The sequence below is a fragment of the Micromys minutus genome, assembly GCF_963924665.1.
Source record: "Micromys minutus genome assembly, chromosome: 27".
In the NCBI taxonomy this organism is placed as follows: domain Eukaryota; kingdom Metazoa; phylum Chordata; class Mammalia; order Rodentia; family Muridae; genus Micromys; species Micromys minutus.
Window position 1 is genome coordinate 9,396,609 of NC_137962.1, and position 121,896 is coordinate 9,518,504.

The 121,896-nt window shown below is 37.8% G+C and overlaps 2 protein-coding genes and 1 pseudogene across 11 annotated transcripts; 2 read left to right on the top strand and 1 right to left on the bottom strand.

Annotated features, from left to right (window-relative positions):
- Positions 1-8,128: 8,128 nt before the first annotated feature.
- LOC308438310 (geranylgeranyl transferase type-2 subunit alpha-like) lies at positions 8,129-9,759 on the top strand (annotated as a pseudogene). Its single transcript has one exon. The product of its transcript is annotated as a geranylgeranyl transferase type-2 subunit alpha-like (transcript).
- Positions 9,760-11,484: 1,725 nt separating this feature from the next.
- Positions 11,485-45,202, bottom strand: TMEM71 (transmembrane protein 71). Its single transcript, XM_080939718.1, has 10 exons — positions 45,071-45,202; positions 43,582-43,662; positions 42,083-42,143; positions 37,832-38,044; positions 34,799-34,947; positions 25,709-25,894; positions 21,931-22,006; positions 16,962-17,023; positions 16,805-16,865; positions 11,485-11,891 (listed from the first exon to the last, which is right to left on the bottom strand). Exons 2-10 carry the CDS (start codon positions 43,619-43,621, stop codon positions 11,876-11,878), a joined length of 864 nt encoding a protein of 287 aa, XP_080795844.1. The 5' UTR covers positions 43,622-43,662; positions 45,071-45,202; the 3' UTR covers positions 11,485-11,875.
- Positions 45,203-60,041: 14,839 nt separating this feature from the next.
- PHF20L1 (PHD finger protein 20 like 1) lies at positions 60,042-121,514 on the top strand (the record flags this gene model as incomplete). 9 transcript variants are annotated; one of them, XM_080939505.1, is made up of 21 exons in its annotated part: positions 60,042-60,293; positions 62,299-62,418; positions 76,082-76,253; positions 76,389-76,473; positions 79,575-79,663; positions 79,883-79,972; positions 84,031-84,244; positions 84,783-84,911; positions 89,492-89,574; positions 92,987-93,236; positions 95,164-95,352; positions 95,579-95,788; positions 102,653-102,709; positions 103,889-103,996; positions 109,107-109,271; positions 109,706-109,887; positions 110,705-110,804; positions 112,606-112,801; positions 115,457-115,811; positions 116,952-117,114; positions 118,311-121,514. In XM_080939505.1, exons 2-21 carry the CDS (start codon positions 62,336-62,338, stop codon positions 118,451-118,453), a joined length of 3,063 nt encoding a protein of 1,020 aa, XP_080795631.1. In that variant the 5' UTR covers positions 60,042-60,293; positions 62,299-62,335. The 9 variants fall into 9 exon arrangements, with proteins under 9 accessions (XP_080795631.1, XP_080795633.1, XP_080795634.1 ...); XM_080939507.1 differs by having other exon boundaries at positions 84,786-84,911; XM_080939508.1 differs by having other exon boundaries at positions 79,895-79,972.
- Positions 121,515-121,896: the final 382 nt, after the last annotated feature.

Sequence of the window (121,896 nt, forward strand, 5' to 3'; positions counted from 1 at the left end):
CTAGAGGTCTGGCCTGCCCTCCTTTTTTTTTTAAATGCAAATTCAAATGTAAAATGACTTTTTTATTTGATTGGTGTCTTCACCCCCACACCAGTGCCCCATTTTCTTTGTTTTTATTTCCTGTAAGGCTACAAAAGAATGAGATGATTTTTGCGAAGCAGTTGCCAGTCTTTAGCATCCACCTGTTTATTTGCCCCCATCCCACTGTACCCTGTCTGGTCCTCTAGCAGGTGTAGCAGACTTCACCAAACATGGGCAGATGGATGGGGTGCAGCTCACACTGTGGGATAGATTTTGAGGGGAGAAAAGATGATCAGACCTTCATCAAGGCTTGCTAGGGAAATGTGGCAGTAAGGCAACTTATGCCAAGTTGGCAGGTGCCTGAGTCTGCTGTCGTGTGTGAGTAATAGTGGGGTTCCTCTTGGGGTGGAGGCTGGCATCCTCAGCAGTGCAGGCTGATCATCCTGCATCGCAGCTGCTTGCTATAACCAGATTAGGTAGGTCTTGGGGCAGATTTGCTCTGGGGATAGGATGGGGATGATGGCCAATGAGCTTTAGAGACTCAGGGCAGTGAAGCCAGCTTCTGCCTTCACTGAGCAATACGTCTTGGAGCAAGTCAGGCACCCAGTCTGACAGGTAACCTCTTCTCCTTTAGTGCAGCAGAGCTATACCAGACCTAGGTGTTTCCGTAACTGCTTTGCAAGCACCTCTTAGCCTAGGGAAATGAGAGAGCACACATAAGACAAGCCTACAGACTGTATGTGGGAACATTCCTGTAGGAAAAATGGGAACTGTCTAGGATGGTTCTTGGGTTTGCTTTACATGCCAACAACATGATGCAGGACTGTATTGAGGTCTGCGGGTGAAGTAGGGGAAGCATTAGGCTCCTGCAGATGCTCTACTAAGGAAACAACTGGCTTATGAGTCATTAAAGCCACATTGGCCTCTGCCTATAGCAGACATCCTGAAATGGACCAGACAATGGATTTCTTCCTGCTCTGCAACTCATTCATGGAAACTCTGGAACACTACTTTTCAGACCTATAAGATAGAAATGGAAATGGATCACTATTCTTTTAGGTGCTTGTATTTAGTCATTCAGCTCATGGAGAAATTTCCCTGAGTTAGTAATTTTGATGGGGATGGCTCTTGAACTATTTGATATTTGAGCAACAGCTCTTCTTATACCCCTTTCTCAATAGCAATCTGTAGTGGGGAGAGCACTGCAGTAGGTCGGACAAGCCGGACCCACTTGAAATGTAGAGCTCCTACTTTAACTTTCTTGGGAAAGTCAAGACGCCTTTATGTATCTGATATATAGAATAAAAATTGTCATACCTGCTACATTAACCAATTACCCCATAGAAATAGAACCAATAAGGTATGTGCTGTATATTAACTATGTATGTGTGTGTGTGTGTGTATATATATATATATATATATATATATATATATCACATATATACACTTTCATCATATGATATAATTTATATATATATATATCATGTGGAATACTTTATATATTAGAGTAAATACTATATCCTGTACTATATTACATATTCTATTAATATACTAAACTACAAAATTCTATTCTCTATTCCATACATATCATATATAGCTATATTATATATTCATTAATAACTCCTATTGGTTCTATTCTTTGGAGGATTTTGACAGTATAGTCAATGTATGTGTGTATACATACATACATACATACATACATACATACATACATACATACATACATACATATATACATACAAGTTCATGCCCTCTGAAAGAACAGTAAGCACTTTTAACTAATGAGCTATATCTGGAGCTCTTCCAAGAGCAATGATGATAATATTTATAGGACTGTTAGTGTTGCTTGTATAAAATCCTTTGGAGTAGCTCACAACTTAGTGATTCAAGTGAGACACGGTGTGGCTCTTTGTTCAGTAAGTAGGAGAGTCAGGCAGGATGCTGACATTACTGGTTGCAGACCGAATTCCTTCTTTTTTTGAAAAGCCTCAGTCTTTATTCACAAAGAAATTTAAATAAGTGGATATGGTACCCTCACACTGTGAAATGTCTTTTGCTTAAAGCTCATCATTGTGGACATTATTTACATTTAAGAAATATTTTCTCAGCAATGCTGAGACCAGTATTGATCAAACTATGGAACATCGTAGATTAATCAAGTTGACACACAGCATTAACCTGCCAGAGGGGCTGTCAGGGTGTTTGATTAATTGTGTAATGCATTCCTTGCCAAGGGCAGGTTCACGCTAAAGGTGTGTTCTCTAATGGCTCTTTCCTTTCCTTACTATCCTAAGGAAGAATTAACATAAAATACTGAACTTTCTGGCCTTATAAATACTTAATTTTTTAAAATGCTTTTATTTATGTATTCATTATCTTGCCTTTGAAGCATATTTGATACTTGCACATTTGATTAGTTTTCAAACACATGTTCCTTGAGAAACAATTTTTCCTTCAGTAAGGAACATTAGGGTTTCTAGAAAGTACAGGTAGGGTGGTTAATCTCGGATCAAAATTGCAATGATTGATAAAATGTGTAGATTAATAAGATAAATGGCTATAAATTATATGTAGTTTCTAGAGCAACCGAATAATGTCTGTAGTAAAGATCTTTAGAAGACTCATACAAGCCAATGTATTCTTTTTTTAGGCAAAATTTGAATCTCTGTTAGTGCTGATGTACATTTTCTGTAAGAGAGTGTTCTAGTTTCATTTATATTAGTGTGAGGAAATGCCCTGCCTTAAAAAAAAAAAAAAAAAAAACTTAGGAGACTAATGAATGTGTTTCAGCTTAAAATCCTCGGTTATACTTCATCAGTGTTAGGGAGTCAAGACAGGAACTTGACTCAAACTGGTCATAGCATGTCTGGTCAAGAGCAAAAAGGAATGAATGCTCATATGCTTACTTGCTTATGCTCACACTGATTTCAGAATCTTCTTCTGGGGAAATGGCATCACCCCACTGGACTGAGTCATTTTGTATCCATTAATTTAATTATGATAATCCCGTATAGATATGCCAATAGGCTAACATAAGGAAGGCAACTCCTAGGACTCTTTTCTCTGGTAATTTTAGGTTGTACTGACAATTAAATCTAATCACAGTGAGAATTACATCTATGTTTTCTTGTCTTGTTCATATCTAAATTCATATTCTGAAGCCCCTGTGCCCAGTGTGGTGGTATTAACAGGTGAAGATTTGGGTGGAAATAAAACAAGATCATTAAGGTGACCTCCTGTGAATGGGCTCAGTGGCTTTATAGAAAGAGGAAGGCATGGTGTCTTTCTCCTTTATATGAGGACACAAAGAGAAGACTGCCATTTTTTAACTGATAAGAGTGTCCTCACCAGACACTGTGATGAGGATTCAGACTTCTCACACTTCTGATTTATGAGAAATAAATGTTTCTATTTAAATTATGACATATATAATTTTATCTAGCATCTAAAACTAAGACCTCCCATGAGCAAAGTCTTTGGTGCATCCCACCACCGGTGGCTATATGGCATTCTTCTTGTGTTTCACAATACTCCCTTTACCTATTAGACAAAGTTCTTAAAGGCAGATGCCGAGTCTTAAGGTATTTTTTGCCTAGCTCAGTTCTTGCAGTAATATGTTCATAAAAATAACAGTATGTGCTGGCTGAATTTTACGACTGAGTTACTCCTTCTACACATATTTTTCTACTTTACTTTTCCTCTCACCTTTGATGTATTGATGTGATGTAAACTTCACAAAGACTGGAGGCTAGAGGTGTGCTTTCTTTGAAATATACGTATATGAAACAAATTTCTGCATAGCATCATGTTGGAAAGATAATGAGAACTATGTGCTTTGAAAATCAGCACAGAAAATGAAGCATTCCTTTTATCCAATAAAAATAGAGCCACAATGCATACTGGGTTACCAGAGAGCAGGTGTCACACAGCAGATCTGAATAAACAAGTGAAGGCACCACTTGAAAGTCACCTTTATATATGGAGAGAGAGAAGGAAGGGGGGATGGAGGGAAGGGGGAGGGGAGAAGGAAAGGGAGGAGATGGAGGGAAGGGGGGAAGAAGAAAGGGGGATGGAGGGAAGGGGGAGGGGAGAAGGAAAGGGGGGATGGAAGGAAGGGAGAGGGGAGAAGAAAAGGGGGATGGAAAGAAGAAGGAAGGGGGGGTGGAGGGAAGAAGGAAAGGGGGTATGGAGGGAAGGGGGAGGGGGGAGTTCTCCTCTCAGTGAAGAAACTAGAAAACCTGATATAGTTGTGCCCCGGAACCTCAAGTTTTAAGAGTTAAGCCTCAATTATCAACTCTCTATTAGCAGGAATGCAGAATGCAAAAGGCTTTGCAAGGCAGATTATCTACTTTCTGCAATGAACACCCTTCACTGGTTGTATGGGGTGGAAGCTGGAGAAAGTATGTGTGTAGTAGAGACCAGAGAAGTATGAAATAAGCAAAGAAAGCCCAGTCATTCTCTAGGACAGTTATTTAGATTGTATAGTGGCTGTAAAAGTACAAACCAAGCTATTGAAAGACTCAAAAATGTCAGGACATGGCAAGGGTGTGGTTGAGGGTGGTGATATGTCTGCTAGCTCAGATACTGAGAGATCTTATCTCTTTTCAGGATTGACACTTACAGAACATTTGTCTTAAAGAATTTACAAACGTTTTATTTCTATCCCACCCACCCCTTTTCACCTCCAGAATTTTTATTCTAGAGCTCCTAGAATATGATCCCTGGAGCCATTTATTTTTCCTGGCAGAAGCCAAGTCTCTGCCTTTCCATGAGTAAGAAATCCAAACCAGGTGGAATACTTAGAGCTCTCCATCACATCAGCTATTGCTCCTGGACTGAGCACCAGAGCCAGACATGGCCAGTGCTGGTCCGAGTTATGTTAGAGGCAGTGGTTCTCTCCACAGTTATTGGCATCATTTGCTCTGGCATCCCATAGGGTGGCATCTCACCCAACAAGGGGTGGGAATCAGCCCCAGTGGGTGAAGATTGAGACCATGACAGCTTCATTGAGGACAATTACATTCAGCCTGTGGCTAGTGAAGTGGAGACAGTAGGAAGTAGAGACCACTTCTCTCTGTGAGTTCCATCTTTCGATACTCCCCAATTTCCCTCATGACTGACAGTTTAAAGACAGTAATGGCTCAAGCCTCCGGGACAAAAATGGCTAGTACTTAAAGGTCGACCAGTAGTTTATTTTCTGATACTAGCCACCAAAGTGACATGATCCTCAATTTCTTAATAATTCTCAGTGGCTCCCTGCTATCCCAGGATAAAGTCTGACAATGTATGTATGTGTAGAAAGGGCCCTGTGATAAAAACCCTTGAGTTCCTTCCTGGACTTTCTCCTTCTGCTTCACAAAATGGTTACCATATTTGTCCCTTTTTCTGTACTGCTCTGTCCTGCCTCATGATGACAGCCCAGACCCACAGGACCCTGGATTTCACGTGTTTTCCAGCAGGAGAAGACCACGCCAGTTGCTTACAAAAATATTCTGAACAATAAAGCATGTGATCTAGTTATAATAATGAAAAAGTAGAAATTTATGCATTATAACTCATTTTCCAAATTTCTAGTATTTTAAAGAACAAAATCTTTTTAAATAATGGCTTTCTACTATTTCAGTGATTGTCTGCTTTGGACATTGACAGGACCGTGGCTTTGGGCCTATGATTGGGTTATGCAGATACTAAATAAATGAGATTCTAGAATCAAATACACACAAAGCTCATCTTTTAATTCAAACATGTAAATACTCATCAAAAGTTGTAAATACTCAAGAAACAGATATCATAACATTAGGCATCTGTTGTGTATGATGGACAGTATTGATTGTTCAATTGTTCTGATTGATAACCAACTAAGTGGCTTGCCTCTGGGCAGATCTTCGAGAAGAAGTACAGGCAGAATTAATTGACAGCATGGAACCTCCTCCAGAGGGAATGGCACCTCTAGTGGTAGCCCCGACACCAAGGGCAGGTTGGAGGAAAAGCAATGACACTTGCCAGTTCTTATTTTCTCCATAGTAACTGAATATGTCACACTGTTGTGGTGGCTGCTGTCATTTGCTGCCACCAGACTCCAGTATCCTCTGGTTCTTGCGTGGGCTAAAGCCCAGTAGATTACTAAGGATCCTCCATGTCCTCTGCGGCACATTGGTGCTACTAAAATTAATGTTACCGAATAAGCAGCAGGGGACGATGGTCAATGCTACTTCCAAGGCTCTCAAAAACCCGTATCATTTTTGCTTTAAAATTATTCTTGTTTATAGAGTTATATGTGAATCAACTACTTAAAATCTTTTTTTCTACCTCTCCACCTAAGATGTCAGTCACAGGAAGTAAGTTCCTTTGTGGAATTCCATATCTCTATATGACTTGCTTATACATGTGGATTCACCATTGCTGTCTGGTTATGTTAAAATTTCGGTACCTGAAGGCAGAACTCAAAGCATCGATTGCTTGCACTTAGCAATTTATTTACAATAAAACATATCTCAAGAATGTGTATGGACAGATGAATCAGTACACAGAGCCAGATGAAAAGCCAGATGAGTGTGGGTTCGTCTTTCACATTCTCTGCATGTGGATAATAACCATGAAGCTCTCCAAATGACACATCAGAAATATTTTGTGGAGGCTCCATCACGTGGTTGTGGTCAGCAGTTAGCTCAGTTTCTGTCTCTATTTTCTTCTCTAGTACATGAAGAGACATAAAATTCCGGGCTTTATCATGTTCTTCTCTTTCTAGTGGCCGGTTCCCACTCCTGTGGCCGGTTCCCACTCCTGTGGCTGTCCAGGAATTCATCAAAGTGTCTTCATTAGACTGAAAGATGCGTATGCCTTCCAGAAAAATCCCAATGTGTTCAGAAGTTCTGTATAAGATTCTGCCATCACTGTTACCCAGGATATCACCATGGTTTTAGTGGCTCTGTGTCAAGGGGCAGGACCAGAAACCACATGCATATTTCCTATTCTATTACAAAACTATAAATGTTCTGTTACAGTTTCAAATTTTATAAAACTTTAAATAACAGAGTTGGGAATGGTTGATCAGTTTATTTCTTTTATTGACCCCATACTTTGTGCAGCAGATCAGTGATGCTGGAGTTAGAGGTCTGAGTTGACTGCAAACCACAACATATACCCCTATCTTGCTCTGGGTCTGAAAGATGCCATATTTTAGGTAGGTTTTCTTTCCCTTTCCCTGGAAGTTGTTGGCCACCAGCACATGAAGGGGAGGGAGGGAAAGAGGAGCAGGGTTCAGAGTATGACAGACTTCCAGGAACTCCAGTAAGACAGCTCAACCTTATTGGGATGAACAAGGGCTGTGTAGACCTTGAGACGTGAGTGGGGCTTTTCCAGATTGGTGTACATTATTGGCTGGGGCTGAGATGCCAGGGATGATTCATTTCCATGAAGAGGAGTTCCAAGAACATGCTGGGCAGGTTCTTATGGGCACGGGGGCTGAACCTGTAATTTGGCCAAAGATTGCATGGGGCAGGGCATGGGCAGAAGTCATAGGCTGGAGCACGTAGACTAAGAACAGGGAAAGAGCTGTCTTACCTCCTGTTGGTCTCAGGATGAGAATTTTCAGGGGTTTGGGCATGTCTCAATCTTGCTCCAGGGCAGCTTCCCCAGTTTTTTTCCCTGATAAAGTTTAGATGTTGCTTTGGGGACAAATTATCAATTTTAGGAAGTCCAGGAAATCTTGATAAGCAACAGATGTTTTCTTAGTTTATTTAGCAATCAGGAATGTCTTGTGGCAACTCCAGAGAGTAAGTTATCGTGTGGCTCTTCTCCAGTAATATTTGAGACAATGACTTCATTGAGAAAGTTGGAAAAATCAACACCAGATCACACTCCAACACCTTCAAGGGGGCAAAACAGCTGGATTGTGAAGCAGAAGTCATTTGTAAGAGATGTGAAACCTTACCTGTTTCACAAAGTCCAGTGCCTGTTCTCTGGAGAGCATTGTCTTAGGGTTTTTACTGCTGTGAACAGACACCACGACCAAGGCAACATTATACAGACAATATTTCCTCAGCACAGACTGAACGGGCTACCTCTGAACCCTTCCTTCCCCTGTCCCCAACGTTGAGCCAAAACTATGTTTGGGCACCTGAAGGTGAAGGCATCTGAAGAGCAGGCAGAGGCCAAAAGGAGAGACCGGAAGCAGAAGCTAAAGCTCTACCTGGCAGCCATTCAAGCTCTCTTCCAGAAGCGGCAAGCTGGTGAGCTGGATGAATCCGTGCTAGAGCTGACAAGCCGGATTCTGGAAGCCAACCCTGAGTTTGCCACCCTCTGGAACAGAGTTGAGAAGTGCTTCAGCAGTTAGAAACCAGAAGTCCTGTGAGGAGTTGGCTGCTCATGTGAAGGCAGAAGTAGGCATCCTAGAGAGCTGTCTGCATGTGAACCCAAAGTCCTATGGCGCTTGGTACCACCGGTGCTGGTTGCTAAGACGCCTGCCTGAACCCAACTGAGCCTGGGAGCTGGAGCTGTGTGCTCACTTCCTCGAGGCTGAGCAGAACGTTCATTGCTGGGACTGTCTGCGATTTGTAGCTACACAAGCTGCTGCCACCCCTGTAGAGGAACTAGCCTTCACTGACAGCCTCATCACTCGTAACTTCTCCAAATAGTCCTCCCGACATGATTGTGCCAGCTGTACCCGCAGCCAGAATCTGGCCCACCTGGACAGCTTCCTGAAAATGTACTGCCGAAAGAGCTGGAGTTGGTGCAGAATGCCCTCTTTACTGGCCGCAGTAATCAGAGTGCCTGGTTCTATCACCGCTGGCTCCTGTGCTGCCTGCCTGTGAGCTGGGAAGAAGCCTATCTCTCAGTCTGCTCTTCTCAGCCTGGAGAGTGGGCTCCAGGATGGGGACCTTGCTACTCATGGTTGAGTGTGGAGTGAAGGACTCCAGATGGCAGGAGCCGGCCCAGCCCTGTCTGACTCTGTGACCTGCACGCTGCCTCTCTCAATGACCAGTTGCCCCAGCACATGTTTTGTTTCATCTGGACAGAAAGTGATGCTCAGAAGGAATGTGAGCTTTTAAAAGGCCTCCGGGAGTGCTGTTGCTGAGACCCAGCCACCGATGAAGTTATTCACCTGTGAGCTGACAGTGGAAAAGGCCACCTTCTGAGCTTGAATCCTTGTATGAAGCTGCAGGAGCTGGAGCCTGAGAATAAATGCTGCCTGCTGAGCACCATCTTGCTGATGCAGGCACTGGACCCTCCTGTATGAGAAAGAAACACTACGGTACTTCAGTACCCTCAAAGCTGCAGACCTAATGGAAGCAGCCTACTTGGATGATCTGTGCAGCAAGTTCTTGCTGGAAAACAGTGTTCTCAAGATGGAGTGTGCTGACGTGGGTGTGCTGCCCCTGGCTCACGAGGATCTCACAGCACTCTGCCGTCTGGAAAAACTGCTCTTGGTCACCCGTCTTGATCTGACCCATAATCGTCCCCCAGCCTTGGCCCCAGCCCTGGCTGCTCTGTGCTGTCTTGAGGTGCTGCGGGCCAGTGATAATGCCCTGGAGAACTTGAATGGTATGGCTAACTTTCCCTGGCTGCAGGAGCTGTTACTATGTAATAAGTACCTCCAGCAGTCTGCAGCACTCCAGCATCTTGTCTCCTGCCCCAGGCTCGTCTTCCTCAATCTGCAGGGCAACTCGCTGTGCCAACATGAGGACATACAGGAGTTTGGCTGAGATGCTACTGTCTGTCAGCAGCATCCTCACCTAGAAGGCCCTGCTTCACTCTCACCCCTTAACTTACTGGGACTAAATAAAGAATGGAGAGGCCCCTCTTTTTAAGAAGTACAATATTTAATTGGGGCTGGCTTACAGGGTCAGAGCTTCAGTCCATTACCATCAAGGCAGGAGCATGGCAGCATCCAGGCCGGCGTGGTACAGGAGGAGCTGAGACTTCTACATCTTCATCTGAAGGCTGCTAGTGGAAGATTGACCTCCAGACAGCTAGGACTAGGGTATTAATGCCCACTCCCACAGTGACACATTCTTCAACGAGGCCATACCTACTCCAACAAGGCCACACCTCCAAATGGTGTTACACCCTGGGCCAAGCATATAGAAACCATCACAACCAGGTGCTTAGAGTTTCAATGTCCTTGATAATACTGGAAGAAATGAAACTATGGAGACACAACTGCCCAAAAGGCATCAATGATTACATTATCTTAAAGCCTCATTCATATGCTCCTCTTCTGTACTCAGAAAAGACTTCCAGCAGAGAAACTGGAACACCAGCCCCGCCACAATACCATCAACCCACAATGTGTCCTACCTACAAGATGTGCAGAGGTAAAGAGAAATGAAAAAAAACGGCTAAGCCCAGACTGGGACCATGTCATGAGACAGAGCCCATCCCTGACACTATTTATGGTGTTGTGATATACTTACAAACAGGAGTCTAGCATTAATGTCATCAGAGAGGCTTCACCCAGCAACTGATAAAAACAAATAAGAGACCTTCAAGCAAGCAATAAGTGGAGCATGGTGACTCTTGTGGAAGAGGGAGAGGACAGATTCAAGGAGCAAGAGAGGTCAAGGACATCACAAAACCCTACACAGGGGCCAAACCGAGACGAAGCAGCCAATCAAAGGGCACACATGGGATGGACCTAGGCCTTCAGCTCATATGTAACAGCTGTGCATCTTTCCCTTTATTTTGTACTTAAAGAACTTTTGTATCTCATCTTCATCACAAGGTGAATGAAAGATGATCATTATTCCCCAGAAATTAAAAAGAAAACTAGTAAAGAAAATCGTACAAGAGAAGAATTTATAATTTGAGGAATGGTTTTTCTCTGCTCATTTTCCATCAATGGTCTGCCTTTCTCTTAGTCTATTTCTCGTTACTATAATAAAATACCAGAAGCAGAATATTGAGTGATGGAAAGGGGTTCTCTTGGCCTATAGTTCTGCAGGTTCAGATGCATAGTGCCAACATATCCTATCATTCTAGTGATGGTCTCAAGGTGGATAGCACCACATCATATGGTAGACATGGGATAAAGTGATCATATAGCTGGACAGAAGGCCAGAGACAGACTGAGGGGCAGACCATTTATACTGAGTGAAGTTCCCTCAGATGTAAGAATATCCCACTGGCCCTTTTTCCTAAACGTCCTACCACCTCTTAACACTGCCACACTGACAATCAAAGTTTCAAGACATGTACATCTGGAAGCAAACAGTAGCATCTATTGGGAACATGTTCATGAAAGCAAGAAAAGGAGGAAGGGAATGGGAGTGAGGGGAAGGGGGGATAACATTTGAAATGTAAATACAGAGACTATCCAATAAAAATGATAAAAACTTAATGCACATTTTCAAATGCATTTATTTATTGTATTGCATTACAAACTGTGCCTGTTTCTTATGCAGATTTTATGAATAATATAAACTTGTTTGCATTGTTTAATTAAAGTAGGTTAGCAAAGGCATAGATATATGAGGGCAGACATGAGCTATTCATGATCTGAGCCTGTCACAGAATTCTCTATTCAAAAGAAACGCTTGAGGTCCATTCTATTAGTCCACTCTATTGAGGTCCACTCAAGGGAGCATTACTCCACATGATCTGTCCTCTGTTACTTTCTCCTGTCTCTTCTCTTTTGACATACAGTGTTTTTGAAAGAAAACTAAATTAATATTATTGTCACTAACCAATTAATATTACATGTGGAAATTAAGATTTTTAGAAAAAAATAACTGTCAAAATTAATATTTCTGTTATCCATTTGCTCATTGCTCTCCAATAAAGTGGTCGATTCCAAGAAAACTGCAAATTACTGTTCTCAGATATTGAGATTGAAGACATTCATCACATGTGTTCCTCAAGTGCTGTCAAATCTAGATTAGAGAAAAAAGAAAATAAATAAACAATTCTCTCTCTCTCTCTCTCTCTCTCTCTCTCTCTCTCTCTCTCTACACACACACACACACACACACACACACACACACAATTGTATTATCTAATCATACACAAACTAGCCTGAACAATCTCAGCTAGGAAGAGTGAGAGTGGAGCCTCAACTTAGGTTTACTCTCTACCCATCTCTCCCCACCCCCTGGCAGCTTTCAGTGCCCCTTTCTCTCAAGCCAGGCAGGTTTTAACCTTTAAAGCTCACCATAGAAACCAGCAAATTGCTGTTTTATGACTGTTTTATCAGCATCATTCTACAGATAGCATCACAGCCCAGAGCAGTGGTTCTCAGCTTTCCTAATGCTGTAGCCCTTTAACACAACTCCTTATATTGTGGTGACTCCAGCCATAAACTTATCTCCCTTGCTACTTCATAACTGTCATTTTGCTACTGTTATGAATGGTAATGTGAATGTCTGAGATGCAGGACATCTGTTATGCAACTCTTGTAAAATGGTCTTTTGACCCCCTAAAAGGGTCAAGACTCACAGGTTGAAAACTGCTGACCTAGAGGACAACATGGTTGTAGTTTCTTTGTCTCAACTTTCTAAAGTTAATTAATTCGTGTTTCTTTAGCATGAATGAAAAAGTTTTCATCTAGCAGTAGAGAGAACACATGTATTCTGGTTACTTCTATTAACTTAATACAACCTACTGACTTGAGAAAAGAGCCTCAGTTGAGAAAATATCTAGAGCAACATGTCTGTAGAAAATTATTATAAGTGTTCATTGAGGTCAGAAGACCCAATCCACTGTGGGCAGAAAAGTCCCTAGGCAAGGAAGCCCTGGCTATATAAGGAGAGGGGGAAATCTAGCTGAGAGGAGAACATATGCATGTGTTGCTTTTGCACTACACTGTGGATACAGTGTGACTAGTTTCTTGAGTTCCTGTCTTGATTTCCTCTCAGTGATAGAATGTGACCTAGAACTTTAGGCTAAATAAGCCCCTTTCCTATATTGTTTTCGGTTCCAGTTTTCATGGGAGATTTTACTCTAGCAACAAATCAAACTAAAACAACCGGCTACCTACTTTGGTACTAGGATGTCTGTCATAGGTATGCAGAACATTCACACTGGGGCTAAAGGGAGTCACCAGAGGCACAGGACACCTGTGATGATCTTCATGAACAACTCCCACAACCTTACACGTTAAAGTCAAGGAGGAAGGCAGGTGAAAAATTGATTTATGTTGTAAAAAGTGGTATGGCTGGAGAAGACTGAAATGCCATGGAGAGGGCACATAATCAAATTTATCCTTGCATCATACAGTATGTGTGGGGGATGCTCAATGTGGCTGTCTGCTAGACTGTACTCAGTGATTTCCTCCAATCCCTTGGACCTGCATCACTGATTGTGAGAGGAAACTAATGAGTCACTCTTTTCTTTTGCAAATAAAATTATACATCATATATTAAATACATATTATACTAAATAATATATTAAATATATTATTATATTCTGGGAGTTCACAAAGATAGTATGTCAAGGGAAAGTAAATGAACATGAATGGTTCTTGACTCGATCTTAATAAATACATATAAGCCTCATTATCTTTTAGATACATTTATGTAAGAGGAGAGAGTTGTAATATCTCTAACACACAGGAACAGAAGTCTCTGCTATAAAATGTCCTTCAAGTAATGAGGAAGAAAACATTGAGATGATGAATATGTATATATCTGCTATTTTGAAAGCATTGGAGTAGAGACGGTTTTTGTTTTCCAGATCTTCATATAAGAAGATGAACACATAAAAATTGGTAAACAGGAGACAAGAAACATGGAGAAACAGTACAAGAAGAGAGGGAAAGGTCAAAGTACATACATTAATCATCAAAGAATAACTCTTATCCCATAAATGAAGTTGTGCATGAGAATGTCAGTGGAAGATGTACTTGCAGTCTTGATCTGTTTGCTTTTATGAAAGAACAGAGCAAGGGCACAGAGCAGTGGGGTATACAAGAAAACTTACTTGGGAAAGTAGCCATGACAGATGACATAGTCCCTCTTCCAGGAAGGCCTGCCCGTCCACACCCCATACCTCTCTCAGTCTAAGGAAACTTCCTTTTCGGTGTTCATTTGGCCTAATTACTAGATCCATACTTGTCATTTACCATAAAGAATTTATTTTACCCTGTCTATTGAATGTATGTGAGTATTATTGTATTCTGATATATTAAGATTGACCACACACCTTGGTTTTGTGACCTTGAGACCCATGGAAGAAACATACTTTAATGACTGTTCAGATAAACTGTACTTGGTACAGAGTGTAGTTAGTAGTCAAGTTTTCATAAGTTAACTGATGCTACAAATCAAGGGGTAAAAGCTACAGGATTGAGCCACCAACCAGGCAGCATACACTAGCTGGAACAAGACCCCGACACATACAGCAGAGGGCTGCCTGGTCTGGCCTCAGTGAGAGAAGATGAGCCTGACTTTCTACAGACTTAAAACATCAGGGAGTGGGGAAGACTTGAGGGGAGGTGGGGTGAGGTCGGGGGATGGGAACTCACTCTTGGAGAAATGTGGAGGAGAAATGGGATGAAGACCTGTGGGAGGGTGAACTGGGATGTGGACAATGACTGGACTGTTAAAAAAATTAAAGATAATAAGAAGTGGAAGGAAACAAAGAAAGAAAGAAGGAAGGAAGAAAAGAAGGAAGGAAGGAAAGAAGGAAGGAAACAAAGAAAGAAAGAAAGAAAGAAAGAAAGAAAGAAAGAAAGAAAGAAAGAAAGAAAGAAAGAAAAAAGCAAACAAACAAAGACACTACAAAGTAATAAAAAGTTACAGGATTTATCTTTTCAAGATTATTATAGCAAATGTGAAAAGATTATCCAGAGAGGTCATAATGACTCAAGATCCCCAAGAGCTAGGATTCAGAAGGCCTAGAGCTGGAGACAGAAGATAGTTCCTCTTTGGCTTTTGTGTCTAGAGGCCCTACCCTTAATGCTACTTTAAGGAATTTGCCTTTACCACAGAAGTTTTACAGATAATGAAAAGTTTTATTTCCAATTAATTGTACATTTAATTTTTAAGCAGGAGCAATTTATATATGCCTCACTGTATAATAAGCCTTAACGTTATTATTACCTCTGAGATTTGGGGTTTAAGATAACCTTTTGGGTTAAGAATGATTTTGTTTGTTTGTTTTGGTGTCATTTTGGCATACAAAGCTGAGCTACCATGGAGTGTCACAGGATGACAGGGTGAATGTAAGAGGTAGAGGTGGAGAACAGCACTGAGAGTCAGGGCCTTACAGACATGGCACACCCCAGACTATGTACTTGTGAACTCACTGCAGATCTGGCTGCCTGCACACAATCTGCATGAGAGTGTGTTCATCAGAATTTCATCGGGGGAGGAAGAAGGGCTCTGGGAACCACACTCTTCCCTGAGGGGACTATTGACAATGAATGTTGGTTAGGGGAAGGATATCACTTTCTTGAGGGTGCAGCCACTAATAAGTTGCTCATGCTTCAGTAAATAACCTCCCAACCATGGTCATTTAAACTTAGTGGGGTACAGGCACAAACATGCATGCATGCATGTATACATACACACATGCATACACACACACACACACACACACAGACACACACACACACATACACACAAGAAAATAGAATGAAGACACTAGGCAGTTCTGGGATAACAGAAATAAATATCAGAGCCACCAAGAGCAAGAAAGTGTCTTGGGGTGTATCCCAGCTGTGTAGAGCATGCTTACAAATGCACAAAGCCTGCACTTGATCTCTACAATAAAGCAACAAGCAAAACCAATTTGATAAGAATGGAGGGTTAGCAGGAGAAGAAAAGGAGGTAACATAGGGTAAGAGTTGGTAAAAGCGTCTGAAATTCATATATATGAAACTCAAAGATTAATTCACAATATTCAATTATTTCTGAAAATCTGTAGGTAGAACTGGAAAAGGCAAGCCAGTGAGCCTCCACTTAGATCTAAAATTATTTAGAATATGACTAGGAGGTAATTATTTAAGAAGAATTGTAAGCAAATGTAGCCAACAAGGGTTTAAGAGCAAAGATTTGGGTGGCGATCCCAACACCAAATTATCTATTAAATTGGATCAATGGCTATCCCCAGAAATCTGAATGGCTAGAAATTACAGGAAATGTCACTCAAATGTCAGTAAATTCATATTTTCTAGCGTTGTAAACAAAACAGATCTTCACTCACTCCACTGTGATTTGAGAATCAAGACCACGATTCCATAAACAAGTATGCATAAAGTGAAGTGCAAAGGCCAACACACTAATCTGACTTGCAGAGCATGCTCTGTCCCTAAGCTCACAGGAGCTGGTTTCAACAACCTCAGTGATATTAAGGTCATCAACACAGACTGCCTTGAAATGAGATGGCACCGAGAAGCCTACTTTAAATTCTGTGAGCATCTCTCAAACCCTGAGAGCCCTCTGGAATGAGGGTTAGGAGAGTTAGGAAGGTGAGAGAAATTGTGTTTTTCAACAGATCATTTGCCAGGCTTTTGAGAAGCCATACTACAAAGACATTAGAATATATTTTGAAAGTGCAACACAATAAATTTATAATGGCACTTCTAAAAAGAATTGAAAAGGACACTAATTTCCTATTGTTTCCAATGTCTTGGGACCCTAAAATATAATTTTCTATATTTTTTGAGAATAAAGCCTAATTCTGTGACTGCTACTAGGTTTTAGCAGTAAAGGAAAATATTCTCCATATCCTGACCAGAACTGTGCCTCCACGTAGCTCTTACCATCTCTTACATAGCAGAAGCCTACGAAACACTAGATTCTGTCATCTTTGACCAGACAGTGATAGGTCCAGAGGTAGCACTTACCTAGCACAGGTGGCAGCTCTGAGATAGCTGGCAAGGTTGAGAAACAGTGATTTCACAACATCTTGAGTAGAAATGAGAAATATATACATGTATTTATTTTAAATACCAAAACTTGAGTAAATTCCAATTAGAGCAGCAATCTGGAAAAGTTACTCACAAGCTATTGTGATCAGCAGAGTACATGTAAAGATGCTGGCTAATTTTCCTCCTACAAACCATCTGAAACAACAAAATTGTGTCATTTGAGCATATTAAATCTGCATTTCCAGGACATAGGTGTTCTTTTAGACTAAGAATATACTCTGAATGTCGAGATTTACTATATAGCTCCAAAATAAAAATAGTGTATCAGCAAAAGGGTAGGCAGATATGGCAACAAGAGAGACCTTGAACCGGAAACACATGTGTGTGCTAAGCAAATTTGTCTTTTTAAAAACAATTTATTTTTTTCTTTAAATTATGAATATGTCTATTGTGTAGGAAAAACAGTATATTCATGTGAGTGCAGTGCTCACAGAGGTGGAGGCCAGATGCATGAGATCACTCTGTGGCTGAACTTAAGGGCTGCTATGAGCCACCTGAAGTGGGTTCTGGGATTTGAACTTGGGACCTCTGTAAGAGAATTCATTCTTAACTGCTGAGCCTTTTCTCCAGTCCTGTAAAGTGATTGCTAACAGGAACATAAAAACCACTTAGTGGAAAGATAGTCCTTTTGACAACTGGTCTGGAAACAATTAACTATTTGAAAGCAGAAGAATGAATTCTTACATATATTTTATATCACACATTAAAGTTAAAATAGTCAGAAGCTACCATGAAATATAAGACTTCCAGAAGGCATCATAGATGAAAACTGTAAAAACCTGCGTCTGGCCATGATTGCTAAGTACAGTATGAAGTACAGAGTCTCTGAAAGAAAAAGATTAATAATCAAACTTTCTAAAGATTAAAGAGAAGACGCTTTCGCTGGGGAGGATACTGTTGGGAGGATGAAAGACAACGCAGAATCAGAAGAAAATGTCTGCCAATCACAAATCTCCTAAAGGAATCCTATCTAGATTATATATGAACAAACCTCAGCAATAAGGTGGCTGAAAAATAACAAGGTTTATGGTATATGTGTATGCAAATGCCACAATGTAACCTGCTACTTCGTATCCAAGTTTAAAAATAAAACCCAAAAACCAAAATGGGTGAAAAATGTGAACATATGCCACACCTCAGCCAATGAAAACATGCATGTTAAGTATTTAAAGAAATGTAGAACATCTTTTGTCATTAGACAATGCAAGCTAACATGCCGAGCAATGGCTGTCTATGTGTCAGAATGGCTCCAACTTCTCTACTGACAATGGTTGTATATTTATCAGACATGGTGAGCTCCTAAATGTTCATAACCAACAGCAGGGACACCAACGCTAGTAGGAAGGAAAATGGTGAAAATATCTTGAAACACAATTTGGCACTTTGTTCCCAATTAAGGCAGACTTATTGTCTTATTCGCCAATTCTATCTGTTGTGAATACACAGCTCAGTACAAGCCTTTGGTTTTTGTACAAATTTTATTAAAAATTGCCAAAAACTGAAGCAAACAAGATGTTTTCTGGCCAGTGAAAATTTTAATTCATTCTAGATGTCTGTCTTGATCCAGTTTTCATTCAAAAACTCAAATGTCGTGAGTTGTTCAGATTTTGTGGTCACTGATTTAATCAGTGTTGGTCAGATACAATACAGGATATTATTTCAATTTGTTAAAATATCATTTGAAGCTTGCATTGTATATATTGTCAGTTTTAGAGAAAGTCCAATGAGCTGCTGAAAAGAAGATATGTTCTTTAGGGTTTTGATGGAATGTTCTGTGGATGTTAGGTCCATTTGACCTGTGGTGTTATTTAACTCAATGGTGCTCAGATCTCCTATTGCCTCTTTCATAAATCCTGATTCATTCCTCTCTCTCTCTCTCTCTCTCTCTCTCTCTCTCTCTCTCTCTCTCTCTCTCTCTCCCTCTCTCCATCTCTCTCTTATAATCTTATATAAATCTTCCTTGATTATATTGACTCTTCTCATTCATGAGGTGACACTAAGGAAGCTTCTCTAGCAGTCTCCTCCTAAGTCAGAGCTCCTACTGAACTAAGATTTATAGAATATTCTCTCCAAACCCTAAAGAACACATCTTTCCAGGAGCTTATTGGACTTTCTACAAAAATAACAACATATTAGTACAAAAAGCAAGTCTCAAAAGATAATTTTAAGAATTTATTTTAAAAATATTTTTAATATTTTAAAATGATAATTTTAAAATCATAAAAGATATTCAAAAGATTGAAATAGCACTAAGTGTTCTGCCTGATCAGCATGGATTATGTTATCAACAATAGAATCAGGAGAAAGTATTGAATTGAAATACACAACTTCTGCACACACACACACACACACACACACACACAAACACACACACAAACACACACACACACACACACACACACACATATATATATATATCATGACAGAAATTAATTCAGTGGAAATCAAATTCATAGTTGCTCCCAGAGCAGAGGCCTGAGGATAATAGAGGTGACAGAGAAACCAGGAATGAGTCATGTGGCATTGGATTAATCAGATATATCAATGTTAACACATTTGGGCTACTTTATGTGTGCATAGATACATAATTTCCACATAGAAGTACCAATGTCATTATATATGCACAAACAGTCCCGATTTCTCTCCACAGACAGACTAGAATGGCATCCTAATACTAATGAGTGAACTTGGCACCCAGATCTCATAATGTCCTAAAATTAAAAAAAAAAAAAAAAAAAAAAAAACCTTTGGAACTTGAGAGTAGTGACTAAACCTAGGGCAGGAAAAACACAAGATAAGTCTTAGTTATTTGCTCTTTAGCAGTTTTATATGGATAATAGACATAGTAAGAAATGATGGTTTAGAAAGTAGTTTGAAGAAATAAGATTTACTGATCAATGAAGTAGGATAATCACATGAGGGAAACAGAAACAAACTGTGTAAAGGCTTCTGGTTGAGCTTCTCAGGGGAATGGCAGCCCTGCAAGCAGACCTATTTCTTTTATTCCATGGAACATGTGCATTTTTCAAATCAGGAGACAATTTACACATGATGGTGACTTACTATCATTGTCAGTTACAAGGTAGTCATTCTTGCTTGACCATATCTTCACATACTCCTCTACCTGTCAAGAATTCAAGTGAACTGTATACATTGTTGGCATTATACATGGTGTCTGATTTTAACCACTGTTATGTAGCTTTTTATAATAAAAGCAAAAGCCCCGGTATATAAGTAAATGTCTGTAGTTCTGGCACTTGGGGGATAGAGTTAGGACGGGTAGGAGTATATGTTCAGACGTGACTATGTGGAGAATTAGCGAGCAGCCTGCATGATAGGAAACAAAGAAAAGAAATATAAAGTATTTAGTAGTGACATCAGCATATGTTGGCCCAAGAGGAATGCTTCACTGAAGTCCCTGTCGTATATGAAACAGGGTTTCCTGACCGACTTGGAAGTTTGAAGCACACTAAGGAAAGAGAGTGCTGACTATGACTGCTCCTCACACTTCCTTCCAGCCACTATTGTACCAATGCACATTATCAGTTTCCAATTTGGTGTATTAATAAAGAATGTTCCAATCTATTTCTAGCCATAAAGCTTCCTCCTTTTGTTCCTTTGGTCTTATTGTAATCTAAATTGGTCCTCAAACCCCATAATTAAGTGGGAGGCTTGTTTTAAAATAGCAGCTCTCACTAGGCCTAAATCCATACTTAAGTGAAAGAATCTAAGAGTTGGGATTAGAAAAATCAACCTTCCCGAGCAATGTGGAGGCATTTGACCTCAGGATGCAGGCACTGAGAGTAAATTGCACCTTTGCCTCCAGAGTCTAAAGACTGGAGTGTTTAGGGCTTCACTGTTCATTTTCATTTCATCTGTTCATTCAAAAATATCAATGAGCTCTTGTCACTGAGGATACAGAAGACAGTGTGCTGAAGTAAAGAAAAGCAGGTCATTTGTGTGATGAATGGTGCTGTGTGTCTGTGTATATATGCAAGGGAAGTTTTCTCTAACATAGACTTTGAAAAAGAGTCTAGAAAGAAGTAAGGTCACAAGGCATTTGTGTAGGGAAATATTCTTGTGCCAGGAAGAGGGAACGAAGACTCTGAGACATGGACAGGGTTAAGACTAATGGGACTTGAACATTATTCTAGAATTCTGAGAAAAGGTGGTCAGAGAATGCATACCAAGAACATGGATAGGAGGTAGACCTTAGCACACTGATAGTCAGAACTGAGTGCTGTGTTAATCTGGCTCCTCTGGAACTGACAGTAAGTATGTGAAAGTTGATAGGGTAAGACAATAAATAAAATCAGGATGGTATCAACAAAGGATCTTTACATATGATTGCCTGATAGTAACTAATCAGAAAGACATTGCACAGGAACACAAAGTTCCACAAGCTTGTATACACAGTACTTCTACATGGACATCTGCCCTAAGGCTCCTTTTAAACCTCAATATAACATCGCTCTTAATATCAATTTCTGTGACCAAAGATTGTTGTTTCAAAATACTTCCTATAATCCGTATTTCCCCTTATAAATTTTACCTTCTCTCAACCTGTTAACCCACTCAGGGCTGAAGTAATTCATATGTTCCCATACACTGCCCTGTTAGTTCCAGATAAATATTGCTATCATTTAGACTCTAAAATTTAGAGAATTTGTTTTGATTCTACTGTATTTTAAGGCAAAAGCTACAATAGCAAAGGTAAGAGACTCAGTGAGAACTTCAAGTGCTCTGAGATGAAATGGAAACTTGGATTGTAACGCTCCTCGCCATCACAGCTCAAACAGAATGTAGCACATGGTCAAATCAATCTCTAAGCAATGTATGCTGGCTTCTGTATGCACTGGAGATGAGAGAGAAGGTACATGAAAAAAGAAAAAAAAAAGGCAGTATCACACCAGAAAAAATGAACAGATCTTAGCTAGAGAGCTCCCTAACATGTTTTATGGAAAGAGGCAAGAAAGTTATCCATCAATTACAGCCCCTCATTTATTATGAAATGCTATTGTAAGGAAGCAAAACCAGGTTACCTTGCACATGCGGAAATGATTAGACACACCGCTAAGAGGATCGCCTGAAAGAAGAGCTTATGCATCAAACCAGCTCCTGAAGGAAGAAGAAATCAATCATAGCTCATTAAATAGCCTGGAAAACAAATTTCTGCTAAACCTGTTTCATAGTTTTCAAACGTGCATCATTTTTAAACAAGCAATAATCAATACCAAGATAAAAATCATGCCAAGTGTGGCTGAAACAATGGCTCAATGGTTAAGAGCATGCCCAGTACCTACATGGTAGCTCGCAACTTTAGTTCCAGGGGATCTGATGCCCTCTTCTGGACTCCATGAGCTCCTGCACACGCATGCTACCTATAAACTCATGCATATATGTATATATGCATAAATTAAAAATATTTTTTATATCATGTCACATTTATGGGTCCATTGATTAGAAAACTAAAACCATTGAATTAAATTTCCTCTCTCATAACAAAACAAGAGATTATGCACCTCAAAATGTTTCAGACTTGCTGTTTTGCTTTGATAGTGGAAGAAGCTCATGTAGAATTTATGCTAAAGTCAGAACACTAAAAATGTGATGATAATTATGACTGTGTCAACCACAATAAGAATGCTTATTATTTGAGAGTATTTTATAATTCACAAATACTTTTGACACACTAGCTTATTTAATTGGCCCCAAACCATGCAAGGTAGGGAACATAATCTCATTTTTGCAAATGAGTACACTGAGACTGAGAGACATGATGCAAAAGTTCAAGATCAAAAAGCTATGAGGTGCCAGAGCCAAGATTTAAAAACAACATCTAGACAGGGCATAATGTTTTGTCTGAAATGAGGCAGAGAAAGACAATTGCAACTTTGCACACTGGAAATCTCTAAATATCATGAAGAAAAAATATGTATTAGGAAGAATGTATGCTTTCTAAACTCTGTAATCAGTGAACAGTTTCCATGGCGTCAAATCACGAGAGAAGTATAAAGCTTCTGGCGGTTATAATTAGGAGAATTGTGAGAATCATGACCTTGAGTCTCAGAATAATCACCTTGAAGAAATCAGAGCTGACTTAAAGATGAACTCATGAGGACTTAAAAACATATTTAGGAAATAGATCTCAGCTTAATTTCCCTCCCAAATGCTACAGAGACTTAATTTTGCAACAGTTGTTTAAAACTCAGAAAGACTTTATACTGTGAATGTTTTTATTTTTGTGATTTATGCTGGAATTGAACGCAGAGTTATCTATAAATCTCACGGAGCCCCTAGTGTGGGTGGAATCTTGAAGTTTGGTGAGCCAAACTGGAGCAATAGTAAATTATGTCACTCAGAATGTAGAAGATTTATGTATACTGTGAATTATATAAATTATTGCTGGTTCAGAGGAATGTTAACCATTCATCTAAAGTGTGTTTGCGTTCTCCACCTCTTATGATTTCGTGTGCAATTAAGGGAAATAAACCAAGCTTGAGGCACAACAAAGATCACTAGCTATGCACACTGAGGAGAGAGGGTGTGAACCTCTGACTTCAGGAAAGGGATGAGTTCTGTGACATCCAAACTATTCATTGCTTTTCTAGTGGCCATTGAGTTGGCAATTATTTTGACTTAGCTCATCAGGAACTTAATTCCAATAAGACTTTGATTCCTCCAATGCCTCCCTTGCTTACATCCTTCCTCTCTCTCTCTCTCTCTCTCTCTCTCTCTCTCTCTCTCTCTCTCTCTCTCTCCCTCTCTCTCTCTCTCTTTCTCTCTCTCTCTCTCTCAATTTTAGCACTTCCTATTTTCTTTAACATTTTCACATTTAACTTTTGTTTTCCTTTCTCTCTTCCCCATCCCATTCCACCTCACCCCCACCTCCAAAACAGTCTGCACCTATACACCACTGAGTACAGTGGACATCTATTTGCTGGTTTTGAAGGCAATGTATATTCTTGGTGGGGAATCCCTTTTCCTGCTACAGAGTGAAGTAGATGAAATAATCTCCAGGAGCAACCTTGGGAAGATGGGCACCGAGGAACAGCACCAACACAGAAGAGATGGCAAGGAGGCAAAGACTGGAAAAATGCTAAGCTCTCTGTTTGAAATATCATTTACATTAGTCAGTGAATTCTATCACTAAGTCAGGCCTGGAAGTCAAAAGTCCTAACTGATACAAATAATGGCATGCAGGCCCGTGTTATTTGAATCTGCTGTGTCACCAGAAACAGTGATCATTCAGGTCCTGCACAAGGAGGAAAAAATGATAGAGATGGCTGAGCAATAAGGAAAATAAATATTCTCAGTGAAGCTATGCATGCAGGGTACCCTGAAATAATGGCAGAAAAAATTTACTTCAGCCACCAAGCAAGAGGGAACAAAGATGGTTCATTTCGAGTGGGCCTTGAAGAAAAGTAGAAGCCATCCAGGTACAGCAGATAGGACAGACATCCCAACTAGACCACACATTCATCATGGTCGCATTCTCTGCAATGAGTGTACAAGGCTTACTTCATCTGTAGAATGTTGATATTCTTATATTAAAATAAACTTACACAGCTATGAATTCATTCACCACAGTCAGGGAGAATTTGTTCTGCACAGTCACTGTATGGTCAGTTTGCAATTCAAGGGAGACCATGACCTTAGGTTCAGAGAATGTTGTGCAGGCAAGCATGCAACAGTTGTGCAGCTCATGGGCATAAGACAGAAGAGTTCTGGGAACCAGAACAGTGAAGGCTAGGCTTCCAAGAAGAGGTGGCTGCTGAGACTCAGTAAGGATTGATAGCCTGGTGCTTATCTACTCAGTCAAAGCTTCCATTTCTGTTCGTGAAACAACTGTAGAGTGAACTTAAAGACCCTTTAACACGTGCTGAACAGCTGAAGTAGGGATATATTGTGCAGGACAAATGAATAAGTCTTTGGGGGGATGCTCAGTGGGACACTATCCACTCATGGTTTGTAGTGGCAAGTAAAGACAGGATCATTTCACTCAATCTCAGCCTCCTACAGTGACAACCTCAAATCTATTGATCATTCCTGTGGACAGGAAACAGAATACAATCTTCTAGACTGCTTTTATTGCAAAGCTAAAAGTAGGATCTTCTCTCTGCACAGATTCAAGGTTAAATTTTAGAGTTTGGCCACCTCTTGTAGAGCCTAGTACATTCTTTTCCTATGGTGGCTCCTTGTGCTGTAGATTACAGGTGGGGCTCTGAAACATGAAATCTCCGAGAGCTTAGCAGAGCGAGCTCAGCTCTCCCACCCTGGATATGAGACACCACGAAAATTCATTCATTAATCTGCTGCTGACAAAGCAGAGTCATCAACACACTGGTGAGCTTCTTTCCTTATTCACGCTAGAAAAACCAAGAGCTGAATAGGCCTTTCCATTCTGAGGCATAGCACTAAAAGATGTGGGGATTTTTGTTTGTTTTGTTGTTTGTTTTTTGTCTTCTTTTTCTTCATTTTTTTCTTCTTTTAGCCTATATCAAAGTGCAGCTAACAATCAAGAATTAAATAATAGAGACCTGTCATTCTTCCCCTCAGCTTTATCAAAACCTAATGCTTACCAGGCATCAAAGTTCTTGAAAAACAGAACACTATAACCTTAGTTTTGCTGAGTACTCCTTGACTGTACTCAAAGGCAGTCCCTCCTCTGTATCCTCTGACACTAGCAGAAGCCCAGGCCCTCCCTTCATCAAGCAGGTTTTTACCAGTTCCTAAGTGCACATTAGTCATTGTTATATCATTCTTAGGCGGCAAGGAGAGAGAATTGTTTGGGTGTGGCAAAATTTTAAAAGGACTCACTTGAATGCACCGAAGTGTTCTTTTCCAGATGTCCTGATGCTTTCATCTGAAGCTGAAGAGAGGAATTCTTGGAGTTTTCTCTGAGTGGCTGAGGCAGTATGTGTCCAGTAGAGGAGGATTCTGACATGTCTGTGATTGGCTTTTGAGATTCCCAGCCATCACTCAGAGAATAGTCTAAATCATTTCCTGGAAAAGCAAATGAATTTAATCTCTCTCTCTCTCTTTCTCTGTCTCTGTCTCTGTCTCTCTCTCTCTCTCTCTCTCTCTCTCTCTCTCTCTCTCTCTCTCTCTCTCTGTGTGTGTGTGTATGGTTCTGTGTGTGATTCTGTCTGTTCTTACCTATCTGTCTGTCTATCTATCTATCTATCTATTATCTATCTATCATCTATCTATTTATCATCTATCTATCGAACTCTGTGTGTGTGTGTGTGTGTATGTGTGTGTGTGTGTGTGTGTGTGTGTGTGTGTGTGTGGTGATGCTGTTGTACTTTTTATTTCTATGATGAAACACCCTGACCAAGAGCAATTTGGCAGAAGGAAAAGAAGTGTTTATTTGGCTTAAAGTGCTAGATTATAGTCCATCATCATTTTGGATAAGATAAGGCAATAACTCAAGCAGCTAGTCACAGTATATTTCCACTCAAGATTAGAGAGAAGCAAGTGCTTGCTTCTGAGCTTGCTTCTGATCAATCAGCTTCTTTCATTCTGATGCTGCTCAGGGACCCCAGCCAAAGCACTGATGCATCGCATTGCAGGCTGAATCAATTAGCAAACAAGATAATCACACATAGACATACCCACCTGATCTAGACAATGCTTCACTGAGATCCTCTCTCCTGAGTGCCTCTAGGTTGTGTCAAGTTGACAATAGGAACTAACCAGCAGAGTTACCCTTTGTGCAGTCTCAATAATCAAAATGATAGTAACATTGCCTACTGCACTAGTGGTGGGGGGATAAGAAGGGGGTAAAAACCTGCTGGTGTTTTAATCTGTCCCCAGCCTTTGAGGTGTAAAAGACATATCTTCAGAACACAAACAAGCAAAGATGAGAGGATGAGAGTTTGGTAAAGGAATCCAACTACAATGTAGTTACAATAAAATGATCCAGCAGAGAAAATACAGTTTTATAAAAAGTTGGAAAGCAGACCACAGAAAGGATTGACTTCCCATTGGAAGAATAGGGGGTTCCATTTACAGATGATAGGCTGTTCCTTAGCAAAAATGTCACAGTGTACATATTCATGTGGTATTTCATCTAAATCTAAAACAATATACAGTTTGACATGTAGTAAAATCCAGGTGGCCCTTGAAGAAATCATGAAATGGCGCCCTAACATCATGTGGGCAAGGGCATGATCGCATCCTTAGTCTCCAAGTGATGTTAGGTGATGAATTGATTTATTTGAAGAATATGTGTGAACATATGAGCCTCACACCTCTAAAACATTAAACTTCATAGCAGAGATAATTCCTATTTCTAATGTGCCCATTCATTCATTTGGCACCTAATGAATGTTACTGCTGAGAAGCAATAGTGGAGCAGACAGGTGTCACCATTTGTTTTATGAGGTTTGTATTCAGGTGGGAGCAAGTGGCATAATATATTATGATAGGTGTCACTATAGAAACCTGCTCTCTATAAACCACATTGAAACACTGAATGAAATCTTGAATAGCAAATGCATGCTTTGTTTTATCATTCAAACAGAATACTTGGTGCAAATAGTTCTAATGCATCCCCTTTTAATGGCTCATTCCAAATACATTTTACTTACCCTGTAATTGACCTGCTAATGCTTCTAAATAGCAGTCAAGTTTAATCTCAAATTCATGCAACACAAAGTTTGAAACATGCTATGACAACTCCTGGAATCATCAGGTGTCTTCTTCATAAAGTTACCATGAGATGATTCTGGGTTGTTGACTTTTGAGCTGAATTGAAGGTTTAAAGACCCTAAACTTCCTAAGCTAGGATTTTGCTGGAAAGAATGAATGCAATGGGTAAGAATGACTTTCAGTTACATGGGAAGTGCCACACTTTGACTACACAGAACCCACAGGTTCATCCGGCTAGAATGTCCTAGGGATTCTCAAGTCTCTGCCTTTGATGGTGTCTGTGATATCTACCCTCAGATTGGTTTCCCTACCTTGTCCTTAGGTGAGAATTTGAGACAATGAGAACACACTGACTTGGAGACAGACATTTACAAAGATCAGACAGAAGTCCTGCCTGGAATGCAGGTATTTCCTGGGCTTACTTAAAAGATGGCACATATTCAACACACATTCTTTTAAAGCTGCATGCTTAAGCTCAAAAGACAAGGTCATTCCCAGCAGGCAAGCTGAGACCACTCACAATTCTAAACAATAGCTGTGGCTAACAGACAGAAAAGGAGGGGTGGAAAGGTGGGACTTAAAAGTCATAATTAAAGGGCTGTAGTTTAGAGGGTCTATAGGGAATGGGGAAATGGCCTTTTATTCTTAAAGGGAACAGAAAATTAGAAACAAGGTCTTGCAGTGATGCAATAGCCCATATTCCCTCATGAAAGGAAGAGAGAGAGGGAGGGAGGGAGGGGGGAAGGGAGGGAGGGAGTACCAGTGAATGGAAGGACATTTCCTCCTTGATGTTTTAAAAGCAAATTTCAAGTTGTAATTTGTACTAATCCTCCAAAGAGTTAATATTTGTTGCACCAGTACTGGCTCTTGACCCTTGCTATTGGAGCCAGTCTAAAGGCACTACGTGCAACATGATTCAATACAAACTACATGGTTCCCTTCAGAGAATTCCCAGAGAGTTGTTCACAGTCCTATATCACAAGTGCACAGAAATATTATCTCATATGGGAAAGGAAAACAAATATGGCTATGAAAGATGGAGAACTATGTAAAAGATGTCCCGAAGATTCATGCAGCCACTGCTTGGATTTTAGCTTTGACAAACTGGCCTGGCATTTGGGGAACTTATTATCTAATTAGAAATTTTTTAAAGGATAATATTGAAAACAAGAAAAAAGCAAATTATTTATCACTATTCCATCATTTCACATAAAGTAAGTTAGGACAAGTTCTTCCTTTGAATTGGACATCTAGAGAATTACCCCTCCATGAAAGAATTTTTTGATCTTTCTCTAGATTCTTCTAAGCTCAATACTTATCACAGATTCTAAATTCCCTGGACTCACTGTGGGGAAAAATATAACTTACACCTTATAAAGGTGACCATGTATAGTGACATTGTCTCCAGAAAGGTGCACAAGTAAAGTGTGGTGAGGAATAGCTATGATCCTACAATTGTTTGAGAGAGAACAGGAACTAAAAAAGCAGGAGGAGAAAAGAAAGCGGTAAGGGAGGTGATTGTTTCCATGTACTGGGTACCTCAAGTGGAACAATCTGAAGCTGGCCAGTCCTTGATAACAAACAGAAAGGCTTCTTTCTGTTTCCACTGGTGGCAGGGGATGCCCAGAACATATGACGATTGAGGGAAGATGTGGGGTGGGCAGAAGCACAGAAGCAAGGGAGGTTACAGTGACACCCAGGAAAGGATCTCAGAAACTGCCACAGAAGTAGAAAAGACAGGTGTTTCATGGACATATAGCAAGGTTTGTTTATCTGCTCAGTACATTCACTATATACCTTACATGGATTGTTCTGCTCAAGGAACTAGAGGAGCCAAGTCGTAATACAGTGAAAGTCTAGAAAAGGACATTTTAGTATGCTTTGAGAAACACAGGAAGATTGCACAGGAGAGACAGGAGTGGACCAGAAACCTGGAGGATGAGTATAGACTCTACCAGGAGACACTGGGAAGATGATGAGTAGGAGCAGAGAGGGAAGATCATACGAAAGGGAGGGCAAGGGCCAAACATGCTTCTGAGAGACCATGTGGTGATGTGGTAGGTTCCCAGTGAGCAAGTTCTTGAGGGCTGGGTGGAAGGACGAACATAGGGAAGTACCACAAGGTGATTCTGACTGAGCTGAGTCCAGGCCCAAAGCTTCCTATCACACTCAGGATCTAAGACTATTCTGTGAGGAGTTTGGAGTCATTAATGAATATCTAGAATAGATGCAACATGATCCTTGTGACTAGAGTACTCTAAGCAATGAGTCCTGCCAGCTCGTGAGTCCTTACTGAAGGGGGAGCAGTGATTCGGGAATGCCAGTGGACTCTTGGGGTCCTCTTATAACAAGTGTTTTCAAGTAGGTGGTATTTCAATTAGTTGGTATCAGTCTATCTCTGACATAACTTAGATACTAAGCCAATGAGTTGAGGCTTTTGGATAGCAGAGTTCCTGCTACACACACACTCCTTCCTCCCATTCTCCCATAGCTTCTAGACATCTGCCAAAGAAGTCTGAGGAAGCATCATTGCTGGTCTCCATAGAAAAGGAAAGTGGCAGGTAACCAGAAAGGACCACACAGTAGAGCTTATCCTAGAACACGCTCACTGTAGCACTGCTCACAACAGTCCGGGTGCAGATTCAAGTTGAGTCCATAGGTGAATGCATAAACGAAACGTCAACCTTAAATAAGGAAGACGAGCCTGCTGCTTGCAACAACATGGAAGGACCAGCATGACCTTTTGCTAAGATAAATAAGTCAGTCCACTTCTATAAAGATCTAAATAGACAAACTTACAGAAGCAGAAAATGCAGTAGTGGTTACTAGGGCTTCAGTGGTTAGGAGGCGATGAAGAAGACTAAGAGTATAGCATTTCCGTTACAATGAGTAGATACAGGTTAAGGGTCTGTGTGACACAGCCTGGTACCTGTAGTTAACAATCTGATATTTGTTTTAAAAAGATAGATTATGTTACATGTTCTTAAAACACACCCACACCTAAACACAAACACACAGAAGGATAAAAGGCACTTTGGGGATTGTTTGGTATGTCCTTTATGCTAATTATGGTGATAAGTAACAGGTGTTTGCATATAACTAACTCATTAAGCTATGTACATTAAATGTGTACTTTTTGTGTATGAATTATACCTCAGTAAAGCTGTTAAGAACACAAAAAAAGCCAGATGACCATATTAGTGTGGAAGTGAGAATGGATCCAGGCTATTCCTGGCTAATCGCACGTTCCTGAAACACTATTCTATGATCCCAGGACATGAGGCAGATTCTGTGGCAACAGGGAAACTATTCCTGCACTATTTTTCAGAACTGTCTGCTCTAACCCAGAAAATCAGTGCTGAAATGGACGGAAACAAGACAAAGGGTTCTTGTCTGGCATCGTGGAAATTCTACACAGAACTTTTCGATGATGGTGTTAAACCACAAGGAAACTGTAACGTCTGAATACCCAAAATGACCAAGGAGATGCGTGTCTCTAAAAAGACACGCTTTGACTCAACTCATACTTTTCTATGACTGACTGTCACCTTTTGATAAGTTTAATAATGAATGAATGGCCCTTACCAAACCAAAAATTCAGCAAATATTTTTTAGTTGTATTATACTTGAAAGCATTAAGGGCTAAGGGAAGATTCTGTCCCATTTAATTAGCCTCGTGAGAATTCTCTATTCTTTTTCAGGGTGACTCACAGCTCCAGGACCACGTTCCAAATTGTAGTTTGGCAGGGGGTGGGAGGAGTGGGTGGCCCCCAGGAACTGCAACAAATGCCAACAACTAAAGAATGAATTGCCACTGATGAGGGAAGGCATCTCCTGCAGCTGGAGGAGGGGTTAGATGAGGACGAACCAAGTCGGCAAAATAGCCTTCAGTCTGAAAACCGAAGCATGAGAAAATCAGGGGAAATGGTGTTTGATTACAGCCACTGTGCAAAGAGAAAATAGCAAAACAATTTAATTTTGAATTCCTCTGGAGTCTTCAAATGAGGCCATATTTCCAGAGGGGGGAAAAAAAAACAAATTGCTGATAAATCAAGAGGCCTTGGGTAAAATCAGAAAACTAGATGTCTGAGGAAATGTGATTACAGCGGACAGCAGGAATGAGAGCTTCCCAACTCTTGTATGCACCCAGGTTGACTAGTTCCTGATTTTGGGGAAGGGGTGGTTTAATTTGTTATATTTAGAAGATATTTGACAACCATGGGAATTTTAATAAGATACCTCATGAATGTGCAGCATGACTGTGGGCCAACTGCTTTCAAGTTGTTTGGGGCATATTTGGAAGAACCAACTATGGAAGGCAGATGCCATTTTCCAAATCTGTGAAAATGGTCGCTGTAAAAGCCATTCCGCACTGCTGTAGTTTAAGTGTGAAGTGTCTTCCATGAGTTCATGTGGTTTGGACAGGTCATTGGCATCCTTAGGAGGTAGACCTTTGCTGGAGCAAGAAGGTCATCCAAGTAAACCTTGGGGACTTATATCACAGCTCAACCTTCTATTTTCTCTCTGTGTCTGGACTCAGACATAAGTGACCGGCTGCCCCACTCTCCTGCCATCAGATTGTCTTTGGAATACTGAACTATATCACCCTAAAACTTTGTGCCACCTAAGCCCTTCCTCCTCTAAGTTGCCTTTTGCCTGGAATTCTGCCACAGACCATGAGAAATCACAAAGACACTAGCTGCAGTTACCACACACCATTTTCAAGTTCTTGCCATCTTATGGAAACTGACTTCTCTTTGTCACCTACATTTTTTTTTCAAATTGCCTCATTTTTAAAAACTTGGCCTTAATTTCAAAGAAAACTTCAACTCATTTATAGTCACAATGAGAAATTAAATGCAAAAAATAAAAAATGTAAGACTGCTAAATATTGAGCATGTTCATTGGAAAAATAAGGGCTGGAGAGATGGTTCACAGCACCCACATGGCAGCTCACAAGGATGTTTTTATGCCAGTCCCAGGGGGGGCATAGCCCCCTGGCCTTGGAGAGCACAGCTACGCATAATAAAAATAATAAAAATAAATCTTTGTAGAGTGAATGTGTTAAGTAGAACATCAATCCATTGATTCAGCATTGATTCAACATTGATGCTTTTAATGAACTAGTGCATTTCATCTTCACAGCAACTCTACATGCTATTTTCTTTGTCCTTATATTAATCTAGAAGTGGAAGATCAGAAAAGTTCATTGATGTGCCCAAGAACACTCAAATAGGAAGAGGCAGCTCCAGCCGTGAATTCAGGGGCACTTAGCCCAAAAGTCCTTTCAGCATTTTGCTTTCCCAGCTTCCAGAGCTGTCAGGGACAAAACTTTTCACACAGTCTACCAAATGAAACACATCCATTTGTTAAACTTCTCCCACTTCCTCACAACCTCATTCAACCTGTCCCAAACCTGTCAGTTCGACATTAAAAACAAATTTCCTTCCTTCTATTTGCTCTGTCCTTTCTTAGAATTTTTGATGCTTTTTTGCTTCTGAGCTCATACCAGCTACTTTCTGTGTAGTCTTTCCCTGCATACTACTGGAAAACTAACACTAAAAATCCAAATCTGCTGTGTCCTCATCCCACTTAAGATGCTTCCAAATGCCCGTGAATCATTAGATTAAACTCTCTCTCCCCAATAAGGCACAGAAGGTTCTTCAGCCCTCCACCATCTGTCGTTTCTGGTCCAACCTCCTATATCAGCCTCCTGTGTGTGTCCTGCTTAGATTTTCTTGGTTTTGGCAAGAACTAGAATGGACTTGGTTTTGTTAATCATTTGTTCATATCATAAGGATGCTTCATTTCACATGCTCTTTTTTAAAAATGAGTCTAGTGTTATATACACCTATACACCTACACACACACACACACTCACACACACACACACACACACACACAATCTTTAAAATAAAAGAGTAAATTCTTGTAGAGACCTCAACCTGAGACTACTCATTGGAATGGTCCCTTCTCACAAAGATGTGAGTCTGAGTCAGATGCATGCAAGGGAGAGGGAAGAAGATGATCTTGAAGGCAGGACCAGAGACAAGGATTCAGGCAAGAACAATTGCACAGGGAGCCATGCTCAGATGTGGCCCATTTTGAGTTTGGCTCACTGTTGTCACATTTAACATCCTTTTGTTGTTGTTGTTGTTGTTGTTGTTGTTGTTGTTGTTATTTTGGACTCTTCATTTTTCTTGTGTACCGGTTGCTAGAAGTTTAAGCCAGTTCTGACCAAGAAGCAGAAGAAAATCTAACAAATTTATATATGATAGGAAGGAATGACTAGCCACAATCTAGTCATTGGAAAGTCTAGAATCCCAGTAATTGGAAAGCAGCCTAAAAAAAGGCAGAAATGTCATTTAAGTTCCCATCTGCCTAATAAGCCGCTCATTTTTTTAAGACCCACTTGGATGTTATTATACCTGAAACCCTTCTGGCCTTATCTAGGATGAGCTTATACCACCTTCTGGATTATGTATTAGCTTTCTCTCCTCCACTCTCTCTGTGTTCCTAATCATGCTATAGCACTTAAGGCATTATACTATAGCTATTTGACAACATATTCCCCTCCCTCTCTGATAAGGGACTTTCTCATTAATGCTGTGTCTTACTAAGCTTGGAACAAGTGCTTAGTCCAATTGTCACCATAGAGCGTGTACTCAAGGGTTTGATGAATAAATGGGCTTAGAGTGTCTATCACTGCATTTACATACATACATTTGAATGCAGGAATATATAAGCACATATCTATATTAGCTATGTCATTCCTATATGTATGCATCATCTATTTTAACAGAACACACATATGTATATGCATATGTGTGCATAAACTTTGTAAACTAAAGCAATTGAGACTTAATGAAGTTATTATCCCAGTATGTCCAAACTGAGATTTGAATCCTGATTACAGAACACACTTTTTGATACATGTCTTGTAAGTTTGCCTCCATTATTACTTCCCTGCTTCTATTCCATACATCAAAACTCATATTGGAAATGGGCCAGCATTCTAATGCAGATATTTATACTCTCATTTTTTGTATGACATGAAGATCTTTGTATTTCAGTCACAGGAAGTGCAGAAATATGTCAATAAAATTTTAATCCCTGGCTTCACCCTCTCCATCAAAATGGTAATCTTTTCTAAACTGTACCTTTGGCAAGTACTATATGACTGCCATTCAGAAATTGTATCTCATCATGCGATGAAAAAGCAAAGATCACTATTTTCATTGCAATGATACCTACCAAGGCTCCTGATTCCCTCCAGCCAGAGATTCTCACTTGGGAGTGAGTCAACATCTCCAAAGATACTTCCATGCAGCCAAGACTTAGAGGATCGGGGATCCAAAAGTGAAGAAAGAGAACGGTGGGGTCTCTTCTTCTTTCTAAATATTCTGTGAAGAATGAAAACAGCATGATGTGCAGCAAGTAGCAGTCACTTGAGGTTGGAAGCATTCCAGTGGTAATGATTTGGGGCACACAGTAGGTACAACCCAAATTTGAATATTCAAATAATTCTGATTTTCCAAGCAATGTATTGGAAAACTATGTGATATATTGTGCTGAATAGTTTTGTATCAACTTGATATAAGCTATAATCATCAAAGAGGAAGGAAAGTCAATTGAGAAAGTAATCATAAGACTGGGCTGTAAGAAAACTTGTAGGGCATTTTCTTAGCTAGTGATTGAAAATAGGAGGGCTAAGCCATTGTGGATGATGCTGTACCTGGTCTTATTTTTCTGGGATCTATAAGAAAGCAAGATGAGAAAGCCAGGAGGAGCAAGAAAGTTAGTAGCACCCCTCTGTGGCTTCTTCATTAGTGCTTGCTTCCACATTTTTGCCCTTATTATGTTTGATGATGAATTATTATATGGAACTGTGAGTGAAATAAGCCCTTTCCTCTCCTAGCTTCTTTTGATCATGGTGTTTCATCACAGCAATAGTAACTAGGACATTTATTATTTTTTTCTATTACTATAAAAACTTTATGAAACTGTTAGCACATTGCAATATATAATTTGAGGAAACCTAAATTTGTGCTCCTGGTCCATGGTTGTTCCATCTTTCTCTATAATAAATGATTCCTTATCCCCTTTGAGATGAGAGTTATGTTTTGTTCTGTTTTCATTTTGATAGCTAAAATATACAGCTGAAGGGATCTTGGAAAACTCAGAATAAACAAATGAACTATTGACCAAACCAAGGGAGACCTGAACCCCAGAAATGACTCACAAACATCTACCCAAGGAGGCAGCTTTGGATCACTGGGCACAAATAACCCATTCTCAACACTAGCTCTGGTTCAGGTGACAGCTATAGTGAAAAGTGGAACCATTTGCCGGTCCAAGGTTCGGGAAGAATAATTGTTGATATAAAACTATAGCTTTCTCCTCAAGGGAAATAAGAAATAGTTTATTCTGAAGCCAAATACGTTTGATTATAACTCAGGCATATGAAATGTGGGCACCTAAGTCTGTGCTCCTGTGGCATAGTCCCTCATATTTTGCTCCTCAGTGAATAATATTTAATCTCTTTGAAATGAGAGTCGTGTTCATTACATGAAAAGATCCTTGGATTTATGGCAACGATGGTGAGATAAAGACTAAACTGTGGATAGATGGTGGCCATGGTCTATGATTTAGGAAACTGACAAGGCACTGAAAATACTGGGGATTCCTTCATGCAGCTCACTCTGTGCCAGGCAGCCTGCTCTGCATAGATAAACCCACATGAGCCCCCGAACAGCCAATAGCCCTATGAGGTAGGTACCACTGCTATCTCCTATTTGAGTTTGTGAGACGGAGATCCAGAGAGGTTATAGAATTTCCTGAGGCCATCCAACTGGAAAACAAGATAGCTTGGAAGCAAGTCTAATCAATCTGAGTCTACAGGCACTGGTTCTGGCCATCGTGTTATGTTTGAAATGTGAGCTCAGAAGAATTAATTAGAAAGGGCCCACAGAGAAATGGAAGGGCAGGTTAACTGAAAATCAATGAATCTTCTGAGATAAGTGGGCCATAAACTGCATGTTTCATTTTGGGTTATGGTAAAAATAAAGTTGAAAAGATACAAAGGGCAAAAATAAAGAACCCTGTATGTTTCCTTGGGGGACATGGGGCTTAATGTTAGTGTAAAATAAAACACAGGATTATGTCTTGGAGAAGGGAGTGGTAATGACTTTTATTTTCAAAGACTCTTAGCCACAGAAGAAGGCTTGGAGTGATGGGACCAAGAGCAGGGAAATATTGAAAGTTCACAATAAGGTCAGTTCTTGGGCACCTGTCTGGGATGTGCCAAGCCCTGTTACAAACACATTATATAAGTGAGAAATGCTAAGGGAATAAATCAGAGCCAAGTGACATGGAGAGGAACTGGACTGATTTTATCATGACAGCATTTTACTGTTCTTCGGTGCAACTGGAATTGCTCTTTGAAGATGCATTTTAAAGCAGTGTTTCTCCAGAGTAAAGGTAGATTAGAAAAATCTGCAGTGTGTGTGTGTGTGTGTGTGTGTGTGTGTGTGTGTGTATAAATTAAAGGTAAACATTTAGTATCTTTCTCTATCATTCCCATCCTATTATTCAAGATAAGGCTTCTATTGAATATGGAGTTTTCTGGTTTAACTAAATTAGTTGGTCAATTCGCTCCAAGACTCCAAGACTGCACATGCCTCTGCCTCCTCTGCCTCTCCCATTCTGGGGTCATGATGCTGTAGCTGGCATTTGTGTGAATGCTAGGGATCTGTCTTCATGTCCTTAGGACTGAAACAAGGCATTTGACCTACTGAGCCATTTCACAGATCCTAAGTCCTAGGTATCCATTACTCTCAATAGGATAATTTTAGTCTTCTTTCTTGCAGGAAATCCCTTTCTTAAGCTGTTTCTCCATCAACTACTTGTGTTACCCCAGTTGTATCAGGGTTTCTCGGAGTCTTTGACTGGACTTTTCTTCATGAAATTACATTTACTACTTTGTTTTATCAGACATGCCATGTCTTTTACAATTACCTATCACCATTTCTAAGAAGCTTGTATTGCCTCTTCCACACATGGAATTGGCTTCTTTCTCTTTCCCTCCACTCTCCTTGACACTGTTTTCCACTCTTGAGTGTGTATCCCTTTGTTTTACTTTTATTTGATTTTATGTTGTTTCTACCTGATTTCAGTTCCTCTTTTATTACCATATACTTGAGCAACAGTGAATTGTTGTAAATATGCAGATCAATAAATGGTTGGCAGAATGGTTGTGAGATGTCTTATACAATATCTTCTACTTACCTAACCAAGTTCTCCTTGTACATCACACTGGTATGGGAGGGGTTCAGAGTAATGTGGCCATCTGGATCACAGAGGAAACTGTCCTCAGTCCAAATATAGTAGCCATTGGTGAGGAGTCGGGGGCTTCTGCGGCAGATATAGTGGGAACCTGTCAGCGGGTCTATGGAGCAACATTCAAAAGAACTGTCTCCATCCAGGAAGTCACAAGTAAAGCTAAAGAGAAAAAAGAAAGGTCATATATGTCTCTACCATGTATGCACAATCATATAAGACTCATATGACCATGTAGTCATTGTGAAAGAAATTCCATTCTTCACATTCATGATGACAGCTATATCCTGATCAGTAGTTAAGATGTTCTTAACCATCAGGGCTTGGCCATTGAACCACACAGCATTTAGTTTTCTATTTTGAACTTTGGTGACAGCATTCTGGACAATGAGCCTCTTCACCTTAGGATAGACCAAATATTCTTAATATTAGTACATCTTTTTAGAAATAAAAATATCATCAAACTTCCTTTCTGGGATGTTGACAGTCATTGATCCCTTCATTCAGTACAGCTCCTTTCATGTACCAGAACACTGCCCTTGCCATTGTAATAGAGAAATTCTAATTTCCTTTCTTTTCAACCCTGATTTGGGAAGCATTCAGCTGTCTGTTGTCAGCCGCCATATCTTATCCAAATCTTCTTTTCTGTACTTTTCCTATTCATACATGTCATCTCTCTATGGCAGAAGATGACTGAATCATTTGCTGTTTTACTCTGACTTCTTTGCTCCATTTCCTAGGAAAAGCAACCTTTTCTTTGTTGTGACAAGTAAGGGGAACTTAGGTGTAACTGTTCAGAGGAGACGGTGACATTCACCTTCTACGTTATAGAACCCCTTTCTAAGTTACAAAGCCTTTTTAGTCATGTACCTTCATCACCAACATATTGTTTTAGCACTAAACCAATTGTCAATTTCTAGTATTTTCCCCATACAGTTAATCACACCATCTGTGCAAATGTCTCTCTGTGTCAGCTTCACATGAGGATATCTGTATGAAATAGACTGGGGAGAGGACGGTTTGCATCTAACAAGAGCTAGGTTTTTATCATAATTTAATCATAATTCTGTAAAATGTTACTTATTCTTCCTACAAACTAGTGTCCTGTAATCAAAATTCTCTACTTTGAAGATTATTTCAGCCTTATAGAATTATCATAAAGCTGTTCATAATTTTATGGACAGTTCTTAACAATAATGTCTTTCTTAGTCTAAACACTCTAAACTGAACACATTGGCTATTATTTATATATACTCATGTTTTGAACATTGGGGGGAGATTCACTATACAGGTTTGCTTTTTTGCTATTGTAATAAAACCTTCTGACTAAAGTCAACCTGGGGATAGGATATTTCATTTCCCTTTACAGGTTATAGTCTTTCCTATACATCTATACAGATAAGGCAGGGACTCCAGGCAGGAGCCTGAAGCAGAAACCTCAAGGATTATTGCTTACTGGCTCACTTCCTTTAGTTTGCTAAGCTCAGATCTACAAGTCTAAAGATGGCACAACTCACAGATGTTTGGGCCCTCCTGCATCAGGTAGCAATAAAGAAAATGCCTCATAGGCATGCCCATTAGCTAATCAAATCGAGGGAATTTTTCAGTTAAGGTTTCTGTTTTCCAGGTGACTCTATGTTGTGTCAAGTTAACAGCTAAAGCTATCTATGACACTAGCTATATCAATATGGTACTTTAGATATATTTATAAATAAGTTAATTAAAGTGGAAATGTAGGGAAAAGCTAATAAGCCAGTAAGGAGACAGAGAGAAAATAGAATGAGTGAAGAGGAAAAACAGACAGATAAAAATATTGAAAACAGACAGAAAGGTAAGGACTGGTGAAGATATTAAGGAGGAAGAGGAACGTCTAAAAATATAAAAGAGTGGGGGAAAGGAGAGGGAGGAGAGTTGCTAAAACATATTTTGTTCAAAAATTGTAACAATGATTTCTAATACTTTTATGCTAATTTAAAATATTTATAGACTGTTCTTACTGAGTCCTTACTTTAAATCATGAAAATACTGAATGATACATGTACAGAGACCAGAGACTTTGGAAATGCAAGGAATAAATTCTCTCCAGAAAGGTCTAGACAGCTTCATTTCAACATCATATTGCTCATTTTTTTCTCTCTCTATTTTTCAGATAAGAAAAGAAAACGGCCAGTAAGGTAATTATTGCCCATGATATTGATGCTCAAAGTGACCAAGTTACACGTTTCTGTTTTGGGGGATGGGGTAGAAAATGGCTCCTGCCCTGTGCTTTTCTCTCCATACTATTTGCCTTCTAAAGAATTAGGATGGAAACTATCCATAGTTCACCAGGCACTTGGAAATACTAGAGTGCTGGAGTTTTATTTCTAGCTATTCTCTGAGGCTTAGTCTTTAACAATTATTAGCAACCTCAGTTTCTCTAACCTGGGCATCTCTCCTTTCAAATGTCCTAAATATTTTTCTCTTGTTTCTTGTCTGGGCATGAATTGGAAATATTATTGCAACATCAATATGTCATTAATACACACACACACACACACACACACACAGAGAGAGAGAGAGAGAGAAAGAGAGAGAGAGAGAGAGAGAGAGAGAGAGAGAGAGAGAGAGAGAGAGAGAGAGAGAGAGAGAGAAAGTTTAAGTACTTCTAGCTGTTGACTCTCACTTGAGTTATACTGGAGGAATTCCAGTGGCTGACTATCTTTCAATAGGTTCTTTCCAATGGATTTCAGGAACCTAACCACACATACAACCAGCAACTTGCTCAACTGTCCAAATACCAGTCCTTTCTTGTCTTGAGTGATGATTAACCAAGTCCTGGAAGAGTGTTGCTTCCTGCAATTGGTGAAGAGACAAACCCCAGTACATCCTTACACCCTTTAAAAATGTGTAGTTACTCATGTGCTGGTAGGTTATAATCTATCTTTCATCCTCTCTTTCTTTATTTCCTGCAGTCCTTACTTCAGGAAATTTAAAAACTATGAACAACTGGAATATGTGCTTGTTATTAATAAAATACTAACAATAGATATCACATTACATTTGCATCGTGGGTCTAGCCCCAACGTTTTTTTTTCTTGGCCTTTGCAAATTTCTCTAAAAGGTAAAGATACTTATGATTCTCCTTGTGTAGCAGAAAAGATGAAGATTCAGAAGAAATTACTTAGCTACTGTACACAGCTAGCATTCAGGAGAGCTAGGATGCAACTCTAGTTAAACAGATCCAACACAAATTCATATTTCTGCTGTCAAATCATTGGCTGATTTGTGTGGTAGTGTCAGAAGGCCTGATGCCTACAGGAAGGACAGGTTCTAATATTGTGCTAGATTCCTTTATCTTGGAAGTACATTTCAGAAAATGGTGGGGAAAGCTCAGCTAATGACTATAGAAGGACTAAGGGATAGACAGAGCTCCATTAGAAAAATCACAGGAAGAAAAACAGAGATCCCATTGAAGGCTTGAACAAAATAGTGGAATTGACTAGTGTGAGCAGAACATGAAGCCTGACCAGCTTGTGCACTGGTGAATACTGTGACTGTTGTGTAATGAGATGGGAAGCCATGATGTGCTGGTCTGAATGAGAACGACCACCATAGGCTCATATATTTGAATGTTTGGTCCCTAGTTCGTGAAACTGTGAAGGATTGGGAGGCATGGCCTTATTGGAGGAAGTGTGTCATGGGGCTTTGAGGTTTAAAAAGTCCACAGCCGTCCCACTTAGTGAGTTAGTTTCTTCTTTATTTGCCCTGTGCTCTGGATTATATATAAGATCTCCAGCATATTCCTGCCTGCTTGCTGACATGCTTTCCTCCAAGATAATCTTGTGTAAGGTCTGACTACTATAGCAATACTGCAGAACTGTAAACTTCCATAACTGATTTCTTCCATAAGTCACCTTGGTAATGGTGTTTTGTTACAGCAACAGAAACCAACCAAGGTACTAAGTTAAGAAAATAAACCAACACAACCATATCTAAATATTCAATGTAGTTTACCACTCAATAGACATCTGTTATATACTCACACTAAAATGAGAAAAAGAATAGCGCATTCTTAGAGCAGACATTTTTCAGTAGTTAATGCCGGGGGCTGAACGTGTATAGACGTGGTGAGCCTGGATGATATGTATGCTAGTGCTCTTAAAAGAAGGCAAAGTAAGATGGGCAGGAAGGGAATCTGACAGAGAAAAGTCCCCAACATACCTTGGGAAGAGGCATGTGGGGGACAGCTTTCCAGAAGGTCCTTCTTCTGATCTGCCAGAAGCTGCATAAGGAAATGAGAGAGAATTTTCAATATCCCACCAACATGTATGAACATGATTAGCTGCAAGGGTGACACGTGGGCAGTTATGCCCAGCTTATGTTCCAGCCTTAGCAGGAAGATAGCAATGTGACAGAGCGGAGTGACAGCTAGTTTCAGGGAATCCACCAGCTTGTCACCCATCCCCTATGGGAAGCATAAAATAATCTAGGAGCGTCTGTCTTCTGTCGTCCTCACACTCCATAGTTCTTGAAGGCTCTTTTTAGTGCAGGGTGATAAATCATGACCACCACATGGAGCTTATGAATGGAAGAGAGAAAGCATCATGTGTGAAGTTAAAGAACAAAAGACAAAAAAACAATCAAAATCAGTCACTCAGTATGTTGGTTATTATAGCTAACTCCATAATGTGAGGAATCCAATCACTGCCAAGAGTTTTGTTATTAGTGCTTTGTAAGATGTTTCTACTGTAGGAACAGAAGGCATTGTGGGGACAGAGTATGAAGTTTAGATTTTGTGTGTGCAACTGTGTGTGTGTGTGTGTGTGTGTGTGTGTGTGTGTGTGTTCCTCTTTTGTTCTCTAGCTTGTTTGAGAAATGGTCTCTCATTGAAGCTGGATCTCACCAGTCCTGCAGTACCAGGATTACAGATTCACGTCATTGTACCCAGTCCTGTATGTGGGCTGTGTGGATCTGAATTCAGGTTCTCATGCTTACATGGTGAATATTTTACCACAGTGCTGCTCCCCAGCCCTAGGGTTGATTTTATTGTTTTTAAATAGATGACTTTCAACACAATGAAGCCTGTAAAATCTTCATTAAAGAAGATTTAAGCCATATGCATGGACTTCCCTTGGAAACTATATCACAGAATTTTATAAAAGGCAATGGTAGTATCAAGACTCCTAACTGTCTGTCTCATAAAACGTGATTGCCTTGCTGACAATTACTAGTAAAAACAAATAAGATAATTTAGACTTTCAGCTTGGGCTGTTATCTTATTAGTAAGAAAAAGAAGTGGGTGTGTGAGAGAGGGTTGCAGAGGGGGATGGGGAGAAAAATAAGAGGAAGGAAGAAACTCAAAACCACTACCGTTTGAACAACGCCCTTATTTTCCACAAGTTGTGATCAATCTTTCAGCATTTTTTGTAGACAGTTTTGCATCTTAATAGTAGTCAATAAATGGTTTCCTTTCACATTAATGCATAGGCATCTAAAAAAATAGTGATTTCTTTTTAATCCTAAAAGGAATAAAACGCCACATTTCTCTCAAGGAAAGAAATGAAGTCAAAATCATTGCCAAAGCACACACTGGCATTTAAAAAAACACAAGCTACTGACAGATGGCTAATGGTCTGAGTATCAGCAAAATCAAAGCAAGGAAATTGCTAAGAGGACTCTAATCTTTCAAAGATAATTGCACAGAGCAGTTTCCCATTTACTTGCTACTGGTGTCGACATCAGTTGAGAGACTCGGTACATCTTGAGAAGGCCGCGTGTTCAAACTTCACAGATTTTTTTTTCTGCAAAAGACGTTTAAAAAAAAAGATGGACTATATATTAAAAATAGACAAATGATGCCAAAACAGATGGCGTCTACTAATTGCACTAGTCAGATTTGTTTACTGAAATAGTACAGAGATGTAGGATTGGAGAAGCAGACCAGATTGTGGGACTTCAGTGAGGTGCTGCCTACTTCAAAGACTTCAAATTCTATTTTTCATTGTCTCATTCCTTAAGTCTGAATATTCTGTAAATAACAACACCACTTTGAGAGAAAAGCAATCCTTAGAAAGATTGACTTGTCATCCAGATTAAATAGTTTTAGTTACTTAATTAAGAAATCTGAAAATGAACCCGGTTCTAGAATCCTTGAAACAGACGCATGCGTATTTAAAGAACATAGTTTTCTTATTGAGCTGCAGAAAGTGCTTGGAGACTGTTGCCTGCGCCTTTTTACTCAGCAGCATGAACCACTGACAAGTGGCCGTGGAGAAGGCCCCTATCACATCAGAAGGTGGTGGCTATCAGTTTGAACATTCCTAAATAGCATAAGCTACACTGAGCTGCCAACAGCTGGCTCTAACCCAGCTTACAAAGCTACATTCCTGAGAGGTTAGAATTTACTTCTCAATTTCAAAGTAACCATGCTTCAAAGTGTGTGATTTGTGTGAATATTGATCAGATCAATTACTTCTTGTCACATAGTTCTATCTCCATGTAGCTATGAAATTACATAAATTATCTATGTGTATATACATATGTTTGTATATTATATAAGTATATATGTATAATACTGCCCTGGTAGTTTTATACAGTGACAATGGAGCCTTTTATGATCCAGTAGTTCTGTCCATACTTTTTATAAACATGTCAACTAATAATTAATTGCTGTAGTATGATATATTAAATCAATTATGACAACTCTATGACTCAAAGTATATTATTTTAATAATGTATGTATGAACCTTTCAAGAAATCATATCCTCCATCTTATGAGATTACTTTAAAGAATACAGGAAGCATTTCAAGCATTCTTTAGAAGATTTATAAATAAAAACATGCATTTTAAAGAGAAAGTCACTGATTTGAAAAGAATATATTGCATACAAGCAAACATACTAACATGTCCCTTGTCACTTCAGCATTAACCAATACAATAAGAGTGTGTCCAATCCAAATGCCTGTCTATTAGTTTTCCTCAGGCAGTAAGCTTAGTTTTAAGGCGAGATACTCTGCAGCAGAAAAAAAGGTCTCACTCTTTGATCTAAAAATGCCGGTAGCTGTGTGCAGCGAGCATACGGCCAGTTAGTCGAGAGTTAGTTACTGCGAAAACAACTTGCATTAACCGCTCGAACTTTTCTAGAAACAGAGTCTGTCTACCAGTTCATCAAAGCAATGCATCTGCTCTGAAATATCACTCGCTCATACTTATTTCTCTGCAGGGAGTCCCAAGGCTCGTCTTCCAACTGATAAACGACCAGGGGATTACTGAACCGTAAAGCTTCCCTGTGGATGATAGTGCAGAAAGCTGGACCAAGCCGTTCTTCAGCTGAAAAATCCCATCAGAATGTCACCAGGCACAGAAGTTACTTCCCAAAGGGGATCCAGTCTTCCCTTCTGGTGGAAGCCGACCATGTCATGAGTAGGCATCCACCGCACAGTCTGGTCTTTACTGGCCTCTCGATCTTTCAACTGTTTCCTAGAATAGAATAGCTTGTCATTCTTAGGAGAGTTAGTCTCACGGCCCTTGTTTACTTTCAATATCTGCCTTCCCGAACTAGAGGCAGGGCAGCAGAATGAGGTCATACTTCCTGCCATGATAGCATCAGTGGAGTTCACGTAGCGAATATAGCAGATCTCCTTGACCATCACAAGGAAACAGGCAACCCAGAGTCAGGTCAGCTCGGTACACTGTGACCAATGAAGGATGCTTCTCAGAGCCTCTGTGTCGCCTCAACCTGTACAAACCTGAGAAAAATTAAGCAATGCTTCCTGTTTGTCAGTTATGAGTAGTATACAGTTATGCTCTCTGTCCAATTAACCTAAAGATGTTAAAGATAATATACCAATGCTATCAAGTTCAGGATGCTATAGAAGAATATAACAATGTGATTTCATAAGAATGTCCACAGTATTGATATGTTGAATCAAGAAAGAAAAAGCTTGGTTTTTCAAAAGGTTCAGTGGGTGGAATTCTGCAATTACTTTTTATTACATTTCAAATCACTGTGAGCTTTTGTACACATCTACGCTCTCGAAACAGCAGCAAAAGTGCTTAGTCCAGCATCACTGAGGTAGCTCCAGGAAGTGGAAGGAGCATGGGTTTCCCAGGCTCACAGGCTAATATTAAAATGGTCTTTCATGCTAGCTTTGGGACCTCAGAGTTATGGCTTAGCATCTTTGAGTTGCACTTTTTTTTTCAAATTTAAATGTTATAACCTATAGCCCCAAGGTTGGCTTAGAAAATCCAGTGAGAAAGAGTGAAATAGCAGAGAACCTGAAGAAATGTCCAAGATATGTTTCTTATTAGATTTTGCAAATTGACTTCTCTTTGGAGAGTTTGCTGGGTCAGGCTGGTGGAGAATTTGGTGTTATCAGTTTTGGGGGATTGCTGCAGCACTGAGATGTTGTTGGTATTTGGAGACATCAGTATTATTTCCTACACAGAGGATCCCACATACTCTCCCCTCCATTGTCTGTCCCTGGGACTCCGCTTACTACCTCATTCTGCCTGTATTTTATGCTAACATTTCAACTCTCTACTTGACCTCTATCCAACATTATGCACACACATATCTCACTATGGAAATCTGATTATGTCATTCCTTAAATTAAAACTGTCAACGAGACGTCTTTGCTAATCTCTCATAATGAGTTCAAAATCACCCCTGCAGCCTATGAGGCCAGTGTTGCCTTAGTTTTGGCCTCATCCTGCACAAATTCTGTCTTCTAACATTTGAGCATGCTGACCTTCATTCAACCTTTCATCTTGTTCATTTTTGCTTTCGCCTTGGAGCCTTTGAACACACCGTTGTTTCTACATCTTGTTCCTAAATAACTCCTTCTATGACTCTGAACCTCCTAGATCAAGTTATGAAGCCCACAGCTCTCTACCCTTTTCATTTGGATGTGCATCATAGGTACAGTTAATAAACTGAGTCTCTCCATGTTCTATCTCCTACTTTACTGTGAGTGTTGGGAGCTTAAGGCCTATGCTTATGTTCTCTATCATGGTTTTTAGGTTTAGTATGAGGTCTAGTACACATTAGAAATTAAAAAGTATATAAGTTGCATGACTCCCATTTACCTCACTCAGGGCTTTCTGCCACACATAGTACAAAATTTTATCACAGCCTGACATTGCTCTTCTGGCCAGAGTCTGACAAAGCTGATAAACTTGGAAAGAGTTGCAGGGCTGTCATTTTACCACAGAAATTACTCCACAGCGAAAACAAATATCCAAGGCTTAGTAGTTTACAGTGGGATGTTTTATTTTCTCGGGTGGTGACTTTGTATTTGATCACTGTGGCTAAGCTGAGCTTTTTCCCAGAACTCTTTCCTCTTCATTTTCTACCCGAGCAGCCTGTGGAAAATAGGAAATGTGGAAATGGAGCAGGAGCGTTAACTGGTTATATGAGGGTGCATGTGCTGCATAGTTGGACCCTCAGCTTGGTACAGCCAAGAGTAAACGGAGACAGGATTCTTAGTGAGAAATTGCCTAGATCTGATTGACCTGTGGAATAATCTGGGGGTTGGGGTGGGTTGTGATGGTTAGTTCATGTAGAAAGATCTAGCCTATTGTAGCCTGCACCATTTTCTGCACTATATAGTAGAGAGAGCTAACTGAGAGCAAGCAAGCTAGACAGTGTATGTTCTACCTTTGCCTTTAACTGTCAATGTGATGTGACAACCTTACATAGCTGCTTCTGATTCTGCCCTGACCTCCCCGAAGTATTGCAGTGCATCTTGGGATTGCAATCCTTGCTAACTCTTTCTTCCCCTGTGTTGCGTTTTGTCAAGGTACATCACCAACCGATGAGACAATGCATGCAGACCCTGTTTGCCTCTCATTCATGCACACCTGCTTAGGACCTCTCTGTGGGCCAAACTCAACACTCCAGCCCATACTGAGTCCTCTTCACTACCTTCACAAAGCCTAGTTCAAAGGTAAGTGTGGCTGTAAAGAAAACTATGAGGTTATCTTCAAGGCATCTTAGGTAATAAGTGTTGGGACTCTGAGGTGGGAACAGACCAACATGGCTGTCATTGGCCAATTTGATTCTAAATGTCTTTATGCATCCCAGCTTCCATTGCTCTGCTCTCTTCCATGGCTGTCTTCTGAACCTGAACTGTCCCTTGAGCTCCCATTCTGTGCCACTGATAAGAACACCAAACTTGACTCTCTAGCCAGGGTGTATATTTGTGGGAGTCTTAATCCTTACTTTACAATTTCATGCCCCACACCATTCCTAGTTATTCACCTTCTCTGCTTCAACTGGACTAAAGTGCCCTGTCCTGTGTTGGCTGTACACTGGCCGTAGTCCAATGTTCTTATTTTGTATTTTATTTTTATGTTACTGGGTATTAAAAATAAGAATTTACACACTCTAGGCAAGTACCCTGCCTATAGAAAAAGCCCAAGCCCTAGGCTGCCATAACTTTAGTATCAAGGCCTGAGAATCAGCCTCAGGGTGGACATAATCCCTTGATTTAGAAAGTCTAGGCATTTTCTATTTTTATTTTATGCACATTAAAGCATGCTGTGACTGAGTGGGGCAGAAGAGAACATTGAACCCCTTGGAACAGGAGTTACAGATGGTTGTGAAGGACAATGTAGGTTCTGAAAACCTAACAGGGGATCCCTGAGAGAGCAACAGGAGTTCTAAACAGATGATTCATCTCTCCAGCTCAGACACTTCCATTTTAATGCAGAGCAGAGGGAGTGGGAGAAATTACAGAGACACAAAACGATCTATAAAGCTCTTCTGTTTAACTGGCACTTGAAATTTCCACTCATTGTCATACATGGTTTGAAGCAGGCTGAAGGGCCAAGCTCATTGTCTCCACAGTACAGTTATTTTTACCAGTAGAAAGCATCACAGATCAGAGAAATGGACAAGACAGATACATTGCTGTAGGAGAAGGAAATTGATGAAATAACATGTAAGTTTTATAGTTCTTCATTTTGGTTAGAGATGCACCTACATTTGACTTTCAAATATTGTGTATTCACTTCTCCCCCAGAGGGTACTCAAGTCTCTTATCAGTCATTACAGCAGAATTCAAGTCTAGGATCTCACAGTAAACTTTTCTCCAATATGAATTGCCTTGATACTGAGGCCCAGGAACCATCTTGTCTTCTCTGCTGGAGAAGACACAGGCAGAGTTACTTCTACCAGAACTCTAGTTGGGGAGGCGTGTAAAAGGATGGCTGGGTGAGGTTGTGGGAACTCTCAGATTGGAAGGCCCAAGGCTCAGATGCTGCAAGAGCCTGAAATCTGCACCTGCAAAATGTGCTCAACACACTGCTGCTTCTCAAAGTGTAATCAGTAACCCAGCTGATTTTGGTTTCTGCTCTGAAAATCAAAAGTTTTCATTTTCCATTGCTTTTATGACCTACACCCAAAAGCTAAGAAAATGAGCTTCCCAAGGGGCTGGAATATCCTCCAACAAACCTGCTACTTTCAGAAGATGGAAAATGAGAAGAGGTTTTGAGTCTTTGGCTCCTCGTACTTTGCTTGTTCTTTATGGCCGCTTTGGTTATGCGTTACATCAAAAATACAGTTGGCATATTTCTTCTGTTCTATTCTACCAAGTTCCCTACACGGTGTCACTACATATAGATCATTTCAGACATGCTTCTGTCTTTATTTTTAATCTCTGACACATTGAACTTATTCAATTACTGCCTCTTGGATTTCCAAGTGTTACAGGACTTATTCACGTGTACTGCCTGTCTTAATCAATTTCCTTTCACTATGAAATGATCCTATGACCAAGGTAACTTTTATGAAAGGAGCATTTAATTGGGTGCCTGGCTATCGTTTCAGAGGCTTAGTCCCATTATCATCTTGGCAGGGAGCATAATACACACTTGGTGTCAGAGAGTTACATCCTGGTCCTCGGGCTGAAAGAATTACACTGGCCCTGGCTTGGGCTTTGAAATTGCAAAGCCTACCTCCAGTGACACACTTCCTCCAACAAAACCACAACTCCCAATCCTTTAAATTCTTTTCAACAGTGCTGCTTCTTGGGGACTAAGCATTCAAATATGTGAGCCAGATATGGAGGGGGACATTCTTATTTAAGCCACCACACTTTTTTTCAATGTCTGGAGTTTTATGAGAACTAGACTACAATAACTATCTAAGCTGTGGCCATATTTTAGGACCTGAATACCACCTAGGGTCAGCTGGCCTTGTGGGAATGGGGACGATCCACATCAACATGGGGAGGATGTGATGACAGTACAGCTATGAGTTACATAGTAAGAAAAAACAGATCAAAGAAATAGTCATCCTGGGTAGATTGCTAGATGGGAGGTATAAACTGTACTTAATCTTTAATCCCTGAATAAAAGCAACAGACTCTTTGGTCCAAATAATGACACAATATGCATTTCTAATGGAGTCTTCTAAGTTTCTCCATCTATTTCTGTGTGATCAAACTCATTTCAGCACCTTTAGTGTTTGCTTTAGAATTAGATTTTGTCTGTATTTGATATTCTCAAACTTCCTTTGTCCCTAAAGAGTCTCGGGATTTATTTATTTCCTGAAACTTGAACGCTCTTCCAGATATATATTTGAATAGAATCCTTGTTTTGAAAAGAGAAAGGTTAAATAGAGTGGTAGATAAATAGAAGATAGATGGATTAATGATAGGTAGGTAAGTAGGTAGGTAGGTAGGTAGGTAGGTAGGTAGATAGATAGATAGATAGATAGATAGATAGATGAGAATAGATGAGGAATATCTAACAAAAACTGATCAGATAGCTATAAAACCCCAATATAAGTCCTTGTAAACAATTGGATCCAGGAGGCAGGGATGAGTTTACATTTTTCTATACAACCCAGCAGAAAGCACTAGAGTTCATGTAAAATATCTAAATATTTCTCAGAAAATGTGTGTTTTCATAGACACAAATTAATGCAGGTAAGACTACCCTCAGATAAATGGGCCACTTCAAAGGGCGAGAGGACGAATGGGAAGCATCTGACTTATGGATATTGTTCACAGTTTATGAAACATGTTACTCTTGCTCTCTCCAATTAAATCCTCATTACAGCTCCACAAAGTAGGTTTTCAATCCCCATTTCCATGAAGAAAAGTCAACCAGAGAAGAATCTATTCCCCAAAATACTGGCAACACGTCAAGTCTAACATAATTTCTGATTTTATGTCTTAACATAACATGCCTGCTTCTTATACTGTGTATCAGGTGAGCTTACTACTGAATCAAGCAATATCAAGAAGCAAGTAGGTTTATTTTTTTTTTTACCTTTACAGTTTTCTGTGATCTTTAAGATATGCTTAGTCCTATAAACAACAACAAAAACAATAACAACAAAAAAATGCATGTTGTTATCTGAATAAAGTTGTTTCTTTAGATATTTCTGCTAAGTCACAGGAGAGGAAGTCCGGATAGCTGACCACAGGGGATGTTGCCTCAGAATTCCTCAGAGTCTTACAAGGGGAAGCTAGCAGACCAGGACGGTAGCAAAGCTGATGCTGACAGACCCAATGGACTCACCTCCTCCAACCCAGAGAGGAACCTCGTCCATCTAAAAGCCCATCAGTTACATTGAGGGTGGAGATATTGTTGTTTTATATAGATAAAAGGACAAAGTGAGGGAAACAGTACATGATCCCGCATGTTCCTCCATGCCAACACTAGTATTCAATGCAAATGACCTGTTTGCTACTCCACTTAACCATACTCTTAGGTATCTTAAGACCAGGAACTAAAGAATGAAAATATGCCTCAATGATTTCCAGTCCAGGACCTCAGAAGAGCAGCCAGTGCTCTTAACCTCTGAGTCATCTCTCCAGCTCCCTGCTGATTTGTATATAGCTTCACACCGTCTTTCTAGAGCCTTCTTCCATCACATAAGGTCACTTTTGTATGGGAATATCTTTTACTTCACTTCCTATTCCCTTATTTTATGTTACTCACAGTTCATCACTAGGTAGGGAAATTTTAATCAAAGTAAAAAAAAAAAAAAACAGAAATACTGCAGACTGTTGTGGGGCTAAATGTATACTTGCTAAATTCCCCCCATCGAAGCGCCAATCCTCAATGTGATGGCATTTAGAGGTAGAGCCATTTGGGGTTTCTTGGGTCCTGACATTGGGGCCACCGGAATACAAGGAGGTTTTAGAAGAGGCAGCAGAGATGATGATCTCTTTTCACCCTGTGAAGAAACAACAAGAAGATGGCCAAGTGACAGCCAAAGAGAGTTCCAAGAACTAAAGTTGTCAGCGTCTTTATCTTGAACTTCTGAGTCTCCAGCGCAGACAAATGCTTTGGGTGTTCACTTCTCCTTTATGGTACTTTTGCAATAGCCATCTAAATAAATGAAAACTTTTCAATAATTTATAAATGAACAACAACGGAAGAAACGCAAATATCTAGGCTGTCTATTGTATTTGAAGAAGCCACCAGACTGAGTTCCTTTTTGTTTCTAGGAAAGCAGCTATCAGCAAACTGGCCTTTCCTCATCACTTCCCTGCCTCCAAAGTATTTACTTATTTGTTGCTGAGGTTGAGGGATGGAACTCCGATTAGTCAAGTGTTCTTTAATTTCTACCATTTAGGTATTTCTGTAGCCTAATAATTTTGTATTCTTTTTGGATATTAAAAATTACTTTAATCAAATGGCTGAAACCCATCATTTATGCCTCAGATGATTGAGGGACTCTTATTCCTACATCTGATCTAAACAATAGTCTGGTTTTTAAATTCCAAGTTAAAAATTCAGAAACATCCATACCAGGCTCCTGTCAGCAAGCACTTCTTGGCATTAGCAATAGTGACTGGGTTTGGTGGCTGCATAGGGGATGGATCCCCAGGTGGCTTTCCTTCAGTCTTTGCTCCATTTTTTGATCCCATATTCCCTCCTGTGAGTATTTTGTTCCCCCTTCTAAGGACTGATGCATCTGAGAGGCTCTGCCAGAGTTAAAGAAGAGTTAGAGAAAGGACTGAAGGAGCTGAAAGGGTTTATAATCCCATAGGATGAACAATATCAACTAACCAGACCCTCCCCTCCAGAGCTTCCAGGGACTAAACCACCAACCAAAGAGTACACATGAAGGGGACCCATGGCTCCAGATGCATATATAGCAGAGGATAGACCTATCTGGAATCTGTAGGTGGAGAAGCCCTTGGTGCTGTGAATGGTTGTTTCCCCAATGTAGGGGAATGCCATGGTGGTGAGGTGGAAGTGGTAGGTGGGGGGTGGGGGAGCATCCTCATAGAAGAAGGGGGAAGGGGGATCGGAGAGAAGGGAACCAGAAAAGGGGATAACATTTGAAATGTGAATACATAAACTATCCAATTTTTTAAAAAGATAAAATATTCAGGAACTTTCAGTCAAGGAATACATTTACTGAAAGGACTGTTTTGATGGCTGTTAATTTGTATGGTTGCTGTGTTCTGGTCTCCACCCTAAAATTGCAACAACCTCCAACAATGTATCTCTAAGCTCCAGAGACTGGCTGGAAAAGAAAACAGTCTCGACTCTGAAACCAGCACAAAGCTGTCTCTTACTGGATTTGTCCTTCCTTGGGCTTGCTTTTCTAATTTTACTGACCAGAAACATAGGCTCAGCTGTGGAGGATGGTGGAAAACTGTAATTTGGAGTCACACAGAGTGTACACTATTTGAGCTGAATATTACTTATTTTTGTTGCCAGCTTTTATTTTTCTCCCAGAGGAAACTTCTCAGGTTTGCTCTAAAGACCCCACTGACGTCTACCCCTCAATTCACAGGGTTTTGTAGTTTCCACTTTATCTGCACTATAAAGATTTTAGTTCCTTCCAGATCAGGCTCATGGCTAGCTCTCCTAATTCAGAGATGAACTTAATTTAGGTCAGTGAAAGAGAGACTCGAAAGACTTTTTTGTTTTTAATGCCAGAATAATTAATGATAAGGCTGAAGCTGTTAGGGACCAAAATATAGATGCAATGATTCAAGTCAGCCCCAAAGAAGCAGAATAAAAGATATTGTGATTTGATCCTTAAATCAAACTGACCCAAAAGAAAGAATATTATCTTAATTCTTGAATTTAATTCTTTCTCTTTAAACTTAAAACTGTTTTCATGAAATCCTCCCAAGAATGTGTATCTGTGTGTCTGTGTGTGTACACATGTATATGTGTGAATGTGTTATATGTATGGTATATAAATACACGTGCATGTGTGTGTACACATGTATATGTGTGAATATGTTATATGTATGGTATATAAATACACGTGCATGTGTGTGTATACATGTATATGTGTGAATGTGTTATATGTATGGTATATAAATACACATGCATGTGTGTGTATACATGTATATGTGTGAATGTGTTATATGTATGGTATATAAATACACATGCATGTGTGTGTATACATGTATATGTGTGAATGTGTTATATGTATGGTTTATACATACTTGTGTGTGTATACATGTATATGTGTGAATGTGTTATATGTATGGTATATAAATGCATGTGCATGTGTGTGTATACATGTATATGTGTGGATGTGTTATATGTATGGTTTATACATACTTGTGTGTGTGTTAAACTCTGAGGCCATAGGAAGATGTTGAATGTTCTGCTTTATCAGTTACCACTTATTCCATTGGTATAGAGACTCTCACGAAATATAGAGTGAAGCTCACAGCCAGACTTCCAGCTACTACCCTGTCTCTGCCACACACTACTGGAGTTATACAGACCACACAGAGCCAAGATTTGGGGGTTTGTTGTTGTTTGGTTCAAAGGTGATTGAACTCGGACTAATGTTTGCCCAGCACTTCCTTATGAACCAGCTCTCCAATGTCTCCAATAATCACAAGCAAGCACAAAGTTTTTCACACCCTTCAGATCTAATACCTTCTGTGTACATGAGGCCAATTTAATGTGTCTTATTAAGGTGCTGCCTCCAAACCCAAAAGAAAAATTAGAACCTAAGAATTTGTATTTCAGCAAACAACCCAAGAAAGCCTAATGTAGATGAGTGGGGAGTAAACCTTGAGAGATACTGATCTGGTGAGTAAAAGTCATACCAATGAATAAGAAAAATCCAAGGAGATGCTATTTGTCACCAAAAAAAGCCGAAAGAAAAGAGCCCTTCTTCTTCTTCTTCTTCTTCTTCTTCTTCTTCTTTCTTTCTTTCTTTCTTTCTTTATAATTCTGTAAAAGAATGTATTGGAAGTCTGCATTTATATATTAAGTGTTTACATTTAGTTTGATGGGAACACAAACTCCACAAGTTAACTGAGCCTTTGTATTAGGAGTTCATCTATTTGAGTTTTATACATAGTTTTTACATCTTCAAGTTCCAAGCGAAGTTCCTCTGCTTCTTCTGTTTTTTTCTCCATACATCTGCAGAATAGTTTTGTATCTTTGATCCAAATTTAGCAGCTGAACTCAAAGCTTGGGTATCTCTTTCACTTTCTCCTCAAGTTCATCATTCTGATTGGTTAATTTAACTAGCTCTTTGGACATTATGGATCGAGTTTTTTCTAGGTTACTAATTTCTAGCTGTAAATGACTAATTTCTCCTTCCCCCAGCTTTACCTGAGACTGCAGATTTTCAATAATGCTCAACCCAGCTCCCATCCTCATAGCTTCATAAAGATTGCTCCCGCTGGCTGATGTAGACAGTGGTCCAAATGAATGGTCATGAGGCTCATCCTGAGACACGAAGGATGTTTTCAGCCCTGCCATATCCACTCCACCGATAAAGCTGGATCGTGACATGGTGGGAGTACTAGAAACAGAAAATGGCTTGTAGTCCTTTTCTTTCAGTGCTTCTTGAGTAAAAATGGTTTTCTTCCTTTCTTGTTCAACTTTCATTCTTTCCATTTCTAGCTGACTACTCAAAAGTGTCTTTTCTTTCCTTGTCTCTTCAAGCGTCCTTACAAGCCCATCTTCTTTTCTTGGCATGGCCAAGGGGACTATGTTTTGAAGCATCAAAAGAGTTTCCGAAGTCAAATGGTATTCTGAATAAGGAGCCTCCACATTCTTATAGCACCTTCCCCATTGTATACAATACGATCCTCTATCTGTTCTTTTGAAACTGCCCAGGGGTCCACCTATTGTTCATTAATAAATTCTTTCCACTCTAAACATTGTCCAGGGATGCATAATAAATTTTACGGCCATTCTTTGCTTCAGAACAATTGGCATACAAAGACACTTTGTCTTTCTGTGGCAGACATGCATATGCACGCTTAAAAGATCATGTACACATATATGTATGTGTACTTTTTGTAGCTGGAACTGTGTTATCTTGAAGTTATTGCTGCCAACCCAGAAATTCCTTCGAGTTGCAACAATACAAGTGGCTACTGAATATAACAAGAACATTCAGTAAATATGCGTTTACAACAATACCCATATATGATATGTCACATATATATCACATATATGTGTGTGTGGATGATGGTATCATCTGACATGCCACTTTTATGGTTAATAAGGAATTTATTATTATTAGCTGTGTGAACAGAATCTATAATAACATCTGAAAAGATGAGGTATGTCAGTTTGTTGCTACCTTGGAGGTCTGCTGTAATCGATACATTCTGATCAACTTGATAACTATTGAGCTCAGGTACACTGCATTAATGTCATTTCCAAATATCTTAGAACAGGGAGATTTGCCAGTGCTGACTATCGCAGCCACAGTTCTCTATGAAACTAGTCTGTTAACAAAAATTCTTAAATTGTTTTGATTAGTTTGACTTTGCTGAAGCTCATTACAATTAAGTAAACAGAAAAAAAAAAACACACCTGTCTTGTGTTTCAGAGGATGGCTTGTATTTCCCTGCTGCAAGGGCCATGCACAGTTGTTAAATATTCCAGCAAGTATCATGGTTCCACACTCGCATTTCTAGTGTTGGAGAAATTTAGATCAATGATTTCTCCCTAACAAGTGTTGTTTCAAGATCATTTTCTTACTGCTTGTTTGGTTCTGCCCAAACACAGCTGTAAGGTCTTTCTATATCTGGAGTTGGATTGACTGATGGCTTATATTCCCCATCTGGAAGAGAACTACGGAGTAGGGGAGAACAGCTAGGGAAACATGGCTTGGGAGACACCCTTAGTGTCTTCTCTACCCTGTATCACTGTTCTGATCTTAAATTCAGACTCATACCGTGGTGTGTGTGTGTGTGTGTGTGTGTGTGTGTGTGTGTGTGTGTGTGTGATGTTTGCAAATGTGTGGGTGCATGTTGCTAAGAGTCTTCCTAGGTAACTTTCCACCACTGAGGCAGGTTCCCTCAAGTAGACCCAGAGTTTGACAACATAACCAATCTAGTTTGCTCCAGGTACACACAGTCTCTACCTTCTGAGTGCCAATATATCTTGCATGTCCACTCAGAATTTACACGGGTTCAAGGTCTCCGAGCCCTACCCCTTCTACTTACATAGAAAGTGTTTTAAACACTGAACTGTGTTTCTATACCTAGGTGAAATATTTGTCACCATTTCACCACAATTCAAATGCCCCCATTTTAGAGTAGATTATATATTACCCTCTCCTATATATCACGTAATTCCTAAAACACTTTCAAAATATCACCACAACTATAGTGATTTGAGTGAAAATTGCTACCTTAGGCTAAGGAGGGAGGGGGTGTCACTATTAGAAGGTCGTGGCCCTGTTAGAGTAGGTGTGACCTTGTTGTAGGAGGTATATCCCTGGGTGTGAGCTTTGGCCCAGTGACTCACTCTTTCTTCCTGCTGTCTGAAGATTCAGATGTAGAACTATCAGATACCTCTCCAGTACCATGTCTACCTGCATGCTGTCATGCTTTTCCCCATGATAGTGGACTAAAGCTCTGAACTGTATGGCAGCTTCAATGAAATGAACCATGCAGGGAAACTTGGTATGGCTGAGTGGGTCCAGAGTCCTTGGCACCAGGTACCCACCTGAGGCACCTTCCTGACCCCTCCTCAATTCCTGGCCTGGAACACACGCCACACTTCCCATACAGGAAACATAAACTTTCATGTCTCCATGTTTAGTGTTGCTCACTGAGTTTGCTAAGGGTCACATGCCTGAGCGTATATGGAAGGTCGCTCTCACTTTTCTTCTATACTGTACCTATGAGGGACTCTGTTTATTTCTACTTGAAACAGAAGAATCATCATGTTGGTAGACATTCAACATAGTAGCTAGTATACATATATATATATATATATGTGTGTGTGTGTAATATATATGTATATATACATAATCATGCATATATTTATATTTAAACACACACATAAATGCACACACAGTATATATATATATATATATATATATATATATATATATATATATATATATATATATATATATATATATATATAAACTACACGCGCACACACACACACACACACACACACACATATATATATATATATATACATATCTATATATGTATATGGTTTACAGCCTTATTTATCAGTGGGATTTCTGCTATGGTTCAGGAAGATTTAGATATAGGTTGAAAGTCAGAAACTTAGTGGTACTGTTACTGGTGTGATTTGTAAACTTTCCCCCCTTATTTTGAACATTGCTAGCATCTTTGAATACAAAATTTTAAAGCGATATGGTTTAAATAGCATTTAAAGCAAGACCCCACAAGGGATACTAAATTCATTGGATTCTAATATTTTCCTTCCATTTAGATTCCTTCCATTTAGGAATCTGAAAGAAATGGCCCCGATTTATAAATACATATCTTTTATATGTCAACTTTGTACATTGTATTGTCTAAATTGAGTGTTATTTTTAGTTGCAAGTTTGCTTTAGGTGATATGTAATTCCTGCACTCATCTTACTGCATCAAGGACATGTACTGCGAAAACAGTAATCACTGCAAACAGTGCAAAGCACAGTATGGGGACAGAAAATTTGTTGAACTGGCTTCTCACATTGGCAATGTTTTTTGTGATAAATCTTACTTGTAATTTAATTTTATAGCAAATTAAACAACCACACATAATATTACAAATAGTGGAAAGTATGATTCTGCCTGTCACAGAAGATTCTAGAAATATTAAATGTATTGGACTAATGAAAATCACAGAGGAAATTTCTCAGTTACAGAAAAGAAGAACATAAAGACAAGCATCATCTAAGGACTGTCTTATTTACATTGTTTGTAGCATCACTAAGCTCAGTGTAACTGCAACTATTACATATATATGTATATATGTATACGAATGAATACATACATATATATATATATATATATATATATATATATATATATATATATATATATGAATGAATGCCTTTTGAATAAAAGGACGATTGTGAACATTCTCTCAATTTACCAAATCTCTTCAAATTTAGAGAAAACGTTGCTATTTTCACTGTACACGATGAAGCAAGATAAATAGACGTGTCATTTGTATGCAATGTTGCACTTTTACAACGTGGGAGGCAGAGTGATGGAGTGGGAAGAAAAAAATAGATGTTTCCCTTCAGTAGTACTTTGATCACTTGATCTTCTCAAAGCTGGAACAAGGATTGTCATGCTTAACATAGACTTTGGTACATGGTAGGTGTTCAGTAGAGGTAGTCCGACACCACTGATTGTGAAGACTTGTTCTATTACTGCCCCAAACTTCTTTATAAAACATAAGATATTCCTAAGCATTTTTAAAAATTCTTAAGATTTCTGAAATTGGAGCATGAGTGTGCAGTTGTGATTGTCGTGTGATATGTTTATAGCAGAGTGTCGGTGAGAAAGTATCCATTCTCCCTATCCAAATTAAAAAAAAATAAATAAAGGAAGGAAAAAACATCCCAAACCAAACAAAAGAGACTATTCTGATTTTGAAATACAGATTCTGTCTGTCCTTAATGTGGATTAGAACAGACACCCTGAAAAGTGTGTGGTGCATTAATAAGTTTGCCCAATGTGTCAACTAGTGGAATTTGTTAGAAACCAACAACAATCACAAAAGGCTACCATCCTTTTGACCCCACCAAGGGGGATCTACAGTCCAGGTCCCTTCTATGGGCAAGGAGCCCAGCCCCGGCCGAAGCCCCACCCTCGGAATAGTCCTCCAATCAGCTGCGCCGCACCAGCCCGGCCCTCGCGAACCACGTGATGTAACCCAGCCCGCTTCCGGCGCGTCGCGGGCGGCTGACGTCCCCGGCCGGCGTCGCGTCAGGGCTGGCCGGCGGCGGCGGCGGCGGCGGCGGCGGCGGCGACGGCTGCGATGGTTGTGGCCCCGGAATGGGCTTGAGGGCTCGGGCCCCGCTTCCTCTCGCGCTTCCTCGGGCCGACGCGGTGCTGCGGGCCTGACTCGCTCGGCGCCCGCTCCGTCCCCTACCGCTGCCCGGGCAGACTCGGACGAGGCCCGCGCTGGCCGCCCTGACGCGCCCCGGCTCGGCCCCGGACGGCCCGGCTGCTGTGCGGAGACGAGGCCGAGTCGGTAAGAGGCGGCGGAGGGGCCTGGAGGCTGCCGGGTCCCCGGGCTGCCCTCGCGCCCGAGTTGCTCTCGGCCGGCGTCCCGCTCCCTGCCATCCGCTGACCCTATTGTCTGTGCGCCGCCGCGCTCCCCCCGCCTTCCTTCCCTTGCCCGGCCGGCGGCTGTCAACCTGCAGCTCCCGGGCTCTGGGCCAGCCGCGCCGCGGCCTTTTCTGGCTCCCCGTGACACCCCTGCGGGCCCGCCTCGTCCCCCACCTCTGCTTAGCTTCGCGGTCTTTCCCTCACCACTTACTAGCTCTGTGTGTCTGTCTTTTTCCTCTCACTGTCATCTCTGCTAACTTCTGACCTTACACCGCAGTTCTTTTCACCGCTTTCTCCTCTCTCTCCGTTCCTTTTTGTTTCCTTCTACCCTTTCTCGCTGTTACACAGTTCTACTTTAAGGGCCTGTCCAATGGATTGTCTTTTGTAAAAGTTCTTAATTCAGCTGCCTCTCTCACTTTCCCATCTCTGCACAAGAGAATGGAAATCATCCCTGCCTTTTGAGGTGCCTCATTCCTGAGAGTCACTGGGGGATTAGATTTACAGGCTGGAAGTTTGATCTTAGGAAATGTTAGCATAACTGGCAAACTGCCTCTTCGGATTCTATTTCTGTCCACTGAAATAACAGCCTTGTATGTTGCACACTTACAAAATTTCTATTTAAAATATTTATGCTTGTTCCCATTACACCTAGTGTGCCCCGGCTGTGAATCTTAACTTTACTGATGCCATGCCAGGATATTCTATAGCCCCTTAGCCACGACCTTGCAAACTTGATCCCCCATTTTTTGTAGCAAGCATTGATGCTACTTCATTCTTCCTTTTTCAGATTCTAAAAAAAAAAAAAAAAAAAAAAAAAAACAACAACAACAAAAACAGGACGGGATATTTGGAATTCTGTCTGCTGTTATGTTTTACCTATTAGAAAATTTTCATTTGTGTGGGATTTCTTTTAAAGCTAGAGAGATCCTCTTGAGTAGTAATGTAGATTCCTGATTACCAATCAGTTGTATTTTGATGAAACTGTGCTTATCTTACCAATTATTATTTTCATCCCATTATTGATACTTTGAAGATATATGCATTTACTTCAAATACCCAGTAGTAAAAAAGGCCGCTAGGCAGCCAGTGTAGCTAAAAGAACAGTGACTATTTCACATGTGAATGGGCTATAGAGAAGCAAGGATTCCTCTGCAGTTTTTATATTTTTAATGAGAAACCTTTTTTTTAATTTTTAAATTTTTTTTTTTTTTTAGTTGTCATTGTGGGGACTGTGTTGAGTTAATAATCGAGACCATACTCAGAGTCTGGTATGAGTGCTTATTAAATGTGAAATTTAAGAAGAATCCTTTGCCACTCTTTATGTTAAAATTACCTTGTGGTGTGCTGCTGAGACAGTATGTACTAACTCTGCTGATCCTTCAGGAAGATTGGTTATCTCCCTGACACAGTGCTTGTTACTGCTTTTCTCCATGGATTTGGCCATTTTCCTAGGGTTGTACATTTTGACATCCTAAATGATTTCTGGAAATTCAGGGGAAAACGATTAAGGTGCTCCGTTCAAGGATTTTAGTAAACAGAATTGTCTGTATTTTTAAAACTCACAGCATTTTCAGCCTTTTCTGGGTGGAACCTTCCTGAGCTTTTTTTTTTTTTTTTTTGCAGTTAAGGTTTGAGGCATTTTAGCTATTAGTGAGTCTTAATAGCTTGTCTCTTCTCTTAAGCTGTTTTTCCTTTCTGTATTTTTTTTTTATAAATGCCCTACCAAGGTTGCCTTCATGTTACATCCTACCTATAAGTAATGGTGATCCCACCTACAAGTATTTTAATATCGTTCAATTAAAAGTCTGGCAAACATTGTAATGTCCCATGTATTATTTTGAAAATTTGTTAAGTTCTGTCTGTTCCATTAAACTATTTTCCATGTGCATCTCATGCATTAGAATCTAACTTTCCTTTTTCCTCTTGAGGTAGTGAAAAGAAAACACTGAAGAATAGGATCTCAAGATGAGTAAAAAGCCCCCTAATCGTCCTGGAATCACTTTTGAGATTGGTGCTCGTTTGGAGGCACTGGACTACTTACAGAAATGGTATGGAAAAAACAGACTATTGACCCAAAGCACAAGATTTGTAGCTTTGATAAGTCAGTTGCTATTTTACCCACTATTATTAGTGCCATTCACATGAGTATATTAATCCTTGACTACACATACTTTAGATTTAGCATTTTAAAACTTCAAGCATTGCTTTAGATGTTTGAGATTTGAAAGTGTTTGTCTAGAGTAAGGCAAACAGTTATATTGGCAGAGGTCAAGGAAGGCTAATTCACACATTTAGCTTCCTAAAAACTTGTATAAAAACCATGATGTGTTTGTTTTCTTGCTGTTTACCAGATAAATATTAGGACTTGTACTTTCACGGGGTACATGTCCATGCTTTACTATCCTACTGAAAACCAAAGTCATAACCTCACCTCCTCTTCCCTTAAAGAGTGGAACCTCAAGTTATGTTGTAGCTGACTGTTGTACTAGGAAGGCAGTCCTCTCAGAACCGCACTTTCTCCTCTTGTTCCGTCATCTGTGGCAGGTGGTCAGTATAAACACCCATGCACATCACTGACACAGTGGTGTAGGGAAGAGTGAGGTGCTACTGTGATACCCATGTGGCTAGGAGAGGACGGAAACAGCATTCAGAGGTCAGCGGCTCACAGAGCACTCAGGATAGGGAATGAGTTGCTCATTTTGATTACTGGCTACTACTGCCTTCTAGGCTAATGTCCTCTTGTTGCCATTCTTGGGCCACTGAGAGGAGCATTTGATAGGTTCTGCCTGGAACCAGAGCTACCTTTGCTCCGTTTGCTCCCTTCTGACACTCATTTGTTTTGGAGAAGGGCCTAACATAGCTACTCCAGGACTTTATTCACCATAAACCTTGACATTTTCTCTTACCATAGCTTCATTAAAGCCATAATGGAAGCCAGTAGATTTGCTTCTAATCCATTTGCATTCAGTCTACTAACTGAATCGTCAATGACAGGCAGAAACTTTGTTCAGGCATAGTATTGGGCTTTTGTTAACATCTAGACTTAGACCTCAGCATGTCTATATTACTAGCTTAATGGCCTCACTTTTGGGGTATTTAGGACTTTAAAGACTCTTGATTAGAGATTGAGTACCACAGTTATTTTGCCCTATCCCCCAGCTACTCAGTGGGTGGTTCTTTTAAGGAGTCTGTTTCTTACCAGGTAAATAGTATATATAGTGTTTTCTTGAGCTTGGGAAACACCTGAAAAATAGACTTCATCATAGCAAGGGAAATTAAAAAGCTGTGTCTACATTTTACTGTATGTCAGCAAGGATGTGTTGGTGACGGTGAAACACTCCCAACTACAGAACATGCAGCAAAAGATGCCAGTTTGTGCAGAACTTGGCTTTCTTGGCCAAGATTGTTTTACTATGAAGGTATACTATTGAATTTTTGTGAGATATGAATATAAAGACCCTTTTTTATGTGAATCTTTTGAAGTTACTGCTTTTGTGAACAAGTTATTTCATATTTATATATTCTCATAGGCTTCTCAGCCAACAAAGTACCACTGAACTAGCTTCTAGCTTTGAAGAATCACATATTTTATTAGTTCATGCTATAGTTTTTAGGGACACTAATGTAGCTGTAATTTTTTTTTTTTAGAACTTATTTTTAATAATAGTTCTTATGTGCTTTAACCTTCCTTATAGCCCATCACCCACTAGGTAGTAAAAAAAAAAATGTTAAGGGGGAAGTAGACCTGTTTAAAAAGGTTCTTTTGAAAAACTCCTTTTCCAACTGACTTTCCAAAGAACCCTTAAGTTTCCACTTCACACTAATGTAATTTTGACCTTGATGTATAAGAGGTTTACTTTTGGTAGTGAAGTGTCCTCTAATTCCGTGGCTGTTTTATTTTGATTCAGTAACTAAATTTGAAAATATTTTTCTAGAAATACTTGTTCAGACCTTATTTGAGTATATTTTAGTGTCTTATGTTTTAGAGTATAGTTGCTGAAATCAAGTCAGCGTTGTAGCTTTTCAACAAGAGAATCATGCTAACTAGGTTTTAATATCTACATGTATTTCTAGTAAGTCCAGCGATGATGGGCCTAGATACATTGGCCAGTAGAAGATGCTTACTTTTTTGTTCTCAAGACATGTACACTGAACCATATACTGTGGAATTAAGGTATCACATATGGTCCCTTTCCTTTTAAAAAGAACTTTTAGAGAGGCTGCAGGATCAGTTTAACCACTTAAGGGAGCTTAAGTTAGCCAGTTAAACTTAAGTTTAAGCAATTAAGGGAGCTTGCTGTTTTCCCAAGGATCTGAGTCTAGTTTCAAGTCCCCATGTGGAAAGGCTCACAGCTGCCTATAATTTCAGTTCCAGAGTGTCTGACGCTTTCTTCTGTCATCTGAGAGTACCCTCAGCCACATGCACATACACACATGTACACAAAGACATTTTAAAAATATTTTAAAAATGGTTTTTATTTTTATAATTTTATGTGTGAATTTTTTATCTGCTTGGTACCTGGAGAAGTCCTTAGAGGGAGTTAGAGATCTTTGTGAACCATCCATGCAGGTGCTGGGAAATGACCAGGTCCTTAGAGCAGCAAGTGCTCTTAACCACTGAGCCCCTCTCTAGCCCATTTCCCTACTTTCTCTACATGAATTCAGAGGGGTTTTGGTGGAAGAACAAATCAAGCAAGGTGGCATACTCCTGGCAACTTAGAGGCTGAAGCAGGTGTGTAGCAAGTTCAAGGTCAGCATGGCAGCTTAGTGTGCCTACCTCAATAATGTATTTGGGTTTTGGGAATTTAGCTCTGTGGAGGAGCATGCCTGGCATGCACAAAGCCTTGAGTTCAGTCTCCTATACCATCCATTCTAACAGAAAACAGCATCAAAAGCACAAAAGTATATTCCAGTGGAACACTCAAAATGCCAGTTAATTTGATCTCTATATATTTCAGGTTTTTTTTTTTTATGTATAAAAGAGGAAAATACATTACTGTCCTAGTAATAAAAAGACATGCTAAATTAAGTGGGAAGAAATAAAGTTAAGTTAAGCTCCTTCTTTCAGGTTTAGGAAGATACCGTTTACTAGCAGACTTAAATCTGTTTCCCAGGAAGAGTACCTTTAATGCAGAGCAGGCAATACTGCATATTAGATAGCTTCTCTTTGAGAATTCACATACCCAGAATAGAGATTGTTGTTTCCATGATTTCAAAGTAAACATGTAACTACCTGTGGAAGTCACTGATTGATCTGTCTGCCCTGGTGAATGAATGCAGGTCCTGAGAAGTCATTCTTCAGTTTGACATTTTTACTTTGTATTTGCTTTTGTTATTAGATAGGTCTCTTCTATACAGACTAAGCTTCTGCTGAACATGGACATTTAATTTTTAATTATTTTGTCATCTTATTTAAAACATTTTCTTTTACTTTATTTCCTACACAATCTGTGTAAGTATTGTGCTAGACTAGCTAATGTAATCAGCTGCTTTAAATCATATTTTTCTGTTATATTTTTCCTGTTGCCTATACTCACCTTGACATTGAGTTTTATCTCTGGAAGACAACATCATATGAATACATAAGAATACCAAAACAAGTATTTTGGTATAGGAATATATTTGGAGAAAGAAATGTTTATAATAAAGTTACATTGGAGACACTAAGTGGATGATTTTTGATTTATGCAGTTATTTATTGATCCGGTAAGTATGGGCAAATCCTTGTTTGTTTCGAAGTAACACTGGCTATTACTTATACAATATTTTAGGATCAAATAAACACATAACTGAACTTATTTTGAATTCCGCAATTTCAAATTTAAAAACACTGACGTATTACAAGGGGAGAAGGAGAGCTGGAAAATAAACCTTTGTGAATCAGAAGACTTCAGAGTCCAGGCTTTTAATAGACTTTAGTGTTGGCATGAGAGTGAGCGTGCCTCACACAGGACAGACGTCATTGAAGCAGCTGTGAGCGGATAGTCTCTGAGGTACACATTCCATCCTCCTCCTCCTCCTGTGGACCTTTCCTGATTGCAGGGCACCTGTACACACATTGCCATTCAACCACATGCAGTATAGTTGATGTGATAAAACTGATTTTAACAGTTTAATGGCTGCCTTTTGATTAAGTTGTTATTCAGCAGTCAGTGGCTTATTTATGAGAACACACCAGATGGAGTGATATGCTGTTAGTCTTACAATATTTGAAATAACAGTCAAAGTATTCAGAAGAGTTCTGCTTTTCTGGCTTCTTTTGGAATATTCCTATTAATTCTGTTCTAAATCTAAAGAAAAGGAAAGTGAGAGATTAAAAAGTGTGGTAATGTCTCCAATTATGAGAGTTTGCTAGGATAGTTTAAATTTGAGTTGGCAAAAGCTATTCCCACACATTTGGAGGGTTTGAACTGTATGGAACATTTGCAAATGTGTTTAAGTTGTTCACCAACATAATTTTAAAAGTGTGAAAAAATTCAAGAAGCTAAGATGGTAGTAGTGGCAACTACCTTCTAATTGAAAATAAATTCATGTTTTGTTTTGTTTGTTTTTTAAATAAAAAGTAGCTTTAAGATGGTAACTCTTCAGATGAATATAGAGTTATGTGATCTCTGTTGAAGACAAGAGAATGCCAGTCTTTGTAATGAGATTAAAATTTATAGGAACATTAGGTGAATACTTTCAAGATAGAGATTCTTTAGCTGATATAAACAAAGTTATTGTCCTTTTGCTTTTCGAGTTTCCAAAGATCTTTTTTCAATACTTGAAATATAATTATTGAATCATTCACTGCCATTGAAAGCCTGATTTCTAGTATAGACCCAGAAAATACGTATCATTGCAGTATAACACCAACATAATTCAATCATATATCACGTTCTTAAGTCCACAAAAATACTGTGGACCACAGTTTAAGCCCTACATTGAAATAAGAACTTTGTTTTAAATTCTGATGTTAATCTTTAATCATTAGGTGGCTCTGTTCCAGCATACAAACACTTTAAACTTTCCACAAACCAGAGCTCTGCCTAGTGTGTTTAAGATGCTGATGATGAGACCTTTTCTATAAAATATGAAAACAAATATAGAAATGGTAGGTGAGCACATTAGTTCAGAGCACACCTGGTCCTTCTGCTCTTGTTCTTAAGCACATATGCTCGGTGTATTGATGTACTTTTTAATTCATTTTTTTTCTGACCTACAAGATTTTATCCCTTTTTTTTTTTTTTAAAAAAAAAAAGAAGAGTTATTGGAAAAAGCAAATTTTAATTAAAAGCAAGAAAATGGCTCTTGTAAATCCTTTTTTGTTATAAGCTATGAATCTCTGCTTTTGTGTTCTTCTAGTTGGAGTCTTCCATGGTAGGTTTTTTTCTGATTAAAAGCCCGGTTTCTTTTTTTTTTTTTTTTTAATCTAGTTTTACCTTTTCTGAGTTGACAGATAATTTAATCTTACTTATAGATGTGTCTGCCACATACCTGAGACAGTAATAAAATTGGCTTGAAGAATTTATAGGTAGTTTTTCAAAACTGCTAGTCACTTAGGAAAAAATGATGTTCAGAAATATAGAGAAAAGCCAGTATGATTTGGAGTCAAAGGATAGAGGTCTGAAACTTTTCTGTGATAGAAAGTTTTCACTCCAGGTGTGGTTTGATCACCGGTATAATCCATTCCCTCACATAGATTTTCAAGATTTTAGCCTATTGGGTAAATGTGCCTAGGCCAGCATTGTTCCTAACTTACCTAGAGGTGTATGTATGTGGTATTTAAGAGCCCTCAGATGCCTTTGTTCTTAGAATTATAGTTTTAGGCAAGTCAAGTTAATTTCAGGTCTTCCTCACCAACTACCTTCCTCCTGATTTTGGTTTAGAAGTGCATCTTCAAATTTGCAATTTTGTTTCATGACTTCTGTCATAAATTTTTAAAAGTATGAAGGTGAATATCATCAGGCTTGCTATGCTTTATTTATGTGTCTCTCTGTGTGTATGTGTGTGTGTGTGTGTGTGTGTGTGTGTGTGTGTGTGTGATGTGAGTAGTTGGTATGTGGTTTGATGGCAGCCATTAACTTACACATTTTTTTCAGCATTCTTACTAATTTGGTCATTGTTGACATCATTTTCTACATAGTGGATATTTACTTTGTGTGAGATAAACTATTCTTTAGGCTAACAGTAATTTCAGGCATGTTTGAATAAGAAGCAGACTCTTTACAAGAAAAATAAACAGATAAATTATTTTAATTTCTATATTGTCTTCATTGGTAAGTACCTGCTGGATTTGAACCACCGTAGAGCTGAGTTGACCATCTAATGCATAATGCCGTATCTATAATGATTGGTTAAATCATTTTTATGGACTAAAACACTTGAGTTCAAGGATCCATCATTTATTACCTCCATAACTTGAGCAACTTATTGAACCTTTGGAAGCAGTAGTGACCACGTTTTTAACAAAGTAGAAAGAATTTAGGTTATATGTAATCCCAGCACTCAGGAGAGAGATACTCTTTTGAGATAAGACCAGCTTAGTCTGCATAGTAAGACCCAATCTCAAAAGGAAATTGCAGGAAAATAGGATGAAAGCACACAGCATCCTGAAAGAGGATTAGAGCTAACATGGCTACTGTGTGTAGGTAGTTGACAAAGAGCATCAAGTAAGATAAGAGTCAAGTGAAGTAAGAAGTCAGTGTAAGTCAGTAGAATTAATCAGGAACATAAACAAACCTCTTTATTGGAAGGTGTTCTAAAGGCTTAATATTTAAGGGAATTAGACAGCTGCAGCCCAGAGGTCTTGACTTTACTGGCACACATTTAAAAAGTCTAGTTCTAGAAATCTGAACAAATTGTCCAATATACATTAACTTTGATTCCAGTATCAGAAAGCATGCTTTAATGAAAGTGGGAAGGAGTTCCTTTAATACTTGTAATGTGGAAAGGTAATGTGGATAAAACTGAAGCAGATTAAAAGAAAAATTTCTACTGGCAAATTTCATAGGAGTAAGATATACAAAAATTGAAAAATCATCAGCGAGAATTTTTAGGATCCAGTGCTAAGATGTACTTTTGACCTAAAACCGGTTACCTCAGTCTCCTTGAGAATCAGGATTATTTGATGTTTTTACTCCATTTTGTAATATGAACTTTGAATTGAGATTTATTATTATATTTAAAGTATGAAAAATTAGCATGCCAGTGTAGTTGGGTAGAATAGGTGAGGAAAGTTTGAAAATTACAAAGCATAATATAAACTTAAAGTGCTTTCAGGAAGCTAACAATAAAAAACATTAAGTTCCAAGTACGTGTTGTATTTCTCTTGATTATTTGGCAAGTAGTCATGTAATTCAGCAGTCAGGTAAGCAGTTCTTACCTTCGTTCTTGACTGTCCTAGTAGGTTTTAGATATTTTTGTGGGCATATGTTAAGAATGAAAATTTCTGTTCATAGAACTGTTTTAGATTGCCATTCCTTACCTACAGTTTCCAAACACTTAGATTATTCTTAATTTTTGTTTCAGGTTTCTTTACTGCCATCCTTTAAAACTTACTCACCTTGTCCAAGGTGATAATCTCTTTAAATACTCTGTGTGCAGGAGTATAATACTGTGTCATCACTCATCTTGCACGGTTTTGATTCTTCTCCCTCTCTCTCATTCTCAAAATGAATAAAAACTAGTCCATTCCTAAATTATCAAAATTACAAATTTTATTATCAACATAAATAATATTGTTAAAATATATAACTTGAAAATGTATTAGTATATATTTTGAAAGGACCTTTGCTAGTTTGTTGATGTGACATTTACTCAAAAAGATTTATTAACATATTTTGGTTGTATTTAGTAAATTGTAACCTAATAATGGTTGTGAACCATGTCCTTTGGATTATGTGTAAAAAGATTCAGAAGTCATTATGGTTGACTTTATCTTTGTAGGTTAAAAATAAATCAGGATGTAACAAACTAGATGACAAATCAGAATGAATTCCTTAAATACAGATAATGCTGTTTTACTGCTATTCTAAAATGATATTTTAAAAATTAATTAATCAGATAGTATTTCTGGGATAGCTGCATGCCTGTTTTCTCACACCAGTGCTCTCTAGGAACAATTAATTGTAGATTATCTTGTCTTCCAGAAGGTATTTGTCCATGGGCATCTCTCTAAAATCTAATTCAATTTAGGAATACCTGTCCGAAGAAAAGTCATCTACCTCTACATCAGAGACATTAGTTTGCAACAAAGAAATTCCCCACTTAGTAGATATGCTAAGACAATAAAAAAGTGAGCAAATACAGTGATACATACTTGCTATGTGTGTGTGTACACACACATATATGTGTGTATGCATATATGTATATAGAAAGTATAAGACAGAAATAAGATTGTGAGCTAGAGTAGGAATTTACCAGCAATGATTTCATTCTTAGATTGCTTTTCTTATGTTTTGCCAGCACTTGGGAGTTGATGCAGTTGGGAACTGTTACTGTTCAGGACCAGCTAACTTAACTTCTTTGAACAATGTCTTTAGCCAGTATCTGGTACTTACTGAATTACAGATTTAGTCTAAAATCTACAGGTACTCTTACTCTCTGAACAATTTTATACAAGTTGGAAACCTCAGTTTTAAAATTATAGTATATAGACAAGACAGTGAGATTTCAAGGGTTTGGGGAAGGTAAAATAAATTTTACTTTTGCTAGTAGTGTTTCTGTGTTTGTAACAATAGTTTCAATTAACCTGGAGTGTTGAGTACTTAGACATGGAAAGGCTCAAGTACTAATCCTAAAGGCCAATTAGTAGTAGCATAAAGTAGATTAGCAAAAAATGTTTTCAAGTTAGATCATTGGTATTTTTTATACTTTTCATTTATATTAGTCAAAATTTCTATAATTCATTTTAGAGTGAACAGTTTTTCCTCCACTAATTTTGGAAATAGACTCTATTTCTAGGATTAAGACTAAAGGACTTGGAAAAGTCAAGTCAACCCAGAGCAATGAGGCAGTTCATAAATTTTCTAAGTCAGTAAATCCCACCAGAATAGAATCTGTGTACTATTTACATTGTCTTTTGATGTGGGATTATTTCAGGGAGGTTAGAGAAATCTGTTACTTTTCAATAGTAGTTGAAAGGGGCCAGAGAACTTTCTTTCCATAGTGTGTTAGCATTGAGAAGTCACTTGCTTGGTGATTCTCTTTATTTCTCTCAGTTAAATCATTTTTAAATTATCTTTAATCTATTTTTAACAATCCAGTCATTATCTCCTTCCTGGTCCACCCTCTTAACAATTCCTCATTTCATTCCTCGTCCCACCACCAGTCTCCAAGAGGATGTACTCACCCCCACCACCACACCCCCACCCCACCAGGCCTCCCTGGGGCTTCAAGTCTCTCAAGTGTCTTCTTTCACCAGGCAGTCCTCTACTGTATATGTGTTGGGGGCCTCAGTCCAGCTCCTGTATGCTGCCTAGTTGGTGGCTCAGTGAGAAATCTTGGGGGTGCAGGCTAGTTGAGACTCCTGGTCTTCCAGTGAGTCTCTTCAATTCCTTCCAGCCTTTCCCTAGTTTAACCATAAGAGTCACCAGTTAAATCTTGAGATAGTGCAGCTATGGAGATTCTCTAGTCATTCTGGCATCTTACCTGACAATGTGGACTATGAAGTCCTAATCTCCACTTAAGTATTTTCCTGAATCATTCATAAATGTTTGAGGCTGAGCCTAATCACTATTCTTTATTCTAACAGCTTTCTGTGATTCAGCCTTTAAAACAAAAATATTAATACCACATCTTCCAGATTCAAGAAGAAAAAAAATCTTACATTCAATGCACAGTAAATTATAGTAAGGCATAAGTAGCATATGAAAATAATACATGCTTTAAGATAGTCATTTGTTATATATATATGATAGATGTTTGCTCAACAGTGTTCTTTACACTGCATCAAAACATACACTATTAGCTTGGGCCATCTGCTGGAACAGAGGAATTGTCTTTGCTGTATAGAGCTATATGTAAATTGCCGTATTGTCATTTGTGTCATACATGTTCTGTGAAGATCTTAGCATTCTTTCTCCCTCCCAATTAATAGAGGTCCTGTGCTCTGTAAAACAAAGGATCATTTCAAAGCTCTAAGTTTGAAACAAGCTAACACATGCAGTTTAAGATCTTTCTGTTTTCCTTTATCTGCTCTACTGTTTATTGTGTTATCAGACCAAATAGGTTATTACTGTTACCTTCAAGTGCCCTTAAGTCTTGGCAGGTCAATCTTGAGGACAGATGGCACATCTTGCTTTTCTTAATGACCTTACTCACTGCTTTCATCCAGAGTCATAACATTTTTCAGTACTGAACATTTAATTACACCTTGTGTGTACATTGTATTTATACTCAGACTCCTAATTCTTGAAATGTTCCACCAAGTCCAGTATGGACAGTGTCTTCAGGAACCTTCAGAATTACTTAAGCATGCAATACAAGGTTTTCTGTTCACTTAGACATTTTTATGTGTCTTAATCATTGTAAATGTGTGTACACACACACACTTTGCCCTGGTTTTATTGACACGGAGTGGAAAGTTATACCAGTCTCTGCTTTCATGTGCATTCTTTAGTCCTCATCTGTTAAACAGATTATGTTATCCATAGCCTGGACAGAAAACAAGATACAGTGAATATAAAGAACAACCAACCTTTAGTAAGCAAACAAAATAGAGTTTGATACACAGATCGGTATTTCTCATCCAGATCTCCAAACTGAGCTCAATGATGAGATGATAGAATTTAGTTATATTTCTTTTAAAATCTATGTACGGTGCCTGCCTACTTCCTTTGTTCTCCTCTTTTATCCCCTCCCCTTCCCTTCTTTCCCCCTGCTTCATTTTCAAGTGCTGTGGACCAAAATCTGAGCTCTCATTCTTGCTAGGCAAGCCCCCTGCTATTAAGCTAACCCTTCAATCCTACCTTTGCCTTATTAGATCTTCAAGTGTATATATGTTAGACATTCCTGATAATATTTCCAACACCTTTAGCCATCAAATTTGACTAGTAAAGCCTGTAAAAATAAAATAGATTTTGATCTTGTGCATTTGCATTTATTCTTGGCAGTTGCCTAGATAGGCATATCATTAGTTTTCTGTAGACACTCTAACATGCTATAACTTACCCTGAAGAGGTTCCTCGGGATGCAATTTTGTTCTGGCTGTTGCTTCAAGCATCCTTTCAGCCAACAGAATTTAAAATATTTTATGAAAACCATAAGTTGCTTAAAAATAACAATCTAGATTTACATTATTTAAATTCATTCAGATTCTGATTTTTTTTACTGAATTGAATCATTTTATGAAAATAGATATATATTTGAATCTGTTACTGTGGAATCTTTTTACTTTGAAGAATGTTTTAAACTTATAGAGTTCTATACATTTAGAATTTGAAAGAACCTAGAGAGCAAAGCCAAGGGCTTTAAATTTTGAGTGCTGTGATAAGTGAAATTTAAAGCTCTTACATTTTGAGAGAGGTTTTTTTAGTTTTTGAACTTAATAGATATATCTCTTCATAATACCTCAGGGGCTAGTAATGTTGAAAATATAGAGCAGCTCTGTTGAAAGTTTTCCTGTATGCTATGATAATTTTCTATTTTAAAAATTAGAGCAACAAAATGAACCAAAGGGAAGACTATAAACGATGAACATTGTCGGTTTGATTTTATGTGGACGGATAGGCAGAAGTGTGTTGGCTTGATGCTTTTCATTAACAAAATGTTTCCTCGCCCACTTCTTCTCTAAGACTAGGAAGTTAGATTAGAGTGAGCCAACAGCTTTCATCGTTTGTACGAAATGAAGACCAGCTGACTTTAGCTTCTGAGTGTTAGGACTGCCAGATGCTGAGGGCTACGATAAGGAGCACAGCTTAGGTGCCCAGAGTTCATAGCCCCGAGCAGTATTGGTGCTCTAGCATCATGATCCTCTAGACATGGAAAACATTCTGAGATAAAACCGGCTATATAGTTCCTGTTTGATAAAGTCAAGTGCTTTGTCTCCATTTGCTGACAACAGCAAGAGGTCTTCAAGTAAGGAGCCTGTTTTTGACCTAGTATTTCTCTAGCTTATTTGATATTGGAATCTTTTTGAGACACATATGAATGTCTCTGGTGATCATTCACCAACCAGCACTTAGTTTTGGAGTGTATCTATGGAGAATTTCCACAGTCAGTTCCATGAAGTCAATGAAAAGGGGAGTTTAGGAGGTCAGATGAGAGTATATGTTGAACAAGGCCTGAACAGTGAGAAAGAACAGGACAGGAAGGGCAGGTTAGGGGGGGCAGAATTCTAGAAGAGGTATGAAAGAATGAGTTGAGGAGCATGGTGTATGTGAAGAACTGAGAATAGCTCAGTATCATGCTACAAAATTAAGAAAACGTCTTAGGAAAAGTCAGCGTATTTAAATGTGTAAATGACTTTGAACTACATGACTGACCTATAAAATAGTTGGTAATCTCAAAGTTGTATAATACCTTTATGTTTAAAACTTTTAAAATAAAACACAAAACTTTGAACTTATTTTTAAAATAGAAAAATTGTGAGATAAATAATTACAGCTGAATTATCTCCTATAAGTGGCTATTGAGTTCAAATGTTACACATATTTTAAATAGTTCCATCACCTGTGAACATTTTAATGTAGGAATAATTGAATAGTACACTTGTTACTGAAAGTTTAAGTGAATTAATTTTTACTTTGAAATTAGTCAAAGGATAATTAATCTACTTGTGAAGAAAAAGCAATCAATATTTTAAAATTTATAGGCTTGGGTTTTTCCTTCCTAGCATCTGTGCTTACTGTAGAAAAAACAAAATTGCTTACACCATATAGAAATAGATTTATAGTCTTGAGAAACAGCCCGCTTGAAATGATAAGATCTTGAGTTATACTCCCAAAACCTGTGCTGAAGAAACTGGAGGTGTTATCCAGTGCTGCAGAGATGGCTGTAGGCAGATGTCCAGTCTGACTGTTCAGCCAGCCTACCTTATCTGGCAAGTTTTACATAAATGGCATTTGAGGAATGATAGCTGAGCTTGTCTTCTGGCCTCCATGTTAATGGGTACACACAGGCATGCACACACAGAAATGAGCATGTACACAAAAAACAATATGTTGAAATATTTTAAAGTATAATATATAATTCTAAATATAATGTATAATATATAACTATATTATATACATAATTCTAAATATAATATTCATTCAACTTTTTTCTTTGTATAATATAAGCATAGTTTTTGAAGACTGATATTCTGTTCAGTTAGATATGCCATTCATATAATTATAGAAAGTCTTCAGCTTTTCCAACCATATTTTTTTACAGAGTTTCTATTTTACTGCAAATTATACATTGTATATATTTCTTCAGAACAGGAGTATTAAATAAGAAAGTAGGGATATCTTTACCATTTGACACAGGCCAGTGCATTAGCTTCTTAAACAGTACAGTACTTTATATTTTGCATTCAAAGTATATTAGAGGATTTATTTTCTCAGCTTCTGAGAGAAATCACTTAAAAATGACAATAGTAATGTGTATTTTGTGTGTTTTGTAGTTTATGAGTACACTGGCTTTTCTACTTTTAATCATAAGTTGTACACATTAAAATCTTTTGCTTAATACTTTATACTTGACAACATAAGGGTTTTTCTTGATATGAAGCTTTTTATATTTTTTGAGGTATCCATCACGAATTGAAAAAATTGATTATGAAGAAGGGAAGATGCTAGTTCATTTTGAGCGCTGGAGTCATCGTTATGATGAGTGGATTTACTGGGACAGCAACAGACTGCGGCCCCTGGAAAGACCTGCTTTAAGAAAAGAAGGGCTAAAGGATGAGGAAGATTTTTTTGTGAGTAGGAAGCCTTTCCCAGTTGTTCCTTCCATAGATTAGATAATGGCATTTTAAAAGGATCAAATTTAATAGCGTTTTTGTTAATGAAATATTTATTATATATGGAATTGATCTTAAAAGTTGTTTGAATAGGATTTTAAAGCTGGAGAAGAAGTTCTGGCTCGTTGGACAGACTGTCGCTATTACCCTGCCAAGATTGAAGCAATTAACAAAGAAGGTATGCATTTGACATGACCTGAGAATTAAATAGGACTGAGATTTAAATTTCAGTTAAGGTATATAATTGTCTCATATAACGTTTTTCTTGTTTTATACTGTTCTGTGTGGATTTCTTGCTAGTACTCTTAACAGGAATATTTGTTAAATATTGCATAGAGTGACTTGGCTCAAGACTTCCTAATGTGAAACAGAATGCCAGGTGTGTTAGTAAGATTCCACAGGAGCCTAGGAAATCTTTCAGAGAGATAATAAGCTTGATCAGCACTTAACTGCTTTTTTCAAAGAAACACTGCACAGGCTTAGAGACATGTTGTCTTTGCCAAGGACATTTGATCTGTTCAGGAGACACTTCCTTAAAGTTGTGAAAGGCACTTAAGCTAGTGGAAGACAAGCTGGAAGGGCTTTGTTTGCGATAGGATAGTAGGGACATGGTTGTACAGAAGCAAAGATCAGTGCATGAAAGACTTTAGAATCTTGCTAAAAGATTTGAATTTTGTTTGGAAGTGATGAAAGAAACGTAGAAAGTGATGAAAAATAAGCGTAGAAGAAATAAAAGGTAAGATAGAAGCAACAAACATTTAAAAGGATGTGTAAGGAATTGGATATGAAAATAAATTACAGTGATCTAACTGAGAACCATTTACAGGGATCTCAGTCCCATTTATGGTTGCAGTGATTTGGAGCTGCAGATGAGACTGTGGTACCATTTCTAATGGTTACCCACTCACTGCAGGAAGACGTGGGAGACCTCACTATCACTGGGCATGCAGGTTGTTTTCCCTTTTCCTTTGGGTGTTTATATTTTTGTGGAGCTGTATTTCATGTCAGATTTGCTTAAGTCTATACCTAAGCATCCTTAATGTCCATCCCAGAGCCTAGCACAGAGTAGGCTGGTCAGTAGTGGTATAGATAGAAAGAACTAATGAATCTGTTCTCTTGCTAGTGAAGATCCATCCCGAACCTGACAAAGTAAAAGCGCACAATGATCTGTAACTAAGATTAGCTGTGTTGAGTATGGAACACTTTAGGACTCTCCATAATTCCTGAGCATGTGCTTATGCAGTTGTGTTCACATACATGTGCACTATACTCAAAGCACCGTCACTGTTTATCCTATTCTGTTTATCTACACATTTTAAAACAAAACTAAGTTTAAATTAGTAGAAATGGGATGCTACTGGTACTGTGGTTACTGCTATTTCTAGAGTAGTTTTTTTACAATGAACCTGCAGTTCATTGTAAAAGCAAAATGGAAGTAACTAACATGGACACTTAGATATTTGTGATACGGCTTAGACAAGTGAAGAGAAAGCAGTACAAGTCAGACTAGAAACATAAATATGTAGAAGGCATCTTCACAGCATGACCTTTTACCAGAACAGTTGGTTTCCCACTTGAACCTCTGACTTTCCTAGGCATGAATCCTAGGTATGAGCATAGCAGGCCTGAACCTTTGAAAGGGCCTCAAGTCCAGTCAAGAGATCAACACGGGCATGTTGTCTTGCCACTATTATACGAATGAACACATCTTGTTCAGCAGGTTAATGTAGCTTATAGGGTCAGTCATTTGATTTCTTTTCTCCCCCAGCAGCCCGCACCCCTCCCCCCCACAAACATCAGTAATTAGACTGTGGATTATTAAAAAAAAAAAAGGCATGAAATTGGGAGAAAGGTTATGGGTAGAGTTTGAAGGAAAATTAGTGGGGAAATGATGTGATTAAGATATATTGTATCTATGTATAAAATTTTTAAAGAAGAAAGTAAAATGTGGACTAGAGTAACCAGAGAAAATTTCAGCTTGAGAGTGGTCATTGACCAGGTGGTTAGAGTTAAATGCAATTAAGAGATACAGGGAAGCATCCAAATGGAGGGCAGAGCATGATCAAGGGTTGGAGGAGCATAGGTCCTGCCAGTGGCTTAGAAACAGCATGGGCTGTCCAGGAGTGCCATGTGGAGGAAGGAACTGAAGAAACAGTTGCAGGAATGATGGTAGTGGTAGGCATGTATACAGTTTGGGATTCTTAAGCTTCTTCCATTGTCCATACATTCTTGCTTATTCACTTGGTCATTTGTTTAAGTCCTAGCTTAGGGTTAGAACTTTGCAGTGTTTATTTAATTATGCTGACCATATGAAAATGTGAAATAAAATTGTGATTTTTCAGGTTCTAAAAAGGAAAACTCTTCTAAAATATATGTGTGTGTGTGTATATATATGTATATATATGTATGTATATATATATATATATATATATATATATATATATATGTCATTGGCTTTAGAGTCAACTTCATACATGTGATAATAATCTGTTTCTTGTTTATACTTCTTTTGTAAAAGCCTGGTATCTACTTAAAGTGTTGTTTCATTTTTCTACAAGATAAAATCGACATGACTTTTTCTAGTAACCCTGTTTAATATGGACTTGTTAGTGTGAGACCTGGCACAGAGAGTGACTGTGCTTCAGCATCTATAAAAGGCTTAGTGTGTGCACAGCATGGTAGAGATGGCTGTGTTGCTGCTGAGCCTTCACACAGTTGCCATCCTCAGCTCCTCCTGCTTGTCCTGTTGATATGAAAACACTTTTCATCTTTATGCTTTCTAAGTTACTTTCTACCTTATACTTCACATGTGGGAGTATTTTTTGCCACTTTAGCACTAATGTAAATCTCACTGAGAAAATTATCTTTACCACATATCAGATCTTTCCCTCTGTTACCTACCTTAAAAGTAACTTTTAAAGAGAGCCAATGGTTGTTCCTGAAGAAATACTGTTTCTATAAATACTGGTCTTATTTTATGAGATAATCCTAATAATATTTACGTCTTTTCACAATAAATTTCATAATTCTTCAGTAAAAATCAGAGTTACACACAGCTAAGTTATCAGGACTTAATTTGTACATATTTTAAGGGAAAAAAAGTTCAAAATTGTTTAAACATGGAGAGAGAAAATTAATTACTCATGGAGTACATTCTGGAGACTTTGCCTGTGTTAGTGCAATCATAAACTGTCTTTTTACATTAGACCACTATTGTTAGATTCCAATTGCTGCTATAATGTTGCATGATATTTTCTAATCTGACTGCTCTTATTTCAGGAACATTCACAGTTCAGTTTTATGATGGCGTAATCCGTTGCTTAAAAAGAATGCACATTAAAGCCATGCCTGAGGATGCTAAGGGGCAGGTAAGAGTGTTCAGTATTCCTGGCTACTAAAGGGATGCCTTCCTGAATGGCATTTGATCAACATACATATTTATATGTTTTTTTAAATGAACTAATTGTAGGGTTATGTGCTGAGAGCCCCAAATAGCAGCAAGAAAGAGAAGCATAGTATGTAAAATAAATTATACACTTGATTTTTGCTTCTTTGGTTTTAGACCTGCTAAAGTTATAGGTCACTAGTTTCTGTTCCAGGTGAAATCCCAGCATCCACTAAGCTGGTGTTGTCCTATCGACCCAGCTGGATCGTGTAACCAGTCTATGGGAAGTGAGGTAAGTGCCTTTTTGCTTTTAAATATTTTGTTTGTTTTATCTGGTATAGAGTCTTATTTAGAAAGCTAATTTTGAATATGAAATTTTACATAAACTCCTTATCTTCTTCTTTCCTTCTACAAATCATAGTTACTCATTTTCCTTAAAAGGCGCTTACCTGACACTCTGTAGGCTGTTTTAGGTAGGGCTCTCTGAGTAGCATAAAGGAAGCAGTGCATTCTGTGCTTTGCTACTGTTAAAGCAGAAATAAACGGTGAGCATTTGAAGGAGAGTCTGGGTTGGAGCCACGTTTGATTTGATGAATATAGTTCCTCAAACATTGGAAAGAAAGGTGCCATTAGAAACCAAAAGTATTTTCTTTCATGTTCTGCTGTTATTTGGGATTTTCAGCACCTGGACCTACAATTAATTTAAGAACTTGAAAATAATCAATGAAAATGTCTAATGTGAAAATATATTCCCTAATTGTTCCATACCATGCAGCTAAAAATTTTATTCTGAAGTGTGTTAAAAATCACATGGTAAATTTCTGGCAGTGATGAGCATCTTATGGTCTGCAAATGTCTAATTCCATATTTTAAATAATTTTTTAAGAATATTCAGGAAATTGTGATTTCTTCTGAAATGGTCAGTTAAATAAATGTACATGCAATTTAAAGTGAAGATGCTTTCAATCAATAAATTACTTTGTATCTTCCTGTGCATTTATTTGTATGAATGAAATATTTTAAGCATTCAGTGGTATTCTTTTTAGCACAGTTTGCTAAATCTGTTTCTTCTTTTGCATTAGTACTGTGACTCTGTAACTGTAGTTATTCAGAGGTCATGAAATGACGCTTTTATTTGTCATTGAACTTTGAAAGTGGGGCATTGAGACAATGTGCTTTGTGGTTGAATAAGGCTATAGAAGTTAGATTTGTTGGATTTCATATCTGGAAGCATTTAGTCCTGTTACAGTGTACATTAACATTAAGATCAATGCCAAAATACAAAACTCCTTAAAGAGTATTTGATTGGCAACATATTTCCTTTTAATTTTTTATTTCCTTTATAATTCTTAATTATATGCAGATTCAAAATATTTTCTAACTATTTTATAAGTTAATGAGGTTTTTTTCCCTATAACTAGACATTAGGCAAGGCTAAGATTTTTTTTTTTAGGGTTAGAATACTTTGCGAATCTTTTTATAAAAATATAAAGAAAAGCATCATATACTAACTTAGCAAAGGATAATGCACTGAATAAATTTACAGTAGAAATGTTCTTCTCTAAGCCCTGTTTATCACCCATGTAAGATGAGACATTTATAGTAGTTTTATGTACATGAACTTCCAGATATATTCTCTTAAGCTCAAATAAAAGTCCTAATGCTATTGTTCCTGACTTTGGGACAGTTGGTTGATGCTATTCCACCTCTGATTGTATTTTGAAGATAGCTTGACCCTTCTGAGAGAGTTTAGAAATGCTTCTGTTGAAGTATAAGCTGTAAGCCTTCTTGAACTGTGTTTGTAGATGTTGTTCTTCACTGGAGAGTATGATATGGTAGACATAGTGGCCTTCCAAACTGAGATGCCCTGTCCTTATCCCTGTCTTCTTGTATATAATTTTGAATTGTATGGCAGTGTTGATCTGTAGTTATAAAGCTGATATTTCCCAGGACAGAGATCAATGTCACACTTAGTACGGTATCTACTTAGTAAGGCACTACTCGTTCTCCCTGATGCCCTCCCTTATGTATATAGCAGCAGTAACTGCAGGGTCAGAGACTAAGGTGTATATTTTAAATTTGAAGGCTATAAACACAGACTTACACCTTCTTCATTCTTTCTGAAAGTGTGCTAATGTAAAGTGTGTGTTAAAATGCACTGAAGATGGGTTTGTAAATGGTTACAAATCCCTTGCAATTCACCTTCTTAATAATTTGCATTTGTTGTTTTATTGGGGTTCATAGATATTTTCATATATACATGGTTGATATTTTTAACCTTAGAATTGAAGTCAGAACATAGTGAATTGAATGACTGGAGTTATTTATTTATTTATTTATTTATTTAATTCAGCTATTACCTACAAATGACTACTGACTCAGACCTTCTGAAACTGTGTTCATTTTTAATGGGCTGTTCTGTTGGCTGCAGAGCATTTTGAGTATGTCATTGATTCTGATTCGTGGAAAAGCATCCTCAGTTCTTTATTACAATGAAGCTTTTCTATGTAACAGTTCAGGGGAATAACACTGGAGCTAATTATTTAATCACCTGGTTATAATGTTTGCCTTGATCAACCAGTGCAGGATTAAAAAGCATTTTTTAAGTGTTCCTCTCCTCCCTACTTCATTATGAGCCTTTAAGCTCAAATTTTCCTCTATAGCAGTCCCCAGCTAATTCCTCTTCACCTAAATCCTTAACAAGCATCTCTGTTTCTGTACACACTGACTTCTTTGCCTTCATTTAATGTCTTTCATCTTATTTGGAAGACTTATTTACCCCCTTTTAGCTGTCCATTTTTCAAACCAGTTCATCTTTAGATTCAGAGGCTAACTCCCATTAGTTTTTCTTTTTGATCAGAATAAGTCTCTTCTGTTACCTTATGGTATATGTATGTCCCATCACATCATCTTTTCCTCTTTTCTTTTAAAGATGGTTTCATGTAGCCCAGGCTGTTCTTGAAATCCTTACGTAGCTGGTGATAACTTTGAACTTCTAATCTTCCTTGCTTATACCTCCCCATCACACTATCTTATGGTTAATTTTATATCTTTGGAAATTCTTTGACACTTCTCATGTCTCTTATCAGCTTTTGTATTTTAATGTTAGACTAATACCTGGCTAGTCTGTGAGACAGTCAAAAGAAAGGTGGGCAAAAGGACCGTTTAAGTAAATCACATGATATTTTCAGATCATTTCAATGAGAGAGAGGAGGAAACTGTAAATCCATTCATTATTTGTTTACAATGGCCTGTGCACCCTCATGATATATTTCAAGGGTGAACTGTTAGTACCTATATAGTTTGTTTAAATTTTTTAGCAGTAGTCCTTATGATCATTTATATAATCCACCAATTAAATTCATTTCATGCTGTAAAATTATATTCAGTGAACAAGAACTGCATGAACTTTATTGTCCACTTAGACAGTGCTTTAGGAGCTTGAGTGAGAGATTAATCTGTAGAAACTTTATAAATGTTTATTTAAAACATTTTCTTACTAAAACTCAATATAGAGCCATTTGATGCTTCTTTACGGTGTTTTGTACTTTTACAGTATCAAATTTTAAATTGAAAATAAAGAACAAGATTTATTTAGGGTGGGGCAGACACCTCAACAAATAAAGGCACTTTCTGCCAAATTTAATGACCTAGTGTGAGCTGAGTTTGATCCGGGAACCCACATGGTGGAAGGATTTCTACATTTTTTTCTACAAGCATGCCATGGCGTGTGCATTCCCCCAACCCTTACCTCACAGCAAGTAAACATTAAAAAAAAGAAAGAAAAGTATTTTAACAACTAGCAAAATTTCTTTACAGTATTATAAAGGTTGTGATAAATTGTCCTAAAGATTAAATGTTTAAAAAGTAAAATCATAGTTTGATTTCCAAGAAATTAACCATGAATCAAATGGTATATGCACCTTGAAAAGGAATAGTAGCTTGTTCAGTAGTAAATATTTTTCTCAATACTTAAGTATAGTATAATTCTCTTCTGTGTGATCAACTATATTATGAGAAAGAAAAGTATTAACACTTTTAACTCTGAAATGTTGAAACATGTCACATAGCATTCCAAAATTTCTACAAGCTTTTAAAGTTGGTTTTTATTAATTATATAAAAAATATATTCAAGGCCTATTTGCCATTGAATATTTTTTAATTTTCAGTTCAGTTAATTAGTTTATTATAAAATCTTAGTCGTGCTGATAAATCTACCACATAAATATAGTTAGGCTAACTTTTACATGTGTGTATGGTTGAGTAGCTGTCAAGATGCAATATTTTTTTTTATTAGTGAAGCTAAAGTTGGATTTTTAATACTTCATGTTTCATGTTTTTCTTTTGGAGGACTGGATTGCTTTAGTCAAAGCAGCTGCTGCAGCTGCAGCGAAGAATAAAACAGGGACTAAACCTCGAACCAGTGCTAACAGCAATAAAGAGAAAGAGAGAGATGGGGGAAAATGGTTCAAAGTACCTTCTAAGAAGGCAGAGACTTCAGCGTGCATAGTCACGGCAGAGATTGAGAAGAAGGAAGAGCTACCTGCATCTAGTGAACCATTTGGTACAAAATACATTCTTATTTTCCTTTCTTGTGACACGGGTAAACTATGGTAGCAGATCAGCCAAAATCCTTTGGTTACCTATAGTTTTGAACTTAGAATTAAATGATTTGCTCCTAGCATAATAGGGTGACTGGCTTAATTATCTTTATTATCAGAGTCTATGTAACTCTGAAGATTAAAGGTCTAATGTCAGTACTTGGCATTAGCTACTTTCAATATTTTTGAGAATAAATTATTTGATATTAGTGGGGTTTTGTTTGAAATTTTGGTTTTAGTTTTTAAGGAATTGTGCTGTTTCAGTGTGCTATATAGAAGAAGCAGTAAGTTATTCTCTTTAAGCTTCACTTTAAGAATAACTTCTTGGTACGCTTTTATTTTTGTTGTATCAATCCTAAGAGATTTGTGTTTGTTTAAGTCATAATCAAACACTAGATTTTATATAACATATACAAATGCTTTTACTAACTTGCTGTTTATTAATTATATGTCTTAATTTTGGGTTCCAGACAAACTCTCATATATGTGTTCTGTTAAAAGTAGGACTTCACATAGACAGCGTTCCAAAGATCGTCTTTCCACAGCCAGAGAGCACATTAACAAACAAGAGGAAAAATAATCAAGGCAACTCATTTCAGGCAAAGAGAGCCCGACTTAACAAGATTACTGGTAAACTACAATGATTCTTTTGGCGGTAGGGAGTAGGGGTGCTAGGGGCTTCATTTTAGAGTAGTTTCATTTTTTGGGGTTTTTTTTTTAAATAAAGGAAAATGGATCTTTTTGCTCAGTGTAATAAGTTGGTTACTTTCTGGTTCTTCAAAATAAACTTCTCTCAGCACTATCAGCTCATCCTATTTAAAATGTGAAAAATAGCGCATATTTTCTACCTACCTCACAGGGATGTTGTGAGGATCAGTAAGCTCAAATTTTATAAGAATATAGTTTTAAAATCACTTCCGTTGTGGGAATAGTTTCTGTCAGCAATGGGTCATCTGCATTTACCAATTTGTGGTGACTTTATTTCTATGGCTTTAAATATTTTTTCATTATAGACAATTTCACAGATGTCGAAGCTTCCTTAAGAATGGAACCATTCGTGGTAAAGACATGAATATTTGATTAAATTAAGTCTGTAGCTTATTTGTTAGTTCCTGCCTTTTTTTCTTGAGGTTGTTCTCTAGAGTGTTGTCTTACATGGGAGTGTGTAGCAGTATAGTGTGGTGAAATTACAGACAATCCTGGCCAGGCCAGTACTCAAGGAAGAGAGAACTGAAATTCTAGATCTGTTGCCAGTCATGCTACTCCTGACATGTGTAGGCTGTCAGCCTCATGTGTTTCTGGCATTTAAATGAAATTATGGCTGTAATTCACTTCAGAGTATATGTTAAAGGGAAGCTTAACTATTTTAATGGTTTGGACACCTGGTCTTTCAAACAAAATACTTTTGAAGGCCTTTGATCTAATAAAACTGAATAAAACTTTGTTGCCATTCATTTAAGTACTTTTAAGAAGATAAGTTCCTTTGTTAGGTCCAAGAAAAAGTACTAATTATGTGTTGTGTCTTTTTTTAAGAGAACCCCTGAAAGATGGCTGGAGCAGAGGGCTCTTGTGAGCGTCTCTGTGACAGGTTATGGTTTCTGTCTGCAGTGGGGAGATCGGGCTTGTTCCATTGTTTTATAGTATCTTTTCTTTAGACATTGCTAGTCTTAGAGAAATCCAGACTCTTCTCTAAGTTGATTGTCCTGCTGTAAACTTGAGACCCAGTGTGCAGCGTACAGGCAGAATGGAAAGCTGCTCCTCACTCCTGCGATAGAAAGATTGAAACTGCACTGTTGGTGGAGACGAGGACGAGGAAGACGGAAATGCCCCTGACATGATACAGCTAATGCCAGCTTCCCAACATGATGGGTTTTCCTCCTTCAGCCACATAACCTGCCTTTAGTTTCAGCCAATATATTTTCACATATGCCTGCTTCTGAATTCCTTAGTGGGAGGATGGGAAGGTTAAGCTCAACAATTAAAGAAATAACAAAACGAAAAGAGAAGCCAGCTGAGTCCACGTGATGATTATCTCTGCATGGTCTTGGAGAGGCAGTTGTAAGGTTAAAAGAACCATTTACCTTGTTCCTTAGATTGTAGTCCAGATTGCTTAGTAACACTGCAGGTCGTCTGTAAAGGAACTTTCTCTTGAGTTTTCCTTAGGAATGTCAAATATAATGGTTAGCAACAACGCATGTGAAGCCATTGTGGTCTTTACCCTTTTTATTTACTCAGAAGATTTTAAAGTATCACAGTCATTTTAGCAGTTCATCTCCGCTTTTATTTTTGATTTCATGTCACAAGTGTGCCATGCAGAAGGACAGTAGATATAGGATTTTCTTCAGTCCTAACCCCTGGTGTGCTTGTACACAGTGTATGTCACTTGTGGTCTGTGAAGAGAAAGGAGAACTAGTGTAAAATGGCAGATTCATGTTGGAATCTTGCTGTATTTTAAACTTGCCACATTCTTCCTTTGTGTTTTGTCCTTTACTAGGGAGGAGTGGGCAAGAACTGTAGCAGTTTGTTCTTCTGTACTTTCCTTCTTTCCACTCTATTTTTAAACAGAATGTATCAAAGATTAGTGAACCAGTCATTGGATACCTTTATCTGTTTCCTTTTCTTCCCTTCATATGTACCCTATGGTGATTCTAACTGATATGTACCGAGAATGATAAAATGATGATGACTTCAAAGTTTGCAACTAGAAAGAAATGAAATTAGATTTCCTGAGCTATTGTTTTGAAGATGTAATATGCTTTAGTGATACTCATTTAAGGTAGACAGTTTTACATTGAAAGTTTTACATAATCCATAACTTTAGAAGCAAGTTTTTAGTGGACTTTTTAGTAACTGTACACATCATAAAAAATAAAGGATAGTACTTAATACATGATAGACTCTTAATTGTTATGGTCATTGCTGGAACTTAGAAATGGTTGTGTGATATCAGAGATTTTTGAGAAAATTAAAAAAAAAATCCCCAGATTTAAATTTACTCATGACACATAAATTTGACCAAGATTTTAACTTTTGTTCTTTGAGCACTCCCTTTTGTATTCCAGGGAGTGCTGGCCCCTGCTTCTCAGTGAAGTAGATCATTATGAAGTGATTTTGTTTGGTGGTAGGGTTCATGATGATTTGATGTTCACCTTCTACTCACTCTTTAGTGCCCTAGTGCTATATCTATAAGAAAGTCTCCTGGAGCAGAGCCTGTTTCTAATGTACTGATAACAGGTATTTGAAATGATTGAAGTTAACTTGATTTGTTTCAATATTTTTGAACTTCTTATTTAGTATGGATATTAAATTTTTCTTAGAATGTTGGCAGAGAAAGGTAATGTTGGCATTTGGACTATCCTTCCAGGTAGAGGTAGAACCTGCTCTCCAAGCACCTGTTTTTCATGTGTCCACTTTTGTTTATGCCTAGTAATTTTTTTTAAAGTTGATACTCTGCTCAAGCATACAAAATTTTACTGTGTATTTTTGGAGCTCTTGAATACTCGAGATACCAAGTGTATTTTGAAATTAATTTGTCTTAAGTTCATTATTACTGTCTGGCCAAGTTAAAAGCTTTGCTTTTTCTTTACAATTTTATAGAAATGGCTTTTAATCAGTTTGATCGATACTATTGTAATAGGTCATGGGTGGATGTTTTTTGTCTCTTTTACAACTTGTACCATATGCTAAAATTCAAGCTTGTAATTTATCTCATATATTGATGAATGGAAAAACCATTCATTCACTTCTAGGAAAGAAAACAGAGTAAGACATAATTATTAATATGCTGAATGGCAAATATTTGTTATGTTTGGATAGCTTTAAGGAATATAACTTCTGCTCATTTCCTGATATAACAAGACTTTGATTCTGTATCATTAACAAAAGCTTAGGTAGCTCATTGATTCTCAAGAATGTTAGCTAGAAAAGAAGTAAAAACGCTGTTAATGTTTTAAATGTAAAAGAAATATTCTATTACTATTATTTGTGTTTATATATAAAATATGTTTACAGTATAATTAGGATTGAATTTATGGGTTAAAATTTTATAAAACAATCTACATGCCTTTATTTCTCATTTAAATCTACACTTTATTTGATATGGGATGGGAAGGAACTATACAGATTGTGTTCTCAAACTAAGCAGAATGCCAGTCACTGATGTATCAAAATCACTGCTTTCCATGTAGACATTCAGCGTTTCAGTAAAGCCAGTGTGCCTTCTCTTTAATGACTACATTTGCCTCTCTTACTACTTTAAAGAGGCCATATGAATTCGCTGTTTCCATCTTGGTTACTTATATAACTAATTTGGGGTAGTTACATGAGAAAGTTGGGCCATGTTGCCTTGTGAACAGCTCTTTGTCCTTTAGTGTTTGAAGGAACCTTTTTTCTCCTATGAACTAATGTTAACAGTTTCAGTAATAAAGGAGATAAAAATATAATAGGAGATAATAATATAATACAGTTCCTATTGTTACACATGTTTCTTTTTATGAACAAAGTAGCCATAAAGTCAAATAGTTGTCTATTTGAAGGCCTGATAATCCTTGTTTCATAAACAGTACTGACAAAAATGAGCAGAAAATTGTATCCATGTAAATACATTTATTCATGAAGGCAGGATTTTTATGTTTTGTGAAAATAACTGCATCATAAATAAAGAATTCTGTCTTTTAAATTCCAGTGTTAGGGATATACTTTATAAAACAACTAGAACTTTCCTTTTTTCTTTTTTATCATATGTGGAATAGTCAGGCCAGATGTATTAAAGACCCACACATTCCTTCCTTTTCATATAAAGTTAGTTCAAGAAGTGTTATTGAAACTTTTGAAAAGGAAGTACTACATAAGGGAGCATAGGTGCACGAAGCTAAGACTAAAGAGTGTAAGTGAAATTAAAGTTCCTCAGTGCTTTTCGAAAACTGCTGCAGAGTGATATGCTACTCTAATTTATTAGCAATATGAAACATTTTAATCTAGACCTTGAAGCCAGAAATATTTTTTCAGAAAAAGTGCTATGTATTTAATGGTCTGAAAAAGTAACATTTAAAAGAAAGAAAATTCTCACTCAACTATGTGAACAACTCTCTAGTTTATGAGTATTTGCATTTATTAAAATTAGCATTTGAAAATACTTCCTGTAGAAGTTTATTATGATGAAATTAGTATTTTTTTTCCTAATAAGACGTTTTTGTACGATTTTCCTCAAGGTTTGTTGGCATCCAAAGCTGTTGGGGTAGATGGTGCTGAAAAAAAAGAAGACTGCAGTGCAACAGCTCCAGTCCTGGAGCAGGTATGAAATGGTAGCATTTGATTGTTTCAAGGTCCCACTGGAAGGTCACTCACGGAGCTGTAGTACCACGTGATTGCAGTTGCCCTCTGATCAGATATGGGGATAGAGCACTGACTCATTGATGAGACACTTTTAACTCTGCCTCCTCCCAAGTATGCACATAAGCTATGGACTGTATTAGCTTATGTTCTCCATAAACTGACATGAAAGCCATTGTCTCCTCAATTAGAAGGCCTGGAGACAGGCATCCCAGGGTATGAGCTTCCAGCTGGACACCTTTAGATTTCAAAAAGACCCTTACACAAATACTTTTCATTTGTGGATTTAAACAGGGTTTTTTGACATCCAATTATGCTTCTTTTATAAGAAGTTTCTTTTATATTGTAACAGTTGGTGTTCTTAGACTGTGTTTTATGAATTGATCAATGAGCCATACATTTTTGCTAGGATGTATATTTTAATAACTACAATAAAAAAGATAATTTAAAAAACCTCTAAGGGTCTGTCTTAAACCACCTAATAGAGAAATTTAAAACTATAGGTTGCAGTTGCTAGAACTGGCCTTGGCTACCCTCAAGTTCCTACAGTATCTGTATATAATGAGCTGTGCATGCCTTTCCATCCTCTAAGGGCTTAACTGCGTAGGCACTGTATGAATACAGTAATAGCCATATCTGGATTTCTGGGGTTCTCCTGTTTTAAAATCTGAGCCTTAATGTAGTTTCGATATATCCTTTTTGTATTATCTTAGTTTTCTTTATTAGTAGCCTAATAAGACTTTAAAATGAGTACCTTTTGCTCTTCTCTATATGTGTTTTAAAGGATAGCCCAAATTTAATTGATATTGTACTGAGTTTTTCAGTGTTTATTCAGGCCTGATTTGAAAGCAGTACATTGTTTTGGTACCTCCATTAATGTTGTATTAAATGAATGGTCTTTTAACTGAGATCAGTATGTCAATGTCTCATACCTTTCGATTTTCTGTGAGCATCAAACGGTTAAATATTTGCCGTTATTGTCAGTATATCAACCAAATTTTAAATAACTCTTTTTTACTGTGTATGACCCAATTCAGTGTCCCAGATATAACAATATTTTGTATTCCTACAACTGTTACAATATACCCAGAATGCGATAAATCAGGGACTTGGGTAATAAAATATTTCTGGAAAATTCATTACAATGTCAATCTTTCATTACACATAATCTGTGAGGTAAATGTGATTGTGAAAAGTACTTATTATATGTGGGAAGTTTAGTTTAGAATTCAGTAACCAGTTCAGAGAAACAGTTTTTAAAAGAAAGGAAAATAGAGCGACTTGGCTATTTGTACTTGCATAATTCAAAACTTTTCATAGTCCTTGCCAGTTTTGTAACAGAGACCAGTAATCATTAATTGAACCTCTGTAAATGTTCTAGAGTTTAAGGAACATCATGCTGTTCCCTCTTTTATTTTGTCATTCAGGTGGTCTTCAATGTGAAAATGTTTTGTAACCAAACTCTTAATTTTTATGGTATTTGTTAGCCTTGCTTCTAAGCTAAAAAGCCAAGTTATAAAGCTCTTAACTATCTCAGTTGGTATCAGCAAGAGACCTAAATGAGAAATTCTGATTGTTGCTAACTTCTGTTGTCCTAAGGAGTTACAGTGCTAGTTATGACAGACTGATAACAGGCCTACAGCCACATTTGATGTACTCATGAATTTATATTTCTGAAAGAGTCAAACTGTGGTCCTGAACCCCATTATCAGATTATTAGTTATAGATTACTTAATTGTATTAGGGAAATGTCATGTTTATTTACTTTTGGATAAAACTTGCATTTGATGCATAATAATTTACTAAGGTTAAAATATGTTAATTTGTCCTTGTTTAGAAGTTAAGCACCTTATCAAGTTATTAATTTAAGTTTTAAAATCTTGTTTTATAACTTTGTAACTCAAGAGTAATGGATGCTGTAGTAATGTCTCTCACATATGTGAAGATGAACAATAAAATTGTTTATTTACAAGTAATGGCTCTAATTACTTTCCTGGCAACATCTTTTATGATAAGTTTAGGATTACTTTCTAGTCTTGTAGTTCTTTTTCAAATGATAGTTCTACTTGCACACACGTATACTGAAAAAATTCAGTAGTCAAAAATGAAAGTTGAACGAATGGGACACTTGTCACACGGCCATTTGTTAGAGGACTAGTATACCATCTATAGAACATTCAGTGAAGCCATCAATATATAATTCCCACCATCAAATCTGAGTACCTTTTATTCTAATGGGAATAGAATTATCTATTTGGTCCCCAGACAATGATCTACCATATTCTAGAAAACTGAAGATTACAAATTTGATGAACATTCCCCTTCCCCAAATAAGTGGAAGCTAAATGATTTCTTGGGGACAGGAATGTTATTCATTGGACTAGCAACTTTACTTTTTATAGTGGCTTGCCATAATATCAGTTTTTAAAGTCTGTATTTCATTCATGTTTTGCTGTTAGGTACTAGCAAGAAAACCAGAATAGTCATGCCAGTATGACAGAACGTGGATCCAATGTGGCTGCTTTCTGTTGTCTTTCACAATAGATACATTCATACATATTTTTACATGTGCAGGGAATTGTTCTGCCACATGATTAAATGTTTTTTTTTTTTTTTATGAAAGAACTGACAAGGTTCTAATTTTTTTCAAAAATATCAGTTGGCAGGAATAAGGTAAAAACTCTTATCTAAGACTGCGACGTATTTTGTTTTTAAATCCAATGTTTTAACTTACATTTTATCTCCTTTCTGTTGTTGTAGTTGTTGCTTGTTCTGTATTGTGTTTTAGTCTTTTAACTCTCTACTGCTGGTGGCTCTGATTTCATGATGCATTTTGCTTATGAAACTCCAGCTTTCAGCACTAAAACGAGTTAAAGATAATGTTTTGTTAATTTGGTCATTGTTTTCCTGTTGAGATTGTTCTTTAAAGGGAAACTGTCTGCTGAGACAGCCACACACATGACAGATTATAAACACATATAAACAGTTTAAATGTATTCTTCAGCACTCTAAAACATGCAATACTTTTGTTCACTTACCTAGCTGTTTTATTACCATTGACAATTACAGCTCAGAAGAGGGACCATTCACATTAACACTGAAATGTTTGTCCAATGGGATATTTAATGTTGGAAGAATTTCATGGGCATTAAAAACATGGACTCATAGTTGACAGTATCCCTTTAAAGACAGCCTATTCAACTTTGAGTTAATAATTCGTGGGGTTCTTTTTGGTTTTTCATTTGTAATAGAAATGTTATATGTTGCTTAACAATGTTTTTGGGTACTAAAGTTGCTTAACAATCAAAAATAGAATACAAGAAGAAAAATGAAGAAACCAAAATAAAAATATCAATTTTTTATTATTTATTCAGGCGATTTCACCTAAACCTCAAAGTCAGAAAAAAAATGAAGCTGTCATTAGCAGTTCTGCCAACACTCAGAAACCTGCACTGTTATCCTCAACTTTGTCTTCAGGGAAGGCTCGCAGCAAGAAATGCAAACATGAATCTGGAGAGTCTTCTGGGTGTATAAAAACCCCTAAGTCACCACTTGCCCCAGAATTAATACAAGCCAAGGATTTGACGCTTGTATCTCAGCTTTCTTCAGTGATAAATAAAACTAGTGAGCACAGACTTTACAAATAGTTACTTATCCTGTAAGATAGAGTCAAAACAGTTTTGTTGTAGTTATCTTGTCTTTTATGAAGCTGCTTTTTAAAAACTCAGAAGTTAAGTGGATATGATAGAGAAAGCTTAAACTATTTCAAGAGTAGATCATGGACATTTCTTACTGCTTTCTTTACTGCTCCTTTAAGTCCTGCCATTGATGACACAGACCCCACTGTAGTTTCACTCTTCTCAGTAAGACAAGGCCTGATTCATTACAAAAAAACAAACAAACAGAATTTCCCTGGACACAACAAGAACTATAAAAAAGACCGTTCCTTAGTCCATGTTTTCCTGTGACCAGATAGGAGGTGTCTCCTTTTGCTAGTCCTTTGAGTACACTTTATTTGCTCTTGTTAACAAGGTAGCATTGAGTCCAGCCTTACCCTTATGAAAGGAGAATGCCTCCTTGTTAGAACATTTGGCTGCTGCAGTGCTACACTGTCAAGTCTTAGTCTTCTGAGAAATCTTTTTTTTTTCTACCCGCATTTGGCTAACTAAAAGATAAAGTTTATGTTTACATAGTAAAGATTAGTATGTGAAGAGTCACTAGTTAGATAACACTTGGCATTTTGCTCCTTTACTCAACAAATAAATCAGTGTTGTAATCAGAAAATAATGATGACACATTTCATTGTAAAGCATTCTGTATTTTGTCTTTCAGAATAATGATGGTGGCATTTGGAAGCCCTTATTAAACATACTTGCTTTTCTTTTACTTCTCACGTTTTTCACTAAGGAGCATACCTCAAATTTTGAACAATCACTATATTTTAACAATTAAGCAGAAACAAAGGGAATCAAAAATTATTTTCTCTGAAACTTCATTATGAAAGAATGTTAGTAGTAGTCATTAGATTACCACATGACACCAGTAAGCACTAGTTTTTGAAGTTGCTTTATATATTGATATAACCACAGTATCATAAAAGTTACAAAACTGAAGGATACTTTGGTTTTCCCATTATTTCATGTCTTTTTTGTTTTTCATTATTTTCATTATTAATTATTCTTAAATACTTAAAACATCAGCTTCTTTAAACTGCTTCTTTTTTAAATCATAATATATTATTTTGTATAGTCCTTCTATGCAGTTCAGCAGGTTCATAGTCCAAAAAGAACTCTCAAGCATTAAAGAATTGTCGAAACATTTGTGTTAAGATCACTAAAAGACAAATGTTACAATTAATTATTCAAAAAAAGAAAATATCCAAGGGCAAGAATAATGCTAAATAATAACTAAGTTAGTCCTAATAAGCGTATTAGTTTGTTTGTGTTCAATTTTTTGAATGAATCAGGCCCAAAATTTGTATTTGTAAGAATCCATGTGTGAGTATGAGGATGGGACAGGTTATTTACAGTACCTTATCTGGGGAAGGAAAGCAAAGCACCTGCTGTATACTGTATATAAGAGCCCTGTGTCCCTGCCTTCTTTTCCCTTTAGAGTGCCAATGTTTGCTATATAGCAAGACTTTCTCTCCTAGTTTTCTCCTTTTCCTTCTCCCTGAATTCCTCCCCTATTTTTTGCTTATTATAGAGACAACTTTCTTGGAGGCAAAATGGCACTTGACACAGGAATCCACATTTAGAGAACTAACTCCAGTCTCACACGTGGGGAGAGCTACTGGGAATTACGTTCCATGCTACTTCTAGTAGTTTTAGATTTTAGGAGTTCTGATTAACTTTTTGTGACAAGAAAACACTTTTTTTTTTTTTTTTTTTTTTTGCCTTTGAATGCCTCTGGAACATGCCATTTCTGGTGGTTATCAAATAGCAGCATCAGAGAGCAGAATATGGCTCATTTTTTCTTGCTTATCTCCTTAAAAATTATAAGATGATACTGGTATGTATCTGCTTCGTGAACATTGAAGATCTTTTTCTAGGTTCTCCACAGCCTGTGAATCCCCCTAGACCTTGCAAGCATAGTGAGAGAAGAAGAAGATCGCAGCGGTTAGCCACCTTACCCATGCCTGACGATTCTCTAGACAAGCTTTCTTCTTCCTCTTCAGCAGCTGATGGGAATGTATTCTCCATCAGTTCTCAGAATCAGCAAGAGTCTTCAGTACCAGAGGGTAATGTATATCCATTTCCTACAGAACCAAATAATTAACAACAATTATTCAAATATAAAGTTTTTTTTTTTGACTTACAAGCACTTTGTATATGCTACAGATAACCTGTCTGGTGCCTTCTTTTTTGCCAGGCACTGTATAAATACCAGTGATCTGCATTGATATTAACTAAACCAATTTCTCTATGTTAATATTAAGGTTTTATTTTCTTTTTAATTTTATATAGTGCCTGCTATTGCATATGTGCCACTCCAGAAGCTGGGACCCTGTCTCCCTCTTGATTTAAGTTGTGGTTCAGAAGTCACAGGGAGTCATGCCCCTGACTCCTCCTATCCTGGTGGTGAACTTCCCAGGGAAGAAAAGAAGGAGACACCACTGTTTGCAAATCCCACCTCCAAAGTAGTGAGTGATATAAAAGGAACTGCAGCAGCAACAGGTAAGGGCTCTTGGTTACATCTAGCATAAACACTTTGATATTTAACTTTGCTTAAATTCATATAAAACTTCTTCTCTAAGAATTTTTAGGTAGTTTTTGTGTTTGGATGGAATTTCTGTTTTAAAATTCTTCTGTGTGACTATTGTCAGCATTCCCTGGACATACTTCTTGTCATTTTTTCTTCCTTCATACTCTTTTTTTCCCTTTTTCTTTTTTAAAACAATACTTATTTGTTCACTTTCTGTTCCAATATCAGTGCCCTCTACTCCTGGTGCTCTCTTCCACATATTCTACCCCGCTCCTCCCTCCCTTTCTCCTCCGAGAAGGCCGAGCCCCTCTCCCCATCTCTTGGTGTACACACACACACACATACACACACACACATACACACACACACATACACACACACACACACACACACACACACACACACATCAAGTCATGTGATTAAAAACATGCACCATCATGCATTTGCTATTTTCATGTGTGTGTAAAATGTGTTGCTGCACTTGGAGCTAGCAAATTTTAGCTACCAAGCTTGGTCAGTCTAGCAACTTTTAGACCAGCTAGGGCTACATAGCAAGGCCTGTTTCAAAACAGGAAATAAATTATGAAATATATGCTTATTTTTGCTACTAGAAATTATTAGAGATAAATACAATTCCAGAAATTCTTATTCTTGAAACAATAAGATACTTTATATTATTACAATTTTAATTTTTAAATAAAATACTGCAGGACTGATTTAACCAATATAAAATTGAAAGATTTAGGTTTGTAATAAAAATCCAAATTTGAGGAAGAGCAAACTTTAAAACAACAAGCAAGTCTTAAAAGAAGGGCAGGTGAATAATACATGTATATAGTATGTTTCAGTTATCTTCTTCCTGGTAAATTACTAATTTGTAATTGGCTAGTGAGAAGTTTAAATCAAGTTAGATTAGGAGAAACATCTTCCCCAAAGAAAGTGACATTGGCTTCTTGGGCGAAACAAAAATATAGCTTACCGGGTTGTGTCTGCGACACCCACAAAACTCGTGAGAGCAGGAGCTTCACTTAATTTGTGTCTTTAACTTGTTTTTTCTTTCAGAATAGCAGTATCAGTACTTATACATTTGATGTTCTACAATTCCATTTTATCTGTAAAGATTTCAGTTGGTTTATATAGAATAGTGCTTTCTTATTTAGAAATTAAAAAAAAAAAATACCCTCAGCTGAAAACCTGTGAGTTTTGAGATATGGCTTTTGATTTTTTAGATCTGTTCCACTGTGTTTGGATATTCATCTAAACCTGATCTTAGAGTAATTCAGTTTACTTTATCTTTTTTTTTTTTTTTTTGGCACAAGATTCCTGAATTATCATTGACATTTTGAAGAAGTTTTCCTGGTGAAGGTCTCACTTATTAGCACTCTGGAAATCCATGTATACAAATGATCTTGATCTCATACTAAGATATACCTATTGGGAAAATGATTTTTCAATGTGTATATAAAGATATTTATATGTTTCTTAAAATACATGTTTGAATTGCTTGTAATAAGACTGAAATGGAGATTAGTATAAGTACATGTCATAGATAATGTTATGTAGGGCTGGAGAGATGGCTTATTTAACCCCAGCAACCACATGGCAGCTCACAACCATCTGTAACCCTATGCCCACGGGATTCAGTGCCCTCTTCTGCTTCATATGGGTGTAATACATATATGCTGGCAACACACAAACACACACACATACACACACAGAGAGACACATATAGAATCTTTTAAAAAACGTCCACCATAATTGTATATTCTAAACATCAAAGCAGTTTTTGTACACTAAAATACTTTGATTTTTCTCCAAATCAGGGGATTAAGTTGGTTCTGTTTTTTTTTTTTGTTTGTTTGTTTTGTTTTGTTTAGGCTGGTTTTTGTTGTTGTTGTTTTCCCTTTAAATTCCTGTCAGATTGTAACTATATGGCTGGATACTTTGGGGAGGCAATTCATGATGTTGAATTATACAAGGGTAAAGAGAAGGCACAAACATTGCCAATTTAACATTAAGAGCTCGGCAATTTTTATGTTTTTGGTTTTGCTTTTAAGGAGAAAAAATACGTTTTGGCTTAGAGTTTTGGGGATGCAGTCTGCTACCACAGAGAAGTCAAAATGGCAGGAGCAAGTGAGAAAACAGATGAATGGGTGCTAATTCTGTTCTGCTCACTTCTCCTTTTTCTTTAATCTAGGACCTAGCTCTTGAAATGGTGCTGCCCACAATTAGGCTAAGGCTTCCTACCTCAGCTAGTGCAATCTAGATAACTGCTTAAAACAAGAAAACACATGCCTTTAAATTAGCTACTGAATGCTAGTGTATACATGATCATGTAGAGTACATATACAGTATTTGCATGGGATAAAGTAAGGTTTTAATTCATTTCTATGATTTTTGAATTTTTCTTTTTGAGGAAAGTGGTAGAACTCATGTTCTATTCTTTTATTTAAAACTGTATCCATTTGTTTCACTTTTAGTGAACTTGTATGTAGTCTGCATGCTTAGTTCTGTTTTGTTTCTTTGAAATGGAATTTCACTATGTCCATATGGAACATGATAATGTACCCCAGGCTGGTTGGGAAGTCTTGGCTTTCTTGTTGTAGAGTTCTGAAATTGTAGGCATGTGCTATCATACCTGGTTTACTTACTGTTGTTACCTAACCATTCTTCCCTATTGTAGTTATTTTGTGTTTCTCTCTGTTTCCTAGGTTGATGTGTATGTTTTGTTTTTGCTCTCCGTTTTAGACCTGTGTAAATGAGAATGCGTGTACATGCGTTTGGTCAGTGTTTAAATTGGTTGTCAAAACAAATTCCATTTTTATTTTAATATTTCTTTACAAAGCATTATTTACAAGGACTATATTAGCATTATTTTAAACTTGGAGCCCCTAGACAGTCTAGACTGATGAGAATTGTAACTGGGAAATAGTTTAGCAAACTTAGGACTCTTCCCAGATTAAAATTTGCTTTTAATTGTGTTTCCAATAGAGACTGTGAGCTTGCACTAATTGATCTACATTCCTGCACTAGCACAGATGCCAGCATGAGGGACTCCACGGTTTGGTGTACTGTAGCTGTCCAGTGTAGCAGAAGTCAAAATATAGGAAAAGAAAATAAATGGTACATTTCTAAACATTAAAAAGAAAGACACTTTTATTTTTGAGTTATTGTCAGAATGCTTTTTTTTTAACAGCCAGCCAATCGAGGAAAGAAATACCACTTATGAAATCTTCTCTTATTCTTTGGGAGGCAAAGTAGGTGGAGTTTCTTAAAGAGAATTAAGAGAATTCTTTCAAAAAGAAACCTTTCCTGACCTGGGCCTGAGAGCGTCTGTGTCCTGTCTTAAGTTCTGCCATTAAGGTGACATGCTTAGAGTGCTTCTACACTCAGGAGGCTCAGCATCTAGGAGATGAGGCTAGTACCTGATCTAGACATAAAAATGAGAGTTAATTACTGTAAGTTGTAGGAGAGATACCCCAGTGTGTACAAGGGCTTCCTATACCTGGAAACCTGAGTTCTAAGCCTCTGCTTCACATGGTAGAAACAGCGAACTGATTTTTATCCAGGAAGTTGTCCTTGGGCTTCCACAAGTGCACTGTGGCACAGAAACAGCCCCCCACACTAGATAGATAGGTAGGTAGGTAGGTAGGTAGGTAGGTAGGTAGGTAGGTAGGTAGGTAGGCAGGCGCCTCAGACAGAGAGGAGATGTGTTCTTAGCTAAGATAGGTGGAATCTTCTCCTTGCCTTCTGTTCTCCCTTTTTATCAGCAAGCTTTAAATGAACTACTTCCTTTACACATTTTTTTATAATGGGAATTTTATAGTAGGTAATGTCTGTGGCCATTTCCAGGTTTAAAGGATTAATTATTGATTTGTTTATTGTATCATTCTCATGTATTTTGTGAAGATACTATGATATGGTCCCATTAGTTTTCACTTAAAATTTTCAAATAGTTTTAAAATGATAACTATTCATAGTAGCCTCCATTAAGACAAAAATGGAATTAGTTGGAATTATATGATATAAAATAGTATATTATATGAATATAATTCTCAACAGATTTCGTTAGTCTTTTGTTGGAAGGCTTATCATAATATATTTCTATATTTGTATTTTTAAGCAAATCAGTATGAAAATATCAAGTGGTATTTGTTTTATTGTAAAATATTTTAGTTAATGTAGATACAAGTATTGGACTGATAAGCATATGAGCACTATATAATTTTAGAATGTACATTATTAATGTATATTAGCAGGGCATTCAATTTTTGGTAAATTTAGCTTAGTTTTCAGTGAAATTAGATATAATCTCTTGAAATTTTAAGACGATTTTTAATAAAATGTAGAAATAGTGAACTTGCGAATGTGTTTGTCATCATTAAGAATGTAGGACTTGGGATTCCGGTAGTTACTTTGTGTGCTTTATGGCATATGTTATCACCAGGGAAGCCAGAGAGAGGTTTGGACTACTCTAAATGAGGACGGCAGGAGGTCTATCTGCTATGACTGTGGTCACCTTTTACATGGCATTTATTTATATCCCAATAATTGATATACATTTACTCTTTAACAGCCTTTTAAAACTACTTCTGAATTTAGTTTACAGAGCTATTCAAAACAAAACTGTAACCATTTTCTGTAATCTACTTCAACCTCCCAGCGCACACACACACACACACACACACACACACACACACACACACAAAGGAGCTGGACTTTCTGTAGTCTCTGGGATTGCATCTTGTAGCACTCTGGAGAATTAGTCAATGCTCTTCACCCTGCCATTGTGGATAGAATGATCAGGGATCTACTTTCTTTAATTGGAGTCAGGGTAGCCATGCGCTTTTGTTCTTTATTACAGTGGCTGTAAGAGTTTATTTGAAGAATAGTTTGAAGATCACTCTACTTTATACTAACATCCTAATATTTAGGAAATTGTAGAACATGGTGAAACATTAACAATCATATTTTAAAAACCCAATTGTATTATTTTGTTGAACTCTAATAAAATGTTTGTTTTGTTTATCTATTTGTATATACTTCTAAAAGTTCACCAGTGTTACAGATCTATATTTTCATTTTAATGTGTGTACTTGTATAAAATGTTGGCAACCCTTTGTCAGGTTCCCAGTTTTGCTTTGAAAGTTGACCATCTGTGAAGTCTTGGGCAGGGAGCCAGTGCTGGACCTTGATTTCCTAGAACCACTTTGAATAGATGTTTGTTCTTCTGTACTGTACCTGATCTGCAGTGCTGGCCTGCTGCCATTATTATCTGGGTTTCACTCACCTGAACTCCCTGAACATAGCCAACTTAATGGTTTTTTTTTAATATACCCTTCCTTTACCATAAGCAGTCCCAAGTCCTGGATATCTTTCATCTGGAGATTGAGCCCTCCGGATTAGGAACATAAGAGACAGAGAGACATTGTTAACTTCTCTCTCTTATGCTGTACTGCCAGTAAGGCCTAAGCAGCTCTTTCCCTTTCTTTGATTTGTGAATGCTTTCTTAGTTTTAAGAAATCCACATTATATTTGCAGTTTCCATGGTTCAATAGTCAGCAGAAGGAAGGAATAAATGTGCTCAATTGTCTTGATAAGTGGGAAATATTACTATTTGTCTTTCCTATGAGGTGTTTTATGCTTTCTGTCACAATCAGTGTGATTATCAACGTTCTTACTAATCTGAAACTTCCTAGAGCCTTGTTGCTCCTTAAATTGAGTGATATTCTTTAATGTTTCATGCTTAAACTATATAAAGTATTTGAATAAAATATAAAATATTTGACATGGTTAATACAAATTGGATTTTTAGTAGATTAACCTGAGCTACAAACAAAACGTTGAGCAATGTTGATCAGAATTGTGAAGGTTTGTTAAGGGAATGTGTTGTTTTAGTTACAGTTAGTGAACTTTCACAAATGTAATTGCACTACTAGGTAATTGATGTCACTGATATGATATATTTTATGTGCATGTATATCCTTGCATTTTTCACACTTAATGTAGTCCAAACATGATTAGCAAAATAGTGTTGTTTGGGTTGTTGGGGTTTTTATGGTTTTGGTTTTGGTTTTGGTTTTTGTTACTGAACAATAAGGGATTCATGCAATGATATACATGTCACAGAATTTACATGTATAACTTTTAGGAAAAAGAGGTCAAATATCAGTTATGTAAGTTATTAAAATAACAGTTATATGTTATTGAAAACTAGTATACTTTACCATGAGTTTGAGTATTTCATGTAGATACTCTGAAGAGTAGTTGTGAGCAGGTAGTTTGCGGAAGCAGCAGTGGCATATAGGCCAGCCATTCAGAAGGCTGTCAGTACCTTCAGTGTTCTTTAAGGTTGTGGAGCTGCATCAGCCTTCAGCAGTGCCCATGGACCTTTACATTACTTCTCTTTCTGGTTAGAACTCCATTTATACTATGTTTGAAATAGTGTAGCCTCAAAATACCTACGTCCTAATACCAAGTAAAACAACACACCAGGCACTGGCCTAAGCATTTGCATGTTCTGTCTCATACAAACTTATAAGAACAGCGATAGGTAGCCCTACTCTTATTGACAATAAAGAAGCGAAAGTACAAAGGCATTAAATCACATACTCAAGTCATGCAAGTAATGAATCATCGCAGCCAGGAATTCCACCCAGGTGGTATAAAGAAGCACTAATATTTTCTTGGAATAAATTTTTATTACTAGTTCAAGTAGTAAAATTGTGTAAGGGTAGGATTACTATTTAGAGTTTTGGAAACAATCGTAATTTTTAAAACTGTACCATATTTTTATTGTTCTGCCTAAACTTACATCTTATCCCCCTAACCCACAGGAATATCGAAAGCAGAAAAAAAAGTGAAATTGGAAGAAAAAACCTCCACTGCATTTGGTATGGACAGAAAGTAATCTTTAAGCAAAAGACTAGAAAGCTTGTCAGAAAGGACAGTATCTGTGTCTTCTTTCCCTGCTAGGGCTTCTTAAGGTGCCTGAGGCCATTGCTTCTTTGCTTAGCAGTTAGTCAGCTTTATGCACACCTGTTCTTCAGCACACAGCGTGTACTCATGTGTGTTCTATGGGGGAGTCTCTGGATGTCTCTGAGTTCTTTGCTTTTGATTGTCTCTGGTTAAAACTATGGAAACCTCATTAAAAATAAGCCTCCATCTAATATTTTTGAGACTTACAGTAATGGGTGATATATTAAAATAGTCATTTTTTTCATAACATTCTTCTTCAATATGCCTTATTAGAAGGGTACTGACTTTTCCACTGTCTTTTCTACCTAATGTTGAATAAAGACTAAAAGTCATGAACTAATGGGTAACAATAAGAAGTATTATTTAGGTTTGCTAACTGGAGTCACTGAAAATTGGCTACCTATAATTGGAAAATTGTGGGGTAACCCATTCTGAGCTGGAAATATAGCTGGTAGAATATCTGTTCAGTTTTAATGTGCGATACAATGTGCTAATATACTGTTAAAACATGTATTTTATCTTCTTTAAAGTACATATGATTAAAGAAAAATGCATTTTGGAAATAATAGGATGAAATAAATTGTTTTCTTGTTATTTTCATTTATGTATGCACAGGGGAGGTATTTAAATATGGAGGAAGTTATGTTTAGATTAATTTGATTAATTTTGTTTTTCTTTTCTGGAGAAAAAAATATGCCATCCATATTCTTTAAATTTAAAACATTAATAAATTATATATAGAAATGCTGATTCTCCATATTGAGGTCTTTTTAAATTATGGGATTTAACTTCTTGGCACATAGTAGGAATTTTAGTCTATTAAGCATTTAAAGATTTTAACTACTGTCTGTGTTAACTTTAAGGTGTCAGGAATTGGGATTTTTCAACACTGCTAATGAAGATCCCCTCTTATAGTCCAATAAGCTAAGCAAGAGTTCCAGACTCATGACACGAACAGTTTAATTGAATCCGTCCACTCTGGGCAGGTGACTGGAATCACTGATGAAAACATAAATGCTGCTTTGAGGGTAACCACAAAGGAGCAGCTAAGAATCACTCACAGTTATTGAAGGATTTGCTTCTATTTATTTTAGGTAAAAGGAAAGAAAAGGATAAGGAGAGAAAAGAGAAGCGAGACAAGGATCACTACAAACCAAAGCAGAAGAAAAAGAAGAAGAAGAAAAAAAAATCTAAACAGCATGGTGAGTTTGCTAAGATCTGTTTTCTAGTATTTTGAGATTGAACAATTCTCCTTTTTTCCACCATAGTAGGGGTATGATAAGATCAGCATGCAGTTGAGAACTGAGACAGTCTTGTACATTTTTTTTGCCTTGTCATTTCAAAAACATACAACTCTGATCTGTAAAATAAGTCGCAACAACTTAGAGACTTTTATCTCCAACATTATGGTGAAGTAAGTACTATGACCACCAACCCTTTTTAACATGATGAGGGAGATTTCCCCTTATTGTGTATATGTAAATATGTACATGGCCTTTTTTTTCTTTTCTTTCTCTGGTATGTGTGTGTACATATGTACAGTCATGTATTCATAGGTGCACTGGCCTGTCCATGCATGTGTACAGGTCAGAGGTCAACATGGTGTCTTCGTCTGTAGTTCTTTATTTATTTACTTTTTTTGAGTGAGCTCCTTTACTGAAACTGAAACCAAACCTTATCATTTCGCCTAAACTAACTATCCAAGTATCCCATGGGATCTTCTTCTCACTGTTCCCCCAGCTCTGGATTTGCAGATATACTCTATGATGTCTAGATTTTACATGCTTGATGTGCAAGCACTCTATCAATTAAGAATTCTACAAAGCCAAAGTAAGGGAGTAATTCTAAACCCACAGTTTTAATGTCCTTTACATTCACTTTGCAGGGTAAGGGGGAAAAGGTAGCTTTTTAGAAAAACCAGCAGAATTTGGCACTGATGGAATAAAGGAAATCCTAGATGTGCTTAAAAGCATAAGAAAAATGGTGACAGACAGAAGGCGTGAAATGCTGAAGACAGCGTAAGCACACTGTAAATGTGTGATCAGTGTAAACACTGATCTTAGAAAACTACCTGTAGGAAAAAGAGAGCAAAGTGATAGAAACTAAAATATATAATACTAGCTTTTATATTGGAAGATAAATACTTACAGTTCATTACTTTGAGTTCCTTGTTTGGTTGCTTGTAGGTCCTAAGAAGTTTAGTTTGCATGTTCAGACTTCTGAGATAGGACCAACCCCACAGAAACAAAGAAGACAGAATAAAACCTTGTCCTATGAAAATAAGAACAGCCTATTGCAGCTGATCTAATAGACTTGAGCATAGCACCAAACTCTTACTGAGTGAAGGTCTTGTCATAGCAGTTCTGAAACTAACTGTGTGATACAACTTTAATCAAATCAGCGAAAAAGGAAGAGTAAAAGCCAGTAATACTAGTTATTCAGGAAGAAAAAGACCGCATTACTATTCTGCTGTTGCTACTGAGGCATGGTGCTCCAGATGAATTAGCTGGTGCAGAGCAGATATACACATATGTATACAGACATAGCACTGAAAGTGAGAAGTAAAAGAGGAAGCTTTTAGTAAGTGGTGTTGGAGGAGAAATTGAACTGATATGCCATACATAAAAATTAAATCCGAGTTTACTAAAAAGTAAATATATGAAAAATATGAAAGATAGTATGGGAAAATATGTTTATATACTATGTAGAAGAGGGTTTTTTGAAGTGTATACCTTTGAGGGAAAAGTTTTAAAATGTTATATGAAAATTTCAAACTTTAGTTTATTAAAAAAATCATGGCAAGGTGAAAAGACAACCTTCAAAGTACAAGGAATGATAATATCACATATACCTGATGAAAGATTATTATTTAAAATATCAAACTAGGGTGGAAGGATGACTCAGCAGTTAAGAGCATGCACTGCTTTTTTAAAGGATCAGGCACCCATACACATAATGTAAAATGGATATATAAAATATCTAATGCCTATAAATGGAAGAAAGTCTCTCACCTCCCAGATCTCTGGTACTTTCTACAGGGTCTCCCTACCTCCCACCTCCCAAGGTTGCATATTTCTATTCATCCTGCTGGCCTTCAGGGTTTCTCTCCTGTTTCCACCCACAACACCCAATCATTTTCCTCTTTCCCCCTCTGCCTACCCTCTCCCACACGGATCCCTCTCACTCTGCTTCCCTTGATTGTTTTCTTCTCTCTCCCAAGTGGGACTGAAGCATCCTCACTTGGACACTTCTTTAGTTCTGTGGATTATATCATAGGTATTCTATACTTTTCTGACTAATACCTATCTTTTATCGAATGTATATTACTCACTAATGGTCTAGAGTTACCTTACTGGATGATATTTTCTAGTTCCATCCATTTGCCTGCAATGACGCCCTCCTTCTTAGTAGGTGAATAGTAGTCCATGGTATAAATAAACCACAATTTCTGTATCCATTCTTCCATTGTGGGACATTTAGGTTGTTTTCAGCTTCTGGCTATTACATATGAGGCCACTATGAACATAGTGGAGTACATGCCCCTGTGACATGGTAGGGCATCATTTGGATATATGTCCAAGTGTGGTATAGGTGGGTCTTCAAGTAGATGTATTTCCAATTTTCTAAGCAACCTCCAGATTAATTTCCAGAGTGGTTGTACCAGTTTGCAATTCTACCAGCAATGGAGGAGCATTCTTCATTTTCCACATCCTGGCCAAAATATGCTTTCACCTGAGTTTTTGGTCTTTATTTTTATTATTTGAAGATGGTCATTTTTATTTTTTTGTTTATTGAAGATAGTCATTCTGGTTGGTGTAAGGTGGAATTTCAGGGTTGTTTGATTTGCATTTCCCTGATGACTAAGGACTTTAAACATTTCTTTAAGTGCTTCTCAGCTATTCAAGATTCCTCTGTTATGAATTTTCTGTTTAACTCTATACCCCATTTTTTAATTGGGTTGTTTGGCTTTTTGGAAGTTAGCTTCTTGAGTTCTTTATATATTTTGGATATTAACTCTATTGTATGTGGGGTTAGTGAAGATTTTTTTTCCCAATCTGAGGTTTTTGATTTGTCCTATTTATTGTGCCTTACAAAAGCTTTTCAGTTTTATAAGGTTCCATTTATCAATTCTTGATCTTAGAGCCTGAGACGTTGAAGTTCTGTTTAGGAAGTTCCCCTGTGACAATGAATTCGAAGCTTATCCCACTTTTTCTTCTATTAGATTCAGTGTGGGGTCTGGAAAGATGGCTCAGTGGTTACAAGCACTGATTGCTTTCCTCGAGGTCCTGAGTTCAATTCCCAGCAAACACATGGTGGCTCACAACCATTTGTAATGGGATTCAATGCCCTCTTCTGGTGTGTCTGAAGACAACTACAGTGTACTCATATACATAAAATAAATAAATCTTAAAAAAAAATTCAATGTTTCTGGTTTTATGTTGACGTTCTTGATCCACTTGGACTTGAGCTTTGTACAAGGTGACAAATATGGACCTATTTTCATTGTTCTACATAGCAACTGCCAGTTATACCAGCACCATTTACTGAAGATGCATTCTTTTTTTCATCGTATACTTTTGGCTACTTTGTCAAACATCAAGTGACCACGGGGTCTTTAATTCTTTTCCACTGATTGACCTGTCTGTCTCTGTACCAATATCATGCAGTGTTTATTGCTGCTGCTCTGTAGTACAGCTTGAAGTCAGTGATGGTGGTTCTCACAAAAGTTCTGTTATTGTTAAGAATTGTTTTCGCTATTCTAGGTTTTTTGTGTCTTGTTTTTCTAGATGAAATTGAGAATCACTCTTTCCATGTCTTTGGAAAATTGTGTTAGAATTTTGATGGGGATTGCATTGGATCTATAGATTGCTTTTGGTAGGATGGCCATTTTTACTATGTTAATCCTACCAATCCATTAGTGTGGGAGATCTCTTCATTTTCTGAGGTCTTCTTTGATTTCTCTCTTGAGAAACTTGAAATTCTTGTCATGCAGATATTTTTCACTTGTTTGGTTAGGGTTACCCCAAAATATTTTATGTTATTTGTGACTATTATGAAGAGTGTTGTTTTCCTATTTTCTTTCTCAGCCATTTATCATTTGTATAAAGGAGGCTGCTGATTTGTTTGAATTAATTGTATAGTCCATGTTCCTTCCTTTTCTGGCTTCAGAGGCTACTATGAATCCTGTTTCCAGTCTTCTCACTTTCAAAGGAGCATTATCCAGCCAATCCTTGCCTAGATTGACTCCTTTGCTTTTTTCATCTGATGTAGGACACTAGGATTCTACTGGGCCCACGGAGATAGTCGGTAGCTTATTTCCTGCTCTACAGCCAGCCTATTCATTTAATTTAACCTGCAATGTGAATGCTCCTTCACCATAATATTTAAGCATTTACAAGAACCAGGGTCTAGGTCATGAGCATACGTGAAGGACTGAACTTAATACCAATCATACTGTCATGACTGTGTTCCTATAAATATCCTTTCCCACCTGTTATATACTCTCTGACCTACCTCAGTGGCTTCCTTGAACTCATGCTCAGTTGAGACAGTAGACACAGGAGGTGAAAACTTGCTTTATGTCTGTCTTTAAACCTGGGGATGGCTATTGGTTATATTAGAATAAAGCCTATAAATTAAACAACAAAGCAAAATTTCCCTTGTACTTTGTTTTAGCTGCTCTCAGGGCAGCCTGTCCTACTTATTTCTCATACTGTGCTCCAGCAGTCATTAACTTGCCAAGTGTGCTCTGTGCTTTTGGCTCCAGAATTTCCTTCCCACCAATCCTATTCCCAGATTCCTCCCTTGGTAAGCTGTATGAACATTCCTTGCTTGTGCCTGTATGACTTAACCCTGGCTGAGGACAGCTAGCCTTTGATACACTGGTTTATTTTCTTCAGAAGTTTTTCTTACTGTGCATGTGTAAGATTAATTGATTAAATTATCACTATAGTTACGCTAGAGAGAAGTAGGGAAGAGTAGGAGAGCCTCTCAATTGAATGAAGTAGGCTAATTACTCCTTCCTATCTTGCTGCAGACATAGCTGTGAATATGATGAAGAAAAATGTAGAAATTACCCTTTACCATTTCTTCATTATAAGAATGAACTGGTACCGGTTAGGTCCTAGCAATCCCATGTGTCTACACTATATGGGGTTGCTGGTTTTGCTTGTTCTTGTCAACATATTTATCATCTGGCTGGACACAGATGCCAGATGCCATGGTTTGTAGTGGTTTTTTTGTGTCTTCATGAGTTGTGGTGACTCTTGGTTTCTTGAGACTTAATGTGCCTTTCTGTTTCTTATATTTCAGACTATTCGGACTATGAAGACAGTTCCCTTGACTTTTTGGAAAGGTGTTCTTCTCCACTAACTAGATCTTCTGGGAGTTCTCTGACTCCACGAAGCACATTTACGGACAAAACTACAGCCTATCAATACCCAAGGGCAATTCTGTCTGTTGATCTTAGTGGTGAAAGTATGTGTGACCATGTAAAAGTTAAAATAAGATCTGAGGTTCCTGAGATTCTCAGAAACTGAGAATAAGATACATCTTAGGTTGCTGTTCAAGGAGGCCACATATTTGACACTAGTTACATAAGTTAATAGAAAAATCCCAACATTAGATTTAAACACACATTTTTCACTACCAACTAATAATGCTTTATAATTATTCACATTGCATAGGCTAATAGGCAAACTCCTTTTAAAGTAATTATGCAGGAAAAATGTGGCTACTCAGTATTACTTTCAGAAGTGTGTGTGTACTACTAAAAATGTAAATGTTGTTAGTTTGTTCTAGAGGCAGGGACTCAATCTGCATGTGTTCGCTCAGCTGAAATGCTTATACTTACTTCCTACAGCCCCTTTCTGAAAAGTAGTCGTAATGGTTTGCCCTCTTATGTATTCCAGACTTGTCAGATGTGGAATTCCTGGATGACTCTTCCACGGAGAGCCTGCTTCTGAGTGGGGATGAGTATAACCAAGACTTTGATTCAACTAATTTTGAGGAGTCTCAGGATGAAGATGATGCTCTTAATGAGATTGTACGGTGTATCTGTGAACTGGATGAGGAGAATGGCTTCATGATCCAGGTACTTGATCAGCCTCTGTCGTGCAGTTCTGGATCACTGTGGGTGTTAAACAGGTGGACTAGAGAGCTTTTTATTTTGATTTGTCATCCCTTAAAAGGTAGTATCTCACACCTGCCATGCTTTCAATAAATACTAGCAGTACTGGTTAGGCATTGAATCAAGTAGATACTTGGCTTGTAAGTATCACTGTTTACTTTAGGTTATCTGTTAGCAGACTGAGGCCTTCATGCTGAATTGTTTTAAGGTCCTAAAGGTGGGTCTTTTTTCACAGTGTAGAATTGTCTACAGCATGGATTTTATTGACACTTAATAATCACTATATAATTCCACTCCTTTAAGGAATGGAAATCGAATCCAAATGTCCAGAATTTCAAAAAGAAGAAAGAGAACTTTGTTACAAGGATTTGCAACCTCCTATAATGGGTATCTCTAAGAAATCAAGGAAGTATGACCGGAAGTTGTGTAGATATGTAGAAAAATTAGGAGACATTGGTTACAAGATTGAAAAAATGTAGCCACCTTTTAAGTGTCCTTGCACAGACATTTTGCAGATTTGCTTCATTAAGTGTTTTTTTTTTTTACAATTTGTTAAAGCATATTTTAATAGAAGTGATATAAAGAAGTTCTTGAAATAGTTGAGTATTTCAGTGATAAAATTCATCTTAAATATGACTTTTTCTTGTGGTACATAGGACTTGAATTGGCAGGCAAGATGGCAGGCCAGCTAGTTAACAGGTGACAATATGAGTCTTTGCTTGCCTGCTCTGGTCTGAGGGTGCAATTCTGCCAGCACTATGGGTCTCTCTGTTCTCTGCAGTGTGAAGAGTGCCTGTGCTGGCAGCACAGTGTGTGCATGGGGCTCCTGGAGGACAGCATTCCGGAGCAGTACATCTGCTACATCTGTCAGGACCCTCCGGGTGAGGCCCTCCGCCCCGTGTGGGTTGTGTGACGCGGACTCCAGAGTATGACCACTGTGTAGAGCACCTGCACTTCTTGGTTAGCTAGACTCCTCTGCCATAACGTGGGTTGAAGATACTTTTTGCCTGTTAGAGCATGACTTTCGTAGTAATTATCCACACAAGCACATTTTTGTAGACTTACTGACATACTTAGTACCTTACCAAAAGGAAGACCATGGTTTTCTCCTGAAGCTATCTTTGGCCTAGTCTAGTCTATTGATTTCTAGCTAGGATTATTTGTGCTGATTTGAATAGACCAATAGTCATTGCCTGCTAGTCATCTGATTAGTTTTGAAAAGTTTACCCAATTTATTGCAGAGTGAATGGGATTCCACAGTCTTACTTATTTTTTTTTCCTGATGAAGTAGCTAGATGTGGGAAGTCATGTGTTTGTGCCTGAAGAGGTACCACTGAGTGATATGCTGAGATGAAAAACTGAGCTTTTTTGACTTCCTGTCCATTGTACTTGCTTTGTCATGCCTACTGCTGTGCTAAGTAACACATTCTGCATGTAGAATATATTTTCAGTTATTAAAGCAGAAAATAACTAGCTATTAGGCAGATGAACTTGTCCCATGCTCACTTCAAGGATAAAGAATAAAAAGTTAAAGAAGCAAAAGAGGGGACTGGTGAGATCAATTAGCAGCTAAGAATACTCGCTACTCTTCCAGAGGTTCTGAGTCCAGTTCCAGCAACCAAATGGTAGCTCATGACCATCTGTAAAGGGACCTGATGCCATCTTCTGGCATCTAAGTGTACATGCAAATGGAGCACTCATACATTTAAAGATAAATAAAAATTGATTAATGAATTAATTGAAACAGGAGAAGGATAGAGCAATGGTTTAGTCCATAAAGTGCTCTGCATAAGCAGGAGAACCAGTATTGTGATCTTTAGTATCCGTGTAAAGTCCTGGGAGTGCCTGTAATCCCAGCAGTATAGAAGTAGGTACATAAGGTATCCTGGGGCTTTGCTGACACACAAGTCTAGCCAAATCAGCGAGTGTGTTCCAGGTTCCATGAAAGATCCCGACTCAAAAGATGAAGTAAAAAGTGGTAAAGAAGCGTAACCTCTGGTCTCCTTTGTGCAAAGAACCAAGAGAATTATTCAGACCTTTGTGAATATAAATGCTTTTTTATTGTTTCTGCTTATAGACCTTTTGCTACTTACTGTGTGTTTCAATAACAACTGTAGACTTTCACTTTTCATCCAGTGGCATTTATTGGATCCCTACTATCTATAAACACTGTGGAAAGATGACAGATTCAAATTATTCATCCACCTTGTAGTTAAACAGGCACTGGAGCATCTAACTGTAAGAAGATCCAGTATATATTAGCATAAAGTTGTAGAATTTTGTAGGATTTTGTGAGATCATTGTCAGGAGGGCAGGATCCCTACTTGCTCAGGTATAGCTTTGTTTTATCTGGGTATGAGGAGAAAATGAAAGAAAGACCTGTGGTTCCTCAGCCATCTCACAGGAAAGGTGCTGGTACATAATCATTGAAAATGGTGCAGCGGGGTTTCCTTAGCAGGAGTTACCTGCCACTGACCATCAGTGGCATTCCTTCTCCTCATGCACAGGCAAAGCAGAAGTGTTGAGGGGCTCTTGTCATCCCACCCTTCCTCAGAATCCTGTCTACTGCAATTTGGAGTCACTCTAGTGGCAGAACTTGTCTTACTCACTGAGCAGCATTAGTGGGAACGAGGATCTGCATAAGTAGAATCCTTTATGACTTCATTCCAACTTCATCTGCAGGTCAGAGATGGAGTGCGAAATACCGTTATGATAAGGAATGGTTGAATAACGGGAGAATGCATGGGTTATCCTTTTTAAAAGAAAATTATTCTCATCTCAATGCCAAAAAAATAGTCTCCACACATCATCTTCTTGCTGATGTCTATGGTGTAACTGAAGTGTTGCATGGATTGCAGCTCAAGATTGGAATACTAAAGTAAGTGAGCTGAATCACACACTGCCTTGCACAATTTTTAAAATTATTTTTATTTTATGTGTATCTGCATTTTGACTGTGTTTATGTATGTGTACAACATGGGCATGGTGCCTAGAGAGGCAAGAAGAGGGTTAATTCGCAGGAACTGAAGTTAATCACAGTTAGAAGCCAACATGTCTGTATTGAGAACTGAACCCAGATCTTCTGCAAGAGCAGCAAGTGCTCTTAAGCAGTGAGCCCTCTACAGCCCCATTGTTACAAATCTGAAGATAAATCTAAGAAATAAAAGCATAATGTCAGTTAATCACAAATGTAAAAACTAAAAAAAAAATGGAGGTAAGGTTTTAAAATTATATTATTTAGGAGGAAGTTTAAAAACAAAACTGTCGCTCTCCACAAATTATATGATAGTTTATCAGGTAGTCTTTTGGGAGTACACAGAAGCACTTCAGAAGACAGAATATTTAAAAATATATACAGTAAGAAAAACGTTGGGCAGTGGTGGCACACCTTTAATCCCAGCACTTGGGAGGCAGAGGCAGAAGCAGGTGGATCTCTGAATTTGAAACTAGCCTGATCTCCACAGTGAATTTCAGGGCAGCTAGGCAGTAGTACACAGAGAAAGAATCCTGTCTCAGGAGTGAGGGCAGTAAGAAATAAATAACCCTTTGGATGGGGACAAGGGCTGTCTATCTGGTTCACATCCTACTATTTTAAAATAAATTTAGAGCTAATGTTTTATGCACAGAGCTAACTGTAGCTGATATGATGAGTCTGTTTTCAATCTCTGAAAATAGTGTGAGATGAATTCATTCTATAAGGGTGTGTTCTTTAACTACCATAAAATAGACTCAGAAAAGGTAAGAAGGCAGCAGATTCAGGATAACCTTTGCTGTTGTGCACCCTAACATTTTGTTCCCTCAGACATTTCTTTTTTTTTTTTTTTTTTTTTTTTTTGAGGAAAGCCTAGTTCCTTCCAAGTAACCTATCTGGATAGTTTTGAGTCCTTTGCTCATTTCCTTATAATGCCAGACCATAGTCATTTAAGGAATAAAGGAAAGAGCCTTTTATTTTATATAATGTGAATGTTCAGCTCATTCTTCCCAATATTTGCCCCGTCTGAATTCTGAGGCTTCACATTTTTTCCTATGAGTACTGAGTTTGGTGTGCCGTTGATTTGCTCTTCTGCTTACTCTTCTTACCTTAGCCAGACAGCTTTATTCCACGGGGAAGGTTTCTGTACCTTTTTATTTCTGTGGCTCCATTCTTCTTTTGCTTCATTCTTCACACTCAATAGCAGGATTTATATTAATGAAGCAGAACAATAGCCTCCGTCATGATGTAATAATTTCTGCCCCTGACCAAAGACTTGAATAATAGAAATTTTTTGACATACCCTCCTCCCTAGTATGTTGAACAACTATTCCAGCTATTCCAAAGCATAATCGCTAAAAAGAAATTATGATTTATTAGACATCCAGGTCCTTTAATTTCCCTAGAAGATGCCTTTATATCGTTGCCTGATGGCTAGATTTGAACCTGCTCTTCTTGGTACATTGCATATGTATTGAAACTATCATTATTTTTAGGTAGATTTTGAGTCTTAAAGTCTTCCTGAATAAGGGATTCATTCAGGTGTGTGCCACCAGGCCCAGCTATAGGCCCAGGTTTTCAGAGTGTTATGCTGCCTGTCCTCAAATGGTAGGATTCATTCTACTATATTGTGGAGCCAAAGAACTAGGTTTCTTTTTAGTATGCCTTCTACTGTTGAGAATTTTAAGTGACTATTTTCTAGATGTTAAATTGCTAGAAGAAACTAAGAAATTATAAATGGGTATTACTAAAAGAAAGCTAATTGGAATCTCATTTATTGTTACTTTACAGCCATCATTGAGCCTGTAGAACAGTGGTTCTCAACCTTTGGGTTGCGACCCTATAGCCAGTCTTTCAACCCTTTCACAGGGGTTGCATAAGACCTCCAGAAAACAAAGAAATTCACATTATAATTCGTAACAGTAGCAAGGTTAGAGTTACGAATTAGTAACAGAATGAATTTTATGGTTTGAGTCACCACAACATGAAGAACTTCATTGAAAGGGCACAGCAGTAGCAAAGCTGAGAACCACTGCTTTAGGAAGAGTGGTCCCTTCTGAGTAACCTTGCACATACTCTGAGTGGAGCCCTGCTTTGCTTATTGCAGAGTACAGTGTGCTACAAACTTCACCACACATGATATAATTCTTATTTAAAATGGAGCACCCTAAGTGAGCATAGACCATAGTTGCTTTATATGTTCAGTTGTGATTGTTTTTCTCAGGAATGGGAATGACTTTTTGGTTGATTAAAGATCATATAAAATATGTTCACATAAACTTTATGTATCATACAATAGCAATGAAAATTCTGTAAAGAAATGTATATATGAAACAGTATCACTAATAATCAAAAGAATTAAGTTTGTTGTTGATTATCTGAGCATTGTATCATTAAAACTGAGAGGGCTTGGATTTTGGATGGAATGCTAGAGGAGTCAACTTAAAGGACAGGTTATTAATCTTTGGTCCTGACCCCTTTTCACATGGTTATCAAATTTACTACAATTTTTAGCTCATTGCTGTTCTTTTCATGAAGTACTTCTCCATTTTTTGTTTTAAGGAATAAACATCATCCTGACCTTCGTCTCTGGGCTTATTCTGGGAAGAGGCAAGACCAAGATCAGGTAGTAGCTGGAGCAGAGGGAAAAGTAACACTCCAGGACTCAGCTAACTCAGAGGGAAAGAAATATACACAGAACCACAAAGAACCACCCCTGAAAATGGAAGAAACTTACATAACAAGCGAGCACAGCTATCAGAAGCCACAAAGCTTTCGTCAGGACTGCCAGTCTGTCACAGACCCTGGAAGCTCAGATGATGATAATGCTAGCAGTTTTGAAGAAGACGGGGAACTCCATGTGGCAGATAAAAGCCATCTTCTTTACTCAGTGAAAGAGTGTGGAGTATCAGAGAAGGTAATGGTTCCCATAAAACAAGAGAAGAAGCAGATGGAATACACATCTAGTCCTTGGGCTTTGGTAATACGTAAATACCTGCTTAAAGATTTTTTCCTTTTCTCCACCACAAAACATTATCCGTGTAATTGTTATAATCCATTCAACTGCTACCCTAAAGTTTTCAGTTCTTAAGCATACTTATCTAGAAATTGATGAGCCACATTGTATATCAAAAGGAAAATGAATTTGTGTGGGGCCAGTCAGGTATATATAGAGTCATAATTTGCCTTCCTTTAGTGAATTTTGGTCAGAGCATCACACTAAAGCATATGTGTCTGCATATCAGTCCCATTTTGCAGTAACTGTGTAAACATGTCTGTTCGTTGGGCTTAGCAGTGAGATTGAAAGGGGCCCTCTAGCTTTATTGTTTTTCTACCAACAAGTCTACTTTTAAATTTGTTCTTTGCTTGTGTGGCTGTTTTAAATGCCAAGTCATCATCACCAGAGGTTCATAATTGAATTTGGAAAGCTTATATTTTAAGAAACTTGTGGTAAATTATTTTGACAAATTAATGTCCTCTTGTGAAATTAGATCCCTTTGGCAAATATAAATTCATATTTTATATGTGTATGTCTTTTTAATTTGCATTCTGAAGTTTTTCAAAGATTCTTAGCTTCTTTCATCTCATCAGTATAACCACAACAGTAAAGGCCAGTTTGCTCTTAGCTGAACTTTTAAACCAGTCTTTGACAGTTAGCTCGATTTTCCCCCCAGAAATTGCTTTGCCCTCATTGTGTCATCAGTTAAAATTAATTGAGAAAGAAATGGTCCACATCATTTAGTCATTTCAGTTATGGAATGGAATTTTTATTTACTTAGCACATTTTACTGGAACATTCTTCTGTGGGTCACACTCTAGAAGGCATGGGGGACATATAGGGACATATACATCTTTATTCTGGAAGAACACCAGATGGAATTTGATGGTGTATAAGAACTTTCTCCAAAGACTTTCTCAGAGTCAGAATGGCTCTTGTGTACCTAAGTAGAGTAATAGATTTTTCTGTATCCTCATTTTGAAGTAGCATCTCATCCAGTTCTCTGTGTTTTGTTTCATTCTGTTTTGTTCTACTTTTCCCACTGGTCCTTTGGAGAAGAATCCAGCTTCAGGGAATAAAGTGTTTGTTTATAATGATAAAAAGGGCATGGAGGGCCCAGGAGACTCGCATCTTCAGTGGCAGCTAAATCTCCTCACACACATAGAAAATGTGCAGAATGAAGTCACCAGCAGGATGGACCTCATAGAAAAAGAAGTGGACGGTAATGTAGCCAAGAGCTTAGGTGTATCTACTGCCATGTGTATAGTGTTGTTATGAAGAAGGTCTTTAACTAAGTTAGTTGTAGGATGCAGATTACAGATATACAACCTGCCTGCTGAGGTCTGCCTCTTTACACTGCATTTAGCATATCAGGGTGTTGTAGGCTCAATACAGGATAACTGGATATTATTCTTAGTAGCGATTTCTTGTCTGTTTTGTTTTATTCTTAACATGGATATTTATTAAATGCTGCCTATATGCCTAGTTCAGAATAGAGTATTTGTGAAGTGTTTGCTAGTTTCATTGAAGAATATTTTCTATTAAGTCAGTATATTCATTTCCACTTTGGCTAATATTTGTTGAGTAGAATTAACTTCTATAAGCTAACCAAGTAAACCTTAAAACCTCAAATTTGCATACATTTTTTCAAATAGTTTTCACTCAGATTTTTATAAATTTTATCATCACAAAGTAACTAAAAAGGAGGCAGAAAAAATACCCCTTATTATGAGAAACTGGAATGAATTTAATTCCTGGATTCTCAATCTCATATGCTTCATTTACTTTGACTAATTTTGCTGATCTCAAAGATCTTAACCTGCCTCCGGGCCTTAGTCCTCTCTCTGTAAATTTTATACTGTACAAGGTTGTTATATACTGTATTTCTGCTTTTTTCCCTTTAAGAGAGGAAGTGGATACTTATTTCAGAAGTGTCTTGCATGTGTCTTTAATTTGATTAAATAGTTTGTCTTGTGTAGATTTTTTTAAAGAAATGAAAATGTATCTTGACAATTACTTTTTTTAATCAATTTTAAAGTGAACAATGAAAATTGAGCATGTAATTGATTAATTTAATTCTACATAGAATTTAAGTATACTTGCATGTATTAGAGAAAGAAGGGAAGATATTTCAATAAAGTAGTAATCCCGATGGTGGTGGAGAGTGGGGTAGGGCATGTAGTACAGTGTTCGAACACCTGCTCTGGGTTCAATCCCCAATATTTCAGGGGCAAAAGTGTCTGAGATAGCAGAAGAAAGCTTCCTGGGAGGGTCAGAGCTGCTGTGGGTGGGATGACTGATCATCGGCTTTCTGTAAAGACGGAAGTGAACCCTTAGTGTCAGTCATCATCCCACCCTTGTAATTGATCATTTTCTGGCTCTTCTCAATGCCATTTAAACTCTCCCCCTTTCTTCTAGTTCTGGAAAGCTGGCTTGATTTCACAGGGGAATTGGAGCCTCCAGATCCCCTCGCAAGACTGCCCCAACTTAAACGCCACATAAAACAACTCTTGCTTGACATGGGCAAAGTACAACAAATTGCAACTCTTTGTTCTGTATAACAGTGGTAAACACTTGGTGACAAGAATGTGTTTTTCTTCAGTTGAATCACTTTCATTGCTAAGTGGATAGTCAAAAAGCTGAAATGTTTGGCATTTACTGATTTGTGACATCAGTAGTATGGCATCTTGGAAAGAAAATGCAAAACAATTTTATCAAGGAAGCTAAAGTTAAAAATGAGTGAACAAGCTGCAAATGATAATGTCTGTGCCAAGAATCAATGAATATAATTCAAACTGAACTAAAGGAACGAAATTGGCAGGATACTTATAGTTGCTTTGATGAAGCTCAAGATACCAATAGAAAGAATTATGATGTATTTATATAGGTTTTAGAAGAGATACCCATGTTTATAAACCAGCATTTGGCCAAAACCACACTGTAAGGAAATTCAAGTTCTGGAAAGTTCTACAAGTTTGCTCTAAGAATTGCCTTGTAGCAGTTTGATTCAGCTGCAAAGAAACTTAGGTTATTTAAACTTCTATAGGATCATGAGTTATTTCTTGGGTGATGAATGTATTTTGATCAGAAAACTGACAATGGAAGTCTCAACTTTGGGGAAAATAATTGTGGAATTCTAACTTCATTATGAATGTATTTTAAGAAACCCACCAAATAATTGGGATTTATTGTGGGCATTGTGCTCTTTAAAAGTAAAGTGGCTTGCAAAAGGGCCCAATGTGCCAAATGTTGATACTGCTGGATATTGCAGGAATCCTTCCACCCGCCGTACACAATGCCATTAACCCATATAAACCTGTACACCACGTGCTGTGTGTGCTCTGTGTAGGTGAGTTGTGTATCCAGACTTCAGCCTACATTTGCTTCTGGATACACTTGGTGTTTGCCTTTTGAAAAAAAAAAAAACTATAAACCTCAGCTGGGATGAGGAGTGACAAAATATCAAAATAATCTGTGGCTGTGGATTTTTTTTAACTGCTAGTAGTGGAATACTGGAAAAGCTTCATTTCTGAAGAAAAATTTTATTTTAAAATATAAATATACATTCACAAATTTTAGCTTTGTTCACAAATGGACAGATTTATTAAACCAAAGGCAACTAAGTTGCTTACTCAGCTCTTGCTGGAGTTTTGAGCCTAGGTCCTACTGTCTGCCAGTCCTGGTGCGAGTTGTGTGCACGGCGCAGTGCTACATGTGCAGGTATGCATAAGTGAGTATGCTTGATTAAATAGTTGACATACATATGTACATAATTAACATATTTATATCACACATATCTAGTTTTATTACTATAGATTATACAAATTGGTGGTTAACATAAAATGTTACCTTTTAACGGACTGTTTTTAAAAACTAAAAGTGTATGTACAGGTTTTGAAATTTTTTAAAAGGGGGAAAAAGACTGTTAAGAGGAAGCTATTTGATGACATTACACTTGAATATTTTTTGCCTCATTCTGTTGTCAGTTCTAGCAATCTGTATAAAGGCACTTAGAACTGAGACAGTGAACTTGAATTTATCTTTGATAAGAATACATGCCACTGTACATTCAGATATTATTTAAATTTGCAAAACACACTGTTCTATATGTAAGGTACTGTATGTAAAACTATAAAAACTGTTCCACATACCCTAAAATTTCAGCTTGCCTTTTTGCGGCCTTATGTTTTGATGTGAGGATTAAAAGAATGTGCAAAACATTAAGAAATTTTTATTGCCTTTTGAGATTTTTCAACTGACAAATGTGCCAAAGATTACCATACATAAAATGTAGTCCTCTGTATTTACTTGTGATACCTAAACTTTGTCAAAGATCCTACTAATGAAAGCTTTAGCAGAAATCATTGTGGGCTAGTTGCTTAATGTATGTATTAAAGTAAAAATTAGTGCCTATAACCCATGTGTGGAGTAAATTTACTAATGTTTGTGTCTTAAGATCGATATTACATTGTTGATTTGTTTTTTAAATGATGGCTGTAAAATATTCCATCGTTACCGAACCCTAAATGTTGAATTTGCGCCTTCTTTTCTGAAATGTAACCAATAATGTTCTTAGTCTGTAAATAGTGATGTTGCCTTGGTTCTTGTCATATATGCAGAAGAACTCTGCATTCAGTGATACTCAGCTTCTGAGTTCTGGTGACCTTGGTGGAAATAATGCACAGTGTTTGTAATACAGAATAAATTCTCCCACACAATGTCTGAAATGTTCCACGTGTGGAGTACCAACTGGACTCCATAAGTGGAAAGTTCCACACCTTACTACATGTATCAATATCACTGTCAAAATACAGGCCCACTAAAATACAATATACAACATTTTCAAGATATGTGCTTAAATTGTATACAAAACAGTAGTGAAGTTTAGACTTAAGTCTCATGCCAAGAACATGTCATGATAAAATGTAAAGACTCCAGTATCCAAGAAAATACCAAATATAAAATATTTTTCTTCCCAAGCATTTCTGATAATGAACACTAAACTTCTGTCTTAAAATTCAATCACTTTGTTAGCAGCTAGAAAATTGAATACTTCATTGATGTTATGTTTAATATTCCACTCTGCTTATTTGACAATGAATGAAAGTCTAATTCTTAAATTTAGTTCTTTAAAGAATATGTCAGATTATGTGCACATACCCAGTGACTATTGAACCAACCAACAATTGGTTAAGGCAGAGCTTTGAGAGAATGAACTAACTTTGGAGAATCAAATGCATTGTGAGAAGTACCAGGTAAGATTTGTTTTTCCTTTTAGATTTACTTAAATTAATTGTGTTGATCCAAGCAATGAACTGGGAGTATTTTCTTCAAAGATAATGCTTCACTTGCCAGATTGGAAAAAAAGAAAATGAGCCTCAGTGGTGGGATTCCACTTTATAACTCCTGGCAAATAAAATTTGTACCTCTTTGCGGTTGGTTGTCTGTGGTTCCACTGACTGTTGAAGTAATGCATTTTCTCCTTAAAGGAACTTGTTATTCCTAGAACTTCCGGTAAACCACCTGTTCTTAAATTGTTTCAACTCAGTGTTCATACTAAAATGTGTATATTTTACATGTTAAAACTCAAACATACTACTTCCTCCCCAATAAACTGAATCTGCTGCCACTGTCACTGCCTTGGCTATAGCATCGTATCAGCATATACTTAATGTACAGTCAGCACTTAATAGTCATTTCCTTACCACACAGGCATTTTCACAAATAATGATGTCTTCCTCATGCCTATTGGGAGCCCATTGTAAGTCATGAAGGTAATGAGTCAGTTTTGCATGTCTCTTTCATTCTAGCTTTGTTTTCATTCCGACTCATCAAATTGTCACTGCCAGACTAGAAAATTACACTTAATAAGTATCTTCTCTGTGCTAGGCATCATAATGCTTCCAAAGGTATATGAATTAATTCTTTCAGGTAAAAATGATCACTTTCTAAATAAGCGTGATAAAGTTTATGCATACATTCAGACATCCTGGATAAGTGAGTC

Excerpts from the sequence above, each read along its gene's own strand:
- TMEM71 (XM_080939718.1), bottom strand. The coding sequence starts at position 43,621 with ATGTACCGAGTCTCTCAACTGATGTCGACACCAGTAGCAA. Across the intron at positions 38,045-42,082 it reads CCCACATGCCTCTTCCCAAG|CTTTACTTGTGACTTCCTGG; the intron begins GTATGTTGGGGA and ends TTTTCTCTTTAG. Across the intron at positions 17,024-21,930 it reads ATCATTTCCGCATGTGCAAG|ATGGTTTGTAGGAGGAAAAT; the intron begins GTAACCTGGTTT and ends TTGTTGTTTCAG.